The sequence below is a fragment of the Haliotis rufescens genome, unplaced genomic scaffold (genome assembly GCF_023055435.1).
Source record: "Haliotis rufescens isolate VD_foot unplaced genomic scaffold, xgHalRufe1.0.p SCAF_133, whole genome shotgun sequence".
NCBI lineage: Eukaryota > Metazoa > Mollusca > Gastropoda > Lepetellida > Haliotidae > Haliotis > Haliotis rufescens.
Window position 1 is genome coordinate 299,555 of NW_025963817.1, and position 136,679 is coordinate 436,233.

At 39.9% G+C, this 136,679-nt stretch overlaps 1 protein-coding gene across 3 annotated transcripts; it reads right to left on the reverse strand.

Moving 5' to 3' along the window:
* Positions 1–13,982: 13,982 nt before the first annotated feature.
* LOC124113229 (large neutral amino acids transporter small subunit 1-like) lies at positions 13,983–72,776 on the reverse strand. 3 transcript variants are annotated; one of them, XR_007220539.1, is made up of 12 exons: positions 71,935–72,776; positions 53,468–53,593; positions 50,988–51,002; positions 39,886–39,985; positions 39,344–39,388; positions 37,487–37,610; positions 35,884–35,987; positions 34,923–35,019; positions 33,010–33,159; positions 29,790–29,967; positions 22,800–25,219; positions 13,983–22,713 (listed from the first exon to the last, which is right to left on the reverse strand). XR_007220539.1 is itself a non-coding variant. In XM_048394924.1 (11 exons), the coding sequence occupies exons 1-11, from the start codon at positions 72,377–72,379 to the stop codon at positions 25,143–25,145; spliced, it is 1,461 nt and encodes a 486-aa protein (XP_048250881.1). In that variant the 5' UTR covers positions 72,380–72,776; the 3' UTR covers positions 13,983–25,142. The 3 variants fall into 3 exon arrangements, 2 of the variants coding, with proteins under 2 accessions (XP_048250881.1, XP_048250882.1); XM_048394924.1 differs by having other exon boundaries at positions 13,983–25,219; XM_048394925.1 differs by lacking the exon at positions 50,988–51,002 and having other exon boundaries at positions 13,983–25,219; positions 71,935–72,775.
* Positions 72,777–136,679: the final 63,903 nt, after the last annotated feature.

Consider the following 136,679-nt stretch of genomic DNA (forward strand, 5'->3'; position numbering starts at 1 on the left):
TACATAAAACACATTTTAAACAAAAGCAAGTTGCCATTAAAAGTACACTATCCAGCCTCTAGGGCTTATGAGACACTGTAAAAGCATTTAAAACATATAACATTATTAAATATAAAACACAAAGTAAAAATATTATATACAATGTTAAGACTAGAAGAGATGCACTCTCCTTCTATACATGCTGTATAATGTGCTTGCTAAAAGCGGCTGTAAAATCACTTCTTGCATCAAATAAGATAATTGCTGAATGCTATTAAAATAATAAAAGTCTTGATTTAATTCAGGTGCCTTGTGTAGTAGTTGATATCTCAGGTCACTGTATACAAAACAATCTATTAAAAAGTGTGATTCATCCTCAATAACATAATTATTTTTTTCTGCACAAAATTTACATATTCTATCATTTAAAGGAATAGGTGGCTTGGAATAGCGGCCTGTTTGGACTAATAGAGGGAGGTTACCACACCTAAACTTAGATAAAACACTTCGATAATCCCTTCGCTTCACACATTTCACATAGTGGCTCACATTCACATCAAATTTGAAAAGTCTGAAACTCCTTAGCTTGCTACCATTTGGTTTGTTCTCATCATCCCACACTTGTTTACACCATGATTCACTATCTTTCTCTTTCAAGATATCCTTCAGTAAGTTCACTTTTTTCTTGTTATTGTTACTGTCACTGATAATCCCATCCACATTTAAGTCTCGTATCAGCATTTCAGTTCTTTTATCAAGAGATTTACTTTGATACATTGCCCACTTAAGAATAATATTTGGAATTCTGCTATCTGGCATTGATTCACATCTGAAGAATTGTCTAAATAATTCTATCTTTTGATCCACATCACTTGATGACCATCCCATATCGCTGCGAATCGCCAAGTTAGATGCATTTTGACCGGTTCCTAGAAAAAATCTACAAGCTTTGTTTTGGATGACTTGCACCTCCCTGTATTTGTTAATCCCCCATATACCAGCTCCATAGAACAAAACAGGCTTGATAAGGGTATTATACAACTTGGTATACACTTCGTAGGACATCCCACCACAACTTCTAAATTTAGTGTACAATGCAGATAGTGCTTGACTGGCAGATTTACAAAGTTCTTTTACAGTCTTATGCATGTCCATATGTTGATTCAACCAGATGCCCAGGTATCTATAGCTCTCTGTATATGGTACAATATTTAAGCCACATTTAAACTGGTAATCTGAAATGATTGTAGACTTGGGTCTGAAATGCACAACTTGTGTTTTCTCACAGTTTATTTCTAACCTCCACTTTCTGCACCATTCACTGAGTATACATAGCATTTTCTGTAGAGAATCTTCATCCGGGGCGATTAATGCTAGGTCATCCCCATATAGGAGAACAGATAACATATAGTTCTCTATTTCAATTCCACATTGTAAACCTTTCAATTCCTCAGCAAGATCATTGATGTAAATAGAAAATAAAGTTGGGGATAATTTACAGCCTTGTTTAACACCATAGTTCACATCAAATGCATCTGTATACAAGTCATTTAATTTAACTGTGCATTGCACATTGTTGTAGAGTGACTGTATGCATTGAAGAATTTTTCCTTTTATACCACACTTCATAAGCTTGAACCATAAGCATTGCCTGTCAACAGAGTCAAATGCCTTCTTTATGTCAACAAAACACACAAATGTTGACTTTTTAGTAGACTTTCTCACATTGATGATGTTGTAAAGTGCATAAACATGTTCTATGCAACTGCGATTCTGTCTGAATCCATTCTGCTCTTCTACTAATGTATTATTATCTTCTATTAAGGATTGAATCCTCCTATTTAGGATGTCTGTGTATACCTTACATGGAATAGATAACAGTTATTCCTCTATAGCTAAGTGGGTCAAGTGGATCACTATTTGACTTCGGAATAGGATTTATGATTCCTTTATTCCATTCATTAGGTGCAACTGAATTCTCAAAACAACAGTGTATTAATTTGTGGAGTAGCTTAATACAGTGATTATTTTGTAGGACTTCAGCAGGAATAGTATCCAAACCAGCAGCTTTACCTTTCTTGAGATGATTAACAGCTATCTCAACCTCACTGAATGAAATAGGTTCATTTAAACTTGAGATATCTCTGTCTTCTTCTGTTTTCTTCAATTGAGCTAATTTTTCTATTATATTTTGATAAAATTCACCATCAAACAGTTTACTGCTCTTTTCTTCATTAGCAGAAAACAATGAATGATATGAGTCTCTCCAGTGTTGTGATACAGTGTCTGCATCAGATGTGATTTCTTCATTGTCTAACTTCATCTTCATGGGAATTTGTTTCTTCCTATCATTTGATAACCAAAGTTTACCAATTTCTCTCCAGAACTCATTACTTTTGTTTTCTTCACACATAGATAACAGTTCATCTCTTTGTTGATTTTGATACAGTCTCTTTGTTTTCCTTAGAAACTTGTCAAATAGTTTTCTTTTACCAACATTATCTCTTCTTAAAGCTCTTTTATTGTGTTGTGAACCTGAACAAGATAACCACAGTATTTCTTTTTCACACATACAGTCCCAATTTCCCTGAAGATCTTCATTCCAATATGGTTTGAACCTTGATTTAAATCTTCTTTTGATATTATTTCTTCTACTACCCATTTTCTTTAATTTTTCATCCATTTCCTCATATATTAGGTCTGTAAAAGATTGATAGGCTTCAGATACACTTCTTTCTTCACTTAGTTGCTTCTCAATTTTAGAAATTGTCTCATTCACTTTCTTGGTAATGTTTTCATCATTAAAAAAGTTACTTGGGAGATTGTTTGTATTAAACTTGTCACATTTACTAGTCTTTGTCTCTTCTGTTCTATGGATGATCGTTTAGCTCTTGCGTGTAAACTTGACCTGTTATGACCAATCCATGAATAACCGTCTGCGGATATGGCACCACCTTTCTTAAGAAATGTTTCACACACACATGATATCATCATTCAAATAATCAACAACAGTATATCTAAAAGTGTTATTATCTCCATTTAGTGTGGACCACCCTCCTACATTCCATAAACCAAGCCTTAAGCCCTAATACCTTACATTAGCCCTAATTTTTCTTTTGGAGATAAAACCAGACTTAGAAACAGAATATTTATCATCAACACCCATTTCTTTTAGTATTGTTCTCATGTTTGTGTTCTGTTTCCTTGTCTCTAAAGGAATGTGATGTTCGATGTACACATGTTCATATTTTTTCACATTTTTTAACAGTTTCTTTGTTTTCATCACTTTTTCTTGCTCTTCAACTGTTCCCACACTTGCCACGACCACACCCGGAGCTTTACCCCGAGCAGTTTTTCTCTCTGCTGTACACAGTTCAACGTTGGTTAGTTTTAACCCATCCCGCAACAACTTCAAAACTTGATTTTTCGTCACTGTAGGATTTTCCTTCTCTCCTGCCTGCTCTGCTAGATTCTTAATGATAATAGTTCTAGCATGTTCTTCATCCATTTTCCCATCTGAACCCTTTTTCACTGCTTCTGAGTAGAGCTTACAAATCTCTTATACCCCGCCACGAGCATGTCAGGCTACACGTGGATTTTCTATATCCCTTAAACTCCGCTTCAAAGCAATGCGGAGTCACTGGAAGTCACGTGACATAAGACTAGCTAACCTTAGCTTAATAGAAAAGCTATTTTCCAGCATTTTGAATTCGTTTGAATTCTTTTACAATGTCATATTATAACATGTAGGTATGATAAATTCGTTGTAGGAGGATCACTTGGGGAATATGGGATTTTATGCGTCACTCGTAAGGTGTTATACCGGAGCCGGAGGCTCATGGTATAAAACCTAACAGTATAAAACCCCATGTACCCCTCGTGATCCTGCTACAACTTATAATATGGACTGTCCAGATCCCCATCTATCGCGCACGTCTCTCCGTTATGACTGCTGTTTCAATACATATGCTTCAAAGTTCAGTGACTGCTAGTTACAACCTATCACCCGTTTCTGGCTGAAGCAGTCAAAATGGGAAAGAGACAAAACAGGTCTTGTAGTATTCATTTACTTTATTCATGTATTTAAACAGTACAGTAAAATTAGAAACATATTTTTTTCGCTTTTTGGATGAGAACATTTTTTTTACTTATACATATTTGGCCATTCATAGATTGCTTTATGAATGTACATCATGCGCTTCTGGAGAAGACAAGATAGACACAATTTTATGGATAACAACTTCTTTAATACTGTGAAAAGCGACGTTTCGGTAACAAGCCAACATCGACACCCACTTCACCAGCTCCAACTCCCTCAACATCCTGCTAAGAGCCAACGGCAGGAACAAAACTAATCCCAAGAGCCTAAAGCCGTAGTTTACAAAATTGACTGCAACTGTGGACAATCTTACGTAGGTAAAACATCCCGTCCAATCAACACCAGAATGAAAGAGCACAAAACCTCCACAATCAAATCCGACAGCAAATCAGCCATCTCGGACCATATCAGCAACTGTCCCAATCACATCATCAACTGGGACAACGTCCAAATCCTCGCCAACAACCTCCACGATTTCACTAAAAGAAAACTAACAGAAGCAGTCCACATTCGCCGCCACAAGCCATCAATCAACAGAGACCAAGGCTATTTCATCCCACCCGCCTACTATGAACTCATCAAATAATAATCACTTATCCTGTTTATTGGCTTCATGTCCCTATTGGCTTCCACCTATGTGTTTTCTGTCCATCGTATTGTGACAGCATCATCCCTTTGTTGTCAACACCAACCAATGTTATCCCACTTATGTATGCAATTGTAGTTACTGTTAATCATTTACTGTAAATCCTCCACCTACCATATATATTCTGTACTATGTCCCTCATTCCATGACCAGCTAATCAGGCTAACTCTTATAGACCAATTTCCTTAACTTCAAACTTATGTAAAGTAATGGAATCTATGGCTAAAAACAGACTACAACATTACCTAACTCAAAATAACATCATAAACCCAGATCAAAGTGGTTTCACTCCTGGCCGCTCAACCTTAGATAACCTCGCCCGTTTAGAGCAGGACATTAAAACAGGACAACTCAGCAAACAATATACTACAGGCATCTTCTTAGACTTCTCCAAAGCTTTCGACATGGTATGGCACGACGGGCTAATACAAAAACTACAAAAAATAGGACTCAAAGGTCAAATAATAAACTACATCCAAGACTTCCTAAACAATCGTAAAATAACCGTGGGTATAGACCAAACGCTATCGGACCAATGTCCCCTAGAAAATGGCACTCCCCAGGGCAGTATCCTCAGCCCCACACTCTTCAATATAATGATAAATGATCTATTCGAGGGCCTATCCCCTAAAATAAACACATCTAAATTCGCGGAAGATGGAGCCCTCTGGATCCGCACAAAAAGCATTAAAATGGCCCCAAACCTACTTCAAAAATCTCTAAACAAAATACAGCAATAGGCTGACAAATGGGGCTTCTCCACTCGGAAAAAACTAGAGGAATAGTATTTAAACACAAAAACATGAAACCCGCCTCCCCAAAACTCCAGCTAAACAACAAACCAATCCAATTCCTAAAACAAACCAAATTCTTAGGACTAATTTTCGATGAACATCTCTCCTGGGACGCTCACATAAATAATCTAATAACTAAATGTAGCAAAGATCTAAATACGCTAAGATGCCTCACTGGCTCAAACTGGGGGGCCTCCAAAGACACCCTCCTCTCACTCTATATATCACTAATTAGATCTAAAATAGACTACGGATGTGCCATATACGACACCCTAAACCAATCCCTAAGCAAAAACCTAGACTCAATCCAATATCAGGCTCTAAAACTAATAACACGCACTCGACATGGCACCTCCTACACTTCACTCCAGGCTTTAACAGGAGAAATGCCACTAAGTCTACGTAGGGAACAATTAACCCTAAATTTCTGGGCCGCGTCTCAATCCAACCCCCTAATTCAAAGCCTAATAAACAAAAATATAAGCCCAAAAAACCAAGCCCTAGCTCGAAAACACCCTCTACTTACTCCAATATCCCAAAGAATAACCAAGTACTTAAATGAACACCAAATAAACAATCTTAAACAAAACTGTAAAAAATCAAATATCTTCACCCCAAAACTTAAAACACCCAAAATAGACATAACACTAGCTAGCACAATAAATAAACAAACCGACCCAAACATAGCCAAAACCACCACACTAGCATACATACATGAAAATTGGCCAAATTGGTGTCACATTTACACAGACGGATCCTCAGATCCGATCTCCAAACACACAGGTTTCGGAGTCCACATCACACAACCAACTAAAGCCACACAATCCTACCGACTCCCAAACAATCAATCAATATTCACGGCCGAACTAATGGGCATGGCCTCAGCCCTTCATAATCAACAATCTAAAAAACAACAAAAAATCCTTATACTTACCGACTCGCTCAGTGGACTACAAGCCCTCCAAAATAAAAACACCAAAAACCGCCCTGAACTAATAAATCAGATACTAAAAAGCTTAAACGATTTAACTAAGGCAGGCAAACAAATAGTATTCATTTGGATCCCCGCCCACGTAGGAATATACGGCAATGAAAACGCCGATAAAGCAGCTAAACTATCCCTTAAAATCCCAGAAATAAGCTTAAAGCTACCCATCTCCAAATCAGAAATTAAAAGTGTTAACAAACAAAAAATCACCAAAAAATGGCATAACCTATATCAAAACTCAAATAGCCAAATCAAAAAGGTTCTCAAAAAACCCCTAACCAAACAAAAATATTCTACATCCGTCCAAAAAATCGACAGAGTAATTACTAAACTCCAAACAGGACATGCCAACCTGAATAACCACCTCAAAATAATAAGAAAACACGCAACAGGAACCTGCCCACATTGCAAACAACAAGAAACCCCAGAACACGCACTCATACACTGCACCCACTACCTAACACACCGAACTACACTACAAACCACCCTAAATCTAAATAAGGCTCTTACTCTAGAAGCAATCCTAAACCCACAAAAGAAAATAGAAAAATTCAAAGCCTTAGGCGTATACTTAATCAAAACAGGACTAATAAATCGCATTTAAAACCCCAATAAACTACCCAAACCAGACCACATAATCAAACTAACAAACTTCCATACTCAGGTCCCTTAGTTCGTCCCCCAAACCCTCTTGGCATTTTTTCAAAATTTCAAAATTTCCAAAATTCTATATAAGCAACCACTAAAACACCCCTACTGGATTGCCAAACAACCTTTTCCCCTTTTCGGAAACACATTAAATGGCTTGGCCGGGCCCGTGTGCGAAATACGCTGCAGTCGGAAAGCGCACGTAAAATCTCCAATATAAGTAGGTAAGTAACCCTCATTCAGTCTTGCTTGACAACGGTATAAGGATCTATACCGAAACGTCGCTTTTCACAGTATTAAAGAAGTTGTTATCCATAAAATTATGTCTATCTTGTCATCCGTCAACTTCTAAGTAATGCCTAATATCAAACAATTTCTGGAGAAGAGCTACACATCTGAGATAGTGAAACTCGCCTCGATCAGCAGGAGCGTCGTTCCATCCTCGTTGTACTCTGAAATGTTGTGCCATGGGTTGGTTTCTATTGTTTATTAGTTGTAAATTTGAGAAGAGATACTTTCTAAAAAGACAGTTTTCCAAAGATAAATTTTCTTTAAATTATTTGTACAGCTGCGCCAGTTTTTCAGATATTGATCTTTAAATATTTCTCCACCTCTGAAGCCAGACATTGCTTAGAACATATAAACGGGTTATCAAAGCCAACAATCATTAAGTATTATTTCACATTTCACATTTTCCCATTGCGAGTGATATACCAGTATAGAATGTTTGTTAATTTGGGGATTGCAATTGTATGCCAAAATTGAGTATATATAATTTTATAATATGTTTTTTACATTTTATTATACGGTAGTTATCTTCCAAATTCACCCTGGGCCATGACATTTGGTGTTGAGTCACGAAGACCAGCTGCAGTTAACGGAAATGCTATATCAATAAGGTTTGTATTGTCAAATCCCCAGATTGGCTATTTATACATTAAAATCGAGGCAATCGTTGTCAAATGACAAAAAACATACAATCAAGAGGCTTGTTCACGTTTCCTGCTTTCTTCAATAATGAAAACACAGCTTTTGTAGCATTTTCCACTAACATTTTTATTGCTATTGTGAATATCCTAACATATTTCTCTGTATTTTTTGAAAATAATATAAAAGTAATACATCGAAAATGACATTGTTTATGTATATATGGGCAAAGGACAGTGACGACTGGAGTAGTCCATTATTCTATAGGTAGGCTCAGAATTTACCCCCGTTTTCTGTCGTCATAATGGGGGTGAACCCTTTAGCTGAGGGTGGAAGAGAATCAGTTCAATTACCAACCAATAATGTCTGAAATAACCTTTTTCATACGCAGTAAGGGGGCACGGGTGGCCCAGTCGTCTAAGGCGCCGCGATTCGCTGTGCAGAGTTGCGTCCCTTGGACACGCCAGAAACCTATGATTGTGGGTACGAATCCTGGTTCGCCCCGATCATGTTTCTAGATTTGTCAGCACCATACCCGTGCTCGTGGGTTTCACGGAAGTGGTAAACGTCTGAGACCTGCATCACTTCGGGCTTTCCTCCCACATGAAGCTGAAACGCCATGAAATAACTGGAATACTGTTAAAAGCGGATTTAAAACCAACTCACTCACTCATACGCTGTAAAAAAAGGCCTGAATAATCAACCTGAAATTATTTGTAATTTCTATGGATTATTTGAAAACCTTCATCGCCTATTAATAAATGTGGCATCCAAAAAGTCGGAGCCCTCAACAAGGTACACCGTCAATTTTCAAATCTCTTTAAAAAGCAGTATTAGATAAGGAGGGTATAATTTTGAAGATGTTTTCAGTTTATCACAATTATGTCTATGTCGGATTAATCTCGTTTCAAAGTGACAAGGATTTTTCAATCTTCTTAAAACAATCATCACACGTTAATATAATAGTTTTTTTATACCACTTAAAAGAATAACTTCTGGTCCAAGTTTCGAGAGTCTTATAGCAAAGTACATTTCATTTAAATTTAATATCACACAGTGAATTCCTGGCTCCTAATCAACTGCAACAGCGTGACGTCATCATAATGTTTAAATTCTTGAAATCGTCAATATGGGGAATTAACGATTTTATGTGTTTAGCGGCATTTGTCCAGTTCGCGGCCAACTCTTGTTCAGTCTGGTGTATATACCCACCTATAGCAATGATAAATAATGGGCTGAATGAGACGAGATGCTGAATAAATGTATGTTCTGGAGCACCACAGGGGCGGTCGGGTAGCCTGGTGGTTAAAGCGTTCGCTCGTCATGCCAAAGACCTGGGTTCGATTCCCGACATGAGTACAATGTGTGAAGCCCATTTCTGGTGTCCCCCGCCGTGATATTGCTGGAATATTGCACAAAGCGGCCTTAAACCTCACTCACTCACTCTTGACCACCACACAGCTCGGAGGATGACACTTTCTTGATGACGTCATGGGGAATCCCATCTATAGCACGTGGTGTATATGCAGGTCATCGATAGCGTGCCCCTCCTTCATTTTGAATCTCGGTCGATTTAACAGTATGAATCGTGATTAGGGGTCGATATGAAGTATGTGAGTGAGTTTGGTTTTACGCCGCTTTTAGCAATTTCCAGGAATACCACGGCGGGGGACACCAGAAATGGGCTTCACACATTGTACCCATGTCGGGAATCGAACGCGGGTCTTCGGCGTGACGAGCGAACGTTTTAACCACTAGGCTACCCGGCCGCCCCCTATGAAGTATGTATTGAGACAAACAATTATACTATTCAAACAAACAACGAGAGTATACAATTTCAATATTTTAATATCCCCGTACATAAGACTAGCGTGGGTCGGGGATCTATCCCACGCCAGCCTTGACAATACATGCATGAACCCGCGAATTAAACTTCTTTGGTCAATGTATCCATTTTATAAAATATTATTCATTATTGGAGAAGCTGTCTATTGTTGAATACTCACTTGTTAGCTATTTACAGCTAGTTCATAGTAAACACGCCCATTGAAAAATCTGACGATCACACGTAATTCCTTGAAAAGTTGTTATTCCATTGTTGTCTCGCTACACACACAGGTTGTTATGGTAGTAGCGTACTAAACAGCTCCTGATTGTATTATCCTCAATGCGATGTTTATCTGAATATCTACACAGTCTCAGTCCTAACAGTAAGCCAACCGACTGTAATTGTAAACTCAACACACATAGCTATTAATTACATTGTACATTCAGCTGATCGAAGATTTGTGGGTTGCGCCGTCTTAGGCGCCGCGATTCGCTGTGCAGAGTTGCGTCCCTTGGGCACGCCAGAAACCTATGATTGTAGGTTCGAGTCCCGGTTCGCCCCGTGCTATCCGGTTTCGCCGCAGTGGTAAACGTCTGAGACCTGCATCACTTCGGGCTTTCCTCCCACATTAAGCTGACACACTGCGATATAACTGGAATACGGCTGTTAAAAGCGGCGTTAAACCCAACTCACTCACTGTAAGGTTTGCGAAATATTTAGGTGGATATTCCCAGTATATTGTACTAATCAACTAAAATACAGGTTGAATATCAATCAATAACTTTGTAGACACATGAGAAAAAATAAAATATAGAAAGGAGTTCGAATATACTTTATCATTGTTTAACTTTTAATACCGCTCTGGATAGGTTGCTTCGTCAGCACACTCACTCTACACATAGGTTGTTGTGGAGTGGGCCGTTCGCTTCCGTGTGCTAAAAACGCATGATGTAGGAAAGCGCACGTAAAATCTCCAAATGAGCTGCAGCCGCGGGCCGTTCAGTGGAGCACCGATCGCCCGAGAGGTGAGGTGAAATGGGGTTTAACGTAGCGTCTAAGATTATTGCACTTATATAGCGACGTGCATGTACGTGTGTGCGTGCGTGTGGCTGCTTGTTCTAGTCCGGACTGATGCCGATTTATAGTGCTAACTCACTGAGATACCATGCCGCAGTTTAACATGAAGTTAACATGAAGTTTTACCCCACTCAGACACCGACTCCGAGCCGACCAGTCCTTGTTTTAGCCCCTTAATGCCGAGCGCCAGACAGGGTAACAACAAGTACCATCTTTTAACGTCTTTTGGTATGACGCGGCCGGGGATCGAACCCCGGACTTCCGCTCTCCGGGCGGACGCTCTACCACTAGACCACGGAGGCGGTCTCGCCCGAGAGAACAGACGTGTTTCGACCGCGCTCTTCAGACGTTATCATAACATTCGTTGTTACTATTTACCTATAAAATAGTAACATCACATATATTTCATTAATATTATGACATGATGTATACAATATATAACAATTTGTATGGATAACTCATAATGCATGGTTGATATGTTTTTCATTTCTTAATGAGAATTTTAATGATATTACATAATTTTTAATCAAAATCGTTTTGATATATAACAATATGATAAATACCTTAACTGTAATTTAAAATTCTCATATGAAATAATTTACATGAAATATTATTCAAGAACTACGTGGCATCAACTTTGGTATCTGCTGTGACAATATGTCCGACTGTATGAGATCCTAAGGCTCCGGCCCCGGCTCCGGCTCCTGCTCCTATGGCTTCTCTAGCTCCTACCCCGACTCTGTGGGCTACGGCTCCTGCTCCTATGGCTTCTCCTCCAGCTCCTACTCCGACTCTGTGGGCTACGGCTCCTGCTCCTGTGGCTTCTCTAGCTCCTACCCCGACTCTGTGGGCTACGGCTCCTGCTCCTATGGCTTCTCCTCCAGCTCCTACTCCGACTCTGTGGGCTCCGGCTCCTGCTCCTATGGCTTCTCTAGCTCCTACTCCGACTCTGTGGGCTACGGCTCCGGCGCATACGCAACAGCAGATGTAGCAGCTAAAGAACCTATTGCACCCTCTTACAATGACTATACCTGGTCCGACATGCTGCGGGAAAACCTTTTTGGTGAAACAATTGTTGATGGATATGAACATGAAACCGAACCTTCAAAGAATCACATGGTTTTACAAACGATAGCAGCCTCTTTCCGATACAATCAAGAGAACAGTTCAACCATCAGTGGAATGTATACAAGGTATTACAACGGACTTTCACAACCGGAAAGTGAGAAATCTGATTGCGTTGGATGACCTCATTTACACCGTGACCAAGAACTCGCGATCAACGACTTGTTTCCTGAAAGGAGACATCATAGAAATCTGTCTGTGATCGCCATCAACCAGAATCTGTACGTCTGTAAAGACCCTACTCCACGTCGCAACTGTCACTGATTTGTGAACCTTAACAATCCAATAGACAAACAACAAGTCCTGACTTTGGCAAGGCAGATGTATACTGAGAAGTTTACACAAACCTTTGAACAAGTTACTCAAAAACCTTATGGTCACCTGTTAATCAACCTGAAGCCATTCACACCTAGCTCGGACAGATTATACCATAATGGATTATCTATAAAACCTAAGCTCATAGAAAGTGATCCGAAGCCATCGGAAGTTGAACAGCCGTATAATCTTCATGAGTATGGAATCCGAGAAGGGACATTGTCGCGTTTTCGCCCTTACAAAAACCAGCAAAAACAGTCAATATTACGGAAGCGCGACAAGGCGACATTTTGACAAGGAATTAAATTTAGCTTTGCCCGCAGGACAACCAGAGACAAAACACCCAGCACCACATTTGTAACACTGACGTCCACGTTGTCTCCTGGGGTGTAGTTAGGCTGCTGGAGTGTTGTGAATGTTTCCGTTGGGTTTATTGGTCTGGATATGACTGGAGTTGCAACTGATGGCGTGGTGGCTGTCACTGCCGAGATGGGTATTCATGGGATCATTTAACACAAAGTTCAATTGAAACCCGCATACTCCACCATGTTGCAACTGCTTCATCGCCATTTTGTATACGTAACTACCCGAATTCACCAACATGGTGTAATAGCTTTAGGGTTCCCATGGTTCACTTCAGCAGGTATACACCCTTCCGTGTCGGAGACGATAGTCTGCAACTCGAAGTTCTCGAAGTCCAAAGAAGAATAACTTTGACAATCCCTTGTTGGTTGAGATCAGAACCGTCCACAACCGGCCCCGACTTCCAGCGATACGCCAAATTTTGCTTCCACGTCACCGTCAGGCACGCCAAGCTTGGTGCAGACAGCATCTGAGGTTCAGAAGACAAGACTGGGACACCATACAGAGTCCAGATCCAGGTTTCATCTGGACAGCTCAGGTGATCGTGCAAGGATCCACAGCACCATGCCAGCTCTACTCGTTGCTTCAATGCCAGGCAATGGTAAGGTTCGCACGAAGTTCATGCACACAGTGAGGCTGTGTTGCAACGAAAATATTCGCATGTTTCTCTGCACGCGTACACAACAGACATAATTAAAAAATAACACGTTATTTTCTGATTGCGCAACATGTCACTGAATTGTCTGGTCGACATTCATTTGTTTACAGGCCGCCGTGGTATTGCTGTGTGGCTTTACAACAGAAACAGTTACTTACTTTTTAATGCAAATGGTAACTGGCGTGGGCTACTAGAAGTACAGGACATGCTTACCTTATTCAGGATCACCTGGTGTCACTACAGCTTTTCAGTGATCCATTCATATTGTTTTCACCACTATTTTGCCTTTTATGCCCAATGGAACAGGTTTCGGCTGATAATCGAGACTGATTGTTCTCTGGCGCTAATTCTCTTTTGACTAAAAATAGACACGCTTGACGAATACACCGCAAGGCGGCCGTATATATATTCCCGGGTGTTGGAAGAACGTTGTGGGTACATACCGGTGACATATTGACGATGGCACGAGGTACTTTGGACATCTTCTGCACTTGAATCACCATTGGCATAGCACAAAGAACATTCGGAGTAGGGCTTAAGATAAGATCATTTTATTTCCAAAAATAGAGCTGCAAACTGTACTTAATATAAACACCAACAAAACCAGTTTACAGAAATCTATCACACCGTCACCCACGCAACTACTTCTCTTCCTGCTAAGAAACGTGTCACACAAAACGGCTGGTGCAAATTGTGAATGTCCGACAACCATTTGGTGCAGAGTGGCAGGTCATCCCACACATTGCTTTGCTTTAGCAGCTAATACCAAAGCCACACATTCAATTTTAAGCTTGGGTCGATTCGAAATAAAAACATTTGTGTAACATTTCTTTTATACATTTTGGCATAAATTTGGTCTGTTTCGCGGGGGAAAGGCAATTTTGTTTATTGTGCAGGAAGTTGTTTTTTTTATCTTACCAGTGTCTGCGAAGGTTGTTCATGGTAGGTTACCACAGACTATATATATACACAACACACTAATACATAATTTGAAAAGGAAAGTTATTTTGATTTTTGTGGCACCGTTAAAGACAAAGCTACCTTTTTATGAATGTGGCTTTTGTTTCAGCTTAGATGTGATTAATTCATAACCTGAACAATAAAAAGCCTCCAACACAGAAGATCGTGTTAGCTAGATACAGTGCTAAAAATCCATTGTGGATCCCTTTAATTTGGAACCCAATGTCTATCTGTGACCCTGTGTGTGGACTACTAAGATCCGAAATGCGGACTCCATTTGAAACACCCTGAATCTGACCCTGGTATATGGGGACTGCTAAGATGTTCCTAATTACCATATACTTGTCACGTTACTTCACCTGGCAACAAAGTGTAATTAATTCCTATTTCATTATCAATTATCAACAATGGAGACTGGGTTGATTTATGAATTTCAACTTCTATATTCTGTCAATGCGATGTCTTGGTAGATGTGCAGTTCACATACTTGATGAAACCATTTGCTACTGTACATAACATCATATTGAAGTTTTGAAGTCCTTGTCTTCAGGGTGAAAAGCCTCCAAATGCCTCAAATTAAACCAGTAACAAAAAATGTTCTGATTCTCCTTACATAGTATATGGGTAAAACTTTTCTACCACTGTAATACACCACTACCTTGAGCAAAATGTCAAACTGATCTTGAACTTTCAACAAATAAGTTACTTCCGATAAGACTTATCTTAAATATTTCATAATGTGTCCCTTATGTACAATGACAGCCTTATAAATAACACTAAACAAACTTGTAACTATTTCACGAACAAACACCATGGCAACCATGGTAGTAGATTTATATCAACAACAAAACATGCTTTGTATTCAGTCTGAAAATCACACAATGATGTCAGTAATCAATCACGAACAGGTTATACATCCATTTCATTAACTGTGATGAAAATGTGACTGAAGAATTGTTTAGAAGTAGCATCACATCTGTCTGACAATAGTTGTTACATACAGATCAGTACACATTTTGTCATCAAAGGTACTGCATTTGCTGTGCCAGGGTTGTCTCCCTAAACCACACCAGGATCTGCTAATCTCCAATCACCTACTATCTGCATCCCTTCAGGAGTTTCTCCCTATAACATGATGCAACATGATATAACTGGCCTACTGTTCAAACTCACACAAAAGCTCACCTGGATAGTGTGGCATGATTTACATTGTTTTGGACAGTATTTCAGTTACCTATCTCAAATGACACAGGTGACATTCCTCACCAAGAAAAAAACGACACAAACATGTAACGGAGGGGACAAACCGAGGATGATAACCTGGTTAAGACGCGGATTTAGACTCATGACCAACAAATCCAGGTAGGGAACCTTGTCCACCGGGCCACATCAGCAATCTGTACAATAGATCCTCTTACTACTCTCCTCTAACAACCATAGCATGCTGCAGTTCATTCTGTTTTGTTGCAAAGAATTCAAGGACTTGTCCTTTTTGAGTTGTGATGTAACAGAATTCTGCACATGCAACACCAGATGTCACCTCCATTGGGTCAAACATTTAGGAGAAAAACATTGTCACTTCCTCTGGGTCAAAAACATTTAGGAGGAAAACATTGTCACTTCCATTGGGTCAAACATTTAGGAGGAAAACCATTTTCACTTCCATTGGGTCAAACATTTAGGGGGAAAACCATTTTCACTTCAATTGGGTCAAAAACATTTAGGAGGAAAAACATTGTCACTTCCTCTGGGTCAAAAACATTTAGGAGGAAAACATTGTCACGTCCTCTGGGTCAAACATTTAGGAGAAAAACATTGTCACTTCCTCTGGGTCAAACATTTAGGAGGAAAACCATTTTCACTTCCCTTTGGTCAAACATTTAGGAGGAAAACCATTTTCACTTCCCTTTGGTCAAACATTTAGGACAATAAACATCATCACATCCACTGAGAAAAAGAGATTGATAAAACATTGCTACTTCCATTTGGTCCAACACTTACTGGGGAAAACATTGTCACTTCCATTTGGTCCAACATTTACAGGGGAAAACATTGTGACTTCCATCTGGTCTAACATTTAGGATACAAACATTGTCACTTCCATAGAATAAATGTTAAGGAGAAAAACGACATGTTTTATTGAGTATTTCATGCCTGAATTTTCATAAGAACCAGTGTTAAGCTTTCCGCACCTCAAACACTCAAAAAAAAAACCAAATCACCAAAAAAACTAATTTTCAACATCATAAAAACAAACGGGTTGCAGTAATATTCCTAAGCACTCTCTTCCTGTGTGTTATAAAACAAGTGTCACTCAGGAATACCATGACGTCTTGCCAGAATGGATGATGTCATTGCTTCCATGGCCCCTGAACCCAAAGTGCTCTGACAATACTATTCAATATGTAATGAAAGCACTACTCGTGTTCCTTTGTCAGATGACCCTTTTTTAAACTAAGAACTCAGAAATGAAACAATACTGCCCAAGAACGTATGAGCGAGTGTGTTGGGTTTTACACCACTTTTAACTTTCTTCCAGTTATATCACAGTGTCCCAGCTTAATGTGGGAGGACATCCCCAAGTGATGCAGGTTTCAGATGCTTTCCTCTTTGCTGAAACCATCAAGCACAGTATGGTGCTGACAAACCTGGAAACATCATCAAGGAATTGCGGCATCTTGGATGATTAGGCCCCAAGCCCCCGAAGAGAGTATAAACAAGAGTTTGCCACTACATGGCTATATCCCCCGCCCCTGTTGCAGAATTTATGACATAATTAAATCTAAACAAACCCTAACCTTTTTTAACCGAGGTGGAACTTGTCATGGAAATTGTAAAAAATAAAAATTAATAAAATTTATAAATAGTAAATTGCACCAGTTCGGCATGTACCTGACAGAACTGCAAAGTTTCATGAAAAAATATTGAATGGTTTCTGAGTTATGCTCCGGAAACAAAACGTGACGGACGGACGGATGAAGCCCGTTTCTATATCCAACTTTGTTGGGCAGGGGATAACAATGAAAAGTTTCAAATCCCAGATAACAACATTTATCAACCATTTTTCAACACGCTCAAATCATTTTCACAATTTTAAATATCTGAGATGGGTCATATGCACTTTAGAAGGTTATTTAAAAACATTTTACATATGATACATATACACATGTAACTATGAGACCATGACAAATGATATAAATACAAAATATAGCAGAACATATTCTCACAAATGCATGAAGTAAATACATACAGACAGAACATGACTGTGTATGGTGAAGGTAAAGGAAATATCTACACAATGAACTCAATCTACCCTATTCTATGCATTAAGCGCCCTGCTCCCCAAAACACCCAACAACAACAAGTAATTATCAATATAACACATGGAGAATGTCTCAGAAATTATCACTGATTGAAACTGAAATACCTTCTATAAGTGCTGTTTGCTGGAAGGGCACTTTTAGAAATTATATCATATGAAGCAGTGATAAATGTTATTTCTCCCTGGACATGAAAATGGAAAATGGAAAATAGACTTTTCATCAATCTGATTGAAATGGGAAAGGGTTGGTTGGTTGGTTGGTTGTTTAACGCTGCACTCGGCAATATTCCAGCTATATGATGGCGGTCTGTAAATAATCGTTTCTGGACCAGACAATCCAGTGATTGATATCATGAGCATCAATCCTCGCAATGTGGAATCGATGACATACATCAACCAAGTCAGCGAGCCTGACCACCCAACCCCATTAGTCGCCTTTTACGGAAATCAGGTCCAAATTCAGAAGTTTGCCCTTTTTGTCACATATATTTCTAAACTACGATTCTATGCACAGTCCAAACAAAATCACGTGAGGAACTCAACATTCTGTTCATAAACTGCCATGCAGGTTTCAGAAATGCGTATCATAAACTTTTCGAAGTTTAAATCCAAGGTGCTAGCGTGATTTGATGCACTTCACGAAGTAAGACCTGTTTTATTACAATATAGATCTTGATCATCGATCACATTGTCTCCCCTGGGTGCCGCCATTTTATTTGAAGCAAATGCAGTTGGTATGAGAGGTGGAATCTGATTGGTCAAAAGGAGGGACATAGAAGAGACATAAGCGTAATAGCCACTGGTGGCTACGATCAAACCAAGAAATTCTGGCCCAGAAGGCAATGATGGAAACTGGACTTTTACAGTCAATTAACTCTCTTGCCTCGAGAAGATGATTTCCAAATGGCACATCTAGACATCCTTTTGAATGCCCTGTTACACTCTTGAAGGTACAACCCCTGTCTTATAAGCATCTTGTCCTGAAGCAATCAGAAGCGACAGTCGGAACAAAGTGCAAGAGGTAGTCTTCTTGAACTACTTTGAAAACTATTATCACCCTTGGCGCTTACTACATAGAATATGGTATATACATGACAATGCTATGTGCCAATACCTCATGTCTTACTCGCAAATATATAGATAAAACAAAACAATGTAAAAGAATGCATTGAAGGATAATGGGTGTCTAGACTAGCAATACTACGTATCACACCATCAGTGTTGTACCAATACACAACTGAGACATTCAGGTTCATGATGCCAGAAAGGGGCTGACCACTTGATATGCTTCGAGTTAATGAGGAAATTGTCTTCAGGTCTTAAAATACATAATGAAGCATTCACTGGACATGCTGAAAATTCTGAGAAATATTGTATTGTGGGTCCTGGGAAAAATAATGGTCTTTTCAAGTGAAAATTATTCCGTCTCAAATACAAATCCCAGACGGACATTTAGACCGACTCAACCATTGTTCAGATAAATAAAAAAGTTACACACGTAAACTACCTTGTTAGAAAGTACAATGTTGTTTCAGAATAAGAAATTTCACAATCGTTTGAAATTTGACATGCTACCATGTTCACAATATATGCACACATAAACAATTTGACCTCATTTCTATATTTATCGGATCATGAATTCATGCTCAGCTGGTTTATTGCATTGATAACATAATCCATTGTATGATAATGAGTAATGAGAAAATTTCTAAGAGTTGATAAATAAATGAGGCAGTGCATGTCTCTTACATTTGAGACAGCAATGACTTACATTTCAAGACCATAAGCTCATTTTCAAATATATTAAAAATATCTTAATGAATTGGGCAGCTTTTTATGAAACGATTCGAACATTTAGCCTACAGTGCCTACAAAACCACATCACAATCACAAGGCATTTTTTGAATTTGCTTAAATCACAAAATTAATCTGTGTTGTCATGGAAACAATTTTTTGCTGCATGAGTAAAATTGCAGTGATATGAAGTAGGTTCCTTCTGAACTTGATGCTACATGGAAGCGTTTTTACTGTTATGATGGTGTTGAAGTGATTTTGTCATGATCATATACAAGTATTTATTTCTTACATAAAAGAGCCAGCACAAATTTTTGACATGGAGATAAACAAGGTATTCTTATATGGCTGTTTGTAGACATGGTGTAGGATACCTATCAATATATATTTCTGCTGTTGCTATCCACTGAACTAGACATGAATACAATCCAACTGAGCTGTGGTATTTTCATGAATGACTTAACTGTGGAGAGAGTGAGTGAGTGAATGAGTTGAGTTGAAAGCTGCTGTGAACAGTTTTTAGGTCATCTGACAGTGTGACAGCTCCTTGTGTGTGTGTTTAAAAAAAATACCAAATGACACATTAGGTTAAAAAAATATAGGAATTGGTTCGTCAGAGCCACTAGTACAATTACGTGCTGGCAAAACAAGAAACATAATAATTCCAAAGAATCTTGGATTTGATCCCACAATTAGCTGATCCAGGAACAACCAGGGGACATAACCCCATGAGTACAGTGTAGTGCTCAGAAACCAAGCATCATAATTTGGAAAAAACTGGGATTTGATCCCACAATTAGCCTATCCTGGCACGACGAAGGGACATAACCCCATGAGTGCAGGTATAGTGCTGAAACATCAGGGATTGCAATTTGAAAGAATTTGGGATTTGATCCCACAACTAGTTGATCCTGGCCCAACTAAGGGACATAACTGTACAACATACTACACAAAGAGTTGTGACACCACAGACAACTGTCAGCCTATTCTATCTACCATAACTCAGTTGAGTTGGTTACGAAACTTTCACAAAGTCATACAGGATAACGATTGAGCAAACGACTGAATAGGGTATAAAACAAAGTGAACAAATGACAACTACATCACAACAGCCTTTAAATAACTGAATCTTGACCAGACAAACCAGAGGTTGATATCATGAGCAGTCTTCACACCAACCAGGTATATGACACAAGTCACGGTCTGATTTTAGTTGTTTCTACAAGCATTGTGCTATTGGAGCCCATTCTACCAATGGATCCCTATGGGACGGCAAATAACATACAAGCAAAATACTGTCATTGTGTCACGATGTCATCACCAGCACTAGACAATGCTAGAAGCAGCCATCAAGAAGGATGTCAAGGCAATGGATAACCCAAGCCATACTCCAACAAGCTGCAAATATACACACAACATAAAATAATACATACATAGCCATACATGACAGTAAAGGCACGTCCCTACAAGATGCACAGGTGCTAAAGACACTATGGCACGCAGTTGGAAATAATAATATTCACAAGTAACACCATGGCCTAAAATAAGTCCTCTCTAAAATATACACGCAAATACAATAAGTTCCTAGGATAACACAAGAGTGGGGTTGGTTTAACACTGCTTTGAGTGAGTGAGTGAGTGAGTTGGGTTTAACGCCGCTTTTAACAGTATTCCAGTTATATCACGGCGTGTCAGCTTAATGTGGGAGGAAAGCCCGAAATGATGCAGGTCTCAGACGTTTACCACTTCGGTGAAACCCACGAGCACGGGTATGGTGCTGACAAACCTAGAAACATAATCAGGGCGAACCGGGATTCGAACCCACAATCATAGGTTTCTGGTGTGCCCAAGGGACGCAAATCTGCACAGCGAATCGCAGCGCCTTAGACGACTGGGCCACCCGTGCCCCCAACACTGCTTTGACCAGTTAGTGGTGACATATCTGAAAGGCAGTTAGAGTAAGCAGTGGTACAGTCTAATGTAGTACCAAGACAATCTGACATCTTCTTTCAGTCTCCTTTGTCATGATGCCAACATGGTGAATGGGTGGGAAGCCACATCAATTATATAGATGTTGTCAGGGTCGAGCTGAAGATATCTTCCTGAAAACCTCTTGAATTGATGGAATAAACAAGAAAGAAAAAAGATGTCTAATATTTTCTTGTTTTCTATAATATACAGCATCTTTTATTACTATTTCACATCTGAAAACTTTAGCAAAGACTTGAGGAAATAATTAGTCGAAGTCTTCAAACTATCTACAAATAGTTTCATCCTATCACAGATTTCTTACAGATTCAGTGTTTTAATGGGATTATTGTACCACTATGACCAAATCTGACAACTTTCAAATAATAAACAAATGACTGGCTTTTTTTCATAAAAATATAACCTTAATGAATACTGTGCTTGTTAGTTTTTGGCAGAATTTGAGTGGGTGAGTGAGGAATGAAATAGTGGGTGGGAGGGTTGGTGAGTGAGTGAGGAATGAAATAGTGGGTGAGAGGGTTGGTGAGTGAGTGAGGAATGAAATAGTGGGTGGGAGGGTTGGTGAGTGGGTGAGGAATGAAATAGTGGGTGGGAGGGTTGGTGAGTGAGTGAGTGGGTGAGGAATGAAATAGTGGGTGGGAGGGTTGGTGAGTGAGTGAGTGAGTGGGTGAGTGAGCAATGAAATAGTGGGTGGGAGGGTTGGTGAGTGAGTGAGTGAGTGAGTGAGTGAGGAATGAAATAGTGGGTGGGAGGGTTGGTGAGTGAGTGAGTGAGTGGGTGAGTGAGGAATGAAATAGTGGGTGGGAGGGTTGGTGAGTGAGTGGGTGAGTGAGGAATGAAATAGTGGGTGGGAGGGTTGGTGAGTGAGTGAGTGGGTGAGTGAGGAATGAAATAGTGGGTTCGAGGGTTGGTGAGTGAGTGAGTGAGCGAGTGCATTTGGTTTAATGCCATCTTGTCATATTTCAGTTCTGTCCCATGATGTGAGGCAGGGTTCAAATGTTTACCACTTTGGTGAAGCCCACAAGTACATATATATGGTGCTGACAACCCTAAAAGCAACATGAGGATGAATCAGGGATTTGAACTCTGTACAGTGAATTCCAGTGCCACCCCTATCCATTTCATATACATCTGGAGCATAATTTCCTGTTCACACTGACTAGGTCAACTCTCTCAATGCCACTGGGATGGAAATTATAACCTTCAGTGATGATGATAGTAGACATAATTTCCTGTTCACACTGACTAGGTCAACTCTCTAAATGCCACTGGGATGGAAATTATAACCTTCAGTGATGATGACAACAGTAGACATGGTGACTGTGTCGTCATGGCAACACTGAAGCATTATGGGGCAGTGAAGTCAGGTAGAAATGTATCTTGATCACTAGTCGTTATGATGTAAAACATTTTGGAATACCAAAACCCACTCTCACCAATCAATCACAGCACCTCGACTGTCATACGTACATGTCCAACTGTGGAGGTTAAGATCGTCGTAGTGTTAAGATCGTCGTAGTGTTAAGATCGTCGTAGTGTTAAGATCATCATAGTGTTAAGATCGTCGTAGTGTTAAGATTGTCATAGTGTTAAGATCGTCGTAGTGTTAAGATCGTCATAGTGTTAAGATCGTCGTAGTGTTAAGATCGTCATAGTGTTAAGATCATCTTGTGCAAGTGGACCCTGCCATACTGAATTTTGATCGGGTTATACGACTAGAACCAGTACCTTACACTAAAAGCCATGTCATGGAATCATTCTAATCAGATTAAAATTCAGCAAATCATTTCACACTAGGCCTCCTTCCACGATATAAGTGTGGCAGAAAGCCTATTGTCAATCAACCCCAGTACTTTAACAGGCGAGACAAATGCAGGGCCAAACATAAAGTAAGCCGATAAGTTTTCTAGGGATTGATTTCCAGTACCAACAATAACGGACGGTTTTGATGTCACGGATAGTACAGGTACATGACTGTAAGCTGATGAAAAGCTACACTTAAACCATTGCAATTGTACAGTTATTCAATAAGGCTTAAAAAAAAAGAAAGAATTGGTTCTCAGGCAATGACCATGGGGTCTTTTTTTATAATGTTTGCTTGTTTAAGCTAATATGTAACCAAACAAACAGTTGTGTACCATCAACCTGGGAAACGGACTCCCTACATAAAGTAGCATACAAACTCCCATTGCCATCATAACCATAAACACGAGATGCACAGGAAAGCAGAGTGCATGTAAAATGAAGTAACTGTGTGCTATATTGGATTGCTTTGTTTTTGAGTATTAGGAAAATTTTTTTTCTTTTTAAAATGGAAATAAAAACGAAACATGCCGCAGACTTTACGATGATGCAGGCGGCGCCTGAGAACAAGACTGTTATTTTTTGGGGCCTAAATTCTACATGTTTGCTATGTATGTATGAGACGACGTCAATGTTTTCTAATTAAAAGAATGGACATGATTCAAACATGTTAAAAGCTAAGAAAAAATAAATATATGGTCATAAAAGATTCAAAGGTGAATTAAAACAACATGGAAGAACAGGAACAGGAACATTGTGAAGGAACATGGACAGTGGTGGTTACTGGAATCACAGGGATGTGTGCACAATACAACTGAGGCATGGTGACAACAGACTGTCCTTGCAATGTTCCCAGTTGTCACACACTCTCAGTACAAATGCCAAACACACTCACCCTGATGCCACAGTCACAGTGACACACTAGAGCTCACTTGAAATGCTCACAAATCAATTAAGGCACAGAAAAAACATGGAAATATTCAACTTTTTAAACATGACATAGTCAGTGAAAGGAACATCAAAGATCCATAACTCACACTGTCAAATTTCAGAACTGGGGTTGTTTATGTAGCACTCTAAACAACATGGCGGCCAATTGGTAAAAATAGTTCGAACTACTTCAGCGCTGAATTGAATGCAATGACGTACAAATAAGCCTCACCTCTTTATTGGTCCTCTAATCCAATAAGCACAAGTCACCTTAACCAAGCCATCGCAGTTGTTATAACTGGGATTGTATTATTTCCATTTGGATATCTACTGACATTTGATGCAGATTTAGGGCCGAATGTCTGCCTCTAGGTCTAGATTAACCCCCGTAGAATGCCAATAAACAATTTAACCATTGATGTCAATAGCAGGAGAGATGTTATGTGGGTCTACACACTACATAAATTGTAAAGCTCCGTGAAATTTATATCTGAGGTTTACTTTGAGCTTCACAAGAAGTATTCTGTTGGTTGATCCAATGAAAGCTTGGTACCAGAACTAAAGCTTCTACTAGCACCGAGTGACCCTTGGGTCAGTTACCCCACATATTCTGCTGTGTATTTCTTGAATTGTTTTAGTCTGATATCTTCAACACAAAATGTAACGTTTAACTAATTGAACTGATGCAAAACATGTGCAAATTAATGAACATTATCTTCAACCTACACTTCAGATTTTGAACGGTTATCTTCCTCCAAGAGAAACCAAAGATGCAGCTGATATGACTGCCTGTAGACCAAAGTGGGCCCGGTTCATTTACACAGCAGGGGAGGCTACTCTTGGTACAATCTCATAAAAAGGGAGATTACTCCAAATCTCGGTTCACAGAAGGGGAGGTTACTCCCATTCCACTTCATCTGGGTTGTCTGGTGGTATGACCAGGAACAGTCTTTGAAAGAACTTGTTGATAGAATCTGAAACAGACAGCAGTTGTTGACATCAATGGCAATGAAATATTAAGATAAGAATCATATTAACTCAACAAATGGCTATGATTTAGTGATTATGGTTTAACGCCGCTTGTAGCAATATTCCAGCAATATCACAGCAGGGGACATCAGAAATGGGCTTCACACATTGTACCCATGCTGGGAATCGAACCCGGGTCTTTGGTGTGATGAGCGAATGCTTTAACCACTAGGCCACCCAACCGCCCCAAAATGGCTGTGAAATCTTAAGGTCTAGAATGGAACAAAAGCATGGGCAATGGACACCAACTTGACACTGATCAGATCACTATCATCTTAAATGAAGTTAACTAAACGCAATGGACTGAGGCCATTTTCTGTTTGATTATTTGTTTATTTGACCCACACAGACCGACATTCCAGAAATATGATGGGAGGCTGTATATCAATGAGACAGTCCAATGACTGATATTATGAGCAACAATCAACACAGTGGGGGTACGATTACACGCAATCAACCATGTCACCGAGCCCTACCACTCCATCCGAAGTCATCTCGTATGACAAGACAGGTTGCTCGGGACCATTCCAACCCAGAGTCCCCCACACGGGTGGCCTTTTCTACATTTGCAGCATAAGTCAGCACAGAGAATGCCTGTGCTTATCGATCTGCACTGGCTCCAAGTAGAAGCCCGAATACAGTACAAGATCCTGACCTATATGTACCACTGCTACAACCAGTCAGTAACTTCCTACTTCTATGACCTTAATGCAACAGTGCTAAAACCAGTCAGCAACTTCCTACTTCTCTGACCTTAATGTACCAGTGCTACAACCAGTCAGCAACTTCCTACTTCTATGACCTTAATGTACCACTGCTACAACCAGTCAGCAACTTCCTACTTCTCTGACCTTAAAGTACCACTGCTGCAACCAGTCAGCAACTTCCTACTTCTCTGACCTTAATGTACCACTGCTACAACCAGTCAGCAACTTCCTACTTCTATGACCTATATGTACCACTGCTACAACCAGTCAGCAACTTCCTACTTCTCTGACCTTAATGTACCACTGCTACAACCAGTCAGCAACTTCCTACTTCTCTGACTTTAATGTACCACTGCTACAACCAGTCAGCAACTTCCTACTTCTATGACCTATATGTACCACTGCTACAACCAGTCAGCAACTTCCTACTTCTCTGACCTTAATGTACCACTGCTACAACCAGTCAGCAACTTCCTACTTCTCTGACCTTAATGTACCACTGCTGCAACCAGTCAGCAACTTCCTACTTCTCTGACCTTAATGTACCACTGCTACAACCAGTCAGCAACTTCCTACTTCTCTGACCTTAACTCTTTCAACACCAGTCAACCAGAAGTGTTTACTGCTGGGACACCGAGTTCCCAGAGGCTCTAGTGTGATAGATGAAGCCAACATTTATCAAAGAAAATACCTGCTTGTAAAATATAATTGCTACTACATGTTATACACCATTTGAAAGGTCTGATCCTATGGTTTATAAATATGAAAGTTATGTTTTTCACATTATTTAAAATAATGCATTTACAACTTAATTAAATTCGTTGTAAATAAAAAATGTACGCTTACACGTTGTTAACATCCAGATTAAGGACCAAGGAAGCGAAAACTTGACGATTTTCGGCAAATATATGATTTCATAATATCCACGTACCTATTTCTATTTTATTTTCATTGTTTACGTTATTGGAAAATCATTTTAAAAAGAATTATAATATAGTCTCTGTCATCACCCATTTCCCGATAACAGCGACTGTCCGCTCAGTAAAATGAAGAAATACCCCCGTTTTTGAGGTTTCGTATGAATAACACGTTCGTCGAAGAATGGCATATGACACATCGCTGGAAAGCTTATTCCTTCATCTACACGCTCGTAACATCGACTGGTTTTTTTCCGTAGTTATAACAAGCGATTTCATTGGATTAAAATTGGTTTCTAATGACGCTTTCTTGCTGAAATCTGCTACAAGTTTCGTGATTGGTCAATTTTGAGCACGTGACCTAAGACAGCCAATCAAATTACAGCTGTGATACCAAGCTCGTGTTCGATAAATTACAGAAGTTTGCGAAAGAATTTTGTTAAATCGTGTTATTCTGAACGTTTTGAGCAGGAAATCACGATATATATTAAAAATATGGAACTTCGTGAATGTATCGTGCTAGGTTACGAGCTGTGACAAAGATTTTTCATGCATATATTTTTGCATTAAACATCGTGTCCGAGCCGAGAATTCAAGGCGACGAAAGCCGAGATGTCATTTGACTTACATTACACGCGATCGCACGAAAAGATGAAAATAATAACTTAGATGTAAGTTTGATTACTTTTAGATATATTTTTGTTGATTTTATATATTACTTTGTATAATATATTTAAAGATTTGTTTAAAACGTCTTTATTTTCCTCTTTGACGTGTTCAATGTGGACCCCTTGTCGAAATGTGTGTCCGAGAATTTTATTTTCAATAACATCGCGGGAAATAGTGAATAATTTTTTAATTTAACGATAAAAAATGTTAAATTGAAATGGAATATGTATTTCAGACATTGTGAAATGTGATAGATTTAATAAATGAATGATATTACAGGTAGGTCCATAAAAATATAGTACTATTTTGACGTGACTACGGCTTGGCCGGATAACCGGCCTGCGGTGTCTGGGGACTCGATGCTTCTTGGCCGGATAACCGGCCTACGGTGTTGAAAGAGTTAATGTACCACTGCTGCAACCAGTCAGCAACTTCCTACTTCTCTGACCTTAAAGTACCACTGCTGCAACCAGTCAGCAACTTCCTACTTCTCTGACCTTAATGTACCACTGCTACAACCAGGCAGCAACTTCCTACTTCTATGACCTTAATGTACCACTGCTACAACCAGTCAGCAACTTCCTACTTCTCTGACCTTAATGTACCACTGCTACAACCAGTCAGCAACTTCCTACTTCTCTGACCTTAATGTACCAGTGCTACAACCAGTCAGCAACTTCCTACTTCTCTGACCTTAATGTACCACTGCTGCAACCAGTCAGCAACTTCCTACTTCTCTGACCTTAATGTACCACTGCTACAACCAGTCAGCAACTTCCTACTTCTATGACCTTAATGTACCACTGCTACAACCAGTCAGCAACTTCCTACTTCTATGACCTTAAAGTACCACTGCTGCAACCAGTCAGCAACTTCCTACTTCTCTGACCTTAATGTACCACTGCTACAACCAGTCAGCAACTTCCTACTTCTATGACCTTAATGTACCACTGCTACAACCAGTCAGCAACTTCCTACTTCTCTGACCTTAATGTACCACTGCTGCAACCAGTCAGCAACTTCCTACTTCTCTGACTTTAATGTACCACTGCTACAACCAGTCAGCAACTTCCTACTTCTCTGACCTTAATGTACCAGTGCTACAACCAGTCAGCAACTTCCTACTTCTCTGACCTTAATGTACCACTGCTACAACCAGTCAGCAACTTCCTACTTCTATGACCTTAATGTACAAGTGCTGCAACCAGTCAGCAACTTCCTACTTTTCTGACTTTAATGTACCACTGCTACAACCAGTCAGCAACTTCCTACTTCTCTGACCTTAATGTACCACTGCTACAACCAGTCAGCAACTTCCTACTTCTCTGACCTTAATGTACCACTGCTACAACCAGTCAGCAACTTCCTACTTCTCTGACCTTAATGTACCACTGCTACAACCAGTCAGCAACTTCCTACTTCTCTGACCTTAATGTACCACTGCTACAACCAGTCAGCAACTTCCTTCTTCTCTGACCTTAATGTACCACTGCTACAACCAGTCAGCAACTTCCTACTTCTCTGACCTTAATGTACCACTGCTACAACCAGTCAGCAACTTTCTACTTCTCTGACCTTAATGTACCACTGCTACAACCAGTCAGCAACTTCCTACTTCTCTGACTTATCCGGGTATATCAACCATCCAGCTCAAGACATTCCTGTTCAGCCTCTCAAATCTAAAATCAACACCAACTGCCAGAACTATTTGTCTTGTATCTATGACCTTGTATCAGCAGAGTTTTTAGCTATTTTATGTAGCACTCTGAGCATTCACCCAGTGTATGGAATTAAGCAAATAACAATTGTACATATTATTATTTTTTTTTTTTTTTTTTTTTTAGCCTTATAATAATAAATATAATAATAGTATTAATAGTCTTGGTTCTAGCATCAATGTAAAGTCTGCTGCACGTTTCATTTTTATTTCCATTTTTAAACTTAAAAACAATGCGATCCAATATAGCACACAGTTACTTCCCTTTACACTCACACTGCTTTACTGCCCATCTTGTGTCATGGTCACGGCAGCAATAGGAGTTTGTATGCTTGTTTAAATAGGGAGACCCTTTCCCAGGTTGATGGTACACAACTGTTCATTTGGTTACATACTAGTTTAAACAAGCAAAGAAAAAACAAACAATTACACCGTCTGCCCAGACTGTATTTTCAAAAGTCATTGCCTGAGATCCAATTCTTATATTTTTTTAAGCCAAACTTACTGATCTTGGTCTGCAGCTCCCGCGGTTTGTTCTGCCACCTGTTGCCAATCACATAGAAGACTGAGCCAAAGAGAATGAGGCCCAGTGCCATCAAGCTTTCAGAGGGCTTCTGGTAGAATGTGAGCACCACGATGGCCAAACTGATGACACTCAGGGCTATTGGCAGCGCAACTGGTACCTGAAATCAGGGGAGTGAGTGAGTGAGTTGGGTTTGACGCCGCTTTTAACAGTATTCCAGTTATATCACAGCGTGTCAGGGGAGGAAAGCACGAAGTGATGCAGGTCTTAAAGAACATCTCCAACGAGGGGAGAAAACCCATGAGATTAAGAGTGAGTGAGTGAGTTGGGTTTTATCGCGTCTTTTAACAGTATTCAAGTTATATCACTGTGTGTCAGCTTAATGTGGGAGGAAAGCCCGAAGTGATGCAGGTCTCAGATGTTTACCACCTCGCTGAAACCCACGATCACGGGCATGGTGCTGACACACCCAGAAACATAATCGGGGCGAACCAGGATTTGAACCCACAATCATAGGTTTCTGGCGTGCCCAAGGGACGCAACTCTGCACAGCGAATTGCGGCACCTTAGACGGCTGGGCCCCCCGTGGCCCCTGGAATCAGAGGAAGCAGTATCAGAAATGGCATTCAGCATACGTGACCCACCAGGAGGAAAGGGACCTTAAGGGTGCTAGGATACAATTGTGCTTTGACGTTATAACGTCGTAACTCTCGTTGTGAAACAGAAATGTCTGATGCCATTGCAATAATGCAACACTAACTATAATGCATAATTTCCTACGTACTGATAATTATTTTGACATGAACGGAAAGGAGTTATGAGTAATTGTAATGTCCTTGGTGTTACCGCCTCACCTCAATTCTGAAAATGACTCAGGTTAACACACATTGCATGGCATGATTTGTAACAAGTACAAAGAACATGTTCAATAAATAAAGAATATTAAAATTATATCTCGATCATTTTGGTCATGTGTGGGACACAGAGAAGAGAAAATTATCAATTTTTATTTTCATTTTTCACAAAGAGTGATGAAACAGGCATTAAAACGTGGTTATATTAACAGTGAGATTCTTTTTCTTTTCTAGTCAGAGGTTAAATAATATTAGTTTTACAATAATACACTCAAAGAAATATTGTATCTATTTTTTTTTCCTGCAAACTAAAATGGTTACACCAAGGACAATAAATGTCTTCTGTTTCTCCAGTATGTTTAAAATATGACAAAATTATGTTCCTTTGTGTTGGCATAATTTACCCAACTATTTATTAAGTTTAGATGTTTCTTGTTATATTACTAAAAGTTGGAATTTTCAAGTATTATTTTTGTTAAATCAACAGGACCAAAGGGGTACAAATTTTACTAATGACATGTATCATAACTGCCATACATTGACTTTTAAATCATATTTTTTGCAGTGTGACTACAGTTAACATAAAGTTTTCGTGATCACGATCACAGGAGCCCTGAAGGGCTGGTCATATTATTACCTAAAAAATATCTGGTAACAGGGATCAGCTGTACTAAAGTGTTACGCGTATGGTTATTTCTATTTTAACTACCATATTTTTTTAGTATAGTGTGCACCCATGTATAATGCGCACCCCCCTCTAGCGGATTCAGTATTTTGAAAAAAAAACATTTTCAAATATTATGAGCGGAAAAAATTTATATAAACCGGTGATAAGAAACTTGGTCAGTAAAAATTTGCAATTTCAGATAAAAAATAAATAATCACCAGACGTGTAGATTTACTGTTTAAATTGTATTTTTTGTTCTGCTAAGCTGTTAAAAAACGGTGAGTTGTGCGATCTTCCGATCGCTTCACACATGATTTTGCCGAAATTAATTAAAATAATAAAAAAATGGAATTTTGAATAAAATTAATGAAATAAGTTACAAACATAAGTCCAGATATACAATGAACACTTTTCAAAACCAGACAAAAGAATTACATGATTAATTTGCATACTTCAGTATGGATTTGTTGACATGGTATTTCCAGTGTTAAGTGCTCACGGTAATGTCTTTGCGTTGGGGGAAAAAAACCCATTAAAACTCATTATGGCATGTATAATGCGCACCCCATTTCTACCGAGCTGTGTTTTTTTGAGAGAAAAAAAGTGTGCACTATACTCAAGAAAATATGGTATATATATATAGTGAAGCTGCAACAAAAGTAACATGATATTGGAATATACTTTTCCTGATAAAATAATTCTTCTGATCATTGCATAAAAATTCTTTAAATGTATATTAATGAGTCATTTTTAACCGAATCACCGGTAGATTTGGAGAAAACATGTGTACAGGAGATTGCTATTTCTGCCTCAGTTTGCAAGAAAATACGGTAATCTCAATCTCTGCATATAAAACAATGCCTAGCAGAACTGGAAATAGAATTTAAATGGTAAATCCTCATGTCTTGTGTTGCTTTATTTCAAATTTCAAATCTGTATTGTCCAAGTTTGTTATCACCTGTTTGTTAAGATGAATTTGCTTAAGGGACACATTGTACTATTTTTCTTAGAATAATATTAAAAAAAATAAAAAATTCAAAAATACTGAATCGCCAAGATGGGGGTGTGCACGATATTCAAGAAAATAGGTAATTATTTTGGTGGCCAAAGGGATGCAACTCTGCAACATCAAACTGTGGCACCCTAACAGATGACTCTTTCATGACCCCGATCCTGCCCTTGCTGGTGACTCCCAACAATCGTGACCAACTCGTGTTATTCCGGGACAAGCCGAATAGCGACTCATGCCCCTCTCGTGGCCATTTTTGCGACCGGGTTCCGTCTTAGCGCAAAAGGGCATACCTATAACAATTGTCAACTCGTTGCGTAATGGTTCACACATATTTCCCCATATATCATATATATTTCAAATGCAATTTAAAGCACATCTGGACACGCGGAATTATACAGTAAGATTGAACACATGTACCTGTGTCTTGGGTATATTTTTAGATGCAAGACATTTGTAAAATCAAAAATTATTTCTGAGGGATTCTTTGCCAAAGAACTTGAAATCATACACAAATTCTGATTGGTTTGTCTATTTTCGCGCATTCATCGATAGGGGGACGAGTCTTCTTGCAAGTTACAGAGAGGGGCGAGTGGTGACGAATGTAGGGGGACGAGTCTTCCTGCAAGTGACAGAGAGGGGCGAGTGGTGACGAATGGACTCCCAACTGACCTTGATGGGTCTCTTCATGTCCGGCTCCTTGTATCTGAGATAAGCCTGTCCGGCAAACACCACTGTGAGTACCGTGGCAAACCCGAAGCCCTCCATCTCGATCAAATACCAAATATCATTGGACGACTGGAAACATGTGACCAGAGCCAGCTGCAAGAAGGAGTATATGCATCAGAAGATATCACAATGGATTATCAGTGCCAGGGCTGCAATGAATACACTATGAGGCAAATATGATTCATATCATGAATAAAGGGTAACGAGTATGAATACTAATACACGAATACAATAACAAGTAACGAATACGAATATTAATTCACGAATACAATAACAAGTCAGCAGTTGATGTATTATTTGTTATCTTCAGTGAAACAATAACAACATAAGTTATTTGACATGGTTTGTTAATTATTAATATATTATTCATTTATATACTGCACTTATCCAGATACTAGTATCTGCTCAAATGTGACAATGACCAGTGACCACAATACTGCCAAATTAAATAATATAAGAGTGTTGTCTTTGAAGAAATCTAAGCATATAATATATTGTTATGGATATTTTTAGGTACAGGGTAAGTAAATGCACATGATTGCATGTTCATAAATATTCGATTCCAGAGGCCACGAATAACAAATTCAATTCATGAATGGATTTGGTTTGATTGACCAAATACGCGAGTGAATCGTAACAGCCCCAATTATCATAGTGGCTTTTTTACTATGTAAGCCTCATGACATCATGATTCATAACTTTTCTCAGGCATATTATGGAATAGTTTGTAGGTCGCAGCATATTTGAGTAAGTGAGTGAGGTACTCGGACAAGGGGCACTGTCAACACTTACAATGACAAACAGTGATGAGGCCGGGGTCAGGTACTTGGACAAGGGGCACTGTCAACACTTACAATGACAAACAGTGATGAGGCCGGGGTCAGGTACTTGGACAAGGGGCACCTGTCAACACTTACAATGACAAACAGTGATGAGGCCGGGGTCAGGTACTTGGACAAGGGGCACTGTCAACACTTACAATGACAAACAGTGATGAGGCCTGGGTGAGGTACTTGGACAAGGGGCACTGTCAACACTTACAATGACAAACAGTGATGAGGCCAGGGTCAGGTACTTGGACAAGGGGCACCTGTCAACACTAACAATGACAAACAGTGATGAGGCCGGGGTCAGGTACTTGGACAAGGGGCACCTGTCAACACTTACAATGACAAACAGTGATGAGGCCGGGGTCAGGTACTTGGACAAGGGGCACCTGTCAACACTTACAATGACAAACAGTGATGAGGCCTGGGTGAGGTACTTGGACAAGGGGCACCTGTCAACACTTACAATGACAAACAGTGATGAGGCCTGGGTGAGGTACTTGGACAAGGGGCACTGTCAACACTCACAATGACAAACAGTGATGAGGCCAGGGTCAGGTACTTGGACAAGGGGCACTGTCAACACTTACAATGACAAACAGTGATGAGGCCAGGGTCAGGTACTTGGACAAGGGGCACTGTCAACACTTACAATGACAAACAGTGATGAGGCCAGGGTCAGGTACTTGGACAAGGGGCACCTGTCAACACTTACAATGACAAACAGTGATGAGGCCGGGGTCAGGTACTTGGACAAGGGGCACCTGTCAACACTTACAATGACAAACAGTGATGAGGCCGGGGTCAGGTACTTGGACAAGGGGCACCTGTCAACACTTACAATGACAAACAGTGATGAGGCCGGTGTGAGGTACTTGGACAAGGGGCACCTGTCAACACTTACAATGACAAACAGTGACGAGGCCGGGGTCAGGTACTTGGACAAGGGGCACTGTCAACACTTACAATGACAAACAGTGATGAGGCCGGGGTCAGGTACTTGGACAAGGGGCACCTGTCAACACTTACAATGACAAACAGTGATGAGGCCGGGGTCAGGTACTTGTACTGGATCATACCCATGAAGTGTGGCATATGGTTGTTCTGGGCACCGATGAAGAACAGTCTGTAACAGAGAGTTACACAAGTTTTGTTTGCTGGTTTGTTTGTTGTTCAACACCGCACTCAGCAATATTCCAGCTATATGATGGCGGTCAGTAAATAATCGACTCTGGACCAGACAATCCAGTGATAGACATCATGATCATCGATCCATGCATATGGTATAACCTGACATGCATCAACGAAGTCAGCGAGTCTGACCACACAATTCTGTTAGTAGCCACTTACAACAAGCATATTCGCCTTTTACGGCAAGCATTGGTTGCTGAAGACCTATTTTACCCCAGATCTTCACAGGTACAGTTACACAAGTCTGATTAAGAGTGAAAATATTTATCTTTTATTGATGCCACCTTATTATTTCTGCTTAAGGTCTAATGAACTCTTGTGTTTTAAGTGTGTCATTCTGAACTGGATCTGACACACAAAAACGTTTCAGATGAGTGAGTGAGTATGGTTTTACGCCGCTTTTAGCAATATTCCAGCAATATGACAGTGGGGGACACCAGAAATGGGCTTCACACAATGTACCCATGTCGGGAATCGAACCCGGGTCTTCGGCGTGACGAGCGAACGCTTTAACCACTAGGCTACCCGACCACCCGAAATTCAGATGAACATACCTAAACAATCCAACTTAATCGAAGAAACCTTCTCCCAATACTGTATATCTACAATCATACTCACAGAAGAAATACTAAAACACTTTGAAACAATTGTGTATCAGTCAATAAGACTCCCAAATACTCTTGTCACAGACTATTTCATAACTTCTGGAATCACTAAGGCACTGGTATTAGATTATCAATAATTAATGGAACGCAAGTTAGCTACAGAAGTCAGTAGTATGATGGGAGATAGTTCAGACCTCGACATTGAAAGGGCTGTTCCATTCATGGTTCCCATCACGGAGACTGCTATGAGGATGGGCATCAGCCATGACATCACACCCATTGTCTGACCCGCAAACGTCTGGAAACATAATAACAGAGTTACTGTCAGCATGGTTAGCACATATTCCACTATTGTGCTTTCTTAGCACAGAAACATAAAACCACTTTGAAAGTCTTTTTATCCCCCGCCCAACAAAGTTGGCTGGGCATATAGAAACGGGCTCCGTTCGTCCGTCCATCCATACGTCCGTCCGTCACGTTTCGTTTCCGGAGCATAACTCAGAAACCGTTCAATATGTTTTCATGAAACTTTGCAGGTCCATCAGGTACATGCTGAACTGGTCCCCATTGCTATTTAGACATTTTAGACATTTTAATTTTTTACGTTTCCATGGCAACAAGATGGACTTAGGTTCCAAACTCTTCTTTTTTTTACAATTTCCATGACAAATTCCACCTCGGTTAAAAAAGGTTAGGGTTTGTTTAGATTTAATTATGTCATAAATTCTGCAACAGGGGCGGGGGATATAGCCACGTTAGTGGCAAACTCTTGTTTGTTTTTGTTTCTACTCTCTAAAGTTGCAATAATCATTAAATGCAAACATGTTTTACAGTTGTCAAAAAATCTGAAACTATGTTCAACAAGTAGAGTGTCATCCATATTCCCTGCCATCCTTGCAAGCTTACAATTGTAAACAAGCATTAAATACTCACATCCCCCACAAATAATACATGTCTGGTTTTGAGCAAGGCATTAGCCCTATGGAAGCAAGCACTTCTGCCATTTTCAGTCTAAGTCAAAGTCATTGCAAAAAATATATTTAAAAAAAATGCAAAACTATCAAAAGGCACCAGTTCACCACTAGACCTATCCATGTGCCAAATGTGGTTAAAATATCTCATGATTTTTTAGTTCTGCACCAGAAACAAAACATGATGGACAGATTGACGGATGGACAAACACCCATCATTATATCCCCCTTCCAGTTTGATTTCTTTGAAATGACAGCCACTAGTCCTGCATTGTCCTTACTCATCTAATAAATTTACAAATATTTCATGAAAAAAGGTTTGGCGTAAAAAACAAACCCTACACTCATTTGGTTGGTTGGTTTATTGTTTAACACCGCACTCAGCAATATTCCAGCTATATGACGGCGGTCTGTAAAATAATCGAGTCTGGACTAGACAATCCAGTGAATGATATGAGCATCGATCCACGCAATTGGCATCAATGACATGCATCAACCATGTCAGCAAGCCTGACCACACAATCCCGTTAGTTGCCTCTTACGCCAAGCAGTCGCCTTTTACAGCAAACATGGGTTGCTGAAGACCTATTCTACCCCAGATCTTCATGGGTCAACACTCAATTGAAGATGAACTGAGAAAAAATTATTTCTATGATCACATGGTTGAGGCGTTGACTCGCCCATGTCTATTGTATACATATTGAAAGCATGTAGCATAGCATATGGTGCTACATCAATGCCCTTTTAATGAATGCAGTTGTGCGGAATATAGCATGTGGGGACAGTGGGATTTGATACGCCCAAGTAGTGACTGACACGAGCTTACCACAGCCACAGCAGTCGACTTGAGCATCGATGTTGGGGAGAGCACAGCGAGGTATGCGATGTTGGTGACCAGGTAGATGGAGATTACAAGCACCATGGAGATCATGATGGCTCGAGGCAGGTTGCTGAGGAAGACAACACACATGCTTATAAATAGATTTTAACTATGACCAACTTGAATCAGTTTTTGTTGTTTAACGTCTTACTTAGTGAGTGAGTATGGTTTTCTGCCTTTTAGCAATATTCCAGCAATATTCCAGTGGGGGACACCAGAAATGGGCTTCACACTTTGTACCCATTTCAGGAATCGAACCTGGGTCTTCGGCGTGAGGCACAAGCGCTTTAACCACTAGGCTACCCGACCGCCCCGTACTTAGCATTATTACAGCTAGATTACAGTGACATAAATTATCGAGTCTGGACCAGACAAACCAGTGATTGATATTATGAGGTCAGGTGAAATGGAGTGTGTGTAATGTCAATTATATAGTGCCAGCTAACCGAGATACCATGCCACAGTTTAACATGAATACTGCACTCAGTATACTTTGAGCTGACCAGTCCTATCTTTAGTCCCATAATGCCGAGCGCCTGGCAGGTAACAACAAGTACCATTTTGAACGTCTTATGGTATGGCACAGCCGGGCATCGAACCCCGACCTTCCACCTTTCGGGGCAGATCATGTACCACTGGACCACGGAGGTGGTCGGTTGATATGTGAGTAATATCCCACATGGTTGACACACAATGACACATACAACCAACTTACTGAGCTAGAACAAATGATCCAGTTTACTTTGACAACTAGCGTAGTGCTAATTCTATCCTGATTCCCCATGGCAGAGGTTTATTAATGATCATCAGGGCTCGATTTAGTTACATAAAACATGCACTAGTGAAACCTATTATTGAAAAATGGAACCAAAAATATTTCTACATGCATCCTTGGCATGTTAAAAAAATTCCAATTTGTGTCTTACTGACCCTTGCTTTTCCACGCATACGATTTTGGAACACAGTGAACACCTTTAAGCTTCATGTACCATACTACATCACTAATTCCTGGGTTATACATAACTTTCTTGGGCGTGATGGCATCGAACTGTAGGTTATTCAAGATAATGTTCACATCCTGCTACATCTTACAGCAATATTTATGTAAAATCATGACACAGTCACCAGAGATCTGACCTGCACTTATTCAGTTTATGCATCAACGTTTCATCTTTAATAAATTTGTGGGATAAGAGTGCAAACTAATTTTGTCTGGTGCAACTAGGTCATGTTAAACGGAGTTCCTTACTTCAACATCGAGCCCTGATTGTACACACACAATTGTCAGTATGACATTTTGTTTTGTTTTGTTTGTTGTTTAACACCACACTCAGCAATATTCCAGCAATATGACAGCGGTCTGTAAATAATCGAGTCTGGACCAGACAATCCAGTGGTTGACATCATGACCATCAAACTACACAATTAGGATGCGATGACACGCATCAACCAAGTCAGCAGGCCTGACCACCTGATCCCGTTAGTCACCTCTTGCGCCAAGCAAGGATTGCTGAAGACAAATTCTAACACAGAATCTTCACAGTATGACAAGATGAGATAATTACCTAAAACATTTTCATGTAAGGGATCCCCAAACCATAAATTCTCAACATTAAGGCACAAAGTCTCCTTTACTTCTTTCCCTAATCTGAACAATGATGATCGATACATCACATGATATCCAAAGAAAAATGTGGGAAGATAACTCGTTTACCATATTCATCACCACATCTACATCCTCAGTGCATGCAAGAGAATGCAACATAACATGGCCCAATGTTCCACGATAGTGCAGAGACTTACCGATTTGGGTCCACAAGTTCCTCTGTTAAAAAGTTCAGGTAACTCCTGCAGATAGAAACCAGGTATCAGGCAAATATATCAGGGTTTTAGATCGGTTCCTTATCCAGGACATTGACTCATTGTCATCCAAAAGTCCTCAAGCTATTTTTCAATTTTGGTAATGTTTATTGATGTCAAACTTCGCAAAAAACATAAAAAATGTCCTAATGACATTTGTCTCTCCAAAATCACTGAAAGTATTTTTATCAACAAAACAGACATAGACAAATAGTCTTACTGTCAGAGTGAGTGAGTATTGTTTTACGCCACTTTTAGCTGTATTATAGTAATATCACGGCGGGGGACACCAGAAATGGGCTTCACACATTGTACCCATGTCGGGAATCGAACCTGGATCTTCGGCGTGACGAGCGAACGCTTTAAACACTAGGCTACCCGACCGCCCCCTTACTGTCAGATAAGACATAGACTGAGAGTTTACCATCACAGTTGACAGACAGATATTGGTTTCTGAAACGGTAGATGTAGACAAATAGGTTTACCATCCGCTGTATGCCCAGAAGCCCGAGTAGAAGGAGAGTGCGATGGCCCCTGCGCTGTAGTCACTGTCTTCGAAAGAGTTCTGGAAGCTCTCCACCTCTCCTGAAACACCACACACAGTGTCAACATCCAACTTCAACATATATAGCTCAACATGTTCAAGGACACTTTGAAAAACCCATACAGGTCAACAGAAACACATCATAACGGAAAGATTATAAATCCACATCTTGTGAAGAGCAGTAGCTTCAGTATCTGTCGTCACCATCACTACGGGGTTGGACACAACTTGTCTATCTTTGAAATTATCTTTAATGCTGACTTCAGCAATATTCCAGCCATATGACGAGTTTGTAAAAAAATCGAGTCTGGACCAGAAAATCCAGTGATTGATATCATGAGCATCGATCCATGCAATTGGGATATGTCGATGACATGTAATCAACCAAGTCAGTAAGCTTGGCTAAACCGATCCATTTAGTCACCTCTCACGACAAGCATAGTCGGGATTCAGCTGGACCTGATCAGCTAAGTCTGCAGCAACTGTCAGTAAACATTTTCAAATTGGAAGTACAAATTTCCTAGTTCATAAAAATACAGTTATATATACTTTCGCCAAAACAAATGCAAAATATAGAAACATATATAGAGAAGTATGTATGTTAAGAAGAGATGTTTCCAATGTGTACCACTTAATGACAAAACTTTCAATCAGTCAAGTGTTACCACAGTGTCTATATTCTTATCACGATATGCTGCACGGGATTTCCAAACTTTACACGCTAATCCTGCACGAGGCAAATGGTGCATCATGCGTTCATGAGCGTCGCTTCACACAACATAACAGTATGTTCATTTGTGCATCAAATCAATCTAATATCTCATGAATAAGATTTATCCCATATATTAACCAACATGTGTGGCATTCGTGAGTATGTTAATTAACATGAGGGCTTGGTCATGGCGACACATATTTCACTAATAACAGGTCCAATAAAGAGAAAGACTTTTTGATTTGTTTGTTTGTTGTTTAACACCAAAATCAGCAATATTCTAGCTATATGACGGCAGTTTGTAAATAATCAAGTCTGGACCAGACAATCCAGTGATTGACATCATGAGCATCAATCCATGCAATTGAGTAACGATGACATGCTTCAACCAAGTCAGCAAGCCTGACCCCCCGATCCTGGGGGCCGGAAGACTTTTTGATGCCAATATTTACATTACTACATAGAATGTGATGATAATGTTAAAATGCAATCCTAAAATATCTCTGAAATTACGATAAAATGAACTCTTCAAATAATTCCACTTTGCCTGCCACGGGTCCTTAGTTTGGAGTCTTAGATTAACCCCTGATTAGCTTAAATACTCCACTGAAGCACCTCTTCACACAACCGGAGAGTGTAATCTTAGGAGTGTACAGAACTATAGTCATATCATTATCATTGACTATGCTATCTGCTCTTGTTTCACACAAATTACACTGACGATGAAAGTTCATACCCTGTAATAAACAAGAATAATCACAAGAAACAAAATTACCTATTTCTTCATATCTATAATGAGTCCTACAATTATCTTTTCTGATTGCTCTAACAATAGCACTTTGAACTTTCATTTTTTCACGCCCAATATCTTTCTGCAGGGTGAAAATGTACTACCCCAGTATATTATATTTACATCTTCCAATATACATGTATACCCTTTTACTTAAATCTTCATTTACATGACTATACTCTAGTTATTATGGTATACAAACAATACAATTTTAGATAAACTAAATTGTGTACAATAAACATGACTTGATAACATGAATTAAGCTGATGTAGTTATACTTTCTGAGGCATAACTACTGACTATGTACCATTTGTATGCTGATCAACTCAAAGGTAAATATATAGCAAGCTTAAGCTTCACGATAACAAGCAGTTCTTTGAAACAGCAAAGCAGCAGAAGCTACAACGTTATACATACATGTTATACATACCTGATATATAAAACTTCTTTATGTCAGTTCAATAAGGAATTTGCATCAACATGTTTCCAATACAAAATTCTATCAAAAATGTTAAAAAACAATATGCGATCTTGTAACTATTTGGCTAGAGTAACATTTAGTCCCAGAAAATAAAGTTACCTTTTTTAAAAATTTATATCTACAAATATACAATAAAGTCCAAATGGACTTAATTTATTCGCAAGGGTCTGGAAGACAGACTACCATTTGACATGAGGGATAGCGTAATGGTGGAAAATCCAGACAGAGTTATCTCCCTTAGTCCAGTCACAGTTGCTTTTTAAGATCTCATATTTGAATAATAAATCTATTGTCAGACAACGTGTTTTGGATCAATTAAGTCAGACATGGAAAAGTTTACTTCATAAATCTCATGGATTTCATAATTATTTAAACGTGAAATAAAATCATAAAAGTTATTTGTTATCTCTTCGTTCTTAGTATTCCTATTCAGACATAAGGATCTATTGACACGGGCTTCCAACAGCGAAGGGGAGTTATCTAGAACTCTATGTTTAAACTACAAGTCACCAATGTTCGCTGTTCTTTCTGACTACTACGCCCATTCCTTCTGACTTTTATATGTTTGAATAAAAATAAAACTTCTGTCAACTTCAGTGTACTTGAACTAGATCGTTTTATGTGTGTCTAAACACATTTTGCCAGCGCTACGGTCAAACTTTTCTAAATTGGATAGTTTAAACCTACCTCTTGAGACCTACAGCGGGTACCCAGGTAGGGTCGGGTAATAGGGGCTGGGTACCTGCGTAGTAAATTTGGACTCGTCCCAGCCCTAATATCCACCAAACATACGTTATAAGGCCAAAGTAAACTGAAGAGATCTATAAATACTGATAATCTGTCAGAATTATGATTTGGTTGGTTTGTTGTTTAACGCCGCACTCATCAATATTCCAGCTTTATGACAGTGGTCTGTAAATAATCATGTCTGGACCAGACATCCAGTGATTGACGTCATTAGCATCGATCCACGCAAGTGGGATTCGTTGACATGCATCAACCAAGTCAGCGGGCCTGACCACCCAATCCCGTTAGTCGCCTCTTACGACAAGCATAGTCGCCTTTTACAGCAAGCATGGGTTGCAGAAGACCTATTCTACCCCGGGTCTTTATGAGTCTGTGCCACCAGTGTGTAGTACGAGTTACCATGGTTACATGTATGTCCCTTCAATGTCCCTCCTACTGACCAATCAGATTCCTCAACATCGCTTTGCATCGAATCACACACTCTGGCGCATATCACGTGACCGGACTTTTCTCATGTTTGTAAACAAAAACGCTTTTTCAGAAAATAGAATAGAACGGACAAATGCAAGTATTTGGGGGCCCTTTACATATTGTTTTGCATTATTATATAAATATGCTACTACAACTGCGACAGTGAGTTGCATGTCAATACGTGTTTACACATCAAAGTGACAGCATTGCTAGCTCTCCATAGGGCTTCGATGAAAGCATGTGGTAAACAATACAGATGCAAACATAAGATAACTGCACAAATGGAAATACTTGTTCACGATTTAGGATATTTTCTCAATGAAAGTTAACCACTCTATGACATATGTTTATCTGGACTTGTCAAAACTGAAACAGATGACAAACATATGCAATATCTTGAATGGACTGTGTAAGATGTGACGAATCGTCACCTGGTGCTGTCCTGTGGCAGGGGTACTATGGTGGTCGCATGGAACTCTGGATAGGAGAGTGACGGAATCACTTATACTATGTATACATCCAATAAATTCTCTTGCTCTCTTGTCATAATCATAAGATTGACCTGAATTTATGCCCAGTGTCAAAAATTAATAACATACTGCCGAAAACGTCACAGCAAGTCACAAATTTGTCAGTGTTGACATGCACTGGGCGGTGCATGTAGAAATAAATAATAGCGTGCATTTATCAATATGATTTGTTTGTTGTTTTACGCTGCACTCAGCAATATTCCACCTATATGATGGTAGTCTGTATACAATCGAGTCTGGACCAGACAATCCAGTGATTGACATCATGAGCATCGATCCCGTTAGTCGCCTCTTAAGACAAGCATAGTCGTCTTTTATGGCAAGCATGGGTTGCTGAAGATCTATTCTAACCCGAATCTTCACAGGTGGTTATCAGGTTGCACTCTGCATGCATTATATAGTTAAATCCAGCCCTGCTGACACTGTAATGCAACCATAGAATGAAATACCAGTGGGAATTCCAGGCTAGAGCAGGTCCCCAGAAATCTATACATGTTCTACGAGGCACCTAACAGTAAGGGTGGTCAGCCTCCGTGAGTTGTGTGTCATCATCGTACCCCGACGGTGCGTACCCCGACGGTGCGTACCCCGACGGTGTGGGGCATTGCTTACGTTATCCCATTTACTAAGTGTCCTCATGCTTGTCAGAATAGGTCTTCAGCAACCTATGATTGCAGTAAAAGGCAACTATGCTTGTCGTAAAAGGCGACTAACGGGATCGGGTGGTCAGGCTCACTGACTTGGTTGATGCATGTAATCGTATCCCCATGATCCCACTTGCGTAGATCGATGCTCATGAAATCAATCACTGGATTGTCTTGCCCAGACTCAATTATTTACAGCCTGCCGTCATATAACTGGAATATTTCGGAGTGGGGTGTTAACCAAAAAACAAACGTCTACGACAAGCATGAATTGCTGAAGACCAATTCTAAACTGAAACTTGATCTAGTAGTGGTAAATGAACAGGTGAAGTACTGTTTACCTGAATACAAATCCCCGTTAGGAAAAACACCTAAACACAAGAGGCATTGCAGCAGCAACTAACTGATCTAAACTGAATCTAATTATTATTCATAACTAAATCATATATATATAACATTATCATGATAATTTTACTTCTGTAGCAGTAGCATGAATACTGCAGATTAGTGTTGGGAACAGCGAAGCAGAAGATTAATTTAGTTCATATCAATTTGCTTCCATAGAGAATGATGAAATATATCTGTAATCCATATTCATGAGCTGCTTATTTACTGTGTGGTTTACAAAGGCTCGTAATCTTATTCCAATAAAAACGATGCATGCCTCCTGTATCCAATGTTTGACATAAATTATGAATAAAATGAAGATTACCATTGGTGTGTAAACATTTTGTTGTACCAGCATCCTTTTTTGTTCTATTTGTGAACGTCCATCCATACATTGATGTTTCAGTGCTTCTGAATCTAAAATTTAGAATTATACAATATATCGTGATACGTATCGCAATACGGCCTTGTGCATCGCAAAATATTGTGATGCACTTTAAACCTCAAATACCCATCCCTACATATTGGACACAAAATTTTAGTTTCACAAACATACAGGATGTTACTGTGAGGTGAGGTGATTTGTGGGTTGACCGTCACGTTCAAGATTATTGCATTAATATTGCAACAATCCATGCATCCATGTGTGTGTGTGTTGGTGAGTGCATGCGTGAGTGCGTGCGTGCGTGCGTGCGTGCGTGCGTGCGTGTGTGTGGGTGTGCGGGCGTGTGACAACAAATACCACTTTTTAATGTCTTTAGGTTTGACGCAACCAGGGATCGAAACCTGACCTTCAGCTCTCTGGGCAGATGCTCTACCACTAGACCATTGTAGACCGCAGAGGCATGTATGCAGCAAATTTAGCCAAACTGGGGGTCGGTGAAGTAAAATCTGATCAGCAATCTATGAGTGAATGAATGCTGCTTTATAATGCAGTCAACGCAAGTCAAGCTGTATCACAGCACCACTAGACCACAGAGACATGTAAATGCAGCAGATTTAGCCAAACTGGGGGTCGGTGAAGTAAAATCTGCTCAGCAATCTTTGAGTGAATGAATGCTGCTTTATAATGCAGTCAACACAAGTCAAGCTGTATCACAGCAGCCTATTTCCACTCCACCTGGTTAAAGTTCACACACATGCTGCATGGCTGTATTGCCGCTTAGCTGAATATGCACTGAAAATTGATATCTTCATTAACTGATGTACATGCTAAACTGTCTGCACAAATCCTGTAAAAACCAAGCGACCAAAAATAACACTGCCTAATTTGAGGCATCGGTTGGTGCACGAGAAAACAACCTAGCAGAATAAAGAATAATTACTGTGTTCCATCATTTATTAACCATGCTAAAAAATCAAGATCTTAAAACACATTCACGTCAATCTGAGTAAACTTATTCCTAACCATGTGGACTAAAAGCCCCAATTGTGCACGCATGAAAGTATTGGAAAGTTATCATGGTAACTACTAACAAGTATGAAATACTCATATCCCCTGCCAATATGACATGTCTGGTTGCGTGCAAGGCATTAGCCCTCCAGAAACGAGCACCACTGCCATTTTCAGCCTAAGTCAAAGTCGTTGCTGATGGACATGATGGAAACTCAAAAAAAAATTTATTTTGAAATCCCAAACTATCAAAAGGCACCAGGTTACCACTATACCTATAAATATGCCAAGTTTGATGAAGAAATATTGTTTGGTTTTCAAGATCTGCTCTGGAAATGAGCACTACTGCCATTTTCAGTCTAAGTCAAAGTAGTTACTATGGAAACTCGAAAAATAAATGTAAACAAAATGCCAAACTATCAAAAGGCACTAGTTCACCACTAGACCTATCTATGTGCCAAATTTGGTTAAGATATCTCTCATGGTTTTTGAGTTGTGCTCCAGAAATGAAACATGGTGGACTAAGGGACAGAAAGACTGAAGGATAGAGGACAGCAGCCATTCCTATATCCCCCATCCACTTGGTGGCGGCGGATAATTGCACTACCTTCCACCCCTAAGGGTAATGGATAGAATTAGATCTGTTACTTGAATATGAATCTCATTTTGTGATGGATTAAAATGAAAGTGCCCTGGCACTGTAGCTCACCTGAATGATGGATTTGTTTGTTTGTTTGTTTGTTTGTTGTTTAATGCCGCAATCAGCAATATTCCTGCTATATGACAGCAGACTGTAAATAATCGAGTCTGGAAAAGACAATTCAGTGATTGACATCATGAGCATCCATCCACGCAGTTGGGATATGATGAAATGCATCGACCAAGTCAGCAAGCCTGACCACCCGATCCCGTTAGTCACCTCTCCCTACACACATGGGCTGCTGAAGACCTATTCTTCCCCGGATCTTCACGGGTACCCTGAATAAAGGAACCATGATGATCATGGTTACTGTATCAGGGGTTGATATAACTGCTGGCCTGTTGGCCTGTTGTCAGTTAAAATTACAAAGGCTTGCTAAACGTAAAGTAGATGGCCTGTTTTCACCCCTTCTCCACGTGTCTTTAATTGGACACTACTCATGAATCATGAAATTTTGATGTGAAAATATTTAGGACGGATGGATGGATGGATGGTTTGTCGTTTAACTTTTTCAACACCAGTCAACCAGCAGTGTTTACTGCTCTGACACCAAGTTCCCAGAGACTCTTGTGTGATAGATGAAGCCAACATTTATCGTAGAAAATATCTGCTTGTAAAATATCTTTGCTACTACATGTTATACACCATTTGAAAGGTCTGATCCTATGGTTTATAAATATGAAAGTTATGTTTATCACATTATTTAAATAATACATTTACAATTTTAATACGTTCGTTGTAAATAAAAAGTGTAAGCTAACACGTTGATAACTTCCAGATTAAGGATCAAGGACCAAATTGACGATTTTCGCCAAATAAAAGATTTAATAAAATTCACTTACCTATTTCTGATTTATTTTCATTGTTTATGTAATTGGAAAATCATTTTAAAAAGAATTATAAATAGTATCCGTCATCACCCATTTACCCCTGTTTTCGAGGCTTCGTATGGATAACAAGATCCTCGAATGACACTTCGCTAGAAAGCTTTTTCCTTCATTAACACGCTTGTAAAATCGCTGGGAGTTTTTTCATCGTTATAACATGCGATTTCATTGGATAAAAACTGGTTTCTAATGACGCCTTCTTGCTGAAATCTGCTACAAGGTTTGTGATTGGTCAAATTTGAGCATGTGACCTACGGCAGCCAATCAAATTACAGCTATGGTACTGCCTCGTATATATTATAAATTTCAAAAGTTGACGAAAGATTTTTTTTAAAGCGTGTTATTCTGAATGTGTTAAGCAGGAAATCACGATATATATTAAAAATAAGGAAATTCGTGAATGTATCGTGCTAGGTTACGAGATGTGACAAAGATTTTTCATGCATATATTTTTGCATTAAACATCGTGTCCAAGCCGAGAATTCAAGGCGACGAAAGCTGAGATGTCATTTGACTTACATTATACGCGATCCCACGAAAAGATGGAAATAAATAACTTAGATGTTAGTTTGACAACTTTTAGATATATATTTGTTGGGTTTATTCATTACTTTGTATAATATATGTAAAGATTTGCTTGAAATGTCTTTATTTTGCTCTTTGACATGTTTGATGTGGATCCGTTGTCAAAGTGTGTGTCCAAGAATTTTATTTTCAATAACATATAGTGAATAATTTTTTGATTTATCGATAAAAAATGATAAATTGAAATGCATATTTCAGACATTGTGAAATGTGACTGATTTAATAAAAGAATGATATGACAGGTAGGTTCACAAAAATATACACTAATTTGTCCGATTGTTACGATTCACTCGCGTATTCGGTGAATCAAACCGTATCCATTCATGAATTGAATTTGTTATTCGTGGCAAATAGAATATTTATGAATATGCAATCATGTGCATTTACATACCCTGTGCCTAAAAATATCCATGAGAACATATTATATGCAAAGATGTCTTAAAAAGTCAACATTCTCATAATATTTAATTTGACAGTATTGTGGTCACTGGTCATTGTCGAATTTGAGCAGATACTAGTACCTGGATAAGTGCAGTATATAAATGTATAATATATTAATGATTATAACAAACCATGTCAAATAATTTATGTTGTTGTTGTTTCACTGAATATAACAAATAATACACCAACTGCTGACTTGTTATTGTATTCCTGAATCAATATTCGTATCCTTTACCCTACATTCATGATACGAATCGTATTTGCCTCATAGTGTATTTGTTGCAGCCCTACTATTTTGACGTGACCAAGGCTTGGCTCGTAAACTGGCCTACGGTGTCTGGCAACTCAATGCTTCTTGGCAGGTACACCGGCCTACATTGTGGAAAGAGTTAACGCCACAATCAGCAATATTCAAGCTGTAATTAATCAAGTCTGGACCAGACAATCCAGTGATTGATATCATAAGCACCAATCCACACATTTGGGATCGATGACATGCATCAACCAAGTCAGTGAGTCTGACCACCCGATCCCGTTTGTCGCCTTTTACGACAAGCATAGTAGGAAAATATTTAGGTGGATGAGCTCTTGTGAATGGTTAACTCAGGAAAGATATAAGTCGATCATCTTGGTAGATTGCAAATCGGCCGCCATTTTGTAATTTTGTGTACAACAAAATCTTTATTTGCTCATAAGGCACCACAAAATGAGGCAAATGGAAGCCGAGATTTAATTTCAATCTGCAGTCTCCACCATTTAGTTGTCGGCCCGTCAGTTTGGAGATTAGGGCTATTAAGTCCTGCTGGCTACATACAAACCTGTTGTTAAACCTACCACTGCTGTTTGGCTATTGTCAATTTGTGATCAGATTTCATCAACCAGAATGATCAACATGATAATGATTCACAACTGAGGAAACCAATTAACCGGTCCAGTGAGAAAAACAAAAAACATTAAACACATCAATGGCAGATTCAAGTATGCATGTCTATAAATTGCTAATATTTCATCTCTTTTATGACTGAAAATTACACCAGCTGCTCTTAAACAGTTACTTATTTACAGCTGGTCACGTATTCAAATGCCATGAATGATAACCGAATAATGTTGAACATGTTGAAAGTTCACGTTTACAACATGACATACATTCTAAGTCTTGACTAAACCAATGATCAAACACTAGCATATCAAGGATTAAGTCATTGTAAACTAGAGCTTAGTATCTGGCTGGACAAAGCAAGACTGGCTCTGCAAGTACCTAACTCAGTTCATGCTGCATTGCTAAAAGTGCAAAGTGCTGAACTGAAAACAAAGTCAAAATACCAAACTCGGCAATACATGTGAAGTGTGAGTTGGGCTTGACGCCGCTTTGAACAGTATTCCAGCACGTCAGCTAAATGTGGGAGGAAAGCCAGAAACTCTGGTGCTCACAAACCTAGACACATAACTGGGGCTACCAGGATTCGAACCCACATTCATAAGTTTCTAGCGCCAAGGGATGCAAGTCTCCACAGCCATTTAAATTGCCCAGACAATTGGCCATCTGTGGCCCCTGTATGTAGTAGTACGATTACATGTTCAATTATAAACTTTTTCTGATAAAAATATCATTTATACTTATCCTGACTCATACTAACATTAGTGCAGTGTTCCCAATGAACAGATTCATCTCACCCAAACACACCCCTCTCACGAGCATGTGCTTCGGAAACACGTGATCATTGGGAACACTACGTTTTGGGAACAAGAAAAGATAAACAAGTTAGTATGAGTCAAAATAAGGCAAAATCATTATTTTTATTTTAAAAAATGGAAAATAGCCAACATACATTTGCAACCCCAAAATATATTTAATTACTTCAAAGAAGTTAAAGAACACACAAATGGCAGATTAACTATAGATATATGAAAGAATCAGGTGTTCTTTAACTTCTTTGAGTAGTATATTTTAGAGTGAGCCCTCTGATCCATATTTCAGTTACATCAGAGTGTCAGCTATTTGTGTGCGGAAAGCTCGAAGTGATGCAGGTCTTAGACGTTTACCACTTTAGTGAAACCCACAAGCACGGGTATGGTGATGAGTAATCTAGAAACATCACCAGGGCAGCTGTGGGATTTGCACCCAAGGCCACGGAACACAGCATACAGACCAGCTTACAGCTGTTGCGAGCTAAAGCTATAGTTGGGTGACAGTAGAACAAGCAATGGCAGAATGAAGTGCTTTACCACAAAGGGTTAGTAAGAAAAAACATGTTAGTAAAACCAGAGAGTATACCTTGAGTCTTCATATCTAGAAACATTAAACATTAAATACGGTAAGCTCGACAGGAAGGGGTATGGTTTATAATAATATGTTAATTTGATAAATTTGTACACTGTTATAGCTGTTAGTTTGTTGTTGATCACATTCAGCAATATTCCAGCTTTATCATAGGCCTGCAAATAATCAAATCTGGATAATCCAGTGATATAAGGGTAACGCTATTTTTCAGGGCACTATCATTTACAGAAGCCCAGGGTCTTCCATTAACTGTCCGACGAAGGAGGGCAGTTGAAAAGACCGAGGGCTTCTGCACATGATAATGCCCTGAAAAATAGCGTTACCGTTATTATAGCTAAAATGGATGGAATTTGTTATCAAATCAAAAGAAACAACAATATCTGGTTGAAATATTTACTGCAATAAACACGAATGTCACTGACCCACTTTTACAAATATGGAAACGTCACAGAACAAACCAGATGTCGTCACTATTTAACGTGACGTCACTATCCCTACCCTATGACGTCACCTAACAAGGGGCTTGATAATGGCCCGTCGTCAAGCAATATGGGGGCATTATCAAGTTACAGTGGCCTGCCGATTTCTGATAACGTGCGGGCAGTTTAATGATAATTCTATCCATTTTAGCTATAATTGAAATTGTCCAGTGTTTTGGGGGCACAATGGAAGCAATGAAACAAGTCACTGAGTCTGACCACATGACTCCATCAGCCACACCTCCCAAGAGTCAGTGAGTGAGTGAGTATGGTTTTGTGACACTTTTAGCACAATTCCAGCAATATCATGGCGGGGGACATCAGAAATGGTCTTCACACATTGTAACGGCCCTCTAAATACATTTTTTTGTTAGGGAGCCAAGTGGCTACTCAAATGAATATTTTAGGAGCCAAACCAAAGTTTGTAGGAGTCAACAGATATTGTCACCAATTATGTTTATGCCAAGCGGCGAGTAGTAGATAAATTTAGGTCTTCAATCACAGATTTAGGTCCCAAAAATGTTAGCTTACTTAGAAGGCTGCTGTATTTTGTAAAAATCATGCATTTTCCGAAGTCAGTATGGCAAATTAAACCATTTGAATACTTACTGGAGTCTTTTATCTGTTGCAAACCGAAATTGTTTCAGATTTGGTAAAAAACATAACTTTGCATTAAATCTTATTCAATGTCACAGGAACTTTTGTTGTTCAGTATATCTATCTTCAAACCTGCTCAGATTCTGGGTTAGAATTGGTCCTCCACTACCTACGCTGGTCGTAAGAGTCAACCAAAGGGATGGGTTGGTGGTCAGGCTTAGTGACTTGGCAGTGTTTCCGTCTTTTACTGGTAATTACCAGTCTTTTACTGGTAAAATTAGGCTTGGACAGGTATTTCATGTGACTGCCAGTCCCTATGGACCGGCAAAGAAAGCACCTTATAAATTTTTGTTTTTGAACAAAGTTACTTCAGCATGTTCAGAGATGAAATCATTGCATTGTCATGATGTTAAAAGATTTAAAACCAGGTAATTTTCATACTTTTTTTATTTGCTAAAAATTGGGACTAACAAATATTAGGGGGGACTGGTCATTTTTTGAGTTGCCAGTCCACCAGGAATGGCAGTTTCAAAAGTAAACGGGAACACTGCTTGGTTCATTGTGAGTCATCGCAGCCAGCCAACGTGGACTTCTGCTTACAATATGGATCACAATTCACATGCTAACTTGACCAAGAACATAATTTATCCAAGGGAAAAAAATAAAATTCCCCCATACACCTAATCATGTAAAAATAGTGTACCTAAACTAAAGTCACAAATGCATTATGCCTTGCACCATGTGCACTGTCCTTTCCTAACTTCACAACCACTTCAGGGTTTTATCAAGGTAGACCGGTCACAAGACGATATTAGGCCCGCAACAAATGTTCGTAAAAATTCCCATTTTGAATTTTAAATTCCCCTTTCCTCATATTTACGAAAATAAGGACATTAAAAAATTCCAATTTTGAACAATATGACAAGTTTTTCTCCTATTGCCTATGAAGGGCGCTTTGTTTGTAATCCTAAGTAAATCTCTGAAACCAGAACTTGATATTTGAATGGTAATTGTTCACATCATAAACTTGTTCAAGCTGTCATGTGTACAGTTCAACATTGTCACTCAAGTTAAGAATACATTGAGAAACTTATTTTTAATAGTTTTTACAACTGGGGCTGTTACAATAACACCTTCACTTTCATGCTGATGTCTTAAGTACAAACACTGCCTGCCAATCAGCCGAATCTATTTCTCTATCTTCGGAAACTTTCCAGAAGACCCTTCAGGGTTAGAAATAATTTTTTGTTATCACGAGCCTGAAAAATTGACCTGCTACACAGTTGTCATCAAGTGTTAGTCAATGTCACTAGTCCTGCCTGAAGTTTACTAGTCTTGGACTAGCATCTTTGTTGAGTTTGGAAACCTGTCCTCTGAAACAAGGATGAAGTCACTCACCTTTCCCAAAGTAGATGAATCCGATGACGATGATGATGGCGAGTGCCACCAGTTTGCAGGTGGTGATGACGACCTGCACCCGGGTCGCCCATTTGACATTGCGGATGTTGATGCCGATCAGCAGACCTGGAGAACAGAGAGTACATCAGAAAATCAATTATCAACTTCAAATTTAAATTTGTTTGTTTGTTGTTTAATGCCGCACTCAGCACTATTCCACCTATATGATGGGGGCCTGTAAGTAATCGAGTCTGGACCAGACAATCCAGTGATTGACATCATGAGCAGATCCACACAATTGGGAAACGATGACATGCATCAACCAATTCAGCAAGCCTGAAACCCGATCCAGTTAGTCGCCTCTTACGACAAGCGTAGTCGCCTCTTACAGCAAGCATAGGTTGCTGAAGACCTATTCTAACCTGAATCTTCACGGGTCTCAAATTTTACAAAGACATCACATACTTTAACCTTTAAGTAATCATGGTTCTGTCTGTTTGAATTCAGGATTCTTAAAAACAGGGGAACACCAGCGTGCGTGCGCGCGTGAGTGCATGCATGCATGCTTTTTCTTACAAATAATCCCTCTTTTGTCACAATAAATTCATCAGTTTTGGTCTATGAACAAAATTTGTTAATATATGCATATGTTAGAATAAAGTTCAATGATGAAGTACTGCACTGCAAAGACGTAAACATGGCTGATGGGTCTATGACTGTGATACTCAGTATTCACTTCACTCTCTACTAATTTAAAACTTCTGATGGTTCAGCATATAAAAAGGGATATTTAGTGTCGACATCTGCGTTTCTGTCAGAAAAAATTGCACAAACATGTCATTTGTAGGAATTTACAAGCAATCTTGTTGACATTGCGACATGTCTGTTGATACACAACATGGGCAGGAAAAATGCCCACATTATAATCTCTCCTATGTGCATGATGTTGACTTTATTACAAAACTGACAATATTGGATGGTAACATTTTCCAAATATTCAAAACATTATGATGATATTGTATTTTGAATAACGTCCTCTCATGCCACGTTTTGTCTCGCCTCACCAAATAATGACACATATATACATAACCCATGTCCATGGGCAAAGTTGGGGTCTGAATGTTATTTTCTAAATGGGAGTTGGGATGCTGGGACGTGTTTGGATGCTGATGTCATTTTAATTACCGATCCACACCTAACATTCCACTTTCCTAACATGCCTAAGGACACATTTACATCCCGACTCTTCATCTTGTTTCTTAATTATCAGAAGATGGTCGAGGCCCATGAAGATCCGGGGTAGAATAGGTCTTCAGCAACCCATGTTTGCTGTAAAAGGCGACCATGCAAGTCGTAAGAGGCAGCTAACGGGATCGGGTGCTCAGACATGCTGATTTGGTTTATGCATGTCATCGATCCCAATTGCGTGGATCGATGCTCATGGCATCAATCACTGGATTGTCTGGTACAGACTTGATTATTTACAGACCGCCGTCATATAGGTGGAATATTGCTGAGTGCAGCGTTAAACAACAAACAAACTGAATATGGTCCCAAGCATATCTAGCAGCAATACCTCACAACCCTCCTAGTGCTCCTGCTTCTGATACATGACAATGTTCATGACTGTATCTGAGCATTTCGGATGCAACATCTTGCTCCCTGGTCCTATCATTCAGCTGGTTGTGCACTGACAATATCAATGTGTGGACGCAGGTTTGGTATTTAACACTGGTAAATGTGTTTACAATCGATGACATGCATCAACCAAGTCAGCAAGCCTAGCCACGCTGACCACTGCATCAGCGTTTGAAATAAGCCCCTGCCCATATGTCCCTGGCAGGTATATCTCGTGTCGGGAGGAAATTTAAAATTTGTATTGATCCTTATGGCCTGCAGTAAATTTACATGTCGATTTATAAATCATGTTAATAAGCTGCAGTTCTTTAAACGAGGGCCTGAGGAGTTTGGTCAGGGCCTGTAGCTTCCAATGGCAGCCTGGCAAATTATTTTATTTTCACAGTACTTGATCCATTAAACTGCCTGTTTCCACCAGCAAAGGTGGCTGGGGACCTGCTCTTGACAACAGGAATCCCCATGCATGAAGAGAAATGGTGGACAGCATGCCAGACATGACTGTTTCAAGGGCCGGAGGACATTCAACACATGTGCAACATGGATAATAAACTGTCAGACTATACTCGTTGTTTTAAGGATTGACTGTGTATTTTTTGGGGTTCATTGAGGTATGAATCGAAAAACCGATGTGCAAACTTCAATACCTCAATGAACCGAAAAAAATACAGTCAATGCTTATCATTAAATCTGACAACGTAAAACATGTTTTATCTACAATAGTTTAATCACAAACAGTTGTTTATATCAAAAGAGACAAAAATTACAAGACTGATAAACATTCAAGGTGTAGGAATACATACTGTGGCGGGACATGAATCAGGTGATCGTTTAATTTATGCACATAACTTGACATGCTTACACAGTCAGTAGCCAATCAACGGAGAGTAGGATTAAAACAATGTTCATTGGACCTGTCAATTAAGGCAAGAGGCGAAAAGAACAGTGAGACTGTAACGAACCGGAAGAAATATGTCCGGGAGAAGGCGGCTGTTTCAAATGACATGGTCAGGTACTGCCAGATTCAAACATTACTTCCCTGATTACGGCAAAACACAGTTGGAAAATTGCTAGTTAGAAATGAAACCCGAAGACATGAAAGTTGAACCGAGGCGAGTAGGAAAAAAACAGGCGAGCAAGCCTGCACTTTTGCTGTTTCACTCAATCTCTGAAAGTACCTAAATGTCCTGTGTATGACGATACACGTGAGCAGAAAGGGAATTCCCTCGACTGTAATACTGGGATTCCCCGACATTCCGCAGTAATAAAAAAAGTGCGCCTCGGTGGGCGTGGCTTAATTTTTTACATTCATTGGGAAATGATTGCAATAACACGTGACCAATTCAGCTAATCAGAATGCAGGAATTTCAGTGAACACAACGAAAATTTAATTATATGAATATAGTAAGACGAGTTCTATGGATGAACAACTTCTTTATTACAATTGGTGCCACATTTCGGTGTAGATCCTAACACCTTTATCAAGCAAGTGATGATAAAGGTGTTAGGATCTACACCGAAACGTCGCACCAATTGTAATAAAGAAGTTGTTCATCCATAGAACTCGTCTTACTTTATCACTCCAACTTCTAAATGCCACTCAAAGAAGGTATATGAATATACATGAAAAACAAAGTTTTATAATAACCAAACATACCATATTCGACGTAATAAGCGCCCCGCTCTAATAAGCGCCCACGATGATATTTGCTAATATATTGGCTAGTGAAGTATCCCAATTATCACCCCTTGCGATTGATCAATGTACACAAGGCTTATTTATTCGTGTATAATACGCTCTTGTGTGTTATATGCACCCATAATTATGGGCAATTAAATTCTGGATAAATATATCTGTCGTGTATAATACACACAGACTTTTATTTTGTATCATTTCAGGCTGTCAGCATAACCACGAAATTTACAATCTTTCAATTCTGTTGTTACAAAATTTTATTCTAATAAGAGCCTCCTATTTCAAATTTTGAGAGCGCCCTGGGCGCTTATTACATCGAATACAGTATGTCACATTCAATACAAGTTCAAGCATAAGAAAATCCTTGCTTCCATGTTCATGCTGGATTATACATGAAATCATATGGATAAATTCACTGAATGATATCAATGGTAACATGAGTAATATTTATAAATAAATAGCAAATGGTATTATCATGAATATAGACATGATAGGTATCAATAATCATATTTACTGCTGTAGTGCTATAGTCATGATAGTGCATGTTCCAGTTAACCTGCTTGGCATCCATCAAATGTTATCAGGACTTGTTCGCATTCACCAATGTCCAGCTATGCATGTGCAGTTCTGTTTGTTTGTTTGTTGTTTAACGCTGCACTCAGCAATATTCCAGCTATTTGACTGCGGTCTGTAAATAATCGACTCTGGACCAGACAATCCAGTGATTGACATCATGAGCATCAATCCATGCAATTGGGATATGATAACATGCATCAACCAAGTCAGCGAAACTGACCACCCGGTCCCGTTAGTCACCTCTTACGACAAGCACAAACCTTTACAGCAAGCATGGGTTTAACAAACAGATGATGAATGCCCTAATTAAACAGAGAATATTGCTCAAATTCACACATGGCACCCCGCTCTAATAAGCGCCCACGGCGATATTTGCTAATATACTGGCCAGGGAACAATCGTAATTGGCACCCCTTCCGATTGATCAATGTACATAAGACTTATTTATTTGTGCATAATCTGTTTGTTATATCATAATATGCACCCTTAATTATGGGCAATTAAATTCTGGAAAAATATATCTGTCGTATATAAACATTTCAGGCTGTCAGCATAATCCACAAAATTTACAATCTTTCAACTCTGTTGTTTTTCACCAAAATAATATTCTAATTTTGAGAGCGCCCTGGGCTTATTATGTTGAATACAGTAGTTTCAATTCCTTGACCTTGACTGGCAACAGCAGACAGTGGAGCAGAAGTAATATTCTATCTTTAATAAATTGTGACCTAAACATTTTGAGTCGACCATTTCCATTTATCTGAACGACATGTTTAAGGAGACAGAGAGCCACCCCCAGCACTTGGCATTGTCGGAAATAACCAGGTAAGTAGATCACATGTGATTAGATAAGTCTGCTGCAATGTAGGCACGTAACGCGTTATCTCTGCCAACGATGTACAAGGCTGTAAAGGTCAGCAACAACACTATCAGTTCTCCTGACTTATCGGGTAACACCACAAACTGGCACATGACCATCACTCCCCATGCTGATCTTGCAGTTTGGTGAAAGTGAGCGAGTGTGGTTTTTGCCGTTTTCAGCAAAATTCCAGCAATATTATTTGGGGGGGGGGGGGGGTTACACCAGAAATGGCGTTCTTCACAGATCGTACTCATGCAGGAATCAAACTCGGATCATTGATGTGACGGGCAAGTCTTTAACCAGTGAGCTACACCACCCCCACTGTGGTTTGGAGATAAATCTTATACCCTCTAATAAGTGTTGGAATAAATACTAGCCTATTCAAGGCCGTAGTTAACCTTTTTGGACAAGGGGGGCAAATATTTGTACAAGTATCACTTGTCCCCAACTTGATTCAAATAAAACTGTTTTCTATATAAAATCTAGGAGTGCAACTGCCCCCCCCCCCCCCCCCCCCCCCCCCTGCCACCCCGGCTGGCTACGGCCGCACTGCTATTAATATTATCCTGTGGTGAGTACTACATTGTATTTTGTAAAGACCAGTGATGATATTCAAGGATGCTAGTTGGATGTGGACCGCTACCGTGGTTCTAGCACCTGTAGTGAGAGGAAAAGGTCAGGGCCAGGTTTCATCCCGACTGCATCATACCAAAAGACATTAAAAGATGGTACTTGGCGTTACCCTACCTGGCGCTCACCACTTGGTGCAAAACCAGGACTGGTCAGCATAGAATCAGTTTACAATGTGTGAGCGGGGATAAAACTATGGTATCTCAGTGGACAAGGACTATAGATTGAAGACAGGCACAAGCAGCCACACATGCATAAGGACATCGATATATAACCTTGAAAGCGTCATTAAACCCAATTTCTCTTCACCCAGTTGAATGTTTACCTTGTTGCTTAACATGGCACTCAGCATTACACAACCATGTGATAGTGGTTAATAAATAATACAGTATGGACTTAGTTAGACTTGCACAAGTCTCTAAGGCAATAATTATTGGTTTAAAGCTTAATTTCTAGATAACGTAAATAATAAGAAAAGGTTGCCCTACACGAGACTGGAGTCCACATATCTAGACTTGCCTATTAGGAGGATGGAATTACTACACATCCATGGACTTTTCTTTCAGTACAGCCTTGGAGCAAGGCTAGGATCTGTAGATCTGAATCATTTTTATGGGGAAGATAACCCTTACCCAAACCTAACTGTACCATGCTGACATTATTTAACCCTGACTTTCAAGAATTCTTAAACTTCAGCTATTTAGACTTAGAGTGGTAAAATCATTAAGACTTTTGTTTGTATCATTCATTGAGAACTACATTGTAATTACTTATAATGGGTATTGCAGAGCAACAGATAAGCAGCACATTTTAATAAAATACCTCCCAAAAATATTTAAAACCCAATTACATGTACTTTCAATTAACTTGCGTACAGAAACACATGCATTAAATGAAAAACTCAAATGTATAAAAACAGCATGCGTAAATACCCAATGAAGTTTTTCCAGCATGCGCACAAAGGATCGAGCTAATTTCCGAAACACAATTAATTAGGCCTACCAGCTAATTTTCTCTCCGAGTCAAGCCTATATATTTAGAAAGTTATAAACATCTAAAGCATTATTTCAATTTTTTAAATCTTAAAATGTTCACTAATTTTTGGAAAACCCAATAGAGTGATGAATAGAGGAGTGAAAAAATATTGGTTACCCAATGGAAAATGTAATAAACCCTAGAGTAAAAACTCAATTGCTCAAAAAGTTATCTGGAACTCTGGTCTGAATTTCGTATTGCAATTTATTGCGATAATGATTCATGTATTGCGATATGTACCACAAAATATCTCAAGTGGTCAGGCTCACTGACTTGGTTGATGCATGAATCATGAATCCCAATCATGTGGATCAAGGCTCATGATGTTAATCACTGGATTGTCTGGTCCATATTCAATTATTTAGAGACCACCATCATTTAAGTGGCACATTGCTGAGTGCAGCGTTTAACAAGAAACAAACAAACAAAACTTTCTGTCCTGGACACATGCGAACTGATTCAACTGGTGTGGGAGACTTGATCATTTTCATGTTCCAGAGCTCGAAATAAGCTGCATATTTGCGTAAAATAGGCATTAAATAAACTGAAATATGCAGACAAATCATACCCTAGCGTATAAAATATGCAACAAAAACTATAAATACACTATTGAATTAGAATTTATGCGTATGTTACAGCTATGTATTAGATAAAATGGTTGCCTATATTACTGTTAGACCAAATGATTGTGTATCAGCCGATCGCGAAATTCACTCCCTGACAGTTACTAATACATTGGGAAAAGCTTGAGCGACAAACATACTGATAGCTGGCAATTGAAAAACACATCCTGACAAGTCGATGTGCATGTTGTTTCTTAAACAGTCGCTGATTGGTGATAAAAAGAAGAAGGAATTTTTTACAATGCTAGGCTTTGCCAACAAAAATGGCTTCCTGGAGAGGGAAACACAAGCAGATGCAGCAGGTATACTACTATTCAGTGATTTACAACGTTTGTTACTAAACAGGTTTTCTAGTTAAAATACCCAAATGTCAGAAACAGGAGAGTAAAAACAATTTGAATACCCTCTAAAAATTGTGGATACTAATCAAAATGAAACCCTGGGTAAAACACCATAATAGCCAAAAGCTTATCTATAGCTCTGTGTTCCACCTTTTGTTTCAATCAATCTGGTATTCATCATGATCAATGATACAATTCTAGTTCATGAAGTCAGTATGCATGATACGATGAACGGATCGATACATTTTGATATATGCCATAATCAGGAAATACCATGAATACTAAGAATGAGACCTTCCTCTAATACCCCGTACACATGGACAACATTTACTACATAAGTAATTTTACACATGTGTAACTGTACATGTACATACGTGCGTATATTTAAATTTGCTATGCGTTCACATGAAAAGCATCTTAGGTGTGTAAAAAAAGTATGTAAATTGTGTAAGGCACACATATTCGTCAGTCTGTTCACGACTTTCAACACAAAACAGGTTGTGTTTCAATCAAAGTTGAATGAGAAGAGAGATATTAGCAAATAGGAACTGTACTCAAGATGAGCTGATTCGGTGCATGTGTACTAACTGAAGTGGAGCAGCACATGAAGCACTGTACTCGCTGATACTGTACTTGCTGCCCTTGTATCAGACTGTTCAGCTATCTGTGCTTTCACTGTAGAAGTGCAGTCAAGGACAAATTCAGTGATATCATTTACCACACTGCTGAGAAACATCCTACCAACAAGCTAAAAGTGACAAAAGTAGAAGTAGGTGCAAGAGCATTCCAATCAGACAAAATCATGTAATGTGATGGCAAATAGCCAAAATGTGTTACCTTATTACGATCATACGTAGAAACTTTTGCTTTTGTTTGTTTGTTGTTTAAAGCAGCACTCAGGAATATTCCAGCTTTATGATGGCGGTCTATAAATAATTGAGTCTGGACCAGACTGTCCAGTGATTGACATCATGAGCATCGATCCACACAATTGGGATACAATGACATGCATCAACCAAGTCAGCGAGTCTGACCACCCGATCCCGTTAGCTGCCTCTTACGACAAGCATAGTCGCCTTTTACGGCAAGCATGGGTTGCTGAAGACCTATTCTACCCCGGATCGTCACGGTTTTAACAGGGAGTTTATATATGTTTTATATATTCCCTGAGTTAAGAAAGTTAAATATATCTCTCTAAATATTCACAGCGCTGCCCAATACAAATTATAACAGCAGCTGGGCTATTATTACCATGGCCAGCAACACAGAGTCATGTGCGGGTCAGTGGCTTGTGATTAACACCAGAGAATGGTCAGTTGGCCACTGAACAATGCTGAAGCTAAATATTGTGAATGAGGTGCAGGATACAGCAGGCTGCCCAGAGGTATGGTATTCGATATGTTGCAGCTTGTCAGTGAGTTGAATGTTTAAAGAATGCCTTGTGTGAGTCGATCCTGGACGCTCGGACAGCAGCTAGGCAGGTTGGATCTCTGACGCCTGAGATGCTGCCTGGCAATGTCTGTCCTCTTATCATCATTATGATTACAAAGATGTGGACCCACTGATGGACTCCTGTGATTGAAGGAAAGATATCCCGAACAAATTACTCCGGGATGCAACTCATGGGAGAACACAACTCATCATTGTTAGCGGCAATTTGAACGGTGTACGCTACCGGGACGACATCATTCACGATCATGTTTAACAATGTTTAACACCTTGTGCAAAAGCTGGAATGTAACGTCACATTTCAGCAGAAAAATACCCGCCCACAAAATGAACGTGTTGTAACAGACTTTGTTGAATTCATGTTAACTACAATGGCCAGGACATACAGTGAAACTGTTCAACGTTTCTGGAGACTGGCATAAAAATTGTTTCACGGTTGTTTATCACCATTCATGGTTCATTCCAGTAATTTTCTGACCACATCTCTTTATGTGAAAATTTAAAATATTCCAGAGGTACGCCCATACAGCACAATGTTAAAATGCCCCATTGTATTTGACAATGTGGGCCTTTTTTCAAATTTAGGGGCAAAAAGCACAAGGCCCAACCCTAGAATTATCCCTGATTAAAAAATTAAGTCAACAGACGGAACAGTTTCTCATGGTAATGATGACACACAAGATAAACTTTGCTGTCCCAGATATAGAAACTAGAACAACAACCCATTTGTAACGACGTAGATTGTTTTAAATTATTCGGTGAAATTAAAAAAATAAAATGTGCTTTATCAGTCCTTACATAAACATTAGTGAGTGAGTGAGTAGGGTTTTACACCACTTTTAGCAACATTCCAGCAATATCACGGCGGGGGACACCAGAAATGGGCTTCACACATTGTACCCATGTCGGGAATCAAACCCGGGTCTTCAGCGTGACGAGCGAACGCTTTAACCACTAGGCTACCTGACCGCCCACATAAACTGTATGTCTGGGAGTACATTCATTTTCACTGATCCGAATCAGTGGAGTTGACTGTGCATCAACTACAGCTGTTATTTTGCTAATACATGTATCTCACTTACTATCCAGAATAAAAGGTTGAATTGTATGACAGGACTTGGGCATTAAATGAACATTTTTAGAAACCTCATTGAAAGTTTATCTTTTGGATGTCTATTTTACCAAAATTGGCATTTTTCATGTTTGTCTCCGCACAAAACGAGAATTCATCAAAACATACAGTAAATTGTCATCTTCAATTTAGAAATATATGAAGATAAGCATCTTGCAAAGATTATGATATTTAGTAAGTTAAAGTCAATAATATTGTGTCATTGTACCACAAGGATTAACCTTGAATGTTTTACTTCTGAGAGAAAATCCCCCCAATCTAAAAGCAATGAGATTTTGGGGCGTGTGATGAGATTTTGCAAATTTTCAGAGACATTTTGTCTTCCCATAGTGGAAACTGTATTTGATATTAGGTATTTGTGGCTCGAATTGCATTGCAATTAATATTACTGGATTATACATGTTATATAGATACATCCTCCGATATTTTCGAACATTAATTATTCCACTGTGAATATTTAAAAATATCAGCATTTGATCAAAAAGAATATCCATTAGCATGATCAGTATTTATAGTACTGTTCATTGTCTACGTTAGGAGAAAATACATTAATATTTATGTATTTCAGTTCATTGTCGACTTTAGGGGGAATTAATTGCAAGAATAAATAAATAATTATAGATAAGACATGTTTACCGCCATCAGCTGTTTCATCATTTCGTTGGCATGCGGTGGAACATACAATTTCTAGGTCTTCGAGAATGTCAAAGCAATGACATGAAATAGCGACAGTTGTATATGGTGTTATAGTTTGTTGGCAAAAAATATATAATTTACATTCCAGTGCTTTCATCATTTTCACTGTCTTGTAGTGTGTGCAGTGTGTACTGTATCAAAGACCGGGTGTCTGACCGTATCAAATGAAATCTTATCAATATGGACTTTTTTAATTAATTAGAAGTGACAGTTCATTATACAAGGTTTTTGGCTCCAGGTTCCCCCTTTTCTTTAAATTAGCAACAATTAAGTCATTTATTTTTTGTAGAAGTCGGCATGTTTGCCATGTACAGCAGCCAGAAAATGTTTACGAGTAACCGGAAGTTGAAAAGATTCTTGACATTCACAATATTTAGGAGTTACATTTGAATGATTAAGTCACAGTTTTCAATAAACATGGACAAATCTGGAAGCAATCATATCGTAGCATATTCTAATTAAATCTCCAACTTGCTGTTTGGCCACTAGAAATAGTTCAAAATTTGTAATTCCTGCACGTTGGCCATTCTTGCAAGAGGGTATACGTTCATGAAAACCAGTGATGTCTTATCTAAAGTCTTGGCAAATCTCATCCAAAATACGATCGTTTGTGATCTGAAATGTGTATATTCTTATGGAGAAAGAGTTGTATGTGTATTCATTTAGGTTTGGTTTTTGTCATTCCAAAATCGAAATTTGCTTGCATTTTGAAACTTTAGAAGTGATTGCATTTTTTTCTCTTGATTTCTGCACGGATGCACATACATGTACGTATTTGATTCTGCTAAGATTTAAGTGACAAAAAAATACGACTTGACAATCAGGTATAAAAAAATGTAGTGCAAAGCTCCACGCAGTGCTATAGGAATCAATAATGCACAGAAAGAGATGGCATGCAGTGTTGCGAGTATGCAAATCGCTGTCTGATTGACAACTTTTGACGATTGAAGAAACTATCGAGTAAGTTTTTTTTGGACATTTTTAGATACAGTAGATCAGGGTTCACTCAAGGAATTTTCTGACACAGGCACTTCAAGTGAAAATTTCAAATTTCCCCGAAGTACGCCCTTACAGCACAATGTTAAAATGTCTCATCATGCTCATTGTATTTGAAAATGTTGGCCTTAAAATTATCCCTGGTAGATAATATTATTCAAGCAATACGACTTTTTCGATGTTTGTAGGTGAAAATGAGAGTGTCAATGAGGACAAAACTATTGAAAGATGTACGCTATTTTCAATCATGCTGAATTAATGTTAATGCGATATCTATGACAACTATGCGAGAATATCGCGGAATCGCGGCCTAAGACAATCCCTGGTACCGTATGCTAATTATACTTTGACAATGCTCCATATCAGCAATACAGATACGCATCAGTCTTTACATGCTGTACAGATTCCCATAGAGTGACAGTAAATAAGAATATAATATTTTACCCTTCACTAAAATACCGAATTCTGATTGGTTAGGAGTGGGCAATTATTTTTCATATTGCAAACTCACTAAACACTGCTAAAATTTCGGATACATATATCATGTATATTTGTTACGTTTTAGATGGATGATTATGTTAACAAAATAAAACTTCATTGATCAGTTGTCCGTTTTGACCATGCTGACTGGCACCCGATCTAGACACGTAGAGCTATTCGCTCAAAACTTTTGCAGACATATAATCTGATATTTTACCATGAATTTGGAAATGACTCGATTCTGATTGGTCAATCGAAGGTTATCACATCACAATAAGCCCCTGCTGATATTCAAGGGATGTGTGCCAATGCATTTTGTGCAGAAATTGTGTTGTTTTTTTCAGACAGTCCCAAAAATAGTCCGGGTGAGTGAGTTAGTTGAGTTTTATGCCACTTTGAACTGTATTCCAGTTATATCACAATGTGCAATTTCAATGTTGGAGGTAAACATGGTAAACTCGAAGTAATCAGTCCCAGGCAAATTCTGTGGTAAAATTATCGAAATTCTGTGGTAAAATTATCGAAATTCTGTGGTAAAATTATCAAATTTCTGTGGTAAAATTATCAAAATTCTGTGGTAAAATTATCGAAATTCTGTTGTAAGATTATCAATATTCTGTGGCCAAAATTACTGAATTATGTGGTTAAAACATAACAAGGCCTTCAACGTATCGCGGCATGTGTGATTCCCGGTAGGTCACGCAGGACACCCCTCTTAGCGGCTGCCTATTAATGCAAATCAGTAACCCTCACTTCGTAAACAATTTCAATTTCCCCTAAATGTTCTGACTGCTGTAAGTAAGGAGAACTTTATTAAGTTCTTCACTTGTAGCCAAAAGATAAATACATATTTTGGGCATACTAGGAGTGCTTTTTATATATTTATCATGTTTATTGTTCACTTTTAAAAAAATTTCATTTTTTGGACAAATTATTGGCATCCAATTTTTTTTAAAACATCTTAAAATATCATTTCTGATATTTTGTTGTTGATTTTTTTAAAGTCTGGCATCATCATACTAAGTGGTTGATAGAATTATGTCCCGTTTTTGTCCTCCAATTAGACCTCCATAAACTTTTCCCTGTACCCCGATACGATGGGGAGTTCTCTCCCTTGTCAAACAGATCGCGAGGCCCGGCTTTTCCTTGGCGCTACTAATGTAAATAGTGAACTCAGTAAAATATGCAATGACAGATAAAATAAATGGCATCTGATACAGAGATTATGAATAATCATAAAGGATAGTGAGTACATTTTGTTCCGTTTAGCGTACAGAACACGTACCGCGATACCCGAGGTTGCAGGCCACAACTGATTGGAATGGCAATTGTGGTTAGCATGGAGATAAGCGTTATGACTCATTTTGCATGACGTCAAACATTATTTCGGTGGGAGGAGCTAAAATTATCATCAATATTATTTTGCTAGTTGTCCGGGAGTGGTGAAGGGATTTGGAAACTCAGGGCTGAACAGAGAGGTTCTCTCAATATATTGGAAGTCCGGATCAGAAAAAGTATTAGAGTTAAGAATTGATCAGAAAATAAGGCTCTTTGATGCATCCCTTAGGTATGTGTTGTATATAAGTAAGTCAGGCTACAAGAAACTATCTGAAGACCTTGTGTGTATATTTATGAAAACTTCCATCAAAAATAAATACACTTGAGCAACCAAGCTGACTTGTACTTTTGTGCTACACCAACCCCAGAATCACAGAGTGGTTGATAGGAACACGTGACCAGGGTAGAAGAGTACCCGACTCCTAAGGTTACATACGACCTCTCCAAAGTACTGGCGTGTTTATAGCTCTTTCTGAGACCTTTAATGGCATATGCAACTATATTTCATAACATGGAGGTCATTAAGCCAGGGGGACAATGTGGCAATGAATCACAACAAGTAAAAAACAAGTCTGTTATCATGGTTATCTGTCCGATTGTTTCTGTCTCGAGTAAGAGAAGGGACAGAAGCTCACCTTTCCATTTCAGATTCTTTTGTTTGTTGTTTAAAGCCACACTCAGCAATACTCCAGCTGCATGAGGGTTGTCATTAAGAAATAGAGTCTGGACAAGACAATCCAGTGATTGACATCATGAGCATCGATCTACTCCACTGGGATAAGATGCATGCATCAACCAAGTCGGCAAGCCTGAACTCCCGATATTGTTGGTCACTTCTTAGGGTAAGCAATGGGTTGCTGAAGACCAATTGTAACCCAGATCTTCACGGGTCATCGCATTGATTGACCCAGTAATGCGGTGCCTTAAAGGGGCACTGATCTAAAGCAATTCCCCGGGACTGGTGGTTGCCTTTGTTATTGTTTTTTCCCCGTGAGTACCCGGATGATACGCAATGCAACTGAGCGTGACAAGAGACTGGGCTACCGTCTGCAAGGACAGCTGAATAAACTTGGAGGCAATATTTGTTTTACTCATTTTTGAACACTGATTGGTTAATTGTGCTCTATAAAGATTTCGACAAAGGGCGCATGATAATTAATTTCTTCAGCTTAAACAAACAGACAAAAAGAAGCTCATCGGATGTCGTCATTTGGAAATAGTTATATGATTGTTATAGTTTAATAATAAAAGAGTATCCATGCAGTGAAAGCATTTTCGGATTGCGTCGATAATATGATTACTACTCCCTTGTTGTCATCCACGTTTTCTGGTATAACCTTACACCTGTGTGTATTTGTCTTCATTCACTTGATGCTCAGTTAATGCATTTATTACAGGTATAATTAGTGGTAGCACTGCTCAGAATACCTGACAAAGGTTCCCATTTGGCATTTATTGTGTCTGGGGTAATTATTCAATCTAAATCCAGGTTTCAAGTGAGGTGAAATGTGTGTTATGTAATATGCATGTGGCAGTCCAGCAAGAGATGAATGATCAGTTGATTTATTTTTTTTGTAAATCAACGGATCGTTCCTAGTCATCAAATGATTAACAGAAAATACATTGATTGATTAATCATTGTTATCTTGCACAGTGGATATGTCAAAAGTGAGTGTCTACATGTCTAGGTTTACTAAAACAAAGGGAATACACTCATACCATGGCGTGAAGTGCCGATGTAAAAACAACATACTTTGTTCAAAGGGTTAACCGATAATATGTTGATTGATTGCTCATTGTTATCTTAACTTAATGGATTTTTTAAGGAACCGTGGACGTTATGAAAATAGTTGTCACGTGGGCTTTCTCAGCCGACCTTTGAGACATGACACCTATGTGAAACACCTGAAACAATTAAAGTGATCAGTTGAGAAACGAACACAGGTTATAATACCCCGAAACGATATTATTTAAAATATTTGATTGTCACAGAGACACGTGACATCGAAGAAGTTTCTTTGTAGGATTGTAGGATTAGAAGCCAAACAATATAGAAATGTACTTTTCATCGTAACATTTTCAGTCTCTTGGTGATGATATTAAACATAAAAATGTTTGGAATTCGTTATCATTATAATACAGATGGACATATTTTTAAGTCAATTTGTAAAATAACTGAATATTCAGGCTTTTAATAAATTTCCCAAGTGAAAATTTTGCACATTTTTACTGTAAAAAATATAAACACGATAAAATAAGCAATGCTCAGGAGAAATATTTACTTTGTGTTGCAAGTGAAAATAGTGTAAACGAAAATCGCACAATTACCAAGCAAGTGACCTATCAAAACTTCGTCACCATTACCGATGCTACCCACAAAGATACCTACATTTCCTTATTATTTCCAAAACTGTATTTCATTTTGTTGACCATCACCCTTATACTATCAATAAAAGTGACAAATGCGCTTACGAATTGCGCAGCACAGGTTGTGAACTAGTCTAGGTTTCTGCTATATCATCCGGGTACTCACGGGAAAAAACAATAACAAAGGCAACAACCAGTCCCGGGGAATTGCTTTAGATCAATGCCCCTTTAAGGGGATAATCATTATCCTCAAAATGGCTACCAGCATTTGTCAGGTAAAACAGAGTTATGAAAACCAATTTTTTCTGCAGATACCAGTGATAGAAATGGCACTATTCCCATAGTCCTTGCCAAACTGTCCAATAGTTAAGGTGTCATGAGGACTGGTAGAAATTTGCCATTTCAAGGGTTTTTCTATATGTTATCATAATAAAGACTACTTGACTAAAACTGTAAGTTTCTATCACTAGATACATGATATAAATGATTAAATACCATGGCTCAATATACATGATATAAGGAACTTGAGGTTAGTGGTCGTATGGTAATTAAATCTTTGAGGTATTGTGTCTTAATCATGTTAATTGTATTTCGTCTGTACAAAAAGGCCTGTGGCCTACAAGTACTGAATAAAGAGATGAAGTGTGGCGAGTGTTTTCAAGGATCGTTGTCGTGTTGACAACTCAAGTAACAGGAGTAAGGGTTAGGCTGACACGGATTGATTTATTTTTTACATATAAACATTACCTTGCACTTTTCAATTATAGGCTGCACTGGTGCATGTGTAATATAGCTAAATCAAGCTCTGAACATGCTGAATACACATGATGATCTGTTATCATGATCATCACTGATTTTTTTTCTTACTATTTATTTTTAGATTGAAGTTTTGTTGTTGACACTGTAGATACCGTATTTGCTGTATTAAGCAATCTTGGAGCTTAGAAAATTAACAAAAGTGGATGTTTATTCATACAAAATCACCACTCATAACAAGCTAACTTTGACATCAGAGATCAAGTGAGAGGGACAATGTTTAGTTCAAATATCAACGGATCAAAGAAACTGTGCATCATGAGCTATTTCCTGCATGAACATGCTGGCGGTAATGTTATCGATATGGGTTAAATCAGTCTTCCTGTTTACCGGTAATTAACAGTTTTTTACAGGTAAAAGGAGGCTTGGGCCAGTAATTCATGTGACTGCCAGTCCCTGTGGACCGGCAAATAAAGAACCTTATAAATCTTCGTTGTTGAACAAAACATTGGTGATATTCATATAAGTACATTTTTAGAACCAAGTCAGCTTGTCTGTTACCATCAGCAATCAGGGTTTCCCCTTGTCTATTTTTATTGCATAATAACATTTTGCAGTGCTTCAGGTTAAATATACATTTGAAGTGATTTCGTCTCGAAATGATAATAAGGAGAAAATTGTGATTGTTAGTTAGTGTGAATGATGTATAGATCTAATTAGGTTACTTCTGAGCATGCTGAGATGACGTCTTTGCACTGAACATTTTGTTGAAAGAATTAATACCAGGTAATTTTCATACATTTTTTTATTTGTTGAAAGTTGGGACTGGCAAAAATTAGTGGGGGGGACTGGTAATTATTAGAGCTGCCAGTCCACTAGACATATGCTAGAACTGGCAGCTCTAATAATTACCAGCCCCCCCCCTAATTTTTGCCAGTCCCAACGTTTCAAAAGCCAGCGGTAACACTGGAAGTGTCAGAACACAATGACTGTATGAATAATGCACCCAGACTCCTCGTTTGATAGTAGTTCTTCACCACTGTATTTCTGTAAGAACTGTAACATACACAGAGATTTATCTAGACCTGCTCAGAGGCCGATATTCAGCCCCAATTCTGAAGCAGACGACAGTAAAAAGTACTTGAAATAAAACTTTTCCATTTCTTCAGAATTTACGAATAAATGAAAAGTAATATTATCCAATTTTGATTAAACTCACACACTTTTTCCCCAATTTGCTTGCCAAGGTCACTTAGTTTGGAACCCTAGATTAATCTCTGCATGCACAAGAACATTTGGACTGTTATGATTTCTTTCGTGCTTGGTATGGGATGTGTATACCAAAGTTGGTACATGGACATGTTGGACTGTAATCAGTCTATGACTATAGCCAGTCATCCAAAGCCAAAGTCTAGGAAATTCTGTTTGGTCCAGTAAGCTCAGTCCATATAATACTACTAAAACCTTTGTAAAGTAGGTAGATCTAATGCTACTCAATTAGAGTAACCCAATCAATTTGGGCAGACTGGCAGTATGGCAAACACAGTACTGTAAGTTTCATGGTCAAGTAACACCAGTGACTGAGTGAGTATTGTTTGACGTCGCTTTTAGCAATATTCAAGCAATATCACGGCAGGGGACACCAGAAATGGGCTTCACACATTGTACCCATGGTGGGAATCAACTCGGGTCTTCAGCATGACGAGCGAACGCTTTCACCACTAGGCTATCCGACCGCCCTCAAGTTACATTAACAGTGGGGGCCACTTTGTTTCACTTGAGTACAAAATTAATGAAAACATGATAATTTTATTGTTAAGAGTAAACATAACAGAAACTCATTAAAAATACTTACACACGATACACACTGCAAACAGTCGCTGGGGAAGCTCAGGTACATCGCAATCAGGGAATATTGGTTGAAGAATATACAAACTGCATATCAAACTCAGTGCCGCAATACCAACTGGGCAAATCAACAGGAAGTTAATCCACAGACACACAAATGCTGGATAATCACCAAAGGCCCTTTTGATGTAAACATACTCCCCGCCAGACTGAGGCATCGCTGCACCCAACTCTGCATAACAGACCGCGCACAGGGTGTTGTAAACTCCACATATAGCCCACATTATCAAAGAAAATCCCACCGACTTAGTGTGCATAAGGATTCCAACAGGTGACACAAAAATACCGGAGCCAATGATTATACCGACGATGATCGCTACCCCCTGGAAGAGGGTGATTGTCTTTTTAAGTGCCACTTTCTCCGCCGGAGTATCGCCTCTTCCCGAACTCATCTTGAATTTATTTTGTATGAATGAAGAGTGAATATACGCGTGTGTAAGTCCAAGTTTCCTCGGGGCACAGCTTGATGAAGACTGTACGTCGATGTCCGTATGTTCGGCTTACAACTGCGCTGTTATGAGCCAGTGACTTTCATGCAGTGCGCCACGTGGTTTGCCGTTGTAACCAAGAAAGGATCGGTAACTGTTCTTCTACCCAAGCCCTGTGCTTCCCTAGGCGATTGACTGGTGTGCTTGATGCTTGTGTGACAACTGATTTGTTACGGTGTGTCAAGTCACGTCGGGCTACCACCAATTAGCTGCTATTGTTTTTCGCCTCACTAGCCTTCCCGCCTTGAACTCCAATCATAACAAACTCACAGAGTGGTCTCCCGTGTTACATCAAGGGAGCAGTTATTGTGATGGTTGTTAGGGACACGCCCACTTAATAAATTATAAATGTGCGGACAGACGATGATGCAATAGTCCCACAAACGTTTTTCTAGTTTAACGTGACCTTATTGTCAATGCATGACCCGGGCATAGGGATTCCAACTGTACAGTACTAAGCATTTGTAACAGCTCGAAATTCGCAAAAGGTATATGACAAATGGCGTGATAAGTAAATTACTACTATATAGAAGTCACCTATACCAAGGATATTCAGTGTTGAACGGACAAGTGGTTGACTAAACAGTATCATACAATAAATAGCAACAGTAGTACATGTATATAGGTATGTAATTTTAGCTTATGAATTTCATCAACATGTGATTTGTTTATATTTGTTGTTTAACGCCACACACATCAATATTTCATATCTATGACGGTGGCTTGCGTGCAATCGAGTCTTGACCAGACAAACAAGTGACTGATAATATAAGCAAAGATCGACGTCATTGGGATGCGATGAAACGTAACCGATTTATTTAATCGCCTCGTACGGCAAGCATAGCTAGGTTGTTTGGGGGAGAGTTGGGTTGGGTGTGGGTGTATTGGGGGTGGGGCCTTTTCTGACCCGAAAACCCACCTGTGTTAGATTTGAAAGGTGGTGTATTTTGTTTTGGTTCGGAGGGGCATCAAGTACAATGAAGTGACGTGATAGTTCGTGAGTTACGTGGACGCCACATTGAACAGTGTTTCCGTCATCATATCATGGCATGTCAGGTTAGTATGAAATATGTTGAAATACATATTTGAAAACTGGATTTTGACGGGACTTTAAGGACACGGCGTATGTGTATAACTGGGGTGAAACCCTTGAGCACGGGTATAGCGCAGAGACACGAAGGACCATGGTCAGAATGAATCTGGATAAGAACCATCGGGCAGCGGATCCTGACACGGCTTATTTTGAGGGGTGTTATGGGACAATGTGTGAACCCCGCGGGGATTCCTTGTGAAAATATACGTCCCATCTACATACGCTGGTCGTGAGAGGCTGGTAAGTGGATCGGGTGGTCAGGCTCGTGACTTGGTTGATTGTGTGTCATCGTACCCCGACGGGGTGGTGTGCTCGTAAAACAAATCAGTAGTTGATCTGATCCAGACTCGATTATTTCCGATTTTTTGTTGCCTTTATATTTCTGGAATAGTGTTGAGTGTAGCGCTAATATATAACAACGAACAAAAACGTCCAACTAATTATCCAACAAAACAATCCATGCCCCGTGGGAGAAGGCTCGGTAACTGCATGTGATAGCATCCTGTGTGGGTGAAGTATTTACAGACCACCGTCCTATAAAGTTGGAATATTGATGAATGAGAAGTTAAGCAAACAAAACGTGTAACGTCACTTGGCCGTGTTATAGAAAACATTTGTTTGGAATCACGTTTGAATTCATATTGCCGCTTGTTCACACTGGAGTTAGTGAATATTTTGCCATTTAAATCAAATTTCAGTAAAATCGACTGAACGTGCTTGCGTGCGTGCTTGCGTGCGTGCGTGCGTGCGTGCGTGCGTGCGTCCATGCGTGGGTGTGTTCATGGTGTACGCCTGTAGAACCCTTAAACCTGCAGTTGATTAAGTGTACTAAAATGAATGATTTGTTTATTTGTTTGTTGTTTAACGCTGCACTCAGCAATATACCAGCTATATGACGGCGGTCTGTAAATAATCGAGTCTGGACCAGACAATCCAGTGATTGACAGCATGAGCATCGATCCACGCAATTGGGATCGATGACATGTATCAACCAAGTCAGCGAGCCTCACGACCCGATCAGGCTCGCTGACTTGGTTGATACATGTCATCGATCACTAAAATGAATGAGTGGGCGGAGCTAAGGGGACCACGTGGGCTAAAGTGATGCAATTCTTAGTCAATTACAACCATGGTCGAAGCACGTGACAAGACCTTTGCGTGTCACGACTTTGGCCCCGTCGCGTTGCAATCTCTAATTTCATCACTGGTTATCATTAATGAACACATCAACCGTATATGTGGCAACCAGATATCAGCGACAGACGGTGTCAAGTATCAGAAACCGCCGTCTGGTCACGTATTGCAAACTCGTGATTATGGTCACTACATAGATTACATTAGTGTGGTATGTGATTACATAACATGTGTTAAACCACAATGTGTGTCATGTGTCTAAAGTGGCATTCACACGTTACAACTAGTTGCTGCTTTGATAAAGTTTGACCCTCACTCTATGAAGGTTCAAGCTCAAATGAACTCACACAAAATAAAAGTCAATATATATGTCATATCCCGTTGTGGATTATGAGTTTCATGACATGTGTTGTAACACGTGTACCGGGCTGTGTTTCACCTTACAAATGTTAAACCACTATGTAGGTTTCACATTTTCACATAAACTCTATTTTATACCACACGTGGATAATGTTTCACATAACAAACGTTAAACCGCGTTTTCTGTTGCGTCATAATATGTTATACCACATAGCCAATTATGTTGTATATAATGGGTTACATAAACTATAAACTATGTCTTGGGTTATATTTTTATTTATGTTTTACGTAACATGTTTTATCGTCCAAAACTGGCTCCCACAGGAGATATCGCTTGATCTCTCTACACTGTAGATATCGCTGCAATCAAACTGCATCACAATGCTTTGCAGACCATTGTGACGGCATTGGATACCATGACGTCACAATCAAATGACATCACTAATGGCTCTGCTACTGAAGCTGTGAGTAGTACTTTTTACACTTAAGACACTGCTAATTACTGTCTACAAACTGAAAAAGTTGGAAGAATGATGTTGGGTGATAAATAAAATCTCACCCTCGTGTTTTTTTATATCAAATATATCAACACTCGTTGATAAAAGTGGGAAAAATCCTCGGCGAGCCTCGGAGTTTTCCCACTTTTATCAACACGTGTTGATATATTTGATATCAAACGACACTCGGGTGAGATTCTCTATATACCACGTACAGGGTATGTTACAGACGTATGATGTTAGATAATGCCAGGGTTGAATATTCCAGCTTCACGTGGTGATCTGAAGCCAGGGCCAGGTTAACAGGTGGTTGACAGCATGATCATTGATAACACAGACTCAACCAAGACGCACACCCATTGTGACCTCCCAATCCTCATTAGGTTGCTCTTGCGATAGCCGTCCCTGGAAACGCTATGCATGTCTCTGAGAGCTCCACTAGGGAATCCCGGTTCGCCCCGATTATGTTTCTAGGTTTGTCAGCACCATACCCGTGCTCGTGGGTTTCACCGAAGTGGTAAACGTCTGAGTCCTACATCACTTCGGGCTTTCCTCCCACATTAAGCTGACACGCCGTTATATAACTGGAATACTGTTAAAAGCAGCGTTAAACCCGACTCACTCACTCACTCACTCCAATAGGGAAATGTTTGTCTCTTGGTATCTGTACATCTTCCCGAGGCAAGGGCATTAACTGATTACATAAGTCCAGTTTCCACCCTTGCCGAACAAAGCTGAAATTTCGTGGCTCGATCATAGCGCATCCAGTGGCTATTACGAGTTATTTTCCTTCTATTTCCCTCTATTGGCCAATCAGATTCCACCCCTCGCATCACTTGCATTTGCGTCAAATAAGATGGCGGCGCCCAAACAAGACGATCTGATCGACAATCAAGATCTATATTGTAATAAAACGGGTTTACCTCGCGAAGCGCATCACACCTTTTGAGCACCTTGATTAAAAGCATGAAGAGATTTGGAAAATAAATTATTCCACTAATCCACCGTGGGCATCAATCCATTCAATTGGGAAACGATCGCACCCATCAACCAAGTCAGCGAGCCTGACGACCCGATCCCGTTAGTCGCCTCTTACGACAAGCAAGGATTACTGAAGACCACTTCTAAAGTCACATTGTATGTCCCAGGGCCCCGTTCCACAAAACAATCTTAGCGCTAAGACGATCGCAAATCCCATACTTTAACATATACTTACAACAATCGTAGCGCTAAGATCGCTTTGTGGAATTGGGCCCAGGTGTTTATCATCATCTAACTTATCGAAATTAACAACAAACATTACAAGACGCAACATTGCATTACCTTCATTACAATAAAGAAAACAAATACACATTTGATGTGATTGCTAGGGGATTTGTTTGTTGATTCTAATATTGTAGGTGAGGTGAGGTGAGGTGAGGTGAAATTGGGTTTAACGTCGCGTCCAAGATTATTGCACTTATATCGCGACGTGCATGCACGTGTGTGTGTGGCTGCTTGTACTAGTCCGGACTGATGCCGATTTATAGTGCTAGCTCACTGAGATACCATGCCGCAGTTTAACATGAATACCCCACTCAGACACAGTATACTGACTCCGAGCCGACCATGCAGTCCTTGTTTTAGCCCCTTAATGCCGAGCGCCAGACAGGGTAACAACAAGTACAATCTTTTAACGCCTTTTTGTATGACGCGGCCCGGGATCGAACCCTGGACCTTCCGCTCTCCGGGCGGACGCTCTACCACAAGACCACGGAGGCGGTCCTAATATTGTAGGCAATTGTGTAACTGGTGAGCACCTGTATGGAAATGTAACCAATATAACCCTAGCCCGTTTTGTTAGATATGAACAGTTTGTTATACCGTATCTCCTCTATTATACGCCGAAAAGTAATTGACACCGGTTCGTACGTTCTGTCCAAAACATAGACGCCGGGGTATCAATAATGACCGTTTCCTGCAAATGTCCCCTTTGTATGGCTGTGCTTGGGATTCGGTAAGGGAAGAGGAAGAAAAAGAAGAAAATATTTTATTTGTGTCGCATGTGATATAGAGCTGTACATGCCAACACCATAAAACAAAAGATAAAAAAATAATAACCCGTGAAATCCGGGACAGAATAGGTCTTCAGGAACCCATGCTTGCCATAAAGGCGACTATGCGACTAGCGGGATCGGGTGGTCAGGCTCGCTGACTTGGTTGATGCATGTCATCGATCCCAATTGTGTGAATCGATGCTCATGACATCAATCACTGGATTGTCTGGTCCAGACTCGATTATTTACAGACCGCCGTCATATAGGTGGAATATTGCTGGGTGCGGCGTAAAACAACAAACCAACCAACCAAATCTTAAGGTAAGATAGTGGTGTAGTGGATAGAGCGTCTGTCCCGACAGCGGACGGTGGTTTGAACCTTGGTTGCGTTATACCAAAAGACATTAAAAGCTAGTAGTTGTTATTACACTGCCCGGCGCTCGGCTTTAAGAGGGTAAAACAAGGAGTGGTCGGCTCGGAGTCAGTTTACTGTGTCTGAGAGGGTTTTCATGTTGAACTGCGGCCTGGTACCTCAGTGGGTTAGCAATGGGCATACGTCCGGAATAGTACAAGCAGCAGTGTAGTAGAACACAGTTCACCACCTATATATACTTGTGAAGAAAGTGAGGGGGAACTGATTAATAGATCTATAGGAAATCTTTGAATCTTTGAATGTATGACATGCTCTCGTTCTTACCTAAAACAGTCTGGCGAATAAAATAGAGAACGAATGATCCTTATTTAAATACAGATGAACCCCTTGTTAATTATTTTGCTAAACTATATATGTAAAATCTATGTGTTCAATACTCTGAATGACAATCCATCAGAAACTTGACACCACTTTTAATTATTTAACATTAATTAGGTAGCTGTGCTTTTTTCCCGTCCTGCCGCGTCCAAGCTGACGCAATCAGAAATAAAAGTGCTAGACAAACTCATACAATGATTGCTCCCAGCATGCTGACGCAATACGCACCTGTTTCCACTTTCAATAGCCTGGAAGTCAATAACAGCGACTCGGACTCTTCACAGACAAAAGCAGCCAACATTGTACATGGGCGGATACAGCTTTTTTGAAAAGGTGAAGGGGTGTGTGTGCACAATTAAGATCTATTTATTGTCTTTGGTGGTAATTTATACAGAAATAAAGATTTTTTTTTCGAAAAAGGTGTGTGTGGGTGGGGGTGGGGGGTTCGGGTGTGTATATAATGGTCATGACATCAATCACTGGATTGTCTGGTCCAGACTCGACTGTTTACAGACTACCGTCATATAGCTGGTATATTGCTGAGTGCGGCGTTAAACAACATACAAACAGAGCACAAATATATACAACACTGCAACTTTGAAGTTCCCAATATCAATATTCACAAATGACCTTTTTCCGCTACACAGTTGGCGTGCATCCGGTTGGAAACAGGTCACAATGACAACCTTTGAAAGTGGTAAGGCCGATTCATGGTCGTTCTGCGTGGATACTTTATTTGCCTAATTATTGTAAATTTTAACAGGTTAGTTTAACAGGTGTGGGTGTAGGCGTGGGGAAGGGGGGGGAAGGGGGGGGGGGGGGGGGGAAGGGGGGGGGGGGGGGGTTAAGGAGTGTGTGTGTGTGTGTGGTGGGGGGTGTCGTTCGGAGCCCCCTTAACAAAAAGTAAAAGAAAAGGTTGCGGGAAGCAAGAAATATTCCTCTCAAACAATGTATCCTCGGACTCGAACACTGGTCTTTGGTGTGATTAGGCAGCTTTTGACGACATTTCAGACCAGGTGAGGTACAAAAGTATAACGCTGCCGGTGTCCCCTACCTGGCAGTAGTTCGTGGCAAAATTCTGCCCTGGGGGAATGGGGTTTAAAAATGATGCTATTATGTGATGTTAAGAGGAAGTTAATTCAGCTGAGGAGGAAGTGTACGCGAGACGGAAACTACTATTATGACGTATGTAACCTCTACCTGTCAAGGTAAGGCTCAAGGTCAGCCACAGAAGACCATTTCAGTGTGTGTTTTCAGGTCGTCTATTTTTATTTTTTTTATTTTCTAATAAGGTTTTTTTTTATTTTGGGGGTGACTGTTGGCTAGGATTGGTCTTAGGACTGTATCATAATTTGCTGACCCCCCCCCCCAAAAAAAACAAAACAAAAAACAAAACAAAAACAAACAAAAATAAAATAAAATAAAATAAATAAACAACAACAACAACAACAACAACAACAACAACAACAAATAAATAAATAAATAAATAAATAAATAAATAACAAAAATAGTTAACATAAAAACATGTAATATATTTACATGGCTCCCTCTCTATAATGAATAACAAGTTCCTGAATAATGTTTTAATGTTTTACACCGTTAGTCGCCTCCTCCAAACAAACAAACAAACAAACAAAATGGAAAAAAAAGGTTAGAGATCATGATTATTTTTTTTTTATATTTATTGTGATTTGAGTGCTTGTTATTCACTGAAACATCACATCCCCAAACATATTCATGATCCGTAACCCGTGTGGTTTCAGTTTATAATATAGATCACCCATGTGCTTATAACAAAAGGGGTCCAACGTGGATTATCTTGAGAAGACAGATAACTTGTAATACAACGCTGACTCGGTCTACCTGTAATCAACAATCTACAGGTAGAATATGTTCCGCTGGACGCTAGCAGAGATCGGTGGATTCATAATGAAACATATCTTCAGTTACTTGGACAATGCCATGTAATGACGCTCTAAGATATTAACATAGCGTGGATCATCTTACGCCGCATGGTGCTGTCGGGTTGTATGGCTGGACTATTTTGTTGATCAGGATATGAAAAAAGGACAAAAAGCCTGTATTTGTGAAACACATAGGCTTTGTTTGTTTGTTGTTAACGCCGCACTCAACAATATTCCAGCTGTGTGACGGCGGTTTGTAAACAATCGAGTCTGGACCAGACAATCCAGTGATTGACATCATGAGGATCGATCTACGTAATTAGGATACGAGGACATGCATCAACCAAGTCAGCAAGCCTAACCACCGGATCCCGGGAGTCGCCCCTTACGACAAGCCTAGTCGCCTCTTACGAAAAGCATGGGTTGCTAAAAACCTTTTCTACCCCGGATCTTCACGGGTCTATTCTACCCCGGATCTTCACGGGTAATCTACCCCGAATTTTCACGGGTCTATTCTACCCCGTATCCTTACGGGTTGTTGCATGGCTGTGTGTCAAACGACTGGGCCCTTCAAATTTGCTCCATTTATTGTTTGTTGCAAGGTATGTCAAGATGCTGTATTGCAGGTGTGTGGAGAAAGGGATTTCAATTGTGACGTATGTCGTCCACGTGTTACAGTAGGTCTTCCATCTTTTATTATGACTTGATGACTATCTTTAGTTGCTATTTAGTAATATACCAGCTAATTCATGTTCTAATACTACTGATTCTTTACTCGCTGTTAATAAAACATGTAACTAATTCATTTTCTAACGGTAACAATCCTAATGCATCTTGTAATATTACTAAAGAGTAAAACGAATTGGTAATATAGCTGAATGACTTAGTAACACTATAAACTGTGAACTGCTACAACTACTACTAAATATCGATTAAAGATAGTCATCGAGTGACACTAAGAGACAGGAAGACTTGAAGTAGCACCCGAATTAGTAATATTACTAAATAGCGATTAAAGATAGCCATCGAGTGACACTAAAAGACAGGAACACTTGAAGTAGCACGTGAATTAGTCATATCACTAAATAGCGATTAAAGATAGTCATCGAGTGACACTAAGAGACAGGAAGACTTAAAGCAGCACCTGAGTTAGTAATATTACTAAATAGCGATAAAAGATAGCCATCGAGTGATACTAAGAGACAGGAAGACTTAAAGCAGCACCTGAATTAGTAATTACTAAATAGCGTTAGGAGCCCACTTCCGCACTCCACATCGTCAGAAGTTGCACTACGTTCGCTTCGTGAAAGAGGTCCCAGGGTCCCGTTCCACAAAGCGATCGTAACTACAATCAATCTTAGAGACTTACGTCGATTATAAAATCGTCTTAGCTAAAGTTTACGCCCGTTCCACAAAGCTACCTTAGGGCGATTGTAACTTTACAAGTTCTTAAGTAGCCGATCTTAACAAAGATCGGAATCTTCAGCCATGAAGATACGAAAGTTTCCCTAAGAGTGGCCTCCCTTGGTCATGTTTAGCAGACGACGCATTGTCGAAATATGGCCGAATCGCAGACCTCTGTCGGCGTCAAACACGTTCGTCGCAGCAATTTTTCAGCAAGCGAGATCGCTGTCCTTGTTGATGAGGTGGCTGTTCAACACACGACACTGAATTCCTCATTCAGCTCTACCGTCACCAATAAGCTGAAAGGCAGCATATGGGAGGACATCGCTAACAAGTAAGTGAGCTGTGAACTGTCAGAATGTTATCTGATATAATAATAAGTCAACATACGCCATCTTTGTTGTTATGGTACAATATTTAAGATTGATTTTAGCGATCCTAAGTTGGTCCGGAGCAACTTAGCATTTTGATCTTAACTTACAACTCTCTTAGTTAAGATTGCTTTGTGGAACGGGCGGCCGATCGTAACCAAAATTTAAGATCGCGTACTTAGTGAGTTACAATCAACTTAGCCCTAAGATCGCTTTGTGGAACGGGGCCCAGAACGTTACACACGGCACTATTGACGCGATGAGGTAAGAGGAGATATGTCATGGGTTCAAATTCTAGTCCCAGGTTTTCAGCTCCCCGGGTGTGAACGCACTGACGTCAGCTGCCAGAAGAGATGACCGAATTGTCCAAGGTTAAGCGTGTTTACGTCGCTTTAGCAGGCACCAAGCCAGATCCACAGCATTCCGGGCTAAGGTAGCGTTTGTCCTCCTAGGCTTGGGGGGCATCGTGTACGGAAATACCACAGGAGTCGTGGCTTTTCCTTCTTATTTTCAGACAACATGAGTATCTCCATAGCATTATTGTCTGTTGCTGGTTCCCCCACGTGTTTGGCATCTTTATCATGATCTATATTATGTTGTACCACACTTGTGGTGTTAATCTTTGGCGTACTCTGTCATTCATTCATTCTATCACCTTTCGAGAACTTTGGTCACAGAGAGAGAGGCCGAGAGAGAGAGAGAGAGAGAGACCGAGAGAGAGAGAGAGAGAGAGAGACCGAGAAAGAGAAAGCCTGAGAGAGAGAGACCGAGAGACACCGAGAGAGAGAGAGAGAGAGAGAGAGAGAGAGACCGAGAAAAAGAAAGACTGAGAGAGAGACACCGAGAGAGAGAGAGAGAGAGACCGAGAAAGAGAAAGACTGAGAGAGAGAGAGACCGAGAGAGAGAGAGAGAGAGACCGAGAAAGAGAAAGACTGAGAGAGAGACCGAGAGAGAGAGACAACGAGAGAGAGAGAGACCGAGAAAGAGAAAGACAGAGAGAGAGACCGAGAGAGAGAGACACCGAGAGAGAGAGAGAGAGAGAGACCGAGAAAGAGAAAGACTGAGAGAGAGAGACCGAGAGAGAGAGACACCGAGAGAGAGAGAGAGAGACTGAGAAAGAGAAAGACTGAGATAGAGAGACCGAGAGAGAGAGACACCGAGAGAGAGAGAGAGAGAGAGAAACCCAGAGAGACACATACCGACAGACACACAAACCGAGAGAGACCATATTGGTACAATATATTAGGTTCTAAAGGTGTACGTTTTAGTTCCAGCAAATGCAAACTGTATCTTGAAAAAAAGTCATCTTAGATTTTAAATTACGACCTCTCCAAAGTACTGGCGTGTTTACAGCTCTCTGTGAGACCTCTAATATCGTATGCAACTATATATGTCTGTTTCATAACCCGGAGGTCATTAAGTCAGAGGGACAATGTGGCAATAAATCACAACAATAAAAAAACAAGTCTGTTATCTGTCGGGATGTTTCTGTCACGAGTAAGAGAAGGGACAGTAGCTCACCTTTCCGTTTCAGATTCATTTGTTTGTTTGTTGTTTAACGCCACACTCTGCAATACTCCAGATAAATGACGGCGGTCTGTAAAAAATCGAGTCTGGACCAGACAATCCAATGATTGAGCGTCGATCCACGTAATTGGGATACGATGACATGCATCAAGTCAGCCAGTCTGACCACCCGACCCCGTTAGTCGCCTCTTACGACAAGCATGGGTTGCTGAAGACCAATTCTAACCCGGAACCTTCATGGGGCTTTTAGATTCTTGGACGTTACGAGTTTATACTTATTTACAAAAAGACCTGGCGATAACGAAAGTAATTGAACAAAGTGTTTAACTTGAATCAAAAACACGACAGATTCTTTTGAAAGTAGTGATGGTTTCGTTGTGACGTGTATCCTTCAACTAAATCTACTCAGGTTCACGACATATGTCGAAGTGTAATCTGTAGTCACCTTCATCGCAAAGGGGTGGTCGGGTAGCCAAGTTGTCAAAGCGTTCGCTCGTCACGCCGAAGACCCGAGTTCGATTCCCCACATGTGTACAATATGTGAAGCCCATTTCTGGTGTCCCAGCCGTGATATTGCTGGAACATTGCCGGCGTAAAACTATACTCCCTCACTTACTTCACCTTGAACAGGAGAGGTTTTTTCAAAAGGACAGAGTGTCCTGGAGATAATTGGTGTCAGTTACACTGCGTATTAAAAAAGGAGTTGAAATCGCCGGCGTTGTACAAGCACGTGTCATCAGCAGATATATACTAACGGAAAAAAGTAACTTGGCTTCATATAAAGTGCAGTAAATATAAATTATTCAGAAATAAAAAAATGCATGTTTCAATACATACTCATGAAGACATCTCCACGGCGTTAAGGGTGGTTGTTTAACGCCGCAGTCTGGACCAGACAATCTAGTGATTAATATCATGAGCATCGATCCACGCAATTGGAATACGATGACATGCATCAACCAAGTCAGTGAGCTCGGCGTTAAGGTCGTGATCCACAATTTGTATATGCATGTTCATGCAAGGCGCACAATTTGGATGTTTGCGCGTTTGTTGGGAACATGATACACACACGTGGTTTATTTATGTGAACAGCACACAATGATCGTTTAGCTATCAGGTGCTCATAAAAACACATCTTCGCTTAGCCGGAAATAACGCTTACGCATTACGCAGCTTACGATATGTTGCAAACGGGAATGGCGCAAAGCGAAGTTGCCATACATTTTAATGTTCATCGAAACACAATATTAACTCTTTGGGGACGTTATGTACATCAGGGAAGCACTCATGACTCGTCCACGTGCGTCTTCACGTATATAAGATAATACTATTCGGTTGGTGCATCTGAGGTATCGATACCAGTTTTTCACATTAACATTTCGGACAATTCCTGGGTTGATATTATTTAGTGGCAGAACCGTACGCAACCGGTTGAGGGAGCACAACATCTGGCCCCGACGTCAAGCGATACGCCCAATTGTGATTCCCCGTCACCGTTAGGACGTCGAGCTTGGTGTAGACAGCATCTGATATTCAGAAGACAGGACTGGAACTGTATACTGTTAAAATCCAGGTTTAATCTGGTCAGCTCTGATGGTCGTGCAAGGGTCTACGGGCGTACAGGAGAACGTCTTGGCGACGCTTGCGTTACTCAACGTCGTTAGTTTCGGGGTGGAAGTGTAATTGTATGGGGTGGCATCGCAACTCACTGTTCTTTGGCGGACATTGGGAACAACATCCCCCAGGCTGTTTTCAGTCATCGGGTGTCTTTAATGCACCTCCGCTGCCTTGCCGGCATCAACGTTAATGGTGGCCACACCTTATAATGACATTGTTAATTGACTTGTTACACCACCTATCTTTGATGGTCATGGATCATAATCGGGAAAATCTCGGATTCGAACAGCTGATCTGCGGATACTGGCACAATAAAGGGACACAACTCTGTACAGCGGATTCCAGTGCCTTCGACCACTGGGCCACCTGAACTCTCGCCAGCACTATCTCTATCACTGACGGTCGCGGGATCGGTGCCCTGGTCGTGTGTTGTTACCCTGCCTGGCGCTCGTCTTTAAGGGGATAAAACTGGTCAATTCGGTGTCAAAATACTGCGTCTGAGTGGGGTATCTGAGAGTGTTAGTGGACCTCATCTCATTTAAGGGGCGCATCTCTGCTTTCATCCTCGATCATCCAGAGTGTTATTGTTTTAGGGCCACTTCCGTGGTCTAGTGGTAGAGCGTCATACCAAACGACGTAAAAAGATTGTACTTGTTGTTACCATGCCAGACGCTCGTCATAAAGGGGCTAAAACGAGGATTGGTCGGCTCGGAGTCAGTATTCTACGTCTGAGTAGCGTATGAACGTTAAACTGCGGCATGGTATCTCATTGGGCTAGCACTGTAAAACCGGCATTAGTCCGGACCAGTACACACACACACACACACACACACACACACACACACACGTGCATGCACGCTGCCATATGGGTGAAATACCCCAGACCAGAAGCTCATTTCTCCTTCCTCACGTTGTCCAACCAAATAATTTAGAAGCAATGAATTTAGATCTTAAAATGACGTCAATGACTTTAAATTCCAAGCTTGGTAATGACTGATATGTCTGTAAGTACACTGTAAAGGCAAGAAAAAAAGAAGTTTTGTTTTTTGTGGGAGGCTGTTGCAATAGATGTGCTTGTGTGTGTTGATGAGACCAGTGTCCGGGGTAAGCCAGATCGCCTGAAGAGGGTGTTTTAGACTCAAGGGATTTGGTGTACCTGTTGTTGGGGTTGTTGCGTAGGCCCGTGCATATTCTCGAAGCTTCAGACTGAATACGGTAATGTTTATTAATCTGGCATTTATACGCACACCTGGCAGCTATTGTCAAGTCAAGATAAGATCAGGGCCTTGTAAAGCAATAACGTAGAAGGTGAGGTGAGGTGAGGTGAAATTGGGTTTAACGTCGCGTCCAAGATTATTGCACTTAAATAGCGACGTGCATGCACGTGTATGTGTGTGTGTGGCTGCTTGTACTAGTCCGGACTGATGCCGATTTATAGTGCTAGCTCACTGAGATACCATGCCGCAGTTTAACATGAATACCCCACTCAGACACAGTATACTGACTCCGAGCCGACCAGTCCTTGTTTTAGCCCCTTAATGCCGAGCGCCAGACAGGGTAACAACAAGTACAATCTTTTAACGTCTTTTTGTATGACGCGGCCCGGGATCGAACCCTGGACCCTGAACCCTGGACGCTCTACCACTAGACCACGGAGGCGGTCCAATAACGTAGAAGATTTATCAGCACTGCACTTAGGTTTTGAAATACACTTTAATATTTTGATTATCTAGTTACATGTATCATACAGATGTGCCATATGGTTTGACCTTGTCTAAGAGGCGACTAACGGGATCGGTTGGTCAGGCTCGCTGACTTGGTAGATGCATGTCATCGTATCTCAATTGCGTGGATCGATGCTCATGATATCTATCACTGGATTATCTGGTCCAGACTCGATTATTTACAGACCGCCGTCATATATTTGGAGTTGCTGAGTGCGTGCGGCATTAAACAACAAACAAACAAACGTTATGTTACTTCCCCAAAACACGTTGTGGCTGTTAAAGTTCCCATATATGAAAAAAATAACCCTGATCCCGAGGATCAACATTATTCCATCAATTCCAATACATGTCACCTCCAAATTCTTTAATGCTATGAAGTAATACCGACCTAAGGCCATTTTGAAACCAACTGGGCACAAATGGCCGACATCAGACCCGCACGGAATGGGTGTCGGAAAGCAGCTCTCTGTTGTTTACTGTTCCCGCAGTTGGAGTGTTTTCCCCTACAACTAAAAATATCGACCAATCAGAAAGCTGCCTTTGGGCACACACCCATTCTGTACTGATCTGATGTGACACGACGGATTTCGGTCGATATTATTACATAGCAGAATTGGGAGGTGTTATGTTTTGGAATTGGTAGAATAATCACCGTGGACAGGGTACATAGGATGTTTTTGTGCAGGATTTGCGACTTTACTGAAGAAACAGCGACACAAGGCGAGCGGTGTTGTATGGAGTGTCTGGCCTTGTGCATTTCTGACACTCATCATATTAGGGGCGGTCGGGTAGCCTAGTGGTCAAAGCGTTCGCTCGTCACGCCGAAGACCCGGGTTCGATTCCCGACATGGGTACAATGTGTGAAGCCCATTTCTGGTGTCTCCCGCCGTGATATTGCTGGAACTTTGCTAAAAGCGGCGTAAAACCATAGTCGCTCACTCATCATATTAACTGGGCTAGAAATATTTAAGCAACGACACAAAGGCCTATGGGCCTGTCCCCGTCCCTCTCGACAAACAGACCCGATACATGGAATCGGGTCAACGTTTCACCGTGGTGAAATGCTTATGCTTGTGCCGAATAACACAAACATTTTTAGCGTAATAATTTAGTAAGGAATGTTTAAAAACAAAATTTTCAAAATTATTTAAGTATTTCGTATGTACGCATATCATTATCCATAAGTGTCACAAAGAAAAAGTTTCTTTACATCTGTCAAACTATTAATCATGCCCATGTAACATTCTCAAACCAAAACCAAATGAAGCACGCCCCCTGGCGTCATGCAATAAGTACCGTCATTGGGAATAACTAATTTCAGATAGAACTAAACTCTTTGGGCATTCCATTGCAATATGGTCAGAAAGTTATCCGTCAGTCTGCCTCAACATGTAGCTCTCTTAAGGGATGCCTGGGAACGTCGATGTGGAGATGTGTTTTTGCCGCTGAAAGAGGGCGATTCATCTGATCTTTTTTTGTAGTTGCATTAAAGCATCCGGCAATGACCACAAACAAGAACGCTAGAAAGGTTTAAGAGATGGGACTGGCTACGTGCGGAGTGTAGACTTGAGCTGTAACAGGTGGATTTGATATACGCTGGTGTGAATCTGACACTTGTGACTGACATTTACAACAACATTTAGAGTTTGACCCAGATCTAGAGGTAGTACGAACAGTGCGGGATTCAGCTGTTGTTTTAGTGGCTTGTACAGAATTGGATTTGAATACTGATCAGCAACCGCGTAGGGTGGAGTGGATAACCATGCGATTTGCCTCCGCATAAGAGATTTTATTCTCTGCTCGTACCTTTAGCACAGATCCTGCCTGCTTGTATTTCTGGCATCCCTTGAAGGCAGCTCAGCGGTTACCTCCCCGACATCTGGATATTTTTTCTGAACATTTTTTTATATTTTGTGCTTACCACTGCACATGTAGGGCAACATGCTTCTTTATTTTTACATTCAGATGCCACATGGCCACATCTGATAACTGGTGGGATGTAAATACAAGCGAAAGGAATCAGTGTGATAATACACCCTGACACGGTCAGGCAAGTGACGGGATGAAAACGTAAGGATTGACGCAGTAATCTCCTAAAAGAATCTTTTCCGAAGAATTCGTTCGGCATTTTTTATCTTTCGACCCTTTGCTCAGCTATCTCATCCACATTTACATATGGGTCAGCATTGTAAATATCTCCTTTAGAATCACTAAGACTCTTTGGGATCGTACTCTTGACACAAACGTCACAGATGGATGTAGCGTAAGGTTAAGATGGTCCGCCATCCTGCAGTATATGACCAAGACTTTTTCCAATAGTTTTATATGGTCCATATCGCCAGGGTCGTTTTTTTAATATCTCGAACCAGAGCAATTAGGCTCAAGTTTGCCAAACGTAATCTCGTGTCGACAGAAGTAAATATGACAACAAATTTGATTGGTAAGGCAAACGTTATGTCATTCATAACTCGGTCATCCTCATGTTGTCGTCTAAAACCTGTATCTCTCGGCAAATTCAGCATCTGTCGAGGTTTCCTCAAACGAGGAAGAATGAATATTTCCATCCCCGTACCAAGCGTCGCTTTCAATACCCCAATATATCTATGAACAACTTGAGATAAAATCTACACGTAGTCACAATGCGCGAAAACTGAGGCCATGAGGTGCGAGAAGTCCGTGCGAAAGAATGAAATACACAAATAAAAGCCAATCTGTGACACTGCGTATTCTACAGTCACTTAACTAATAAATCACACATCCGATATAAACAAAACATAACTGATAAATAACAAATCCTGAACCCACTACAAGCCTTAACAGCTGAACTACTAACACACATCTGATCATGTCGACCAGGTTGTCGCCGTAACACCAGCTAGGCTTGTCAGAGTTAAGCCCCTTGTAAGAAACAAACGATGCGTTCATAAAATCTTTAATGTTTATTGACAAGCGATTCCTAAGCTGTATTAATCTTATAAAACTTCACACTGTTACAGTAAAACTGTAAAATATAAGCTGAAGAGCAAAATAAGCTATACTTCTCAGTTGATCTCATCATGTGTTTGAATTTCAGTTAGGAATATTTTATATAAACAATGAACTGCAACTTCATTAATCACTTAAAGAATATTTCTACATGGTTTTATTTTAAGAAAATATATAATTTGATTTAAAACTATTCAAAATACCCACCCCCCAAAAAAACTACTGATGGTTATCTTAGACATCTTATCTTTGTAAATGAATAAATTTGCATTTTTTGGCACAAATTTAATTTTAAAACACGGTAAAGATAATGAGGTTGCCAATTCATTACTTAATCCAGGCTGCATTGAACCAATATATTTTTACACGAAATTACCCATAGATTACATTTTACATTCTGTTGCAGGAATGAGTGGTGGTTAAATAGATATAATCACTTTTAACAAAAGTTATTTCGATTTTCAATTTCATAAAAAACCTTTGTATACTGTTTTGCCCCTCGTTTTAGTTTATTGTGTGTACAGAGACACATTGCATAACACATCACGGATAAAACAGCATGACACTGTGAGGACTTCCAGCCATTGGGCTTATGTGCCGCGCTATGGACAAGGTATACATTACGATTAATAAAAATAATAATAATAATAATAATAATAATAATAATAATAATAATAATAATAATAATAATAGTAAAAAAAATAATAACAACAACAACAACAACAATTATGATGATGATGATGATGATGATGATGATGATGATAAAGTACTGATTAGAAGACGGCTTCCGGCGCCTTGCAAGAAGAGGCTGTACAATGTCACACTTTGTAGATTAACCAGATTTTGGGAACTATTATCGTTAGAAAAATCACAGTCAAGTTGAGCGTCACAGCGCTGACTAGTGAGTGAGTAAGTATGGTTTTACGCCGCTTTTAGCAATATTCCAGCAATATCACGGCGGGGACACCAGAAATGGGCTTCACACATTGTAACCATGTTGGGAATCGAACCCGGGTCTTCGGCGTGACGATCGAACGCTTTAACCACAAGCGCTGAATAAATCTGACTTAATATCTGTATTTAGTTTACATTCAACAAGGAATGTGTTTCATCCTCAATAATAGGGTTATCTAAAGAAGCACAGTGTCTGCAGGCCCTATGCTGATCTGGAGTAACCTCTACAGTTATTGAGGATAATTCTTTCTGCATTGATATCACAGAAGGGCACCCAGTTAATGACATGATTTCAAAGGGATATATCTTTAATGAAGGTGAAGAATTCATGGTTGAAAGAGACCGTTAGATTCCGGGGTAGATTTGGTCTTCAGCAACCCATACTTGCCGTAAAAGGCGACTATGCTTGTCGTAAAAGGCGACAAACGGGATAGGGTGGTCAGGCTCGCTGACTTGGTTGATACATGTCATCGATCCCAATTGCGTGGATCGATGCTCATGATGTCAATCACTGAATTGTCTGGTCCAGACTCGATTATTTTACAGACCGCCGTCATATAGCTGGAATATTGCTGAGTGCGGCGTCACACAACAAACAAACATGGTTGAAAGAACATATGTGTGTCGTTTTCGAATCTTGTTTAATCATCCTCGGAGTATGTCTAATAATTACACCTCTTCATACCTGGGGAGAAATGGGTGGCCCAGTTGCCAAAGGCGCCGCAATTTGCTGTTCAGAGTTGCGTCCCTTAGGCGTGACAGAATCATATGGTCGTGGGTTCGAATCTTACATTCGCACTGATTATAATTATTGTCAGGCTCGTGGGTTGCACCTAATGATAACTGTACCGTTTCACATGCTTTTATCCCGAATTAAGCTATCTTGTGATTCATCTGAAACACTCTATAGAATCGGCGTTACACTCAGGAAAATCATACCGAACTATTATTTTGTTAGGGTGAATGCTGTTTTACGCCGTCATCAATATCACATGGACCTGTAGTGATCGAATACACACCTAGGACCCAGTGAGTTGAAAGCGCGAGAACGATTCACGGTGTATTAAATCTGTGATGCACATCAGCTATAGGTCCCCTGTCATAGCGATCCTATCTCCATTAGAAGAGCGCTCACGACGTGTATCAGGACCTATTCAAAGCCGTTACCCCGACAGGGATGATGCTGTGGGTTTCGAATAGATAATTTACTAGAAATATAACTTCGGGTTACTGCTGATAGTGCATGTACTGGGGGTTACGTATTTTAAACAATCCTAGCTGACAAAATAAATTTGTATTATCAATTTTTTTTGAGTGAATGAGTTTGTCTGCACAGAGAATTGAAGCGCCTTAGAAGACGCCACAACAGAATACAATCACTTCAAGATGCTGACAATCACATACAGGCTTGTGAAGCTTCAGTAAAATACCACACATGGCTTGTGATTTGAAACATTAAAGCTATGGCTGAAGAGAATGTTTGTTTTTTGTTTAACGCCGCACTCAGGAATATTCCAGCTATATGATGGCGATCTGTAAATAATCGAGTCTGGACCAGCCAGCCCAGTGATTGATATCATGAGCATCGATCCACGCGATTAGGACACGGTGGCATGCACGAACCAAGTCAGCGAGCCTGACCATCCGATCCCGTTAATCGCCTCTTACGACAAGCACAGTCGCCTCTTATTGCAAGCATGGGTTGTTGAAGACCTATTCTAACTCTAGACTTCAGGGCTTCTGGTGAGATGGTCAGTTGTAATGTATGTGGCTTTACTTCAAACTTAGTTGAACTGTAATAATAACTTCCCACGACCTCAGGAATGTTTTTAAGTACTCTTGTATACATTTAGTGACGTCATGCCTTTGTCCTCTGGGCGGGTTATAGATTGTAACGATCGTCCTTACATAAACCCCCTAAAACGTGGATGTCAGTTACCAGAGATTTTATATAACGTTCCGGTGAGTATATATAACGTCCCAGAATTCTGATCTTTATATTAAAATCGGTACTTTACTCTGACACCTCTGCGTGAAAATAGGAGGAGGCCTTTTTCGGAGGTCCAGTTAGGTGAACTTCAGAAAAATCCAGATCGAGGTTTCGAAATGTTTGGTACTAGTAAGTAAACCACACCAGCCTATCTCATTTCTGTAGCATTTCGAAAACGAATTAAAACGACAATTTCCGAATTTAGATAAATAAGGCTGCGCCATGCGCACACACATTCGTCCGGGATACGGGATTTCCTGGATTAGCTGTATTAAGCTTGACGGTTTTGCATCAAAATCAAATTGCCTTGATAAACATGTTGACACAACGATTATTGCCTTTGTCGCTTATCCCGCAGACGCGGTATTCTCTCACAAAGACGTTTTGTATTTCTCGAGTCGTGCGTATTTAAACCGATTAATGCTTATGGTTGCTGCAGGATTCGCTGTCTGTTGGATCCTGCTGTGACTAAGGGTCGAAACTCCACACAGAGCGCTCAACCAGTGTTAACTGGTGGGTCTCCCGTGACTCCTGTAGCATAATGTGGAGGAAAGCCCGAAGTGATGCAGGTCCCAGACGTTTACCACTTTGGTGAGACCCACGAGCACGGGTATGGTGCTGACAAACATTGGAACATAATCTGGACGAACGGGGATTCGAACCCACAATCAAATATTTCTGGTGTGCCTAAGGGATAGAATAACGGCACCTTACCTCCCATGCCCCCGTATTTATTAAATTATGAATTATAAGTTACCACACAGAAAAGAAATTCTTGCTATTGAAGAATCAGAGTTGATGAATGATCTATGAAATTCACACAAATTCACCGTGTCGAGCATATTTGAGACAGTATACCTAACAACCAGCTTATGTCTTGACAACCAGGGGCGGTCGGTAGCCTAGTGGTTAAGGCGTTAGCTCGTCACGCCGTAGACCCGGGTTCGATTCCCGACATGGGTACAATGTGTGAAGCCCATTTCTGGTGTCCCCCCGGCCGTGATATTGCTGGAATATTTTTAAAAGCGGCGTAAAGCCATACTCACTCACTCACTTGACAACCAACTAAGAAAATGCAATTATAAATAACCAATTGCCATAAGTCCTGCATTGTCGTAAGTCTATGTTTAGGCATGGGAGCTCCGATCACCTTAGCGCTAAGATCGCTTTCTTTGACCTTTCACAAAACGGCGCCCACCAAGTAACCCGGTCCAAAATGACCCGAAACACTATCTGAGCCGATAACAACTGATATTGCATGCTGTCAGATCTTATATAAATCAATAAAATCTACCTCGTTTCTCCATTCTTCTCTATAACTTCCCTCGTCAGCAGAGCAACAACAGATATTTTCTTCATTGGAAACTTTGTCGGGATATTCTGTCCCGAGATCGGGAAAAACAAGTTTATGCAGTCACATGTATTTACATCTGTACTCAGCTTAAGACCTACGACCGCCTCCGTGGTCTAGTGGTAGAACGTCCGCCCGGGGAGCGGAAGGTCGGGGGGTTCGAACCCGGCCGCGTCATACCAAAAGATGTTGTAATTTGGCACTTGTTGTTAACCTGCCTGGCGCTTGCCAATTTGCTGTATTGGTAGTTCTCCTCCATCTCCGCCATAAACCATGCAAAACCAAACTCAAAATGTACATAGTGACGCACGATTTATTTGGTTGGATGGTTACGTTGTATATGAACCTGCAGAAATAGCCACGTCGATATACATTATGACTGAAAGACACATATCTACATCGCCAGGCTATATTGTTGAGCACTCCTTTTATAGTTAACAGTAAACAACGTCCGGGCGTTTATCCTACCGTAAGCACCAGATTTATTAAGAAATGAGCACTTATGTAACATTTGGTCCACAAAATTAGATACAGTAAACTACGTTTATAACGAACACGCTTATAACAAACTGACGGATATAACGAACTGTCTTTTTTGGTCCCGGCAATATGCTGTATATATACTGTATACTTGCTTATAATGAACGACGGTTATAACGAACTAGAATAAGAGCTCCTTTTGAGTTCGTTATATCCGTAGTTTACTGTTCATCAGATTCTATTAACAATTTCTTTTAGTCAGATTACCACTTCAGTGACTTTCACAAGCACGACTATCATCAAGGATCATAACCGGAGCCGAGATTCGAACCCTGAACCAAAGGATCTTAGAAGCTCTGTACAACAAGACGCGTCAGCATAAACAATTGTGCTACCATTGACTTGTCTCTCCCTCCGGGGTGTCGTTTGCAAGGTATGGGCGTACGTAACCGTTTCTAAAAGGGGTTGTGGGTCGTTGTGGAAGAGGTAGGCTGAACCATTGACTAAAGCAGTGCAGTTACATCCCTTAGATGGGTCAGGATCCGTTTTTCGAATTCCGTTTTAGCCCCGACAAAAATTGGTCTGGCGCTGTTTTTACCACGACTACGACCTGCATCACTTTCCTCCCACAGCAAGCTGACATATCGTGATATATGCATTTGAAATACTGCTTTAAACTCAAATAGTTCATTGTTAGGAGTCAGTGTACCTGTATCTGTACACGTGTTGTGATCTAAGTTTTACATAATCGTTACATTGCATATTTTCCTGTTTCCACATTGATGATACACTATGGCATTAAACACGTGACGGTTCTATTTTTCAGCTTTGCTACACTGCATATTGTTTCTGCATTAGGGTTACACAACAATAAATATGTGATGGACCTGTTGTTAGATATGTGCTACACTGCATAATGTTTCTGCATTTGGGTTACACAACAATAAATATGTGATGGACCTGTTGTTAGATATGTGCTACACTGCATAATGTTTCTGCATTTGGGTTACACAACAATAAATATGTGATGGACCTGTTGTTGTGCTACCATCACACCAAAGTAGTTCTATCCCGTTCTATCCCGTTCTACCCCGTTCTATCCCGTTCCACCCCGTTCTATAAAAATACTATAACGGGCTGTGATCACGGTAGAACGGGTAGTTTGGCGTAGAATACGAAGCTAGTTCGTTCATAAGCCGTCCTCAATACGTCTATCTCGTTGTTATCTCGTTCTTGGCCAGTCTGCAGTCCGTTTGTATCCAGTTCAGATCGTGTAAAAGTGCCTGTTCACCTCATCCCGACAACGTTTCGAAGCAGTTCGAGCACGTCCGTAGCCGTTCTGAACCCGTTCTTAACCAGTTCAACCTCGTTCTACCTCGTTCACAATACGTCCAAGCCAGTTCTAACTAATTCTTAACCCGACCAACTCGTGCGCAGTACGTCCTCATCTCGTCCCAAGTGCGTGTGTATTCGCGTCCTGGCCCGTCCTGGCCCGACTCCTATGGATACCGAGCGCGTTGTAACCAGTCTTCATTCAAGTTCAGGGCTCCGAGCTGTACACATCATGCCTCCAAAGAGATGTCGACCCGGTCGGTGTGCACGCGTACTGAAATTTATGTCCGACTGCACCACGTCGTAACACGTCCCTGGTAGGTTCGAAGTACGGCAATTCCTTTCGTAATACGTCTTTCTCGTTTTAAGTACGTTGTCAATCAGACTAATTGTAGAACGGGATGGACGGGATAAAATTTTGAGCAGACTCAAAGTTCTGGAGCACCCTCCCCGTCCGAGCCCGTCCATGAAGTTCGTAAATAGACTGTCAATAGTTGCTACAACGTCCACTACGTTCATACACAGTTGGGGCCCGTTCGACAACATTTTCACGAACGTATTGAGAACTAGTTTGGTGTCATGGGGGTATTACACCTTTGCTACATGGCATATTGTTCCTGTTTCACATTGGTGTTACACAACATGAAACATAATTGTTAACTCTGTGCTACATTGACTATTGTTTCTGCATTGGTGTTGCACAACATGAAACATAATTGTTAACTCTTTGCTACATTGACTATTGTTTCTGCATTGGTGTTGCACATCAACATGTGATGGCCCTGTTGTAATACCAACGTTAACTTGCATTTCATATTGTTCCTGTTGCACATTGCATATTGTTCCTATTTCACTTTGGTGTTGCATAACGACGCAAAACATGTGGTGATCCTATTGTTACATCTGGGCGGTCGGGTAGCCTAGTGGTTAAAACGTTCGCTCGTCACGCCGATGACCCGGGTTCGATTCCGATATGGGTACAATGTGTAAAGCCCAATTCTGGTTTCCCCCGTCGTGACATTGCTGGAATATTAAAAGCGGTGAAAAAACAAACTTACCCACTTACTATTGTTACATCTTGTTACATAACTATTGTCACATTGCATATTGTTCCATATCGTGACATATGTATTTGAAATGAGCCATTTAACGGTTCTATGGTCGAAAGGTTGTTAACACAGACCAATCCTATGTCTCATGTACTACAGTGATATTGGCCAGGTGCAAATGTGTCGGGGCAAATGTGCAGGGGCAAATGCGGTCATGTATGTTTGGTACCTCTTTGGTGGGAGTCAGTGTACTTGTATTTGTACACGTGTTGTGAGGTAAGGTGAGGTGACATTGGGTCCAAGATTATTGCACTTATATAGCGACGTGCATGCACGTGTGTGGGTGTGGCTGCTTGTACAAGTCCGGACTGATGCCGATTTATATTGCTAGCACACTGAGATGCTATCCCGCAGTTTAAAATGGGTACCCCACTCAGACACAGTATACTGACTCCGAGCCGACCAGTCCTTGTTCAAGCCCCTTAATGCCGAGCGCCTGACAGGGTAACAACAAGTACCATCTTTAACGTCTTTTGATATGACGCGGCCGGGGATCGAACCCCGGACCTTCCGCTCTCCGGGCGGACGCTCTACCACTAGACCACGGAGGCGGTACACGTGCTGTGATCTAAATGTTACATAAATAATCGTTACATTTTATTGAAAAGACACACGCTGTGTTCATGCTGTAATAAACCCCGGCCGCTGTACACGCGCGTGTAAACGTGACACCTTACAGCCGTGCACTAAACAGTACATCATGTTTCTCTGGGAATAAAAGCTACTAATAGTTGACAACTGACAAGGATTTTAGCACTGTTCCACGAGGGCAACTAAATTGCTTCACACGTGATGCTCATATGGTGAATTAAACGCTGGCCGCTGCTTCATTAACCTGCATGCTACGGCCTGCTGTAGGCGAGTATGTTTGTTATAATGCCAATTTAACTGTCATGAATGCGTGGAGGATGAAAGCCATGTTTTATTTCATTGTCCTTATATAAAAACATTACCTATAGCCTTTTAACTACATATGCGAATCTCTGTGATACTTTTCAAGTTTTATCTGATGTTGATAAGTTCTCTTTTATTATGTACAATGATGATTAATTTTTCTAACGGCCAAAACCTGCAAACTTTTACTTGAAAAACGCAAGAATATTTTATATAATGCTTAGATTTACCTTCGTGATATATTTTACCACTTATATATTTATTGTATTTATTTTTATGTGACCTCGTCTCTCATAAATCATATTGTGTGGTTCTGTACTTTCTGGTTAGTTTGATCTAGACTTGCCTAGGCTTTTAGTGAGCAAAATACCTAAAAAATATATATTCAACAATCATGGCGCAGGACTAAGATCCCCCCTCTGTCTCAGGTACTTCACTGCTATGGGTCCAGGCGCACATTTACAGGAGCAAATGCGGTCATGTATGTTGGGTACCTCATTAGGAGTCAGTGTTCATCACAGTGTAGTTCTATTTGTACACGTATTGTGATCTAAATGTTACACAATCGTTGTATTGCATATGTTCCTTTTTCCACATTGGTGGTTCTGAATGACATCACAAGGCCGTAGTTAACCCTTTTTTGACAGGGGGGTCAAATAAGATTATTCATTTCTTATTCAAGTTAACTTTCACAAGGAAAAATGGTTTCTATAAAAAATCCAGGGAGGGCAACTCTCAGATTACATATTGTGCCTATCACTTTGGTGGTACATGACGACAAACGACATGTGGTGATCCTGTTGTAATGTCATTCTTACAATTGTTCCTGTCACTTTGGTGGTACATGACGACAAACGACATGTGGTGATCCTGTTGTTATGTCATTCTTTCAATTGTTCCTGTCACTTTGGTGGTACATGACGACAAACGACATGTGGTGATCCTGTTGTTATGTCATTCTTACAATTGTTCCTGTCACTTTGGTGGTACATGACGACAAACGACATGTGGTGATCCTGTTGTTATGTCATTCTTACAATTGTTCCTGTCACTTTGGTGGTACATGACGACAAACGACATGTGGTGATCCTGTTGTTACAATCTACATGGCCTCCTGTTGTGATCTAAACATAGTATTTTCTTAGCTTTTAAGGCTTATACAAATATAAATAGCGTTTATCACGCGGGTGGTGGTAAATATTCTATATTAGGAATAAACATTGCATGTGGTGAGTCTTGGCGAGCTTAGTGAGGTGATTATTCTTATTATAGACAATTTACCATCCCTAAACGCACAAGCGTGATAAACTCTTTGTCATATAATGTCATTCTTCAATTCTGTAGTCAAAAGGCCCATCTCCATCAAATATTCTATATAAGGAATAAACATTGCATGTGGCGAGTCTTGGCGAGCTTAGTGAGGTGATTATTCTTATTACAGACAATTTACCATCCCAAAACGCACAAGCGTGATAAACTCATTGTCATATAATGTCATTCTTCAATTCTGTAGTCAAAAGGCCCATCTCCATCTTTTACAAACGGAACCTAAACAGTTTTCCTGTAATGAGTGCTCTCCCTTTACGGATACAGTTTTTATCCGTTGGCTATATCCCGCCGAGACAAATACATATTATATGATAATTTAAAATATGTAACAGTTAATTTCAGATCGTTTTGTGACGTACTCAAATCATACGAAGTGGATTCGAAACGCGAGACGTTTTCCGATAAATTTGACAATTAATTCACATGTGTAACAAAATTCCAAGTATACAATGGATTCAGTGTAATGTAGGCATGAATAATTGACTTTCCAATTGACAGCTGTCCACTCGTGTCATATATTGTATCAATTAAACGACTGTGTGGCGTCACAAATGTGTTAAAACATTCTATTGATTATAAATGCCCAAACAAGAATACCCAATTTTCACTGTTTTGGTTATTTGGTACATACTATTATAAACTAGTCAACAGGAGTTAGAGAACATCCGACAGATTAACTATAGCCATATGAAAAAGTGGGTGTTCTTTAACTTCTTCTGAGGTCTATAGCGCTGACTTCACCTCAGAGTGTGCTGAATCCATCCGTTCTAGGAGCTGTCACGGTAAGTACAAGTCCTGTCACGCGGAGATAATATATTTGAAACTTAAGTTCACTCCACTGACTGAGTTCATGAAAACACGTGTCCGTGAAACCATTAAAACATAGCCTCTTATACAAACACAGGTTAAAGAGTGCCGGTGTAGTAGGCTCAAACGACGCCCCCTAAATTTGACCCTAGAGTCATATGGACCTAGGCTTATGCATTAATATTTAATGTCCGATCCAAAAAATCCAACAAATTTATTAGTGTGACTGCAACCTTTGTAAATATTTGGGATTCGGCATACATGTACATAGCACGAAACAAATAAATTGTTTTCTGTATGTTTGGATTAGTCATTTTTTTACATGTGTATATTAATATTGGGGCACGTGTGGCCCAGTCGTCATACCAAAAGACGTTAAAAAGATTGTACTTGTTGTTACCCTGTCTGGCGCTCGGCATTAAGGGGCTAAAACAAGGACTGGTCGGCTCGGAGTCAGTATACTGTGTCTGAGTGGCGTATTCATGTTAAACTGCGGCATGGTATCTCAGTGTGCTAGCACTGTAAATCGGCATCAGTCCAGACTAGTACAAGCAGCCACACACACACACACACCACGTCGCTGTATATAATTTTGCAATAATGCAATAATTTTGGACGCGACGTTAAACCCGATTTCAACTCACCTCACCTAATCTTCACTTAGGAAAGGTACAAATGATTTATGGAGAGCTTGATAGATATCCACTTGCGAACCTAGTTAAAAACAGAATGATTTGTTTTTGGTGTAAAGCTCTCAACTTGAAATGCCTCACAATTATCTCTTTCGGTGTACAAGCTTAACTTAAATGATAGTATTTTTGGAAAATGCAATCACAAATGAACAACATGTTTAAAAGACATTTTTGACCAACTAGGATTATGGACATCACAAAATTTTCAGATCACTCATCTATTAAAATGCTTTACATCTATAAACAAAACAGGGATATCACTTCGAAAGGGGTAACATATAATATTGTGAAATCGCCAGATTTAAACTATGAGCAGTATTTATGTTATTTTCAAATATCTAACTGGATAATCTTACTAATATTCAGGGGGCACGGGTGGCCCAGTCGTCTAAGGCGCCGCAATTCGCTGTGCAGAGTTGCGTCCCTTGGGCACGCCAGAAACCTATGATTGTGGGTTCGAATCCCGGTTCGCCCCGATTATGTTTCTAGGTTTGTCAGCACCATACCCGTGCTCGTGGGTTTCACCGAACTGGTATACGTCTAAGACCTGCATCACTTGGGGCTTTCCTCCCACATTAAGCTGACACGCCGTGAAATGACTGGAATACTGTTAAAAGCGGCGTTAAACACAACTCACTCACTACTACTATTCAGGACGTCATATCGCTATCTTCCGGTTGAGACCTCTAATTGATCGGAAATGTAACCTATGCAATCTCAATGACGTCGGAGATTCATTTTACTACCTATTTGTACGTCGAGTATTTGCTTAAGATGGGAAATGTTTATCCATAACTATTTTTATGTACCAAATGTATACAAAATGAATTGTCTTTTTTACTAATTAAAAATTAGGAACATTAAGAAATTTGTCTAAAATTAGCAATAAAATTGTGGCTACATTGATAAAATGAGTTGTATGTTAGGAACACACTGTATTACTCTACATTCTGTATGTATTCTGTGTGCATACTTGTCACCCCCAAGCGCAGATCTGTACATTAATGTAGTTTATAATGGTATTGTACATCTTGTGCCACAGTATGGCCTGAGTGGGATTAGGTGAGGTGAAATAGGGTTTAACGTCGCGTCCAAGATTATTGCACTTATATAGCGACGTGCATGCACGTGTATGTATGTGTGTGCCTGTACTAGTCAGGACTGATGCCGATTTATAGTGCTAGCTCTCTGGGATACCATGCCGCAGTTTAACATGAATACCCCACTCAGACACAGTATACTGACTCCGAACCGACCAGTCCTTGTTTTAGCCCCTTAATGCCGAGCGCCAGACAGGGTAACAACAAGTACTATCTTTTGGTATGACGCCATCGGGGATCGAACCCCCGACCTTCCGCTCTCCGGGCGGACGCTCTACCACTAGACCACGGAGGCGGTTTGGGTGTGATGAAGTTAAGTTCATTTCAACAACACGTGTCACACAAACTGCTGTCCGTTAATGACAGCACAGAAGTAGCGGACATCGACATGCCTTTTAATCAAGGACCACCTCCATGGTCCAGTGGAATGCCAAAAGACTTCATTGGAAACGGCAGGATTCATTGTCGGTATATTCTGCCCCGAGATCGGTACGTCGGCCGCGTCATACAAAAAGGCGTTAAAATTTGGCACTTGTTGTTACCCTGCCTGGCGCTCCGCATTAAGGGGCTAAAGTAAGGACTGGTCGTCATTATACTGTGTCTGAGTGCGGTATTTATGTTTCCTGCGACATGGTATCTCAGTGGGCTAGCACTATAAAACTGGATTAGTAAAAGCACACACGCACACGCGCAAACAGACACGCGTGCGCATGTACAACGCTGTAAAAGTGCAATAATCCTAAACACATTGTTTAACCCAATTTCAACTCACTTCATCTCATCTAGCCTCATATGCATATTCATCACACAGCAGGGGAGATTCATGGTCTGCATATAAGTACAATATATACCTAATGGACTCACGTGTTGTATATGTAGAGCATATATAGCATTGTGGAGTCGCGTTCTGCATATTTTTCTGAGACAGCATTGTTCACGGTTTGTATATACAGTAAAGTACGGTTATAACGAACACAAAGGGACCACTAATTTTAGTTCGTTATAACCGTAGTTCGTTATAAGCATATATACAGCATAACTACAGCAAATAGTCGGGACAAAAAAATCAGTTCGTTATATCCGTCAGTTCGTTATAAGCGTGTTCGTTATAACCGTAGTTTACTGTATGTTGCAATACCGCAACATTGATGGGAACAATATGTTACACACAATTATAATATTTCGAACAGACCACGAGAGTTTGTTCCAAAGCGAGAACTAATAAATTCCGTGAGAGGTATTGGACAAAGTCTTTTTTTTTAGAGCCGGTGGTCTAAACCCAGTCTGTTGTGTGAAAATATGGTGTGAGACAATTGTGCGTTTTTTATGCGTGTGAACTGTGGTGAAAATGTCCAAGAGCAGAATATAATGAAATAAAAAAAATGCTCCAGGTTATACTGTCTTGTTCCGTCTTGTTTTTTCACCATTTTGTCCACCTGTCCAAAATTAGCCCATCTTGTCCGATCTTGGCCCATCTTAAACATTTGGGGGAACGGGTGGCCCAGTCGTCAAAGGGCTGTGCAGAGTTGCATCCCTTGTACACACCAGAAACCTATGATTGTGGGTTCGAATCCTGGTTCACCCCGATTATGTTTCCAGGTTTGTCAGCACCATACCGTGCTCGTGGGTTTCAATAAAAAGGAACACGTCTGAGACACGCAACTCTTCTGGCTTTCCTCCCCCATTTTCGTCATGAAATATAACTGGAATACTGATAAATGCGACGTTAAACCCAACTTACGTACTCACACTTAAACGTCTTGTCCTATCTGGGCCAATATTGACACTTTATACTTTCAATCAGTTGGCATCAAAGAACAGCGATCGTCAAAATAAATAAAAAATAAACGCTACATGCATGTCACCCATTTCCATCTCTTTAAAATAAGGGAATACTAATTTGATTGATATAATCAAGGGTAAAATTACAGAGTCGCACTTCATGTATTTGTTTGTTGTTGTTTTTTCGCCGCACTCAGCAATATTACAGCCATAAGACGGCGGTCTGTAATAATCGAGTCTGGACCAGGCAAGCTAGTGATTGGTATCATGAGCATCGATCTACGCAGTTAGAATGACATGCATCAACAAAGTCAGCGAGCCTGACCACCCGATCCCGTTAGATGCCTGTTACAGCGACCAGCATGCATTGCTGAAGACCTATTCTGTCCCAGATCTTCACGGTTCGAATCGCACTTTCTTTCACCTTGAAACTGCAATGTTTAAAGTCCAATGAAAATAACCAAGCTTTTCATCCTAGCCGTTTTAAATAAAAGAAATATTTCTGGGCAAATTTGAATTTGAAATTAAGAATTTATTTGAATTTTTTAATTTCGAAAATAAAAAAAAGATTTACAAAGCTTATCGGGGCCTCCTTTGGCTCCATTAAACACCAGTACATTTTGAAAGAAACAGTGGAGATAGCTCAAACAAATGCTTTCTAAAATCACAATATCGTGAATAAGTACAGTATCACAGTTAATTTTGCCTTTGAATATACCGTATTCGACCAAATAAGCGCCCAAGGCGATATTAGCTAATATATTGACTAGTGAACAATCCCAATAAGCACCCCTTCCGATTGATCAATGTCCAAGACTTATTTATTCGTGTATAATACGTGTGTTATATGCATCCTTAATTATGGCAAATTATATTCTGGAAAAATATATCTGTCGTATATAAACCTTTCAGGCTGTCAGAATAAACCACGAAATTAACGATCTTTCAACTCTGTTGTTTTTCACGAAAATTATGTTCTAATAAGAGCCCAAAATTGTTAATTTAGAGAGCGCCATGCGCGCTTATTATGTCGAATACGGTATATACATTTTACATGATGGCTATGCAAGAACAACGTTGCAAACATGCCCTTCAATGTATACTGTACTTACAGTATGGCACGACTCAACTATATGCGCACTTTACTTAATTCACCAGTACATCAGCTACTTCTAAAACAAGGTTTTCCGTGTGTTCTGCGCCAGGGTGGTGGTCACGATGAATAACTTTTCCCGTTTCGGAAGCCGGTGTCTGGATCCAGGTTAGAAACTTCCGATATAGGAAGAGCGTATATAGTTTACTCGATACAGCCCGTGCTTATGCAACATCGCTGTTTATCTAGGCCGCCATGAGGGCAGTTATGTAACATGCAGACAACACGTGAATACCATGTCTTGTGATTATTTTGCCCCCTTAGCACCTTTCGTTACGATAATTCAGAATATGGTGAAATGTTATTCTTTGTTTGAGAGTTGCCTTTGTCAAGGAGAAACATTTTATAAAACAAAATACGTATCGACTTGTCGCGTGGCGTACACACGTGCCTCGGTAGAGTTGCTTTTCCATAGGCCTGGTATACGAATTACCAGACGCACTTATAAACATCACGTCAAGGGGAGCCTAGTTGAACGTGGTTAAGGGGAATTGAATGGGACACGAGTTAAAGCATTTTAGTAAATCCTCACCATAGTAAATATTTTGTAATAAAATGTGGTAAAATAATAGATTTTGATGAAAATGAAAACGGATCACAAAATGTGAATGTGAAATGACGGGAAATTACTGAAGTATGCAATGACAAAGCTATGATTGAAACAATGACAATTCAATGGCTGACGCAATGACAAATCAATGACAAACGCAATAACAACTCAATGACTGAAACAATGACATATCAATGACTGAAACAATGACAAATCAATGACTGAAACAATGACAAATCAATGACTGACGCAATGACAAATCAATGACTGACGCAATGACAAATCAACGACTGACGCAATGACAAATCAATGAATGAAACAATGACAAATCAATGACTGAAACAATGACAAATCAATGACTGAAACAATGACAACTCAATGACTGAGGCAATGACAAATCAATGACAGATGACAGAAACAATGACAAATCAATGATTGAAACAATGACAATTCAATGAGTGAAACAATGACACATCAATAACTAAAGCAGTGACAAATCAATGATTGAAACAATGACAACTCAATGAATGAAACAATGACAAAACAATCACAAAACAATGATTGAAACAATGACAAATCAAGGACTGAAACAATGACAAGTCAATGACTGAAAAATGACAAATCAATGAATGAAACCTTGACAAATTAATGACTGGCGCAATAATAACTCAATGACCGAAACAATGACAAATTAATGACTGACGCAATGACAAACCAGTGACTGAAGTGAGTGAGTATGGTTTTAGCAATATCCCAGCAACGTCGCAGCGAGGGACACCAGAAATGAGCTTCACACAATGTACCCATGTTGGGAATCGAACCCGGATCTTCGGCGCAATGACTGAAGCAATGAAAAATCAATGATTGCAACAAGGGCAAATCAATGAATGAAACAATGACAAATCAATGAGTGAAACAATGACAAATCAATGACCGAAACAATGACAACTCACTCACAGAAGCCATGACAAATCAATGACAGATGACAAAAACAATGACAATTCAATGACTGAAACATTGACAAATCAATGACAAATCAATGACTGAAGCAAAGACAACTCAATGATTGAAACAATGACAAATCAAGGACTGAAACAATGACAAGTCAAAGACTGACACAATGACAAATCAATGACTGTAACCATGACAAATCAATGACTGAAGCAATGAGAACTCATCTCTGAAGCCATGACAAATCAATGACAGATGACAGAAACAATGATAGATCAATGATTAAAATAATGACAAATCAATGACTGAAACAATGACAAATCAAATAATGAAACAATGACAATTCAATGAGTGACACAATGGCAAACCAATGACTGAAACAATGACAAATCAATGACTGACGCAATGACAAAACAATGATTGAAACAATGACAAATCAATAACTGAAACAATGAAAAAACAGTGACAGAATCGATGACTGAAACAATGACAAATTAATGAATGAAACATTGACAAATCAATGACAAACCAATGACTGAAACATTGACATATTCAATGACAAATCAATGACTGAAACATTGACAAATCAATGACTGAAGCAATGACAGCTCAATGAATGAAACAATGACAAAACAATGATTGAAACAATGACAAATCAATGACTGAAACAATGACAAATCAATGACTGACGCAATGGCAAATCAATGAGTGAAACAATGACAAATCAATGAGTGACGCAATGGCAAATCAATAACTGAAACAATGACAAATCAATGAGTGAAACAATGAAATAACAATGACTTAAGCAGTGACAAATTAATGACTGACGCAAAGACAAATCAATGACTGAAACAATGACAAATCAGTGACTGAAACAATAACAAATCAATGAATAAAGCAGTGACAAATCAATGACTGACGCAAAGACAAATCAATGACTGAAACAATGACAAATCAGTGACTGAAACAATAACAAATCAATGACTAAAGCAGTGACAAATCAATGACTGAAACAATGACAAATCAGTGACTGAAACAGTGACAGTTCAATGACTGGCGCAATGACAAATCGATCACTGAAACAATGACAAAACAATGACAAAGCAGTGACAGCAATGACTTAGGCAGCTGCTGAAGCAACGACTGACGTAATGACAGATTAGGCAGACACAATGTAAAAAGGTGTAAAATGCACTAAGGCGCTGAATTGTGTGAAAAGCTGTAGCAATACTTATCAGCCTGGCGACGAGACGCGTGATGTAGAAACAGAAAACAAGTTCCTCTTTTAGACGCGTAGACAAGACAACGGGACAAAATAGAAAATAAGTATTCAATTCAAGAGTCGTTTTGTTTGGGTCTCAAAATAGCTCCGCCTTTCGGACTTGGGTACGACGAAACAATATTCTGTCTTTGAGAAAAAGATTTCAGACTACACGATAAATGGTAGCGAGTCAGGTTGTCATCGGCCGTTCCTCTCAGCGACCTCGACCTACCTTTTCACATGCTCTTCAGAGCACCGACCTGCACTATGACCTGAAATACCTGCATATGATTAAATCATGAACCTCAAAACCCAGTCTAAATGATAAAAAGAGGCATACCTAGCTGGTACATTGTAGATAATAATGAATCTCATAGACTTAATGTTAATGTGTAAAGAAACAAAGTGGGAATTGCTTTCATTATATTCAGAAATATATGTAGTTGGTAGCCGCAGTTAATACGCGCGGGGTCAGGGTCACGGGGTAGGACATCTAAATCAAACATTTGCAACATCTGGGAAGGTGGGTAAGCCTACTGTTAAGCGTACCACGTGCTCTCAATTGAGTCCGATGATATTGCTGGAATATTACATATAAAAAGTAATAAACAGTAAACTACGTTTATAACGAACACGCTTATAACGAACTTACTTTTTTGTCCCGACTATCTGCTGTATTATTCTGTATATAAGCTTATAACGAACAACGGTTATAACGAACTAAAATTAGTGGTCCCTTTGAGTTCGTTATAACCGTAGTTTACTGTATGTGACATTAATATGAAGGTTTCAACTTGGAATAACGAGAAGTATATTTTACGTTCAATATTAATTCTTAATCAAAACTATATACAGTCAACTACGGTTATAACGAACTCGCTTATAACGAACTGACGGATATAGCGAACTTACTTTTTGGTCCCGACTATTTGCTGTAGTTATGCTGTATATATGCTTATAACGAACTACGGTTTTAACGAACTAAAATTAGTAGTCCTTTTGAGTTCGTTATAACCGAGGTTTACTGTATCTATATAAAATAACTATATCAGCAAATTCATTACTGTACTGTTCAGGGAATGAAGTGATACTGAGGAGGTTGGCTTTAAGCACCACAAGATGATCTTCAAGGGCTCTGTACTTCCTCTTTCTGGGTCGCTTGGTACCACATTGCCTGGAGTTGGGACATGGTTATTTCCGTGGTTGATTGTTCTTTTTTGATAATGTAAGGTTATCAAGGACAGTGTTGATTATTGAAGAACATCCTGCCTTGCAACATCTCTAATGGGTGCGGTCTCCTTTGGCACTCTTCGCGCTGTACTTGTCTAGAATCGAGTGCCACCCTTCGACATGGTTGTAGGTTCTTGGACTCTCCATTGAAGTGGTTCCACACCACCTTCAACCCACTGGTCAATCATGTAGTATGCTAGGCATCTAACACTGGGGATCTCTAGATTTACCTGCTCAAAGGAACAACCAGATGTCCCCAATATCACAGAGACCTAATAGGGGTAAAGCGAAGGCACGTCTGTCGCACACTATCGTTGTTCTGGTAAGCACATCGTAGACAACAATCCTTCACACGTTTTCAAACGGCTTGTCGGAAATGGAACATGTAAACTTTCATCTGGCACTCAAAAGCGGTACGTGCTGCGTTCTGGGCTGCTGTCTCAAAATCTGTGAAGATGTAAGTTGGCTGTAGGGGCGGTCGGGTAGCCTAGTGGTTAAAGCGTTCGCTCGTCACGCCGAAGACCCGGGTTCGATTCACGACATGGGTCCAATGTGTGAAGCCCATTTCTGGTGTCCCCCGCCGTGATATTGCTGGAATATTGCTAAAAGCGGTGAAAAACCCTGTTCACTCACTCACTAGTTGGCTGTAGATTGATGTTGTGAGAAGCGGCACTCGGAGCATTGTAGAATTCTACACAGGTACATTGTCTCTTATTTGCAATAAGGCAAAGACATGGGGAAACATTTCCCTTTTAACAAGAGCGTGGAATGTTTAAACCTGGTAGAATAGTGTTGGGCACATACTAAATGTTCCATCACAAAAGTAGACGTCTGTGGCAGCAAGGTGGCTGAGATTGTCTACAGTGGCAAAGATGAGGATCTTGTTGGTTGAAGAATGTAGGACGAATCCATTGCTGATGGCGGTCTTTATGAAGATACCGGAAAGCTCGATGACCTGGCGTTCGCGTGGTAGTGTGAGAATCTTCTTGGATCTGAAGCGGTAGAGGTTGGAATCGGTTCCGTAAAACGTAGGTACGGATGGGATGACATGTAGAACCTCAGATCGAAGTTCTACAAATAAAACAAAATAAAAGTTAAATTCGAAACATTGATGTATATTCAGTATTTCTAGATGCTGGTTATAAATTAATTCAGTTACTGTCGTTACTATTTAAAAAATAAAATCCATCTATAGTATAAGTACACAGTTACTAGTTACTCTCCACTTCCTCATTGTAAATTGCCTGGACTGGTGAAGAATCGCTGCGGAGTTTGTTTTTAAGTAGACCAGGAATTCGACGCTTGCTGTTCAACGTCGTCTCGGAGGTGGTTATGGATGTCTCTGCAAGAGGTGAGGACAACGGCGACGGCGTTGATTGTTGACGAACACCCTGCCTTGCAACATCTCCAATGGATGCGGCCTCCTTTGGCACTCTACACTGTGTACTTATGTCCAGAATGGATCAAGCGTCTGCCTCCGCCCGAATTTAGAATGAATCTGATACTGACCTGTGCGTTTGCCATTTTGCAATCAATCAATATTTGGGAGTTTAACGACCGCTTCAGCCATGGACAATGTCGCAGTCGGAGTCAGGCGGGGCTAGTTTAGATACTGATAAGAATGTAAACGCCTGACCCAAAAAACCCTTTAAAATATGGGGTTAAATTTAAGGATGTAGAAATAATAAAGTAGTTGGATGATGGAGAGGTTTAAATTAGCGGCCGTGGTTAACTGAGGAGCAACCGAAACCATACTGTTTTCAAGAAAAATTAACCCAAGTCAAAAACCTCCTCTTAAAACGCAAGGTACTCCAATAACAGAGTTCTCATCATACAAACACCTTCGGCTAATTTTACAGCAAGATGGCTACTGGTCAAATCATATAGATAATATAGTAGATAAAGTAAGCCAAATGCGTAACTGCTTTAGAACTTTCAAATACCAGCTGTCCAGAAAAACGTTACAGAATATATATTTATCTTTTATTTTACCAATATTCGACTATTGTGACCAGGTGTGGGATAACTGTTCTCAAGAACAAGCGTTGGTATTGGAAAGGCTAAATTTAGACGCACTGAGGACAATATGTGGAGCTACTCGTGGTACCAGCCACGAGTCTCTATAATCTGAAACTAACCTTACACCCTTATCCAAAAGACGGCAATCTCATAAATTAAAAACATTTTACAAAATGGTTAACAAGTTGGCCCCTGAAGATCTATTTAATCTTGTTCCTCCTAATGTCTCAGCGGGCTCACGTTACAACATAAGAACTTCTTCACAGCTCCAGACTGTAAATGCTAGAACAGTTAACTACCACAAATCATTTTTACCCGACGCAGTGCGAATGTGGAATGAATTACCGGATAATGTTCAGTCAAAATATGCTGTAAATGACTTCAATAAATGTATCACCGCGACAGAAAATCCTAAAATATGTAGCTTTAACTTAGACTGTGGTACCCGTTGCTGTCAAATTATCCATGGCCGCCTCAGATAAGGATGCAGTGATTTAAATGCACACAAATATCATAGACATATTCATGATTCTACTACCTGATCCTGTGGATATCATTATGAGGATCCTACACTTTACTTCTTTTCATGTCGCAACTACTGTAATCTTCGGAACAATATGTACTACTATATAAAGGGATATGACTTGGATTCAGTATTATATGGAAATGCTACAACATCTACTGATGCTGACCTTGCTATTGTACAATCTGTCCATTTGTTCATTGCAAAATCAAAAAGATTTAACATCTCAATGTCTTCATAACGATTACATCGATCAAATAGTTGTTTGTATGTGTGATATGCTGGTATGCTGTTTGTTTATGTACCGATATATGTATTTGTGTATTTGTGTGTGACTTGTATATCATCATAATATTTGCAACAGTGGGCACAATTAATCTAAATTAATTATTTTATGTACAGTTTACTCTTATTAATTATTAAATGTCCTTTGTGGGGAGAGGTGTTTAAATAGGTTGAACCTGTTCACCAATCCCATTCCTTTTTCTTGGAAATAAATATTGTTTAAATCAACTGAAGAGAGGACCTGACCATAGTAACAGAAGTAGAGTGAGTGAGTGAATATGATTTTACGCAATATTTTAGCAATATTCCAGCGATATCACGGCGGGGGACACCAGAAATGGGCTTCACACATTATACCCATGTCAGAAATCGAACCCGGGTCTTCGGCGGGACGAGCGAACGCATTAACCACTAGGCTACCCCAACGGGAGTAAAAGTAACATAGTAATGGTTGTAAATTAAGAGTAGAGATAAATAATAATAATATTATGTATCAGATAAGCTGATGTTAACATCAAAGCCTATGACATACAGAAAAAACAGGAATACATATGCAAGAAAACGTGAGCGGAGAGAGGTGGTCAGGCTTGTAGTGTGGTTGTGAGCGTGTATGGTTTGTGGCCTTGGCCTATGTGAGTAAACTAGATAAGAGAGTTTAATGATTTTTATATTGGCTGGTTAATCGGGAATTTTTGCGCGCGGACGTCGTAGAAGGCAATCCGCGGTTGGAATTTTTATCCTGATTCGAATCTAAAATGGTGTTTATTGCTGGTTATTATGACGCGTTATTTGTTTGGGACAGTTCTAAAATCTGTTTTGGAGATTCTCGTCTCATTTATATGCTTGAGGTTCATGGCATCACATAATATTTTATTTAAAAAAAAAATTATTTCGAGTTCAAAATTATATCTACATTAATACGAGTTCAGTAACGGATTATATATCAATATAAGTGAAAATAGTTCCCTTGTCACTAGGATGCCTGATATTGAGAGCTACTCCCTTATACAGACTATAACAGGCAAGCCAGCCTACCTTGCATTTTAACCTCTTATAATCCCATCAGGCGACCGGCAAGGCAGGACTCCACCAAACTAATCTCAGGTAATCTCATCACCCATGTGTATCTTACACAGCTTGTGACTTCTGTTTATATGATACAAGCATCAGTAGGTGACAACAAATCTTCACTGGCGCATAATGTCACATGTATAAGAAGCTGACAGCTTAACATTCCTTTACAACTACAAGAATGCGCCCGTCTCCAATACACACTATCAAATGGTCGGTTTCCACCTGATTGTTTTGATCAGGTAAGCATGACGAAGTAGGTCACATGCTCGTTTATTGCTTAGATGGGAAGCAATCCACAGCACGTTCTGTGAACGTGTGCACTACCAGTTATGGGGTATCTGTACTCACGCATGTAGGGCAGATAAAGCTGTTTATGGGTACTGTAAGGTGAGAAATTGTAACAGCTGTATACAGCACAGGCTTGATTGTATAATTGAAGTCAACAACAGCTGGCGTCTCAGCCATAATATAAACAGCCCGAGGTTGGTCTACATTGATAACGCTGAATGAAAAATAATTACGTTGCGTGAAAAAATGACAATTGATTCAGCTACATACTGTAAATATCCTAGTTTTGTGTGCCATGGAAAATAGTGTTGAGCTGGAGAGCTGGAGAGCTGGAGAGCTGGAGAACAGTTGTTCTTGGTGGCATAGACATGGAGCTGGTAAATTGTTTTAACCCACAAAACCCTTTCCATGTTCATAAGAAACCTCTCCAAAAACCAGAGTCGACCAAACGGAAGCCAGCTGCAAAATCTGGATGTGCATGAATATTGATATACGGCCAAATATTGACAATTGTTGACATTTCTATGCATACGCATTAACAACATGCGCATGCAGTTGTGTTTGCAAACATAACATCACCGACGCTCAAGATCCTTCCTTTTGGAAGAATTTCTTTAACTTATGGTAATTCAAGCGCCATGATGTTAGTACGCAGGAAGCCTGTGCAATCAAAGTGGTTCAGTTTCCTTGATCTATCAGCTGAATTTATATCATGTCCGTACCATTTTGGAAGTGGGAAATCAGAGTGTTCGCCAAAGACGTTCATGTTAACTGTACGACCCTATACTGAAGACGTGAAAATCAACAAGCTCAAGTCTGCTTGCACGTCAGAGGCAGCTTCGAACGAAGGGCAAGGTCACCACCGGAATAAGAAAAGACAACCGTGATCTACTCAAAGCGTTTTACGCTGGAGATAGGGAATGTCATGTTCACATTTGGGATATATTTGGACCACATAATCGGAAGTCAGGCATACTTCTAAGGAGTTTTCAAATGATTTGTATCGGAATTTTTCACCTTGAGTGATCTGGTCGTGCAGACAAACAACGTCCGAAACAGTGCCACAAAATACGCTTCGAATGGGACACTGATGGCACAACCGGACCACCCCAAGTAAGTCTGGAATCTGTCCTTATATTTTATACTGACTTTATTTCAGCACGCTTATCCTTTTACGTTAATGCAAATTGAAAGTTGCGAAAGTGGTCGGGTGCGTCACGCTAATGGGGATCCTCGATCGGTAGTCGTAAATTGTAAATGGATATAGCTCGATTACATAATGTCTATAGAAGCTCTATGCATAACTTATATAGCATGCAAAGCGAATTTGATGCATCACCAATCAAAACGAATAAAACAAAGTCAGCCTTGTACGACACACATGTGACGTACGGATTTAGTATCTTACCACCTGTATCTTCACCACGTGGCTAACAAACGTGGATATTGGGTGCATCTTGTATTTTGCATGAAGTACAGATTTGTTCACACTCCGTGCGCCAACTACGGAAGCGAAAACCCTGAAAATTTTTGTCAAGTTTTCTAGTTAGAATTACTCTTGCAATATTTGTTAATTACTTTTGGAACTACGCCGACTTCCTTTGTATTTTCATCAAACACATTTACCTGAAACGTACTTTTGACTCGCATCAACGGCGCGCCATACATTATTCGTTTAAAACGACATCGTCAAAACATCTGACAGCACAGTGTGACAGTGGAGGTTGTGAAATGTGAGTGGATATAATGTGCCAGAATTTTGTGGACGTGAAAGAAAATATAAATGACTTTATTATAACGTTTATTATTTTTCCGCGCACAAATCTTAAGTTGCCAGATAACAGGCGAAGCCTTGATATTGTACTTGAATGTATTTTACCGTGAGCTCTTGCAGGACGACCATTGCTGGTCGAAGGGGCAACCGAATTGGTCTGTCCGTGAAGATCGGGATAGAACTGATCTTCAGAAACCCATGCTCGTCGTAAGAGGCGACTAACGGGATCGAGTGGTCAGGCTTTCTGACTCGGTTGCATGTCATTGTATCCCTATTGCGTGGATCGATGCTCATGATGTCAATCACTGGATTGTTTGGTCCAGACTCGATTATTAACAGACCGCCGTCATAAAGCTGGAATATTGCTGAGTGCGGCGTTAAACAACCACAAACAAACAAACTAGTAGTGCAATCATCGTGTCATTAGATAGGTTCAGCACATCACTAAAAAACAAAGTGTCTAAGCATATAACATCATTAATCACCGCGTAGTATTTAATTCGCTTTGTTTTTGTGTAACGCTGTCCTCAGCAGTATTCTAGCTATATAACGGCGGTGAGTCTGGACAAGACAGTCTTGTGATTGACAGCATGAGCATCGATCTATACAATTGGAATACGGTGACCCCGGAAAACCTGATCTCGTTAGTCGCCTCTTACCACAAACATGGGTTGCTGAAGACCTATTCTCACTCAGTCTTCATCTCCTGGGGACTCGATTAGCATCCTATATAACAAAACACGTAAACCTGCACATGTGACTGACAAGATAAAAAATACGCATTGCCAATTTTATTTTCGCATTTCTTGGTTACGAAAGAAACCCTCGCCTTGTTTATGAGAAGCTAAACATTTTTTTACGCCCATCCTATCATTTATAGCTCCGGTTCCTCTATTTGCATTGAGGGAAGAGTGACAATGCCGAGTAGGCGTTAAGACAAGACAGCTCATGGCGGTCATCGGCAAGATCAAAGTCAAGCTACGTCAGCAATAGGTAGCACGAGGCTGCCTCGTGCAGCAATAGTTTCATAATCACACTTTTGTTGTTACATATAACAGAAGCGTATATAGAATGTGGTATATTGAGACAAGAGTACATAATTAATGAAGCACATGCTGATTACATTAATAATATTAATAATGCAGTTTATGGACAAACTCCAGAAAGCCTATATCAAGGGAACAATCAAGAGTACAAATGCAGACTTAAGAAAATGATGATGAGCCTAACCAGCCTGATTGTGCCAGGATCACCCAAACCCTCTTTGCTGCATTTTAATGTTAATCTGTATAATAATGATGATGATGATGATGATGATAATAATAATGATGATGATGATGATGATGATAATTCCACACAAAATACAAATTCACCTTAGTCCAATGCGAAAAACTACTAAGAACCCCCCCCGCTTATCCCGACCCCCCAACCCTCACCCACTAACACGCCTAAAGCTATGACAGCGTAATAGGTGTCCTGTTAATCTGACTTAAGATATTATAGCAACGTACAACATGACACATGGTTTACTACATCAGTCCATGCACGAATGAAGAGTTGACTTAATGACTATTTTATTATCACAATGCGACGTCCCGGCACAGCTATCAGTTTGTTTGTTGTTTAACGCCGCGCTCAGCAATATTCCAGCTATATGACGGCGGTCTGAAAAATAATCGAGTCTGGACCAGACAATCCAGTTACTGACGTCATGAGCATCGATCTACGCAATTGGGACACGGTGACATGCATCAACCAAGTCACCGAGCCTGACCACCCGATCCCGTTAGTCGCCTCTTACGACAAGCATAGTCGCCTTTTACGGCTAGCATGGATTGCTGAAGACCTATTCTATCCCGGATCTTCACGGGTTACAGCCGCCAGTAGATGTTCCCTTAGCGTGGAACTGACAAAACAATGCAGAAGTTGAAATCTGTTTCAACTTTCTCTTCATTGGTAACAGCTTCTAAATGTCACTTAAAGATAAGTCTATATATATCCTGAGCCATGTTGCAATAGTCCACAAGCTATATCATTCTGACGTCACGTTCAGCTGATAAACGAGAGGGACAACCTTCTCGAGAACTGTAGGCAGTAAATGACTCCTGGAACATCTCAGAGGCATTACGAAACACGTCATTCCATGAAGAACCTAGATAAAGTGTATTCTTGTCCCAACGTTCAATGTCAAGTTCACGATACTCCTACTGATGTGAGTAAAAATCGATGACGCCCTCTGAATGTGTTATACAACGACAGTCTTGCTTAACGCCGGCATCGAGAAGAGTGACTGGTTACAGATTCAAGGCTCCCATACAGTTACATCTTTGTCCATCTACAGATGTAACCCGTCATTGCTTGGTCAGCCATTAGGAGTGGGTGGTGTCATTCAGAATTTGGGGCACGGGTGGCCCAGTCGTCTAAGGCGCCGCGATTCGCTGTGCAGAGTTGCGTCCCTTGGGCACGCCAGAAACCTATGATTGTGGGTTCGAATCCCGGTTCGCCCCGATTATGTGTTTAGGTGTGTCAGCACCATACCCGTGCTCGTGGGTTTTACCGAAGTGGTAAACGTCTGAGACCTGCATCACTTCGGGCTTTCCTCCCACATGAAGCTGACACGCCGCGATATAACTGAAATACTGTTAAAAGCGGCGTTAAACCCAACTCACTCACTCACTCATTCAGATTTTTTTTTCTGAGTGAAGGTCCAAGAAATTATTGCTTCCCTGTGATTTAGTTTGAATTTTGTTTTGCATTTCACACTGAATTACTGAAATGGGGAAAATATATCTCAGAAAAATGAAATGTCACAGAATGAAGCCGTTATTGATTTTGAGTGTTCTTGCCGTTGAAGTTTCGAGGGGCACGGGAGGGCCAGTCCTCTGAGTCGCTGCAATTTGCTTTGCAGAGTTACGTCTCTTGGGCACGCCAGAAACCTATGATCGTTGGTTCCAATCCTGGTTCGCCCCGATTCTGTTTCTAGGTTTGCCAGCACCCTACCCGTGTTCTTGGATTTCACCAATGTAGTAAACGCCTAAGACTCTCATCACTGCAGGGAGTATATTGAAATAAAAATGATCAATTTCTAGCAAATAACTTTGATAACTTACCTGGTTGAGGAAGACATTTTGGATGATGATCTATGACCTTGCTTTAAAAAAACCTGATGTTTTGGCTATGAGGAAATTAGAATTTAAAAGATAACGCTGAAAAAGAGAGAGCATGTCGGCTTAAAGAAATTGAAGCCGAGAAAGTAAAATAAAAATTAAGATTGGAAGCTGAGAAAGAAAAAGAAGAGGGAATTTCGGATTAAACAATTACAAATTGAAGCGGATAAAGAAACTTAAGCTGAAGCGAATTGATTTTCAGAATGATCCCTTTCGCCGTGCCTCAACAGGTGGTGATTTATTTGATCTTTCCAAGCATATTAGACTTGTTCCGCCATTCTCTGAACATGATGTTGAGAAGTTTGTCTTACATTTTGAAGATGGCTAACAGTTTGAAGTGGAATCAAAATCAGTGGGCCTGTTGCAAAGTGTGGTTAGGGAAAGGTCAGGAAGATTTTTCTTCATTAACTATTTATAGGAGTTTTGATTATCAGTTTTTGAGGCTGAAGTGTTGAATGCTTATGGATTGGTTCCTGCAGATTACAGGTAAACTTTTTGGTCTGCTAAAGAAGGGATGGGCAGGATACGCTCATCTTTTCGCGAACATCTGGTATCATTACTTGTAGACAGTGATTAATATTCACATGCTCGTGATATAGTCGGAAAGATCGTACAATCGACTCGATTTCTATTGGATATGGAAAAGCTTTTGTCGCTTTATCGACTTTTGTTGAGTTTGCAAGGGAGAAGAAAACCTTTGATAGATGGGGTACTTCAAAGGAGGTCAGTGGTGACTTTGATAGTTTGAGGCAGTTGGTTTTGCTGGAGGATTTTAAGCAGCGTGTGTCAACGGACATTCGGACATATCTTGATGAGCAGAAAGAGGATCAGTTACACAAGGCTGCTACTTTGGCTGATGGTTATTCGCGAACTCACATGGTTAGTTTCAAGCAGTCAGGGTTTCAGGCAGGAGATCGCAGGGTTACAAATCAGGAATGGATAGTTCATCCTCTCCTAGATTTAGTTCTGGGAATGTGTCACTAAACGTGATAGTTACATCTCTGTCTCCAGAGGTTGAGGGCAGCTTAAAAAAACGAAACAAATGTCATTTGAATTTTACTCAGAAAACAATATAAACATGCTGGGCTTCCTTATAGAAAACATCAATTTGAAATTTGGAATACGACATTTAGGCAAGATGCAGGCATGCCATGGGCTCCAATGGTGCTCCCCTTCTTGCTGATCCGTTTCCTTTTCAGACGATTAGGAATTTCTGCTCGTACTCGCAAAACTTAAATAAGGGAATTTGGTCAAGATGTATAACTTAAGCTTCATTTATCATATATCACATAGGTATATCGATAATCTGATATCGTTCAATGACCATCAAATACAGTCAAGTTTCGTTAATCCGACACTCGTTATGAAATGACTAACAGGAAGTCAACGTAAGCCACTAAGAAAGCAGCTTTCTTAAGCTTTGCAGTACCAGTTTCAAACTGGCGACTTCCATTCCAGATTATCTTTTTTAAAGTATTTTGAATAAGTCATACAGTCCGTAACTAAGCTTTAGAGGTTGCATGATTAGAAAACATATTCCGCTGACAATGTAATATAACAATGTGAATATTTTTATTACTGTTTGTATCGTTACCTATCGTGTAGTTGTCCGATTTTCGATCACGAACGTTGATACTACTTATTTTCGTTTATCCGACATACTCGTTAATCCGACATAATCATATGCAACCGACGATGTCGGATTAACGGGACTTGATTGTAGGCAATTCCCTTCAATTGATTTGTCCACATCAACTAGGACGCCTAGTACAAAGGGTTTCATTCAATAGTAAATCTGAAAAGGTTAATATCCAATACATCATGGGTATCTGCAAGGTGTCACTTTCTCTACACCAGATTATCAAAGAGAGGAGACCTTAGAGCACTAATGTTGATTATTATCTAACTTGCACTGAACGGACCATCAGATTGGCTATCACAGAACATTCACGTCAACAGCGATTGAATGTTGACTCAATGTGATTTTAAAATAGCTCTGGTTGTTGATGGGGTTTCTGGTATTACGCTTTGGTACACAAAGGTTAAAACAACATGCACCAAAAAAAAAACATCTGCTGGAAACTGGATCCAGATACGAGGATGCCAATGCGTTTTAGATGGTGCTGTGGGTGTAGAGTCAGAGCGGGACAGGATACGCCCACATTTTCCTGAGGTGAGGTGAAATGGGGTTTAACGTCGCGTCCACTTATATAGCGACGTGCATGTACGTGTGTGTGTGTGTGGCTGCTTGTACTAGTCCGTACTCATGCCGATTTATAGTGCTAGCACATTGAGATACCATGCCGCAGTTTAACATGAATACCCCACCCAGACACAGCATACGGACTCCGAGCTGACCAGTCCTTGTTTTATCCCCATAATGCCGAGCGCTAGACAGGGTAACAACAAGTACCATCTTTTAACGTCTTTTGGTATGACGCGGCCGGGGATCGAACCCCGGATCTTCCGCTCTCCGGGCGGACGCTCTACCACTAGACCACGGAGGCGGTCATACCTTTTCTTGAACACCCGGTATCATCACTATTACATATCCTGTGTTTAAAAGACCTTGTCTGTCAGCACCATACACGTGCTCGTGGGTTTTAACAAAAATGGCAAGTATCCTCCCATGGTGAACACACTCATCGTGGTATGGCTGGTATATTGCGTTCAAAACGACGTTGAACTCACCCACCAAATACCAAAGGTATGGGAGTGAGTGAGTGAGTTTGATCTTACGCCGCCTTTAGCAATATTCCAGCAATATCACGGCGGGGACACCAGAAATGGGCTTCACACGTTGTACCCATGTCGGGAATCCAACCCGGGTCTTCGGTGTGATGAGCGAACGCTTTAACCGCTAGGCTACCCGACCGCCCCACAAAGGTATTGGAAGAGTCTCTGTAATGCAGATATGTTTCCGTAATCAACAGATTCGAGATATTTCTCCGACTTAAGCCATGTTATGGTTAATGTGTAATTTCACTATATTTTTACAAAATGACCAATAGTTGCATCAGTTTTTACGTGTTAAAATTCACGTTCAGAATAGCCAGTGAATTCCTGGCTCAGGATCAACGACAATACCAACACTGAGACGTCATAATGGTTTGAGCGTGGATATATACATCTTTGGAGTCGATAGTTTATGAATCGGTATCTACATCCAACCTTGAATGAGATAGTGTCATTCACGAAGAAAAAAATCAATGGTTTCACGGAATGACATTACAAATAGATTGCTGCATGGTGTACTTCTCATCGAAACATGAAAAACAATAATCACGTTCTATAAATAAAGGATCAGGCATTGAATTAAGTGGCTGGTCGATTGATTCAGTAGCTGCTGTGCGTGTTGTTTCGTGTTGCCAAGCAGGCTTTGCGTCACTGTTAATTCATTGTTTCAGGCCTATGGTATCTCGGTCAGTTAAGGCAATAGCCTTGACTCGCGTACACTCATGCAGGAAAAGGTACGGTACAGCAACAATTAACGAAATTAACCATCACAATATTGCAACTATTGGTCAAATACTGCGTTGCCATGGTTACGTGTACGTTTAATAGATATTATGTTCATCAAATGCGGGCAACGAGGAAGAGGTGGACACATCACGAAATTAAAATGTAAAATTTTCCGACCTTAGCCTTGAACATGTACATGCAACTTGCCACATCCATTTTGTTGCGTCACAAGTATCAAATGTTGTATTTAAAGGTTTCAGAATCAGTGGAAACTAACAGCATCCAAAAGGGAATGTTGAACGTGCACAGGTGGTAATGAGCTTCGCACATATTTAAAACGTATTGTTTTACTGACTTTTATGTAAAATGTAAAATGTAAAATGCCCGTTCTCATAGACAGGAAATTAGCACTTTTCAGATGTGGTGTAGCTCCACTAAGATTTAAAATTGGAAGATACGATCGCTGTCCTTTATCTGAGAAAAATGTTTTTATTGTAATTGTTTTATTGAGGATGATGTACTATACGGTTTAATGTCTTTTATTGATGTCGAGAAAACTAAGTTTTTTTCTCGCGTCCTGAAATGACTCTTTTATCTGCAAAAACCTGCTTTAATATTTTAAAACAACGTGATGTTAATTTGTATATACCGGTCTCATATTCCACTAACTTCTGTATTTTAATTTAAGTTAATTTTACTTTCTATGGATTTTATTTAAAAGTCTCTCATATTAAACGGCTCAATATTCAAATGTATTTTGTCTTGTATATTTATTTTGCATCATATGTTTGAGGTGAGACTTTAATAAACTGTCGGTCTGTCTGTCTGTCCCGCGTGACCTTGACTCATCAGCTAGGAATATTCTGGCATACCTTCATTCAGGAGAACTGGGTGAGTACTGAAGCCGTATGTGTGTCAAAGGTTTCCTGGTCGATGGGGTGGGGGTGGGGGATGTATTTTTTGCGTTGATGACGTATAATGATCACATTTAACGGCTGTTTGTCCTACATCCTTCGCCTCGCCGATGGTTATATACAGTTTCTGCTTCAGGCCCATTGATCAGTACGTTAAACAGGCACACTCATGATCGCATACAATGAAACATCAAAGGCAGTGCACTCCCCAATGCGCAGGAATCGTTAGTAAATAACATATATCCTATAATAACAAAAAAAACCCACTAAAATAAACCACAGATTCGTAGTAAAAAAAGTCAAATATAACATAGTAAAAAATAATTTAAAAAGAAGCGGAATCATGATGTGATAGGATTTATGATTAATAAAATAAATAAATAAATAAATAAATAAATAAAAATAAAAATAAAAATAAAAATAAAATAAAATAAAATATAAGAACAATGAGTACGTGGAATCGTAATACAATAAACAAAGCAAAATAAAATCGATAAAAAATAAACATAATAAAGGAAATTTAGATGAGATAATAAATGTAAATTTGAATCTATATAACAGATAATTTACATTATATGTATATTCTATAACATATATTATAATAAAATCAAACATTTATTAAGTAATATAACAGTACTTTATGTGTCAAATACGTGTATGGTCATCGTCAAGTCATGTGTCGTCGCTACATGGCTGAAATAATGCCGATGCGACGGTAAATTTTAACTCACTCATTCAAGTCATGTGACCTACATTGTGTACTAACAACTGAACCATAGATAATATATCAACAACTTCACCTCGACAGACAACTATCACCGCCATGTGACGAATGGGTGCATATAAAAGTATACCCTTATCGCTGAAACAAATCAAACACGCAACGCGCAAATATTATATATCTCATTAGCAGCGTGCGACACGCTGTACGCCATAATTGTCATTTTCACGTACTTATCTCGCAGTCAGGACCCAGTTAAAGGACAGGGACAGGACACTGGGGTGGTCGATAATCAGGCCATCAGTTGTCGATGATGTTTTCAAAATACTAGCTTCTATGCATTTATACATCCTGAGACAAAGAACAATATGCAATGCAGTAATATTTTAAAATATCTTATACCGTTATGCATTTAAACTGTCTATAATGCATAGTGTTCCTGTTACTGTTTTGAAGAGACAGGTGAGGTGAGGTGAAGTGGGGTTAAACGTCGCTTCCAAGGCTATTGTGGGTGTGGGGTGTGGGTGTGTGTGTGTGTGTGTGTGGGGGGGGGGGGGGGGCTGCTTGTACAGGTCCGGGCTGATGCCGATTTATAGTGCTAGCTCACTGAGATACGAATGCGTGTGTAGGTATAAATATAGACTAACATTTAGTCTCTGAAATCTTATATTACACAATATCCTTCTTGACTCTAAAAATATAAAAAATTCCCTATGCTGATTTCAGAGACTTAACATTTTCAGAGCCTTCCTATCAGGGCAATCTTGAAATGTAAATTGGACACATGTAAGTGTCCAAATAAATTTTCTAAAGCACATTCTCTGCACCTTATCAACCGATCTGTCCACAGCACCCGCCGCATGTGGAATAGAGCTAGCTTGAGCTGGCTAGACTTGCTTTTGTATGCATTTCTAGATTATTATTTTTTCATAAAATAAATATATTCCACGGTCATGGTGCAGGACTAGTATAAATACAATAGTCGGTTTAGCACCGTCACTCGGTGTCTGGCCAGTAGAGAGTAGAGGTCCCGCCCCATTCGGGGCCTTGTCGTTTGTTGTTGTGGGCTGAGTATGCGACTGGTCACCACAATTGAGTCCCGAATTCCTAATTTATAAATAATCCACAAAGCTCAGTAATAAACGTTTCGTATTGTCCTAGGAGTTGGTGGCTCAGTGGTTAAAGCGTTTGTTCGTTACAACGAAGTCCATGTTCGATACCTTCATGGGTTTAATTTATGAAACCTCTTTTCGGTGTCGCCGTGACAGTGTTGGAAATAATCTAAAAGTAGCGTATAACCCCCTCTCAAGAGGTTCTGATACAAAAAAACCCAAGTGTTTACTAAAAAAATATCTTAAAAAATCCCAGAACCCAAACCACCTTCATCGCCTTCACGCACGCACCACGCACGATGGCACGCAAGCACGCACGCACGCACGCATTCAAGCACACATATACACACGGAGGAATATTGGTTGGTTAGATTATCTTCATTTCGAAAGAGGAGACTTCAGACGCAGACTTAGAGTGATATTTATAAGAGAGATACTTATTTCAATCGATACATGTAATCCCCTTGTAATCCCCTTCGATAAATATGGCGTCTGTGGAGGTCAGAGGTCAAAGTTGTGTAAGTATGGCCTGTCAACCAGCGAAACGTAAGCGACACGCAGTTACAGCACGCGAAAAAAGGGAAAAAAATGTCTGTTTAAAGAAAAACACCCTTCAGCAAGTTTAGAAACCATCAGTAAGCATTATGGCACTGAATTTGGACATACCATAGGAAAATCGACAATTGGTGACATTTTAAAAGACAAGCAGAAGTGGCTAAATCTCCTGGAAAATGGATGTATCTGTTTGCTCTGTCATCTGTAATGAGTTGCATAATTGAAGGGAAGTAACTCTTCAAGTAAGAAGCTGGTTTCAGTTATACGGAAATTCGTTTATACGGACGAATTGTGAAATGACGCAAGTGTCCGTATAAACGAGGCACGACTGTATATTTTAATTTTGGCGTTAACCAGTTTTGAGCTGTTTGTTCCGGTTCAATCTGGCACACGGCCGGAAAAAAACATGCACATGTTCAATTTGGGTCACGTTGAGGCTACCTCATTCCGACTGTTACCTACATCTGGTGACAGATTACAGCACACGTTTTAAGCTCACTAAGCTATATTTGTAGTGATTCCGGGTTAAAACAGGTTCCCGGTAATCTATAATTGAACGAGGCGACTGAACGCCCTTGTGGCTTGGCTGATTGCGTATCGTCGTTCCCATGTACGTTATCTTCTAAAGTGGCACTGGTTTTTTTCTTTTTGAATATGGGAAACATCCACCTCGTCCGATCAGTAATCAGTAATCAGTAATCCACACAGATGCATGGGGCTATGTCCCATGATATGTCTGCCTGCTCCCACCCAGGTGATGGACGTTTTGTTATATTAAAGTTGAATACTGACAAATCGGCGTTAAAACACCCCCCCCCAAAAAAAAAAAAAAAAACACACAAAAAAAAACACAAAAAAAAACACACACACACAAAAAACAAAAAAACCACACAAAAACAAAACAAAACATCAAACCCAACAAAACACCAAAACAAACAAACTACAAATGTTATCAAAACGTTACTAGGCTAAAAACAGTCGCCGAAACACTGCAAACTGAAGGTCCAAAACACAACAATGATACCCGTATCAAATACACCACTATCGATTAACCATTGCTCGTTTGTTTCATTTTTAGCCACCATCAAACACGGGTGTATATTTTCATTTGTCCGACAGTTTGCAAACGAATCGATTTTGTAACCGCTGACATCAGACTGACTGGGCAATGTGTGGAGGGATTAATTGTCTGCTGAAGCGGGCGCATGTACTTAAACTCACCGAGTTCCCTCTTGACCTTGAATGTCAAGTGACGAGTATATCAGTATCGTACACACACACGGGAGGGGCAATTACTTCTTGTTTTCATATCGTTTTTATGGCTTTAAAAAACTGTAACAGGTTTAGTTTGCTCATAACGCTAAGACAATTACGTTACGGGGCTCTAACATCTGGGCCCTTATTCATAGGGAGGTGAGGAGAAATGGTGATTTACGTCGCCTCCAAGATTATTGCATTTTTATATAGCGATGTGTTATTCATAGTGATGGAGCGAGTGGTAGGGTGGGGGAGGCGGGGAGCGGGGCAGGTGGACGGCAGACTACAAAAGTTATCCATACAGGCATGCGCAATCTCAAGCATATCCATACAGGCACGCGCAATCTCAAATATATCTGTACATTATTCTTAAACATATTCATACAGGCGTGCGCAATCTCAAGCATGTCCATACAAGCATGCGCAATCTCAAATATACTGAGTCAAATCAAACAATTCACATTTTTAAAAGTAATCCCATATATGATACACAACGGACAAATGTATCAGAGAGGGGAAATTTTTAATCATTAATGTCCAAAGAAGGATTTTGATTAACGGTGGTAAGCATAATTTGTTCCAAGCACCTACGGTATTCGGTAATAACATCAACAGTTTAAATCATAAGTCCCAAGCACGAGAATCTGATGGCACACAAGTTCAGTAGCGTGTATGGCCACCATGTGCGTTGACAACTGCCTCGCAACGCCTCCGCATGGACCTTGTGATGCTTGTGAACACATGATTGGGAAGACGACGCCATTGTTGCTGCAAAATGGTGCCAAGATCTTGCAAATTCTGTGGTTGGTTCTTGAGAGTGCGCAGAGTTCTGCCAAGAGCATCCCAGACGTTTTCGATGGGATTGAGTCCATGACGTTGACTCCCGCATTCTAAAGGAAATTCCTTGTCAAAATTGCTGTGTGGGGTCTGGCATTGTCGTGTTGGAAGATCAAACCGGGTCCATGTGCTGCCATAAAAGGCAGAAGTTCGGGTGCCAGTACCTGGTCGTGGTAAGCAGCAGCGTTGAGGTTGCCACGGATGACAAGAAGCCTGGAACGTGCATTGCCACAGAAAGCACCCAACACAATGACACTTCCGCCTCGAAATCTGTCAACTTCCTGTACACAACACTGGGCGTAACGTTCATGACGGCGCCTCCACACCCTCGCCCTACCATCAGCAAATCGAAGATTAAATCGGGATTCATCACTGAAGACGACTTGATTCCAATTCCTCTGAGTCCATCGTAAGTGTCGCTGTGCCCACAATTGACGTTGACGTCTGTGTAATTGAGTCAGAATCGGCCCGCAGTATGGCCGTCGTGCTTGAAGGTGAGCAGTTCTCAGACGGTTTCGAACAGTTTGCGCCCTCAGTCTACCCCTTAACAGTTCATTTCTGGTTGATGTGGTGGTACCCGTTTGCTGTATACGCGTCTGTAAATCATAAACAGTCCGTCGACTACAACCCATCGTCCTTGCGACTTCAGCTACGGACGTTCCCGTCTGCAACATGCCGATGACACGTTCACGTTGCACATTTGAAAGGCGTGGCATGACAAGTGGCCGTAAAGACTTTTGTTTTCTTGTGTTTTTCTTTTTTTTGTTAATGACTGCTAACAAGTATGGCTGAAAACACGTGCGGTATTATGGCCACGTGACCAGTTGCACGTGAAAAACACTTTTGCCACTATAGTGCTGTGCACATGATTTTGATCGATTCACCTGCACAAAAACGGGTGTTATCTGAAGACAATACGTGGCCATTACTGTTTAAATACACAATAAGGGCCCACAATGATAACTGGTCAAAATGTTAAAATTTTAGGATTGTGAAGTTTTTAATTTGGTTCAGTATATATCTACACATTATTCTTAAACTTATTCATACAGGCGTGCGCAATCTCAAACATATCCATACAGACATTCTTAAACATATTCATACAGGCATGCGCAATCTCAAACATATCCATACAGGCATGCGCAATCTCAAACATATCCATACTGTATTCTTAAACATATTCATACAGGCATGCACAATATCAAACATATCCATACAGGCATGCGCAATCTCAAACATGTCCATACAGACATTCTTAAACATATTCATACAGGCATGCGCAATCTCAAACATATCCATACAGACATTCTTGAACATATTCATACAGGCGTGCGCAATCTAAAGCATGTCCATACAGACATTCTTAAACATATCCATACAGACATTCTTGAACATATTCATACAGGCGTGCGCAATCTCAAACATATCCATACAGACATTCTTGAACATATTCATACAGGCGTGCGCAATCTAAAGCATGTCCATACAGACATTCTTAAACATATTCATACAGGCATGCGCAATCTCAAACATATCCATACATACATTCTTGAACATATTCATACAGGCATGCGCAATCTAAAGCATGTCCATACAGACATTCTTAAACATATCCATACAGACATTCTTGAACATATTCATACAGGCGTGCGCAATCTAAAGCATGTCCATACAGACATTCTTAAACATATCCATACAGACATTCTTGAACATATTCATACAGACGTGCGCAATCTCAAACATATCCATACAGACATTCTTGAACATATTCATACAGGCGTGCGCAATCTAAAGCATGTCCATACATACATTCTTAAACATATCCATACAGACATTCTTGAACATATTCATACAGGCGTGCGCAATCTCAAACATATCCATACAGACATTCTTGAACATATTCATACAGGCGTGCGCAATCTAAAGCATGTCCATACAGACATTCTTAAACATATTCATACAGGCATGCGCAATCTCAAACATATCCATACATACATTCTTGAACATATTCATACAGGCATGCGCAATCTAAAGCATGTCCATACAGACATTCTTAAACATATCCATACAGACATTCTTGAACATATTCATACAGGCGTGCGCAATCTCAAACATATCCATACAGACATTCTTGAACATATTCATACAGGCGTGCGCAATCTAAAGCATGTCCATACAGACATTCTTAAACATATTCATACAGGCATGCGCAATCTCAAACATATCCATACAGACATTCTTGAACATATTCATACAGGCATGCGCAATCTAAAGCATGTCCATACAGACATTCTTAAACATATCCATACAGACATTCTTGAACATATTCATACAGGCGTGCGCAATCTAAAGCATGTCCATACAGACATTCTTAAACATATCCATACAGACATTCTTGAACATATTCATACAGGCGTGCGCAATCTCAAACATATCCATACAGACATTCTTGAACATATTCATACAGGCGTGCGCAATCTAAAGCATGTCCATACAGACATTCTTAAACATATTCATACAGGCATGCGCAATCTCAAACATATCCATACATACATTCTTGAACATATTCATACAGGCATGCGCAATCTAAAGCATGTCCATACAGACATTCTTAAACATATCCATACAGACATTCTTGAACATATTCATACAGGCGTGCGCAATCTCAAACATATCCATACAGACATTCTTGAACATATTCATACAGGCGTGCGCAATCTAAAGCATGTCCATACAGACATTCTTAAACATATTCATACAGGCATGCGCAATCTCAAACATATCCATACATACATTCTTGAACATATTCATACAGGCATGCGCAATCTAAAGCATGTCCATACAGACATTCTTAAACATATCCATACAGACATTCTTGAACATATTCATACAGGCGTGCGCAATCTAAAGCATGTCCATACAGACATTCTTAAACATATCCATACAGACATTCTTGAACATATTCATACAGGCGTGCGCAATCTCAAACATATCCATACAGACATTCTTGAACATATTCATACAGGCGTGCGCAATCTAAAGCATGTCCATACAGACATTCTTAAACATATCCATACAGACATTCTTGAACATATTCATACAGGCGTGCGCAATCTCAAACATATCCATACAGACATTCTTGAACATATTCATACAGGCGTGCGCAATCTAAAGCATGTCCATACAGACATTCTTAAACATATTCATACAGGCATGCGCAATCTCAAACATATCCATACATACATTCTTGAACATATTCATACAGGCATGCGCAATCTAAAGCATGTCCATACAGACATTCTTAAACATATCCATACAGACATTCTTGAACATATTCATACAGGCGTGCGCAATCTAAAGCATGTCCATACAGACATTCTTAAACATATCCATACAGACATTCTTGAACATATTCATACAGGCGTGCGCAATCTCAAACATATCCATACAGACATTCTTGAACATATTCATACAGGCGTGCGCAATCTAAAGCATGTCCATACATACATTCTTAAACATATCCATACAGACATTCTTGAACATATTCATACAGGCGTGCGCAATCTCAAACATATCCATACAGACATTCTTGAACATATTCATACAGGCGTGCGCAATCTCAAACATATCCATACAGACATTCTTGAACATATTCATACAGGCGTGCGCAATCTAAAGCATGTCCATACAGACATTCTTAAACATATTCATACAGGCATGCGCAATCTCAAACATATCCATACAGACATTCTTGAACATATTCATACAGACATTCTTGAACATATTCATACAGGCATGCGCAATCTCAAACATATCCATACAGACATTCTTAAACATATCCATACAGACATTCTTGAACATATTCATACAGGCATGCGCAATCTCAAACATATCCATACAGACATTCTTGAACATATTCATACAGGCGTGCGCAATCTAAAGCATGTCCATACAGACATTCTTAAACATATTCATACAGGCATGCGCAATCTCAAACATATCCATACAGACATTCTTGAACATATTCATACAGGCGTGCGCAATCTAAAGCATGTCCATACAGACATTCTTAAACATATTCATACAGGCATGCGCAATCTCAAACATATCCATACAGACATTCTTGAACATATTCATACAGGCGTGCGCAATCTAAAGCATGTCCATACAGACATTCTTAAACATATTCATACAGGCATGCGCAATCTCAAACATATCCATACTGTATTCTTAAACATATTCATACAGGCGTGCGCAATATCAAACATATTCATACAGGCATGCGCAATATCAAACATATTCATACAGGCATGCGCAATATCAAATATATTCATACAGGCATGCGCAATATCAAACATATCCATACAGGCATGCACAATCTCAAACATATTCATACAGGCATGCGCAATATCAAACATATCCATACAGGCATGCGCAATATCAAACATATTCATACAGGCATGCGCAATATCAAACATATCCATACTGTTTTCTTAAACATATTCATACAGGCGTGCGCAATATCAAACATATCCATACTGTTTTCTTAAACATATTCATACAGGCATGCGCAATATCAAACATATCCATACTGTTTTCTTAAACATATTCATACAGGCATGCGCAATATCAAACATATTCATACAGGCATGCGCAATATCAAACATATTCATACAGGCATGCACAATCTCAAACATATTCATACAGGAATGCACAATATCAAACATATCCATACAGGCGTGCGCAATATCAAACATATTCATACAGGCATGCGCAATATCAAACATATCCATACTGTTTTCTTAAACATATTCATACAGGCATGCGCAATCTCAAACATATCCATACAGACATTCTTGAACATATTCATACAGGCGTGCGCAATCTAAAGCATGTCCATACAGACATTCTTAAACATATTCATACAGGCATGCGCAATCTCAAACATATCCATACTGTTTTCTTAAAAATATTCATACAGGCATGCGCAATATCAAACATATCCATACTGTTTTCTTAAACATATTCATACAGGCATGCGCAATCTCAAACATATCCATACTGTTTTCTTAAAAATATTCATACAGGCATGCGCAATATCAAACATATCCATACTGTTTTCTTAAACATATTCATACAGGCATGCGCAATCTCAAACATATCCATACTGTATTCTTAAACATATTCATACAGGCGTGCGCAATATCAAACATATTCATACAGGCATGCGCAATATCAAACATATTCATACAGGCATGCGCAATATCAAACATATTCATACAGGCATGCGCAATATCAAACATATTCATACAGGCATGCGCAATATCAAACATATTCATACAGGCATGCACAATCTCAAACATATTCATACAGGCATGCGCAATATCAAACATATCCATACAGGCGTGCGCAATATCAAACATATTCATACAGGCATGCGCAATATCAAACATATCCATACTGTTTTCTTAAACATATTCATACAGGCATGCGCAATCTCAAACATATCCATACAGACATTCTTGAACATATTCATACAGGCGTGCGCAATCTAAAGCATGTCCATACAGACATTCTTAAACATATTCATACAGGCATGCGCAATCTCAAACAAATCCATACTGTTTTCTTAAAAATATTCATACAGGCATGCGCAATATCAAACATATCCATACTGTTTTCTTAAACATATTCATACAGGCATGCGCAATCTCAAACATATCCATACTGTTATCTTAAAAATATTCATACAGGCATGCGCAATATCAAACATATCCATACTGTTTTCTTAAACATATTCATACAGGCATGCGCAATCTCAAACATATCCATACTGTTTTCTTAAACATATTCATACAGGCATGCGCAATATCAAACATATTCATACAGGCATGCGCAATATCAAACATTTTCATACAGGCATGCGCAATATCAAACATATTCATACAGGCATGCGCAATATCGAACATATTCATACAGGCATGCACAATCTCAAACATATTCATACAGGCATGCGCAATATCAAACATATTCATACAGGCATGCGCAATATCAAACATATTCATACAGGCATGCGCAATATCAAACATATCCATACTGTTTTCTTAAACATATTCATACAGGCATGCGCAATCTCAAACATATCCATACTGTTTTCTTAAAAATATTCATACAGGCATGCGCAATATCAAACATATCCATACTGTTTTCTTAAACATATTCATACAGGCATGCGCAATATCAAACATATTCATACAGGCATGCGCAATATCAAACATATCCATACAGGCATGTGCAATATCAAATATATCCATACAGGCATGCACAATATCAAACATATCTATGCAGTATTCTTGAAAATACTGGGTTACAGAGGGCTACAATTACCAACTGAACCATATATAAATGAATGTATCTACCACTATGAATTTCTACAATATTATATACATTACAATACAGGATTAATGAGATATATCAATCTTACATCATACACAAAACAGTTACAAAACGAGAATTATCAGCCAGCATATTGACCAGATTAAACATAAGGAAAACAAACCCTACGCACATTCATACAAATCAATTAGATATCATGAACGTATATGTACATATTATCTACCATGATTTATATAAGACTTTATGTCTGAAATGTAAAATAACTAAGCTTTGAGTTGGACAACACTACAGCTGGTGTGCTGATGTGAAATGGACTATGGAGTTTGTTTTACAGATTAACTATAGTTTGTTTGTTGTTTAACGCCGCACTAGGCAATATTCCAGCTGTATGGCTCCCATACCTTAATATAGACGTACGACAGTCGTAGCGCTAAGGTTGTTTTGTACAACGGCACCCTGGTGAACATGTCATCATAATGAAGTATATATATTTGCCCGTCTATAATCTTATGCAGACTATAGACTCTGTACACAGTAAACTCCCCTGTGGGTCCACGCACCCAGCAGCCGGACAGCAAACGTGTGCCAGAATCCTGTACGAAGGACAATACACTGATTCCTTGTCAACTGGATGGGATATAAGGGCTACAAACTGAGGTGAGGTGAAATGGGGTTTAACGTCGCGTCCAAGATTATTGCACTTAAATAGCGACGTGCATGTACGTGTGTGTGTGTGGCTACTTGTACTAGTCCGGACTGATGCCGATTTATAGTGCTAGCTCACTGAGATACCATGCCGCAGTTTAACATGAATACCCCACATGGGCGGATACAGCTTTTTTGAAAGGGGGGGGGGGGGGGGGGGGGGGGATGTGTGTGTGTGTGTGTGTGTGTGTGTGCACAATTAAAATCTATCTATTGTATTTATACAGAAATAAAGATTTTTTTCGAAATAAAAATGGGGTGGGGGGTGGGGGGTGCCCCCCTTTCATACACAGTATTACTGACTCCGAGCCGACCAGTCCTTATTTTAGCCCCTTAATGCCGAGCGCCAGACAGGGTAACAACAGGCTACAAACTGAAACATATATAAATGAATGTATCTACCACTATGAATTTCTACAATATTATATAAATACAGGATTGATCAATCTTACATCATACAGAAAACAGTTACAAAACAAGACCAACCAGCCAGCATATTTATCAGGTAAACAGATAACAAGCCACCCGCGCATTCACACAAGTTCAATGGCAAGTCGTGTATATACTTACATAAGTTTATCATAACGTATATTTATACCTACGTTCTGCCATGATTTATATAATACTTTATTTTTAAAAATGTATAAGAACTAAGCTTTGATATGGACAATACTACAGCTGGTGTGCTGTCCTCGTGCAGTGACAGTGTGGTGCTACCAGTATGTAACATGGCGGACGACAGTTTTATTTGAAATAGGACCAATCAAGTTTGGCCTGGTCCAAAGACAATGACAGAAAAAAAGATCAACCCAACTAGACATATTACCCTAAAACCTAAAATGAACCAGCCCTGTGACACATAACTGTGCAGTAAACATAAAAACAAGAGGAAGCTGGACTGACAACTAATTGAAACTTATCTCAAACAGATGTATACAGGTATCCAAACACGCATGCGCAATATCAAACATGTACTTGACAAAAACTATTTTAGCTTAACGTCAGCATTTTTGTATCAACATTAGAATTCCAAGTTGTTGTTTAAATTAAATTTCTTAATTTTTTTTGTTAAATCATCTGTTTAGAAGATATATTTTCATATGAATGAATTGAGAGAGTTGATTGCGTCATCGTACCCTCACATTCTTCGTTCTTCACATTATCAATCACTATTTTTCACATGCCGAAATGATAAAGCTGAGTGAAGCTAAAAAACCAAGAAAAAGACCCAAAATGCATACAGGTCAGGACATTGACACGTGGCACTTTGCAATATCTTCCGGCTCCAGTGAGGAAGGATAAAGGGCGGAGCCAGGAAGACTGATATCGACATGGCCCTTGCTATATAGCCGTGTACACGCTCGACAGTCATCGTGAAACATGCTTTCAAGGCATGTCAGCTTTGTCCTCATCAAACACCACGTTTATATAAGCTGTAAAACGCACTGAAAGGACGAGGTTACTTTATTTGATATTTTTACGCGAATGCTACATATTGTTATGTATGTTTCATAACAGAATAATCAATAGCAATATATAACGTGCGTCTCGTGACGAGGTGGCTTTAAAGGTCAAGGTGACTGCTTTGAAGAAACATGACACCTGCAGATTACATGCAATACTGACATCACTAATGCGAAGAGGGAAATTGATAACTTCCGATAAATATATAGTATTTTGAAATGAAAAACATAAATTTCATCAACAATATTTTAAAGCAATGATAGTGGGAACATTTCGTAACTGTCAAGATGTGAAATGGACTATGGAGTCTGTTTTACAGATCAACAATAGTTTGTTTGTTAGTTATTTAACGCCGCATTCAGCAGTATTCCAGCTATATGATAGCGGCCTGTAAATAATCAAGTCTGGACCAGACAATCCACTAATGGACATCATGAGCATCGATCCACGCAATTGGGACACGATGACATGCATCAACCAAGTCAGCGGTCCTGACAACCCGATCCCGTTAGTCGCCTCTTACGACTAGCATAGTCGCCTTTTATGGCAAGCATGGGTTGCTGAAGACCTATTCTATCCCGGACATTCACGGGTCTATGGAATACTAGATAAAGGGGGTATACTATATAAATATAATGCCCTAGTCGATAAGTTTGGTGCAGTAACACCAGTGCTAAGTCGGTATAAGATCAAAGCTGCCCAACAATTATCTACTGGTACCTACTTCAACCGATCACACAGCAAAAGAACGACCCGTCAAGGTCTAGCGCTGTCTTCTTCTGTTGGAGATTTAACGGGCGCTTCGGGTGCCCCCGATTTCGCACTCGGGGCATATACATGTAAGTGTGGGTGTGGTTGTGTTCAGTGGGGTTGATATATCCTACTGTTTAAGTTGGTTTTTATTAGATGGTTGCCTCGGTCGTAGTAGTTTTGTTTGCTGGGGAGTTGTAGGATTGTGGTAATAGTAGTGCCTATTTTACCTGGGAGGTGGTTGCGGTGTATTTTAAAGTGTTCACATTGAAATATCACGTATACATACACTGGGTAGCACTGAGCTGTTTAACCGTGGCGCGCGGACCTCGCAGTAGACACCCACCGCTAGCTGTCTCAACTCGCGTGGTAGGGGGGTGGGGGTGGTGGGTGGTATGGGGTGTGTGTGTGTGTGTGTGTGTGTGTGTCACAATTGCGCTTTCTAAAGTAGTGAGAACATGAATAGCAAACTAACTATTAAAACATTATTGGAGATACAGATATCAAAATAAAGAGCTGATCATAAACTA

Coding starts and splice junctions, on each gene's coding strand:
- LOC124113229 (XM_048394924.1), bottom strand. CDS start 72,379: ATGAGTTCGGGAAGAGGCGATACTCCGGCGGAGAAAGTGGCACTTAAA. Junction 53,594..71,934: donor GTTTGCAGTGTGTATCGTGT/GTAAGTATTTTT, acceptor TCTGTTCTCCAG/GTCTGCTGATCGGCATCAAC. Junction 35,020..35,883: donor ACAGCCCTTTCAATGTCGAG/GTCTGAACTATC, acceptor TCTCTGTTACAG/ACTGTTCTTCATCGGTGCCC.